Here is a 140416-nt window from a genome sequence, read left to right as displayed (position 1 = left end):
GGTATTGGTAAATGTATACGCCCCGAACTGGGACGATGCTGGATTCATGAAGCGTATGTTGGGGCGCATTCCGGACCTGGAGGTAGGAAGCTTGATAATGGGTGGGGATTTCACCACGGTGTTGGACGCTCCAGATCTAGGACAGGAAAGAGGCCGGCTGCAGCCAAGGTGCTTAGGGGGTTTATGGACCAGATGGGGGGAGTGGATCCGTGGAGGTTTGACAGGCCGCAGGCCAGGGAATTTTCTTTTTTCTCCCACGTGCACAAAGCCTAGTCCCGGATAGATTTTTTTGTTCTGGGCAGGGCGTTGATCCCGAAAGTGGAGGGAACGGAGTATTCGGCCATCGCCATTTCAGATCACACCCCGCACTGGGTGGAACTGGAGCTGGGAGAGGAGAGGGACCAACGCCCGTTGTGGCGGTTGGATGTGGGACTGCTGGCAGATGAGGCGGTGTGCGGGAGGGTGAGGGGGTGCATTGAAACGTAGTTGGAGGCCAATGACAATGGGGAGGTGCAGGTGGGGGTAGAGTATGGGAGGCGCTGAAGGCAGTGGTCAGGGGAGAGTTAATTTCCATCAGGGCTCATAGGGAGAAGAGAGAGGGCAGGGAAAGGGAGAGGTTAGTGGGGGAGATTTTAAGGGTGGACAGGAGATAAGCAGAGGCCCCTGAAGAGGGACTACTTAGGGAGAGACGAAGTCTCCAGACGGAATTCGACCTGTTGACCACAGGGAAGGCAGAGGCACAGTGGCGGAAAGCTCAGGGGGCGACGTATGAGTATGGGGAGAAGGCGACCCGGATGCTGGCACACCAGTTCCATAAGAGGATGGCAGCGAGGGAGATAGGTGGAGTCAAGGATGGAAGGGGAGCTACGGTGCGGAGAGCGACAAAAGTAAACGAGGCATTCAAGGCCTTCTATGAGGAGCTGTGCAGATCCCAGCCCCCAGCGGGGGAAAAAGGGGATGCGATGATTCTTGGACCAACTGAGGTTCCCGAGGGTGGAGAAGCAGGAGGTGGCTGGTTTGGGGGCACCAATTGGGTTGGAGGAGCTGATTAAAGGTCAGGGGAGTATGCAGGCAGGGAAGGCCCCGGGACCGGATGGGTTCCCGGTTGAGTTCTATAAGAAGTACGTGGACCTGTTAGCCCCGTTGCTGGTGAGGACTTTTAATGAGGCAAGGGAGGGAGGGACCCTGCCCCCGACAATGTCGGAGGTGACGATCTCTTTGATCCTGAAGCGGGACAAGGACCCACTGCAATGTGGATCGTACAGGCCAGTCTCGCTCCTCAACGTGGATGCTAAGTTGCTGGCAAAAGTGCTGGCTACGAGGATCGAGGACTGTGTCCCGGGGGTGATTCACGAGGACCAGACGGGATTTGTAAAGGGCAGGCAGCTAAACACCAATGTGCGGCGGCTCCTAAACATGATAATGATGCCATCGCTGGAGGGAGAGGCGGAGATAGTGGTGGCTATGGACGCGGAGAAGGCCTTTGACCGTGTAGAGTGGGAGTACCTTTGGGAAGTGCTGCGGAGGTTTGGGTTCGGGGGAGGGTTTATTAGCTGGGTTTCGCTCCTATATAGAGCCCCGGTTGCGAGTGTGGTTACAAATCGGCGGAGGTCGGAGTATTTTCGGCTGTATCGAGGGACGAGGCAGGGGTGCCCCCTGTCCCCCCTGTTATTTGCATTAGCAATTGAACCTTTGGCCATGGCACTAAGGGAGTCTAGGAAATGGAGGGGGGTGGTCCGAGGGGGAGAGGAGCATCGAGTGTCGCTTTATGCAGACGACCTGTTGTTGTATGTGGCGGATCCAGTGGAGGGGATGGTGGAGGTCATGCAGACTCTAAGGGAGTTTGTGGATTTTTCGGGCTATAAGCTCAATGTAGGGAAGAGTGAGCTCTTTGTAGTACAGTCAGGAGACCAGGAAAGGGGGATAGACGACCTACCGTTGAGGAGGGCGGAAAAGAGCTTTTGGTACTTGGGGATCCAAATAGCTCGGAGTTGGGGGGCCCTACATAAACTTAATTTGACGAGGCTGGTGGAGCAGATGGAGGAGGACTTCAAACGATGGGACATGTTGCCGCTCTCACTAGCGGGTAGAGTGCAGTTGGTCAAAATGGTGGTCCTCCCGAGGTTTCTTTTTGTGTTCCAGTGCCTTGCAATCGTGATCACCAAGGCCTTTTTTAAGAGGGTAGGCAGGAGCATTACAGGGTTTGTGTTGGCGAATAAGACCCCGCGGGTAAGGAGGGGGTTTCTGGAGCGCAGTAGGGCAGAATCTGGGTGGCTACTACTGGGCAGCCAATGTGGCGATGATCTGTAAGTGGGTGATGGAGGGAGAGGGGGCGGCATGGAAGAGGTTGGAGATGGCGTCCTGCAAAGGAACGAGCCTGGGGGCGCTGGTGACGGCACCGCTGCCGCTCTCGCCGACAAAGTATACCACGAGCCCGGTTGTGGCAGCAACGCTAAAGATCTGGGGCCAGTGGAGACGGCGCAGGGGTGCAATGGGAGCCTCGGTGTGGCCCCCGATCAGGGGTAACCATTGGTTTGTCCCAGGGAGGATGGACGGGGGGTTTCAGAGCTGGTATCGGGCAGGGATTAGAAGAATGGGGGACCTGTTTATTGATGGGACGTTTGCGAGCCTAGGGGCACTGGAGGAGATGTTTGGGCTACCCCCGGGAAATGCTTTCAGGTACATGCAAGTGAGGGCGTTTGTGAGGCGACAGGTGAGGGAATTCCCGTTGCTCCCGGCACAGGAGATTCAAGATAGGGTGATTTTGGGTGTATGGGTCGGAGAGGGCAAGGTGGAGGAGCTGAAGGGTAAATGGGAGGAGGAGCTGGGGGAGGAGATTGAGGAGGGGCTATGGGTTGATGCCCTAAGTAGGGTTAATTCCTCTTCTTCGTGTGCCAGGCTTAGCCTGATTCAATTTAAGGTTGTTCATAGAGCACATATGATGGGGGCGAGGCTTAGTAGGTTCTTTGGGGTAGAGGACAGATGTGGGAGGTGCTCAGGAAGTCCGGCGAACCATGTCCATATGTTTTGGTCATGCCCGGCACTGGAGGGGTTCTGGAGAGGAGTGGCGGGAGCAATATCTCAGGTGGTGAAAGTCCGGGTCAAGCTAAGCTGGGGGCTAGCAATATTTGGAGTAGTGGACGAACCGGGAGTGCAGGAGGCGAAAGAGGCCGGCATTCTGGCCTTTGCGTCCCTAGTAGCCCGGCGAAGGATCTTGCTAATGTGGAAGGAGGCGAAGCCCCCCAGCGTGGAGGCCTGGATAAATGATATGGCAGGGTTTATTAAGTTGGAGAGGATAAAGTTTGCCTTGAGAGGGTCTGCGCAGGGGTTCTACAGGCGGTGGCAACCATTCCTAGACTATCTCGTGGAGTGTCAGATGAAGGTCAGTCAGCAGCAGCAACTCAGGGGGGGAGGGGTGCGGGGGGGATATCTTTCATGGGGGGGGGGGGATGAGGGAGGGAGGGGGAAGGGGGTTTATTTGGGGGGCATTTGAGCAAGAAAATACATGAAAGAGCCGGAAAACTGACATGTACGGGAGGAATCCAATGTACAAAGCTCTGTATCAAATCAATTTACCATGTTCATGTCTTGCTATGTGAGCTTTCTTTCTTTTTGTTACGGGGGGTGGGGGGGTTTGTTTGTAAGGGTGGAAAATTTTGTGAAAAAATTCTTAATAAATATATTTTTTTTCAAAAAAGGTGTTTTCCTTCAAACATGTTTCCACGAGGGACAGGTGGTACGGTACAGTCCAACTACTTGGAGCGTTCCGCGGCAATGAGGCCAGGCCCATCCTTCGTAACACCGGGGACAGGTAGAACCTCAGTATGTAGTGACACTTGGTGTTTGCATACTGGGGGTCCACGCACAGCTTGATGCAGCTGGACACAAAGGTGGCCAACAGGATGAGGGAGGCGTTGGGTACGTTCCGCCCTCCTTTCTCCAGAGGTTTGTACATGGTGTCCCTTCGGACATGGTCCATCTTGGATCTCCAGATGAATTTGAAGATGGCCCTGGTGACTGCTGTGGCGTAGGGTCGGGTTATGGGCCAGACCTGCGCCACGTACAGTAGCACCGAGAGTACCTCACACCTGATGACCAAGGTTTTGCCCGCAATGGAGAGGGAGCGTTGCTCCCACCAGCCCAGTTTCTGTCTTACCTTTGCTATGCGCTCCTCCCAGTTATTGGTGCACGCCCCAGCAGCTCCGAACCATATCCCCAGCACCTTGAGGTAATCTGACCTGACAGTGAAGGGGACAAAGGACCGGTCGGCACAGTTCCCAAAGAACATGGCCTCGCTCTTGCCACGGTTTACCTTGGCTCCAGAGGCCAGTTCAAACTGGTCGCAGGTGGTCAAGAGCCTGCGTACAGACGCAGGATCCGAGCAGAAGACGGCAACGTCGTCCATGTACAGGGAGGCCTTGACTTGCATGCCTCCACTGCCTGGGATCGTCACTCCTCTTATACCCGGATCCTTCCTGATAGACTCGGCAAAATGTTCTATGCAGCACACAAAAAGGGCAGAGGAGAGAGGGCAGCCCTGCCTGACTCCGGATTTGATCTGGAACTTTTCTGATTCCCACCCATTGATTGAGACTGCGCTATAGATGTTTGTGTAGAGCAGTTTGATCCAATTGCGAATTCCCTCCCCAAAACCCATTTTGGAGAGCACATCCATCATGTAGGTGTGCGATATTCTGTCAAACGCCTTCTCCTGGTCAAGGCTGACGAGGCAAGTGTCCACCCCCCTGTCCTGCACGTAGTCGATCGTATCCCTGAGTAGTGCGAGGCTATCAGTGATCTTCCTGCCGGGTACAGCACAGGTCTGGTCAGGGTGGATCACCGACTCCAGAGCAGACCTGACCGATTGGCGATGACCTTGGCTAGAATTTTGTACTCCACATTCAACAGTGAAATGGGTCGCCAATTTCGAATTTCTTCCCTTTCCCCCTTCTGCTTGTAGATGAGGATGATGATGCCTTTCCTCATGGACTCTGACATGCTGCCTTCCAGAAGCATACTCTCGTAAACTTCCAGCAGGTCTGGGCCCATCCAGTCCCACAGAGCCGAATACAACTCAACCGGTAAGCCGTCGCTTCCGGGAGTTTTACTCGTCTCGAAGGACTTGGCGGCCTTTGTCAGCTCGTCCAGAGTTAGTGGTTTGTCCAGGTTTTCCAGCTCGCTGTCGCCTATGACCTCCGTGATAGTCGACAGGAAAGTCTGGGAAACAGTGCTGTCTGTTGGCTTCAGGTCATACAGTCCGGCATAAAAGGATTGGCTGATCCTCAGGATGTCAGACTGCGATGACTCTACAGAGCAATCTTCTTCCTTCAGGCTGCTGATCACAGAGGTCTCTCTGTGCACCTTTTGGAAGAAGAAGCGTGAGCACTTTTCGTCCTGCTCCACGGAGTGGACTCTGGAACGGAAGATAACCTTGGAGGCCTCCGAGGTGTAGAGCGAGACTTGCTGGCTCTTCATCTCTTGGAGATCCTCCTTGACATCCACCCCCATCGCCTGCAGCTGGAGCAAATTTTGCATACTTTTCTGGAGCCTGGACATGACCCCTCGTCTCTCTCTCACCTTTTGAACGCCCTTGAGGATGAAAAACCTCTTGATATTCCCCTTGATTGCTTCCCACCTGAGATGTGAGGCCTCAAAGAGGGGTTTCACGGTTCTCCAACCTTTGTAATCCCTCCTGAGTTCCTCGAGGTTCTCAGGGGTCAGCAGTTTTACATTTAGCTTCCACGTCCCCCTGCCTACCCCATGGTCTTCCTGCAGGTGGCAGTCGGCCAGTAGGAGGCAGTGGTCAGAGAAGAACACCGGCCTTACGTCGGTGAACCTGACCGTGAAAGCTCGGGACACAAAAGAGAAGTCTATCCTGGAGCGGACGGACCCGTCTGGCCGTGACAGCAGGGTTGCTGCAGACGTCGAGCAGCTTGGCGTCTTTTACCGTTTCCATCAGGAGTCTGGACGTAGCGTCTAGTTTGCTGTCGGCTTTGCTGGATCGTCCAGCCGCATCGATGATGCAGTTGAAGTCACCACCCAGGATGACCGGCTTGGAGGTGGCCAACAGCAGTGGGAGTTGCTGAAGGACTGCCAGCCGCTCACTTTTTACGGCCGGGGCGTACACATTAATAAGTCTGAGAGGGGTGTTTTTGTATTTCACGTCTGCTACGAGGAGGCGCCCGCCCACCACCTCCTTTACGTCGGAGGTGGTGAAGTTGCCTCCCCGCAGCAGAATACCTAGGCCAGAGGAGCGGCAGTCGTTTCCTCCTGACCAGATGGATGGCCCGTGGGACCACCAGCTCGACCAGCGCCTGTAGTTGCTGAGGTGCGGAATTCCGCACTCCTGCAGGAACAGTAGATCAGCTTTCACATTTGCTAAATAGTTGAGTGTGGCTACACACCGCAAAGTATCTTTGATGCTTCGCACATTTATGGATGCAATTTTTAAACCCATTATAAAAAGGTAGATTTACCCGTCTCAAGAGTCCAGAGTCTATACAGTTGGCTGTTCCAGCTGTTCGATGTTCCCCAGCATGCCGGTGGTGCTCGCAAACTTTAGCACAGTTGCAGGGCTGAGAAAGCTGTTCTGGTCCGTACTGGCCCCGTGATTTTGATGCAGATGCATTGGGGGGGTGGTGTAGCCCTGGGGTTCGTCGTGGCAGTCAGTAGGTGTTGGGGTTGCAGGCCAGTCTTCACCTGGGTTGTTGCTGCTCGTTACTATCGGGGGTTGGTCTGTGACCTTGTTTTCTTCCCGGTCGGTGGTCTGGCGGGGTCTGTGACTCCCGTTCCACGTTGGTGCTTTGCCTCTTTATTTGAGGCCGATTCTTGTCCTGTTTGCCCTCATCGGATGAGGTGTCGGCGCTAAGTGCGCCGGCTGAAAGGTGTCACTTTTTGCCACTACCCCTCGGGGGGTTCTTCAGTTTGTTTTTTTGTTTCCTCTTTCGTTTGTCCCTGTTCACTGTTTCCCAGGGCTCTTTATTCTTTGTCCCATCCTCTTCCTCCTCCAGTGAGTGTTCCTCCTCAGATGGGGCTGGCGCTGGGTTGTCAGGAGGTGCTGGGGCCTCCTCTTTTTGTTGGGGGCCCTTCTGTTGCTTTTCCGCATTCTGAGCCGTGGTGTCTTTTTCGGTGGAGGGTGTATGCACCTCCTCTCTGGTCGCCTTTTTAACTCCGCTGCTGATGATTTGAGCATATGTCGCCCCGCGTTTCGGGCAGGCCCTGTAAAGATGGCCGGCCTCCCCACACAAGTTGCAGCACTTGTCTACCTTGCAGTCCTTAGTCATGTGTCCCTCCTGCCTGCAGTTTTTACAGAAGGTCACACTGCAGTTTGCGGCAACATGCCCCGTTTTGCCACAGGCGTGGCATACTCGTGGCTGTCCCACGTAGTAGAGGTAGCCACGATTTACTCCAATAGCGAAACTGGAGGGGGGATGCAGGATGGTTGCGTTGCCGTCTGTTCTTTGAGTCACCTTGACCTGGTGCTCACTTGTCCAGGTGACGAAGGTGTCTTTCACATGCACGCTGTCACTTTTCAGCTCAGCGTACCTGGCGAGGAACGTGAGCACATCAGACACAGGGACGTGGGGGTTGTACGTGTGCAGTGTAACAACCCGATTTTGCTGCGACGGTCGCGTAAACAGAGGCTCCGCAGTCAGGATCGACAGGGGACTCTGGTTACCTTTTTCCTTGAAGACGTTCAAGAATTTGATGCACACTGCGACGCTCTTGAAGGTGACATCAAAAAAACCAATGTTGGGGAAGTTTTGCAAGCAGAAGATCTCTGTTGCTTTAAACCCACAACACTCGAGCAGCACCTCCTTCCGTTTTCTTCACTGTGACTCGGACAGTGTTTCGCACTCCAAAGACTGGTGGTCGGGATGCAGCTGCATCCATAGCTCGTACGTTAGGTCTGAACTGTATCGGCGTTAGGCCTAAAGCATGTAGATCCACCAATAGCAGCCAAGCTCCAAACGTTTCCTGTTTGACGACTTCAATCCCTCCGAGTTCTCCAATCCACGATCGGCATGGAAATCCTCAGCTTCCCTCGATCAAATGAGACTACACTTGATCTTAGGCAAAAGGCCGAGAAGCCGAGTAATCCACATTCAACAGTGAAATGGGTCGTCAATTTTAAATTTGTTCCCTTTCCCCCTTCTGCTTGTAAGATGAGGGTGATGATGCCTTTCGTCATCCCACCGGGGCCAGGTAGAAGCTGAGTAGCAGCACCCACTTGACGAAGCGTTTTGTTGTGTGATGAAAGAAATGTGAATAAAGTGTATATTTGTATGTGTTTGAGCTGTTTTTTGACTTTGAAATTCCCCATAAAGGGGTGGTGTGCACCGTTCCTGGAGATACTGCAATACCAGGTCGATGCGTGAAGTGGACAGAGCAAGCCCCTATTCCATCTCCCTGCTCCAAAAATCAATTTAATATATGGTCCCCAGATAAGGGACGTATCAGATATTAAACTGATAAGAACAGATTTTTATTTTTTTTTTCCAAAAAAAATACTTTATTCATAAAAATTATCAGAAGCATTACAGAAACATTTCAAATTGTCTTGACTGTACATTTCCGGCAGGGTTACATGTTGCCTTGACTTTCTTCCATTCAATTTTGATATTATTATTCACATATCACTCTTTACATTACAATTCCTTCTGAAATATTTACAGTGCCATGTTTGTTTTTGTACATTCGAGTGTTGGTTGCCCAGACCGAGGGGCTTTACACTGTTACCCGCCCCTTGGTGTACATTTGCTGGAAAGACCTTACACAGTGGTCTTTCCCTATTGCGTCTTGGCGGCAGCTGCCCCCAGCTTGAGTGCGTCCCTCAGTAGTCCTGGACCTTGGAATGTGCCCGTCTGCAACACTCGGTCGAGGACAATTCTTTGCACTGGAAGATCAGTAAGTTTCGGGCAGACCAAAGAGCGTCTTTTACCGAGTTGATGACCTTCCAGCAGCAGTTGATATTTGTCGCGGTGTGTGTCCCTGGAAACAGTCCGTAGAGCACAGAGACCTGTGTCACAGATCTGTTCGGGATAAACCTTGACAAATACCCCTGCATCTCTCTCCAGACCTTCTTTGCAAAGGCACATTCCACAAGGAGGTGTGTGACCGTCTCATTTCCCCCACAGCCACTCCGAGGCCAGCGTGCATTGGCGCAGAGCCTTCGGGTGTGCATGAAGAATCTGACAGGGAGGGCCCTTCTCACCACCAGCCATGCTCGGTCTTGGTGCTTGTTTGAAAGTTCTGGTGATGAGGCGTTCTGCCAGATGACTCTGGCAGTCTGCTCAGGGAACCATCCAACGTCCTCCACGGTCTCCTTTTCCCTGAGGGCCTCGAGGACATTACGTGCTGACCACTGCTTCATTGCCTTGTGGTCAAAGGTGTTTTTCTTGACTTCCGGGTGCGGCGATGACCAGCTAAGTCGCACGTTTCGGCAGCTCCCGGTGGAGCGGACTTTTGGGCTCTTAATAAGAGCCCCAACGGCAATTTTAACGGCTAAAAGCACTGTGCAGTAAACCAGAAGGGAATCCCCCCTGGATACGGATGGAAAAAGGAGAGGAAAGTGGCCGGATTGCGGTGGATCCTTTAGAGCAGCGGCAAGGAAGGCAAGCAAAAACCAAGATGGCGTCGGAAGGTGGTAGTTTAATATGGGGCCCTGAACAACACGAGTTTTTGAAACGCTGCGTGGAAGAGCTTATAAAGGAGATGAAGAAGGAGCTCTTGGCCCCGATATTACAGGCGATTGAAGGGCTAAAAGATGAGCAAAAGACCCGGGAGCGGGAGCTTCGGGTCGTGAAGGCAAAGGCTGCTGAGAACGAGGACGATATACAGGGCCTGGGGGTGAAGACGGAGATGCACGAGGCACACCATAAACGATGTGTGGAAAGGCTGGAGGTGCTGGAGAATAATGCGAGGAGGAAGAATTTAAGGATTCTTGGTCTTCCTGAAGGTGCAGAAGGGGCGGACGTCGGGGCATATGTGAGCACGATGCTGCACTCGTTAATGGGAGTGGAGGCCCCGACGGGTCCGTTGGAGGTGGAGGGAGCATACCGAGTGATGGCGCGAGGACCGAGAGCAGGAGAAATTCCCAGAGCCATAGTGGTGAGATTCCTCCGTTTTAAGGACAGAGAGATGGTCCTCAGATGGGCAAAGAAAACTCGGAGCAGTAGGTGGGAGAACGCGGTGATCCGCGTATATCAAGACTGGAGCGCGGAGGTGGCGAGAAGAAGGGCGAGCTTTAATCGGGCCAAGGCGGTGCTTCATAAAAAGAAGATTAAATTTGGAATGCTGCAGCCGGCAAGACTGTGGGTCACATATCAAGGGAAGCACCACTACTTTGAAACGGCGGATGAGGCGTGGACATTTATTGTTGAAGAGAAATTGGAATAAGCGGGTTATTAAAAAAGAACGTTTGAGACTTCCGGGTGCGGCGATGACCAGCTGAGTCGCACGTTTCGGCAGCTCCCTGTGAAACGGACTTTTGGGCTCTTGATAGGAGCCCCAACGGCAATTTTGACGGCTAAAAACACTGTGCGGTAAACCAGAAGGGAATCCCCCCTGGATACGGATGGAAAAAGGAGGAGAGAGTGGCCAGATTGCAGTGGATCCTTTAGAACAGCGGCAAGGAAGGCAAGCAAAAACCAAGATGGCGTCGGAAGGTGGCAGTTTAACATGGGGCCCTGAACAACAAGAGTTCTTGAAATGCTGTGTGGAAGAGATAAAAAAGGAAATGAAGAAAGAGCTGTTGGCCCCGATACTACAGGCGATCGAAGGGCTAAAGGAGGAACAAAAGACCCAGGAGCGGGAGCTTCGGGTCGTGAAGGCAAAGGCAGCCGAGAATTAGGACGATATACAGGGCCTGGTGGTGAAGACGGAGACGCAGGAGGCACATCAGAAACGATGTGTGGAAAGGTTGGAGGCACTGGAAAACAACGCAAGGAGGAACAACCTGAGGATTCTTGGTCTTCCTGAAGGTGTGGAGGGAGCGGACATCGGGGCATATGTGAGCACGATGCTGCACTCGTTAATGGGAGCGGAGGTTGGAGGTGGAGGGAGCATACCGAGTGATGGCGCGAGGACCGAGAGCAGGAGAAATTCCCAGAGCCATAGTGGTGAGATTCCTCCGTTTTAAGGATAGAGAAATGGTCCTTAGATGGGCGAAGAAAACTCGGAGCAGTAAATGGGTGATGCGCTAAGCGTCAAGAACCACAAAGACATGTGAGACTTTAACTCAGGCTTTAATATACTACATGGGAGGCTTACCCGACACAGACGACCCCAGACAGAATGGGGGCTGTCCCAGAAGAGGTTCTTATACTGACTCCCGGGGGAGTGGCTAAGGCGGAGCTCTCCGTGGCCAGGTCGGGTTACCTACCAGTGACCGAACCTCTGCAGAGTTACAGTACAATACACAGTATTACAGGGCCACGTTACGCACAACTATTATATACTATGTACAATGGTAGGGAGGTACAGTGGTGTATCACCACATTCACCCCTTGTTTAGAAGGAAGTCCGGGGTGAAAATTTGCAGCAGTGAACAGAGTCCATCAGGAGGTTGCGTGTCGTCAAAGGTCGAGACGAACGATGGGTTTGGTCGATCTCTTTGAACGTCGGAGCTGCGGCGCTGAGGTAGTGTCCGGCGGTATCCGTGCGGTCGGTGGTGCTGGTTCGCGAGGCGGCATGACTTCCCCCACCGCTTCGGCTGGCTCGAGGCGAAACTGCGGGATGACAGCGGCTGGCACGGAGTAGTAACAGGCCGAGGGATCGACGGGAGCAGAGAGGGAGTGGGGTGGAGGTTGCGGGGCGAGGGCGGCAGGGGCCCCAGAGGGGGCCAGGTCCTTGATGGAGACGGTCTCCTCACGCCCGTCGGGGTATGCTATGTACGCGTACTGTGGGTTGGCGTGGAGGAGATGGACTCTCTCCACCAGGGGCTCCGCCTTAGAGGTCCGCACGTGCTTGCGGAGCAGGACGTCTCCCGGGGACAGGAGCCAGGATGGAAGCGATGTCACGGATGCCGATCTCCTGGAGAAGAGAAACATCCGTTCATGAGGGGTAGCATTCGTTGCAGTACACAAAAGAGACCGGATGGAGTGGAGTGCGGACGGGAGGGCCTCCTGCCAACGGGAGACTGGTAGGCCTTTGGACTTGAGGGCTAGCAGCACGGCCTTCCAAACAGTCGCGTTCTCCCTCTCCACCTGTCCGTTCCCCCGGGGGTTGTAGCTGGTCGTCCTGCTCGAGGCAACGCCCCTGGCGAGCAGGTACCGACGCAGCTCCTCGCTCATGAAGGAGGAGCCCCAGTGTAAGGTTTCGGGCAATTCGGCCCTTTTGGAAAAACTCAGAGACTGTAAACTGACCTTTCAGCCAAGATAACAGAACCAGTTTTCCCAGCAGGCTTGGCCCGCTGAGCTGAGTAGGGACATAAGTACATAAATATTTACAAACACCCCCCCTAGGAGCTACAAGGAAGAAGGAGCCAGACAACAAGATAACATCAAGACACAGACAAAGGGGCACGGGAATACACAGGAGGCTTGCATGCAAGCAGGACAATGGGATGGTCATAGCCCCATGCAAATGTAAATGACCTGGCCTCCACCAGAGCAGAATCCAATTAACACCCCATCAACATAGCGAGGTGAGAATAGCAGCCATCTCCGGAGCAGCTGGAAGACACTGAAATTCTCCATAGAAGAGCCTAACCTCGTCAAACTAGAAATCAGACTGTCTGAGTCCAGCATATTGCGCTGGAAAAGCCCCTAGAAAATCAGCGGTAGAGAAAAACCAAGTTGGAGGCGGACCTGGGGGAGCTACTCCAATCTTGACAGGAGCTACCGGCAGAAACTCACTGGGAGGAGGGGGGCGGAGCCAGCGCCAAATTCAAATCGCGCAGGTCTGAAAAAAACCAAGTTGGAGGCGGACCTGGGGGAGGTACTCCAAGCTTGACAGAAGCTACCGGCAGAAAAACCAAGTTGGAGGCGGACCTGGGGGAGGTACTCCAAGCTTGACAGAAGCTGCCGGCAGAAACTCACTGAAAGAAGGGGGCGGAGCCAGCGCCAAATTCAAATCGCGCAGGTCTGCCTAGCTGGAAGAAGCGGACCTGCAAGGAATACCCGGAAACATACAGCTCTGACCGGCTCAAAGGGGGCGGGACCAGCGGGAACTTTAAAACTTACCTTTTCAATGCAAAAGGGGCTGGCCGATCACAGAACAAAGCCAGGTATAACTATATAAAAGGGGCTGTGTTTTCGAGTAGGGGTTCTCTTCGTTCGTGGCTCGACCTCTGCACCCCTGACTTGACCTCTGCAGCCTGTGACCGTAAGTACTCCGCAGCAGCTTACGAAACTCCCTTGACTTTAATAGTGGTTGAGGCTTTGGGGAAGGGAACTTGTTTTTGTGCCTTGTGATATTGCTAAAAGCTGTGTAAGCATAAGAATTTTCGTTGTGTCCGCTAGATTACTTTTGAATAGACATAGCGTATATTAGAGCATAAGATTGTATTGTGTTTCTTCTGTTGATGATTTTGACCTGGGTTTTACAATAAACCTTGATTTGATGACAATTGGAGTCGTTTAAATTCTTCAATCTTTCACCAGCGACCTCTGACCAAGTCATTGTTAAAATACTCCTCACCTTAATTCCGGGTTCAGGAATCGAGGGTCATCTTGAGCGATTCACTCAGGACAGACTGCTGGTTAGGGAATAAACAGCAGTGTCCTATTCTCTCTCTTGGGAAAGCTACTCTAGTGGAGTAGGAACCGGGTGGCTGTTGCACCACCGGCAAGAGAGAGAATCACCTGGGTATTGGTAGGGGTCTGGAGATCTGTGTAATATAAGTCTCAGGCTGTCGGTTAGGAATAAACGGCAGGCTTGAATCAGTGCTCTCTTCAGTGGAAGTGTCCCAGTGCGACATCCCCTGGCCTCTGAAGTTTCAGTGCCAGCTGGAGAGAGACACACACAGATATTCAAACCCCAGATATCGGCCCAGTAGTGGAGTAGCGGAGATGGCACCCTCTACACCGGTCACTGTGAACGTAATTGGGATAACCGAACAGCATGAAGAGGTCGTGCAACGCTTTGATGACGGTGGCGGAGGTCGTGTCGGGGCAGGGAATGGCGAAGGGGAACCGCGAGTACTCGTCGATGACGTTGAGGAAGTACGTGTTGCGGTTGTGGGTGGGGAGGGGCCCTTTGAAGTCAATGCTGAGACGTTCAAAGGGGCGGGTGGCCTTGATTAGGTGCGCCTTGTCTGGCTTGTAGAATTGCGGCTTGCACTCCGCACAGACTTGGCAGTCCCTAGCCATGGCCTTGACCTCCTCGACTGAGAAGGGTAGGTTGTGGCCCTTGATGTAGTGGTAGAGCCGCCTGACGCCCGGGTGACAGAGGTCATTATGTAGTGCCCGCAGCCGGTCATCCTGTGCGTTGGCACAAGTACTACGGGACAGGGCATCAGGAGGATCATTGAGCTTACCTGGCCGGTATAAGATAGTATAATTGTAGGTGGAGAGTTCGATCCTCCACCGTAATATCTTATCATTTTTGATTTTACCTCGTTGTTTGTTGTCGAACATGAACGCAACTGATCGTTGGTCAGTAACGAGGGTAAATGGTTTTCCGGCCAGGTAGTGCCTCCAGTGCCGGACGGCTTCCACTATGGCTTGTGCCTCCTTCTCAACAGAGGAGTGGCTGATCTCGGGGCCTTGGAGTGTGCGGGAAAAGAAGGCGATGGGCCTGCCCGCCTGGTTGAGGGTGGCACCCAGGGCAAAGTCGGAGGCATCGCTCTCGACTTGGAATGGTGCAGACTCGTCTACCGCATGCATGGCGGCTCTGGCGATAGTAGTTTTTAGGAGGTGGAAGGCCTGGCAGGCCTCGGGCGGGAGGGGGAATGAGGGGGAACGGAGGAGGGGTCGGGCCTTGTCAGCGTACTCGGGCACCCACTGGGCATAGTAGGCAAAGAGTCCGAGGCATCGCCTCAGTTCTTTGGGGCAGGTGGGAATAGGGAGTTCGAGAAGGGGGCGCAGACGGTCGGGATCGGGGCCGAGGACACCGTTCTCCACCACGTAGCCGAGTATGGCGAGGCGGGTGGTGCCGAAAACACATTTTGCCTCGTTGTACGTGAGGTTGAGGCGTTTGGCAGTTTGGAGGAATTTCGTGAGGTTGACGTCATGGTCCTGCTGGTTGTGGCCGCAGATGGTGACGTTGTCTAGATACGGGAAGGTAGCCCGCAGTCTGTTCTGGTCCACCATTCGGTCCATCTGCCGTTGGAAGACCGAGACTCCATTGGTGACGCCAAAGGGTACCCTAAGGAAGTGGTAGAGGCGGCCGTCCGCCTCGAAGGCCGTGAAGTTACGGTCCTCCGGGCGGATAGGGAGCTGGTGGTAGGCGGATTTCAAGTCTATGGTGGAGAACACCCGGTACTGTGCAATCTGGTTGACCATGTCAGATATGCGGGGCAGGGGATACGCATCAAGCAGCGTGTACCGGTTGATGGTCTGACTGTAGTCAATGACCATGCGGTGTTTCTCACCAGACTTGACTACCACCACTTGGGCTCGCCAGGGGCTGGTGCTGGGAGCAATGATATTTTCCGAGAGAAGGCGCTTAATCTCCGCTCGAATGAATTGGCGGTCTCCGAAACTGTAACGCCGACTTTTAGTAGCCACGGGCTTGCAGTCGGGGGTGAGATTAGCAAACAGTGAAGGGGGGTGGATCCTGAGCGTGGAGAGACTACAGGTGGGATCCGGGGAGGAATCAGGGAAGAACTGGGGGTTGGAGACCGAGAGGGGGGGGAGGGGGCCGTTAAAATGCAAGGTGAGGCTGCGCAGGTGGCATTGGAAGTCCAGGCCGAGGAGCGCGGGGGCGCAGAGGTGAGGGAGGACCATGAATTTGAAATCCTGGAACACCGCGCCGTTCACTGAGAGGGTGACGACGCAGTAGCCCGAAACCTCGGCCGACTGGGAGTTGGAGGCCATGAAAATATGCCTGCGCGTGGGTAGTACCTTGAGGGAGCAGTGGCGCACGGTGTCCGGGTGGAGGAAGCTCTCCGTGCTGCCGCTGTCGAAGAGGCAGGTAACAGTGAAACAGTTTACCTGAACCTCCATGGTGGATCTGGCGAGCTGATGCGGTCGGTCCTGGTCGAGGACGATGGATGCGATGGTGGAGCTGTTGGAGAAGGGTGCCGGATCCGAGGAGCGGCCTGTGGGAGAAGGTGGCAGCGCCCAGGCGTCGTAGGCTGCTGCTGGAGGCCAGGTTGCTGTTGGTGGCTGCATCTCCTTTGTTTGCAGCATTTCGGTCCAGTGCACAGGACCGGAAGTGACGATCGGCGGTGGACCGGAAGTGACGCAATTCGGTGGCGGGGCGGACCCGGAAGCGACGATCGGCGACGGACCGGAAGTGACGATCGGCAACGGACCGGAAGCGAAGATCGGCGAACCGGAAGTGACGATCGGTGAACCGGAAGTGACGATCGGCGAACCGGGAGTGAAGTGAGCCGGGCCGGGGATGATCAAAGATGGCGGCGCCCTTGCGTCGCACATGTTGAACAGCGAGCCGGGAACGGAGGACGGCGGCACCCCGGAGTAGCAGACCGCGGCGTTGGACCCCGAGGCAGCAGTGGAGCGGCAGACGTTTGCAAAGTGGCCTTTCTTGCCACAGGCTGAACAGGTAGCATCTCTAGCAGGGCAGCGTTTCCTGGGGTGTTTTGCCTGGCCACAAAAGTAACACTGGGGCCCAGGCATTTTTACTGCTGGAGTGGCTGGGTGGGCCCTGACTTGCAGTGGTTGTTGCTGGGAGGTAGCGGCCACGTAGGGAGCGTGGACAGGAGCATAGGAAGTTCGTGCAGGCGTGTAGGATGCATTATTGTCGTAGGCTGCCTGTTGGGCCTCTGCCATAGTGACTGCCGTGTCCAGAGTCAGGGTAGTTTGTGTCAGAAGGAGTTGGCGAATCGGGACGGAAGCAATGCCAGCTACAAAGGCATCAAGCGCCAGGGCCTCAGTGTTCTGCTCAGCGGAGACTGCTGGCGCGTTGCAGGTGAGCGCGAGGGCACGGAGGTCCCGAACAAACACGGATAGGGGTTCACCCGGCTGCTGGTGCCGGGAGGCGAGGCGGTGGCGGGCGTAAATAGAATTAACAGTTCGTGCATACCGGCTTTTGAGCTTCACGATGGCATCGGCATAGGTCGTTGTTCCCGTGATGAGGTCGAAAAGCCCGTAGTCGAGCCGTGAGCACAGGAGATTGAGTCGGTCGGCGTCCGTTTTGGCGAAGGCGGAGGATGCTTCCAGGTAGGCCTCGAAACACCGGAGCCAGCAGTTGAAAAGGTGATCCACGCGTGGAGCGTGGGGGTCGAGCGAGAGCTTGTCGGGTTTCAGAGCAGCCTCCATTATAACTGTAGTATATTAAATTGATGCGCTAAGCGTCAAGAACCACAAAGACATGTGAGACTTTAACTCAGGCTTTAATATACTACATGGGAGGCTTACCCGACACAGACGACCCCAGACAGAATGGGGGCTGTCCCAGAAGAGGTTCTTATACTGACTCCCGGGGGAGTGGCTAAGGCGGAGCTCTCCGTGGCCAGGTCGGGTTACCTACCAGTGACCGAACCTCTGCAGAGTTACAGTACAATACACAGTATTACAGGGCCACGTTACGCACAACTATTATATACTATGTACAATGGTAGGGAGGTACAGTGGTGTATCACCACAATGGGAGAACGCGGTGATCCGCGTTTATCAAGACTGGAGTGCGGAGGTGGCGAGAAGGAGGGCGAGCTTTAATTGGGCCAAGGCGGTGCTTCATAAAAAGAAGATAAAATTTGGAATGCTGCAACCGGCAAGACTGTGGGTCACATATCGAGGGAGGCACCACTACTTTGAGACGGCGGATGAAGCGTGGACTTTTATTGTGGAAGAAAAACTGGAATGAGCGGGTTATTAAAAAGAACGTTCGAACAAAGTGGTGGGGCGAATGTGGGGGGCAAAGAGGGGTTTTATGTACTAATCCTGCGATGTGGTAACTTTTCTCTCTCCCACAGGTGGTGATGGGGGGAGGAGGGGAGGTGGAGGAGATGGGGCGTTGGCCATTGGGGGCGGGGCCAAGGGAGAAGCGCGGGCTTGGTTCCCGCGCTATGATAATCATGGCGGGAATAGAGAAGCAGGAAGGAAGGGGGCGTCGCACGGTGCGAGCCGAGGTCACGGGGGGAAGCCGAGGTCAGCCAGAGTTTGCTGACTTCTGGGAGCAACATGGGGGGAGTAATTACGCTAGCGGGGGATCTAGCGGGGGGGGTGGGAGGGGGGAATTACTGGGTTGCTGCTGCTGGGGAGAGGGGGGAGCTGGTATGGGAGAGGATGGGCGGGGGGGCACCGCCTGGGGGAGATACAGCTGCGTGGGAACTGGGTGAGGAGCTGGAAAAAGGTGATGGCTAATCGACAAGGGGGGGGGGGGGGGTAGGAAGCCCCCCCAACTCGGCTGATCACGTGGAACGTGAGAGGGCTGAACGGGCCGATAAAGAGGGCAAGGGTACTCGCACACCTTAAGAAACTTAAGGCAGATGTGGTTATGTTACAGGAAACGCACCTGAAACTGATAGACCAGGTTAGGCTACGCAAAGGATGGGTGGGGCAGGTGTTCCATTCGGGGCTAGATGCGAAAAACAGGGGGGTGGCTATATTAGTGGGGAAGCGGGTAATGTTCGAGGCAAAGACTATAGTGGCGGATAACGGGGGCAGATACGTGATGGTGAGTGGCAAACTACAGGGGGAGACGGTGGTTTTGGTAAACGTATATGCCCCGAACTGGGATGATGCCAATTTTATGAGGCGGATGCTAGGACGCATTCCGGACCCAGAGATGGGAAAGCTGATAATGGGGGGAGATTTTAATACGGTGTTGGAACCAGGGCTGGATAGGTCGAAGTCCAGGACTGGAAGGAGGCCGGCAGCAGCCAAGGTGCTTAAAGATTTTATGGAGCAGATGGGAGGTGTAGACCCGTGGAGATTTAGCAGACCTAGGAGTAAGGAGTTCTCGTTTTTCTCCTATGTCCATAAAGTCTACTCGCGAATAGACTTTTTTGTGCTGGGTAGGGCATTGATCCCGAAGGTGAGGGGAACGGAGTATACGGCTATAGCCATTTCGGATCCCGCTCCACACTGGGTGGACTTGGAGATAGGGGAGGAAACAGGAGGGCGCCCACCCTGGAGAATGGACATGGGACTAATGGCAGATGAGGGGGTGTGTCTAAGGGTGAGGGGGTGCATTGAAAAGTACTTGGAACTCAATGATAATGGGGAGGTCCAGGTGGGAGTGGTCTGGGAGGCGTTGAAGGCGGTGGTTAGAGGGGAGCTGATATCAATAAGGGCACATAAAGGGAAGCAGGAGAGTAAGGAACGGGAGCGGTTGCTGCAAGAACTTTTGAGGGTGGACAGACAATATGCGGAAGCACCGGAGGAGGGACTGTACAGGGAAAGGCAAAGGCTACATGTAGAATTTGACTTGCTGACGACAGGCACTGCAGAGGCACAATGGAGGAAGGCACAGGGTGTACAGTACGAATATGGGGAGAAGGCGAGCAGGTTGCTGGCACACCAATTGAGGAAAAGGGGAGCAGCGAAGGAAATAGGGGGAGTGAGGGATGAGGAAGGAGAGATGGAGCGGGGAGCGGAGAGAGTGAATGGAGTGTTCAAGACATTTTATAAAAAATTATCTGAAGCTCAACCCCCGGATGGGAGGGAGAGAATGATGGGCTTCTTGGATCGGCTGGAATTTCCCAAGGTGGAAGAGCAGGAAAGGGTGGGACTGGGAGCACAGATCGAGGTAGAAGAAGTGGTGAAAGGAATTAGGAGCATGCAGGCGGGAAAGGCCCCGGGACCGGATGGATTCCCAGTCGAATTCTATAGAAAATATGTGGACTTGCTCGCCCTGGTACTGACGAGGACCTTTAATGAGGCAAAGGAAAGGGGACAACTGCCCCCGACTATGTCTGAAGCAACGATATCGCTTCTCTTAAAGAAGGAAAAGGACCCGCTACAATGCGGGTCCTATAGACCTATTTCCTAAATGTAGATGCCAAGGTCCTGGCCAAGGTAATGGCAATGAGAATAGAGGAATGTGTCCCGGGGGTGGTCCACGAGGACCAAACTGGGTTTGTGAAGGGGAGACAGCTGAACACGAATATACGGAGGTTGTTAGGGGTAATGATGATGGCCCCACCAGAGGGAGAAACGGAGATAGTAGTGGCGATGGATGCCGAGAAAGCATTTGATAGAGTGGAGTGGGATTATTTGTGGGAGGTGTTGAGGAGATTTGGTTTTGGAGAGGGGTATGTTAGATGGGTGCAGCTGTTGTATAGGGCCCCAGTGGCGAGCGTGGTCACGAATGGACGGGGATCTGCATATTTTCGGCTCAATTTTTCGAGGGACAAGGCAGGGATGCCCTCTGTCCCCATTATTGTTTGCACTGGCGATTGAGCCCCTGGCGATAGCGTTGAGGGATTCCAAGAAGTGGAGGGGAGTACTTAGGGGAGGAGAAGAACACCGGGTATCTTTGTATGCGGACGATTTGCTACTATACGTGGCGGACCCGGCGGAGGGGATGCCAGAAATAATGCGGATACTTGGGGAGTTTGGGGATTTTTCAGGGTATAAATTGAACATGGGGAAAAGTGAGTTGTTTGTGGTGCATCCAGGGGAGCAGAGTAGAGAAATAGAGGACCTACCGCTGAGGAAGGTAACAAGGGACTTTCGTTACCTGGGGATCCAGATAGCTAAGAATTGGGGCACATTGCACAGGTTAAATTTAACGCGGTTGGCGGAACAGATGGAGGAGGATTTCAAGAGATGGGATATGGTATCCCTGTCAATGGCAGGGAGGGTGCAGGCGGTTAAGATGGTGGTCCTCCCGAGATTCCTCTTTGTGTTTCAGTGCCTCCCGGTGGTGATCACGAAGGCTTTTTTTAAAAGGATTGAAAAGAGCATCATGGGTTTTGTGTGGGCCGGGAAGACCCCGAGAGTGAGGAAGGGATTCTTACAGCGTAGCAGGGATAGGGGGGGCTGGCACTACCGAGCCTAAGTGAGTATTATTGGGCCGCTAATATTTCAATGGTGAGTAAGTGGATGGGAGAGGAGGAGGGAGCGGCGTGGAAGAGATTAGAGAGGGCGTCCTGTAGGGGGACTAGCCTACAGGCTATGGTGACAGCCCCATTGCCGTTCTCACCGAGGAACTACACCACAAGCCCGGTGGTGGTGGCTACACTGAAGATTTGGGGACAGTGGAGATGGCATAGGGGAAAGACTGGAGCCTTGGGGGGGTCCCCGATAAGAAACAACCATAGGTTTGCCCCGGGGGGAATGGATGGGGGATATGGAATGTGGCAAAGAGCAGGAATAACGCAACTGAAAGATCTGTTTGTGGATGGGAAGTTCGCGAGTCTGGGAGCGCTGACCGAGAAATATGGGTTGCCCCAAGGGAATGCATTCAGGTATATGCAACTGAGGGCTTTTGCGAGGCAACAGGTGAGGGAATTCCCGCAGCTCCTGACACAAGAGGTGCAGGACAGAGTGATCTCAAAGACATGGGTGGGGGATGGTAAGGTGTCAGATATATATAGGGAAATGAGGGACGAAGGGGAGACTATGGTAGATGAACTAAAAGGGAAATGGGAAGAAGAGCTGGGGGAGGAGATCGAGGAGGGGCTGTGGGCAGATGCCCTAAGCAGGGTAAACTCGTCGTCCTCGTGTGCCAGGCTAAGCCTGATTCAGTTTAAGGTATTACACAAGGCACATATGACTGGAGCACGGCTCAGTAAATTTTTTGGGGTGGAGGATAGGTGTGCGAGGTGCGCGAGAAGCCCAGCGAATCATACCCATATGTTTTGGTCATGCCCGGCACTACAGAGGTTTTGGATGGGGGTGACAAAGGTGCTTTCAAAAGTAGTAGGAGTCCGGGTCGAACCAAGCTGGGGGTTGGCTATATTTGGGGTTGCACAAGAGCCGGGAGTGCAGGAGGCGAGAGAGGCCGATGTTTTGGCCTTTGCGTCCCTAGTAGCCCAGCGCAGGATATTGCTAATGTGGAAAGAAGCCAAGCCCCCGGGGGTGGAGACCTGGATAAATGACATGGCGGGGTTTATAAAGCTAGAGCGGATTAAGTTCGTCCTAAGGGGGTCGGCTCAAGGGTTCACCAGGCGGTGGCAACCGTTCGTCGAATACCTCACAGAAAGATAGACGGAATGGGAAAAAGAAGGCAGCAGCAGCAGCCCAGGATCGGGGGGGGTGGGGGGGGGGGGGGGGGGAGGGAGGGGTGGGGGGGGGGAGGAACCAGAAGGACTCTCAGGGTTGTTAATAAATACTGTATAGTATGTATAGGTCGTTGCTACAGATAATTATATATTGGACTGTCAAATTATATTTTTGGAGAGTGTTACTTGTGACAAGGCAGTTGCCAATTAGGGCTAGTTTTCATTTTTGTTATTTATTATTTATTCATTTTTTGTTTATAAAATAGGTCATTGTTATTTGTGTTGTTATAATATTGTGTAAAGGATGCACAATGTACTGTGTTGGTTGACCAAAAACTTTCAATAAAATATTTAATAAAAAAAAAAGAACGTTTGAGACAAAGTGGTGGGGCGAATATGGGGGGCGAAGAGGGGGGAAAAAGGGGGGAGAGATGATTTTTATGTTGTTAATCCTGCGACCCGGTAACTTTTCTCTCTTCCACAGGTTGCGGGGGAGGGAGGAAGGGAGGTGGAGGAGCTGGGGGCGTTGGCCATTGGGGGCGGGGCCAAAAGGGAAGCGCGGGCTTTGTTCCCGCGCTATGATAATTATGGCGGGAATAGGGAAGCAGGAAGGAGGGGGCGTCGCACAGTGCGTGCCGAGGTCACGGGGGGAAGCCGAGGTCGGCCAGAGTTTGCTGACTTCTGGGAGCAACATGGGGGGTGTAACTACGCTAGTGGGGGATCTAGCGGGGGGGGTGGGAGGGGGGATTTACTGGGTTGCTGCTGCTGGGGAGAAGGGGGAGCTGGTATGGGGTGGGGTGGGCGGGACGGGAGGGCACCGCCTGGGGGGGACACAGCTGCGTGGGAACCGGGTGAGGAGCTGGATAAAAGGGGATGGCTAATCGACAAGGGGGGGGGGGTAAAGAGCCCCCCAACCCGGCTGATCACGTGGAATGTGAGAGGGCTGAACGGGCCGATAAAGAGGGCACGGGTACTCGCACACCTTAAGAAACTTAAGGCAGATGTGGTTATGTTACAGGAGACGCATTTGAAACTGATAGACCAGGTTAGACTACGCAAAGGATGGGTGGGACAGGTGTTTCATTCGGGGCTAGATGCGAAAAATAGGGGTGTGGCTATACTAGTGGGGAAGCGGATAATGTTTGAGGCAAAGACCATAGTGGCGGATAGTGGGGGCAGATACGTGATGGTGAGTGGCAAATTACAGGGGGAGGCGCTGGTCTTAGTGAACGTATATGCCCCAAACTGGGATGATGCCAACTTTATGAGGCGCATGTTAGGACGTATCCCGGACCTAGAGGTGGGGAAGTTGGTAATGGGTGGAGATTTTAACACGGTGCTGGAACCAGGGCTGGACAGATCGAGGTCCAGGACTGGAAGGAGGCCGGCAGCAGCCAAGGTGCTTAAAGACTTTATGGAGCAGATGGGAGGAGTAGACCCATGGAGATTTAGCAGACCTAGGAGTAAGGAGTTTTCGTTTTTCTCCTATGTCCACAAAGTTTATTCGCGAATAGACTTTTTTGTTTTGGGAAGGGCGTTGATCCCGAAGGTGAGGGGGACGGAGTATACGGCTATAGCTATTTCGGATCACGCTCCACACTGGGTGGACTTGGAGATAGGGGAGGAAAAAGAACGGCGCCCACCCTGGAGAATGGACATGGGACTAATGGCGGATGCGGGGGGGTGTCTAAGGGTGAGGGGGTGTATTGAAAAGTACTTGGAACTCAATGATAATGGGGAGGTCCAGGTGGGAGTGGTCTGGGAGGCGCTGAAGGCAGTGGTTAGAGGGGAGCTGATATCAATCAGGGCACATAAAGGAAAGCAGGAGAGTAGGGAACGGGAGCGGTTGCTGCAAGAACTTCTGAGGGTGGACAGGCAATATGCGGAGGCACCGGAGGAGGGACTGTACAGGGAAAGGCAAAGGCTACACGTAGAATTTGAGTTGCTGGCACAGTGGAGGAAGGCACAGGGTGTACAGTACGAATATGGGGAGAAGGCGAGCAGGTTGCTGGCCCACCAATTGAGGAAAAGGGGAGCAGCGAGGGAAATAGGGGGAGTGAGGGATGAGGAGGGAGAGATGGAGCGGGGAGCGGAGAGAGTGAATGGAGTGTTCAAGGCATTCTATGAAAGATTATATGAAGCTCAGCCCCCGGATGGGAAGGAGAAAATGATGTGTTTTCTGGACCAGCTGGAATTTCCTAAGGTGGAGGAGCAGGAGAGGGTGGGACTGGGAGCACAGATCGAAATGGAGGAAGTAGTGAAAGGAATTAGGAGCATGCAGGCGGGGAAGGCTCCGGGACCGGATGGTTTCCCAGTTGAATTTTACAGCAAATATGTGGACTTGCTCGCCCCGCTACTGATGAGAACCTTTAATGAGGCGAGGGAAAGAGGACAGCTGCCCCCGACTATGTCAGAGGCAACGATATCGCTTCTCCTAAAGAAGGAAAAAGACCCGCTGAAATGCGGGTCCTATAGGCCTATTTCCCTCCTGAACGTAGACGCTAAGATTCTGGCCAAGGTAATGGCAATGAGGATAGAGGATTGTTTCCCGGGGGTGGTCCATGAGGACCAAACTGGGTTTGTGAAGGGGAGACAGCTGAATACGAATATACGGAGGCTGCTAGGGGTAATGATGATGCCCCCACCAGAGGGGGAAGCGGAGATACTGGTGGCGATGGATGCTGAGAAAGCATTTGATAGAGTGGAGTGGGATTATTTGTGGGAGGTGTTGAGGAGATTTGGCTTTGGAGATGAGTATATTAGATGGGTACAGCTGCTGTATAGGGCCCCGATGGCGAGCGTGGTCACGAATGGACGGGGGTCTGCGTATTTTCGGCTCCATAGAGGGACGAGGCAGGGATGTCCTCTGTCCCCATTATTGTTTGCACTGGTGATTGAGCCCCTGGCAATAGCATTGAGGGGTTCCAGGAAATGGAGGGGAGTACTCAGGGGAGGAGAGGAACACCGGGTATCTCTGTATGCGGACGATTTGTTGTTGTATGTGGCGGACCCGGCGGAGGGGATGCCAGAGATAATGCGGATACTTGGGGAGTTTGGAGAATTTTCAGGATATAAACTGAACATGGGGAAAAGTGAGTTGTTTGTGGTGCATCCAGGGGAGCAGAGCAGAGAAATAGAGGACTTACCGCTGAGGAAGGTAACAAGGGACTTTCGCTACTTGGGGATCCAGAAAGCCAAGAATTGGGGTACATTGCATAGGTTAAATTTAACGCGGTTAGTGGAACAGATGGAGGAGGACTTCAAGAGATGGGACATGGTATCCCTGTCACTGGCAGGGAGGGTGCAGGCGGTTAAAATGGTGGTCCTCCCGAGATTCCTCTTTGTGTTTCAGTGCCTCCCGGTGGTGATCACGAAGGCTTTTTTCAAAAGGATTGAGAAGAGTATCATGAGTTTTGTGTGGGCCGGGAAGACCCCGAGAGTGAGGAAGGGATTTTTGCAGCGTAGTAGGGATAGGGGGGGGGGCTGGCACTACCGAGCCTAAGTGAGTACTACTGGGCCGCCAATATCTCAATGGTATGTAAGTGGATGGGAGAAGAGGAGGGAGCGGCGTGGAAGAGATTGGAGAGGGCGTCCTGCAGGGGGACTAGCCTACAAGCTATGGTGACGGTGCCGTTGCCGTTCTCACCGAAGAAATACACCACAAGCCCGGTGGTGGTGGCTACTCTGAAAATTTTGGGGCAGTGGAGACGGCATAGGGGAAAGACGGGAGCCTCGGTGTGGTCCCCGATAAGAAATAACCATAGGTTTGCTCCGGGGAGAATGGATGGGGGATTTGGAACATGGCAAAGAGCAGGAGTAACACAATTGAGAGATCTGTTTGTAGATGGGACGTTTGCAAGTCTGGGATCGCTGACCGAAAAATATGGGTTGCCCCAAGGGAATGCATTCCGGTACATGCAACTGAGGGCTTTTGCGAGGCAACAGGTGAGGGAATTCCCGCAGCTCCCGACGCAGGAGGTGCAGGATAGAGTGATCTCGAAGACATGGGTGGGGACGGTAAGGTATCAGACATACATAGGGAAATGAGGGACGAGGGGGAGATTATGGTAGATGAGCTGAAAGGGAAATGGGAAGAAGAGCTGGGGGAGGAGATTGAGGAGGGGCTGTGGGCTGATGCCCTAAGTAGGGTAAAGCCATCGTCCTCGTGTGCCAGGCTAAGCCTGATACAATTTAAGGTGTTACACAGGGTGCATATGACTGGAGCACGGCTCAGTAAATTTTTTGGAGTAGAGGATAGGTGTGCGAGATGCTCGAGAAGCCCAGCGAATCACACCCACATGTTCTGGTCATGTCCGGCACTACAGGGGTTTTGGGTGGGGGTGACAAAGGTGCTTTCGAAGGTGGTGGGGGTCCAGGTCGAACCAAGCTGGGGGTTGGCTATATTCGGGGTTGCAGAAGAGCCGGGAGTGCAGGAGGCGAAAGAGGCTGATGTTTTGGCCTTTGCGTCCCTAGTAGCCCGGCGCAGGATACTGTTGATGTGGAAGGAAGCCAAGCCCCCGGGTGTGGAGACCTGGATAAATGACATGGCAGGGTTTATAAAGCTGGAACGGATTAAGTTCGCCCTAAGGGGATCGGCTCAAGGGTTCACCAGGCGGTGGCAACCGTTCGTCGAATGCCTCACAGAAAGATAGAGAGAATGGAAAAGAAGAAGACAGCAGCAGCAACCCGGGGGGGGGGGGGGGGGGGGACCAGAAGGACTCTCAGGGATGTTAGTGTATAAGTATGATATGTATAGGTTGTTGTTATAGGTAATTGTATACTGGACTGCTGAATTGTATTTTTGGAGAGTATTTATTTTGGACAAGGCAGTTGCCATTTAGTTTTGTATTGTTTTTTAATTTTGATGTTGTTTATATATTATTTATTTCTTGTTTAAAAAACTGGCCATTGTTATTTATATTGTTATATTACTGTGTAAAAGATACACAATGTACTGTTATGGTTGGCCAAAAATTTTGAATAATATATATGAAAAAAAAAGGTGTGTTTCTTCAAAGATTTTTCCACTAAGGACAGGTGGTACGGTACGGTCCAACTACTTGGAGCGTTCCGCGGCAATGAGGCCAGGCCCATCCTTCGTAACACCGGGGACAGGTAGAACCTCAGTATGTAGTGACACTTGGTGTTTGCATACTGGGGGTCCACGCACAGCTTGATGCAGCTGGACACAAAGGTGGCCAACAGGATGAGGGAGGCGTTGGGTATGTTCCGCCCTCCCTTCTCCAGAGGTTTGTACATGGTGTCCCTTCGGACGCGGTCCATCTTGGATCGCCAGATAAACTTGAAGATGGCCCGGGTGACTGCTGCGGCGTAGGGTCGGGTTATGGGCCAGACCTGCGCCACGTACAGTAGCACCGAGAGTACCTCACACCTGATGACCAGGGTTTTGCCCGCAATGGAGAGGGAGCGTTGCTCCCACCAGCCCAGTTTCTGTCTTACCTTTCCTATGCGCTCCTCCCAGTTTTTGGTGCACGCCCCAGCAGCTCCGAACCATATCCCCAGCACCTTCAGGTAATCTGGCCTGACAGTGAAGGGGACAAAGGACCGGTCGGCCCAGTTCCCAAAGAACATGGCCTCGCTCTTGCCACGGTTTACCTTGGCTCCCGAGGCCCGTTCAAACTGGTCGCAGGTGGTCAAGAGCCTGCGTTCAGACGCAGGATCCGAGCAGAAGACGGCAACGTCGTCCATGTACAGGGAGGCCTTGACTTGCATGCCTCCACTGCCTGGGATCGTCACTCCTCTTATACCCGGATCCCTCCTGATGGACTCGGCAAAAGGTTCTATGCAGCACACAAAAAGGGCAGAGGAGAGAGAGCAGCCCTGCCTGACTCCGGATTTGATCTGGAACTTTTCTGATTCCCACCCATTGATTGAGACTGCGCTATAGATGTTTGTGTAGAGCAGTTTGATCCAATTGCGGATTCCCTCCCCAAACCCTATTTTGGACAGCACATCCATCATGTAGGTGTGCGATATTCTGTCAAAAGCCTTCTCCTGGTCAAGGCTGATGAGGCAAGTGTCCACCCTACTGTCCTGCACGTAGGCGATCGTATCCCTGAGTAGCGCGAGGCTATCAGAGATCTTCCTGCCGGGTACAGCACAGGTCTGGTCAGGGTGGATCACCGACTCCAGAGCAGACCTGACCCGATTGGCGATGACCTTTGCTAGAATTTTGTAGTCCACATTCAACAGTGAAATGGGTCGCCAATTTCGAATTTCTTCCCTTTCCCCCTTCTGCTTGTAGATGAGGGTGATGATGCCTTTGCTCATGGACTCTGACATGCTGCCTTCCAGAAGCATACTCTCGTACACTTCCAGCAGGTCTGGGCCCATCCAGTCCCACAGAGCCGAATACAACTCAACCGGTAAGCCGTCGCTTCCGGGTGTTTCACTCGTCTCGAAGGACTTGACGACCTTTGTCAGCTCGTCCAGAGTTAGTGGTTTGTCCAGGTTTTCCAGCTCGCTGTCGCCTATGACCTCCGTGATAGTCGACAGGAAAGTATGGGAAACAGTGCTATCTGTTGGCTTCAGGTCATACAGTCCGGCATAAAAGGATTGGCTGATCCTCAGGATGTCAGACTGCGATGACTTTTCAGAGCCATCTCCTTCCTTCAGGCTGCTGATCACAGAGGTCTCTCTGTGCACCTTTTGGAAGAAGAAGCGTGAGCACTTTTCGTCCTGCTCCACGGAGCGGACTCTGGAACGGAAGATAACCTTGGAGGCCTCCGAGGTGTAGAGCGAGGCTTGCTGGCTCTTCACCTCTTGGAGATCCTCCTTGACATCCACCCCCATCGACTGAAGCTGGAGCAAATTTTGCATACTTTTCTGGAGCCTGGACATGACCCCTTGTCTCTCTCTCACCTTTTGAACGCCCTTGAGGATGAAAAACCTCTTGATATTCCCCTTGATTGCTTCCCACCAGAGATGTGGGGCCTCAAAGAGGGGTTTCACGGTTCTCCAACCTTTGTAATCCCTCCTGAGTTCCTCGATGTTCTCAGGGGTCAGCAGTTTTACATTTAGCTTCCATGTCCCCCTGCCTACCCCCTGGTCTTCCTGCAGGTGGCAGTCGGCCAGTAGGAGGCAGTGGTCAGAGAAGAACACCGGCGTTACGTCGGTGGACCTGACCGTGAAAGCTCGGGACACAAAAAAGAAGTCTATCCTGGAGCGGACGGACCCGTCTGGCCGTGACCATGTGTATCTACGCTGCGCGCCGTCTGCAGGGTTGCTGCAGACGTCGAGCAGCTTGGCGTCTTTTACCGTTACCATCAGGAGTCTGGACGTAGCGTCTAGTTTGCTGTCGGCTTTGTTGGATCGTCCAGCCGCATCGATGATGCAGTTGAAGTCACCACCCAGGATGACCGGCTTGGAGGTGGCCAACAGCAGTGGGAGTTGCTGAAGGACTGCCAGCCGCTCACTTTTTACGGCCGGGGCGTACACATTTATAAGTCTGAGAGGGGTGTTTTTGTATTTCACGTCTGCTACGAGGAGGCGCCCGCCCACCACCTCCTTAACGTCGGAGATGGTGAAATTGCCTCCCCGCAGCTGAATACCCAGGCCGGAGGAGCGGCAGTCGTTTCCTCCTGACCAGATGTATGGCCCGTGGGACCACCAGCTCGACCAGCGCCTGTAGTTGCTGAGGTGCGGAATTCCGCACTCCTGCAGGAACAGTAGGTCAGCTTTCACATTTGCTAAATAGTTCAGTGTGGCTACACACCGCGAAGTATCTGTGATGCTTCGCACATTTATGGATGCAATTTTTAAACCCATTATAAAAAGGTAGATTTACCAGTCTCAAGAGTCCAGAGTCTATACGGTTGGCTGTTCCAGCTGTTGGATGTTCCCCAGCATGCCGTTGGTGCTCGCAAACTTTAGCACAGTTGCAGAGCTGAGAAAACTGTTCTGATCCGTACTGGCCCCGTGATTTTGATGCACCTGCATTAGGGGGGTGGTGTCGCCCTGGCGTTCGTCGTGGCAGTCAGTAGGTGTTGGGGTTGCAGGCCGGTCTTCACCTGGGTTATTGCTGCTCGTTACTATCGGGGGTTGGTCTGTGACCTTGTTTTCTTCCCGGTCGGTAGTCTGGGGGGTCTGTGCCTCCCGTTCCACGTTGGTGCTTTGCCTCTTTATTTGAGGCCGATTCTTGTCCTGTTTTCCCTCATCGGATGAGGTGTCGGCGCTAAGTGCGCCGGCTGAGAGGTGTCGCTTTTTGCCACTACCCCTCGGGGGGTTCTTCAGTTTGTTTTTTTGTTTCCGCTTTCGTTTGTCCCTCTTCACTGTTTCCCAGGGCTCTTTATTCTTTGTCCCATCCTCTTCCTCTTCCATTGAGTGTTCCTCATCAGATGGGGCTGGGGCTGGGTTGTCAGGAGGTGCTGGGGCCTCCTCTTTTTGTTGGGGGCCCTTCTGTTGCTTTTCCGCATTCTGTGCCGTGGTGTCTTTTTCGGTGGAGGGTGTATGCACCTCCTCTCTGGTCGCCTTTTTAACTCCGCTGCTGATGATTTGAGCGTATGTCGCCCCGCGTTTCGGGCAGGCCCTGTAAAGATGGCCGGCCTCCCCACACAGGTTGCAGCACTTGTCTTCTTTGCAGTCCTTAGTCATGTGTCCCTCCTGCCTGCAGTTTTTACAGAAGGTCACACTGCAGTTTGCGGCAACATGCCCCGTTTTGCCACAGGTGTGGCATACTCGTGGCTGTCCCACGTAGTAGAGGTAGCCACGATTTACTCCAATAGCGAAACTGGAGGGGGGATGCAGGATGGTTCCGTTGCTGTCCGTTCTTAGGGTCACCTTGACCTGGTGCTCACTTGTCCAGATGCCGAAGGTGTCTTTCACTTGCACGCTGTCACTTTTCAGCTCAGCGTACCTGGCGAGGAACGTGAGCACATCAGACACAGGGACGTGGGGGTTGTACGTGTGCAGTGTAACAACCCGATTTCGCTGCGCCGGTAGCGTAAACAGAGGCTCTGCAGTCAGGATCGACAGGGGACTCTGGTTACCTTTTTCCTTGAAGACGTTCAAGAATTTGATGCACGCTGCAACGCTCTTGAAAGTGACATCAAAGAAACCATTGTTGGGGAAGTTTTGCAAGCAGAAGATCTCTGTTGCTTTGAACCCACAACACTCGAGCAGCACCCTCTTCACGAAGTGTTTCCGGTCCAAAGGTGACTCTCCCTCCGTTTTCTTCACTGTGACTCGGACAGTGTTTCACACTCCCCAGCCTGGTGGTCGGGATGCAGCTGCATCCATAGCTCGTACGTTGGGTGTGAAACTGTATCGGCGTTAGGCTTAAACCAGAGGTTTAGGCCAGCATGTAGATCCACCAATAGCAGCCAAGCTCCAAACGTTTCCTCTTTGACGACTTCAATCCCTCCGAGTTTTCCAATCCACGATCGACATCGAAATCCTCAGCTTCTCTTGATCAAATGATACCACACTTGATCTTAGCCAAAAGGCCGAGAAGCCGAGTAATCCACATTCAACAGTGAAATGATGTGGAGATGCCGGCGTTGGACTGGGGTGAGCACAGTACGAAGTCTTACAACACCAGGTTAAAGTCCAACAGGTTTGTTTCGATGTCACTAGCTTTCGGAGCGCTGCTCCTTCCTCAGGTGAATGAAGAGGTATGCTCCAGAAACATATATATAGACAGATTCAAAGATGCCAGACAATGCTTGGAATGCGACCATTAGCAGGTGATTAAATCTTTACAGATCCAGAGATGGGGTAACCCCAGGTTTCAGAGGTGTGAATTGTGTCAAGCCAGGACAGTTGGTAGGATTTTGCAGTGAAATGGGTGGTCAATTTTGAATTTGTTTGCTTTCCCCCTTGTGCTTGTAAGATGAGGGTGATGATGCCTTTCGTCATCCTTCATCACACCGGGGCCAGGTAGAAGCTGAGTAGCAGCAGCCACTTGACGAAGCGTTTTGTTGTGTGATGAAAGAAATGTGAATAAAGTGTATATTTGTATGTGTTTGAGCTGTTTTTTGACTTTGAAATTCCCCATAAAGGGGTGGTGTGCACCGTTCCTGGAGATACTGCAATACCAGGTCGATGCGTGGAGTGGACGGAGCAAGCCCCTATTCCATCTCCCTGCTCCAAAAATCAATTTAATATATGGTCCCCAGATAAGGGACGTATCAGATATTAAACTAATAAGAACAGATTTTTTTTTTTTTATTTTTTTTTTTCAAAAAAATATACTTTATTCATAAAAATTTATCATGAGCATTACAGAAACATTTGAAATTGTCTTGACTGTACATCTCCGGCAGGGTTACATGTTGCCTTGACTTTCTTTCATTCAATTTTGATATTGTCATACACATATCACTCTTTACATTACAATTCCTTCTTAAATATTTACAGTGCCATGTTTGTTTTTGTACATTGGAGTGTTGGTTGCCCAGACCGAGGGGCTTTACACTGTTACCCGCCCCTTGGTGTACATTTGCTGGAAAGACCTTACACAGTGGTCTTTCCCCATTGCGCCTTGGCGGCAGCTGCCCCAAGCTTGAGTGCGTCCCTCAGCACGTAGTCCTGGACCTTGGAATGTGCCAGTCTGCAACACTCGGTCGAGGACAATTCTTTGCACTGGAAGATCAGCAAGTTTCGGGCAGACCAAAGAGCGTCTTTTACCGAGTTGATGACCTTCCAGCAGCAGTTGATATTTGTCTCGGTGTGTGTCCCTGGAAACAGTCCGTAGAGCACAGAGTCCTGTGTCACAGATCTGTTTGGGATAAACCTTGACAAATACCACTGCATCTCTCTCCAGACCTTCTTTGCAAAGGCACATTCCACAAAGAGGTGTGTGACCGTCTCATTTCCCCCACAGCCACTCCGAGGGCAGCGTGCATTGGCACAGAGCCTTCGGGTGTGCATGAAGAATCTGACAGGGAGGGCCCTTCTCACCACCAGCCAAGCTAGGTCTTGGTGCTTGTTTGAAAGTTCTGGTGATGAGGCGTTCTGCCAGATGACTCTGGCAGTCTGCTCAGGGAACCATCCAACGTCCTCCACGGTCTCCTTTTCCCTGAGGGCCTCAAGGACATTACGTGCTGACCACTTCATTGCCTTGTGGTCAAAGGTGTTTTCCTTCAAAAACTTTTCCACGAAGGACAGGTGGTACGGTACGGTCCAACTACTTGGAGCGTTCCGCGGCAATGAGGCCAGGCCCATCCTTCGTAACACCGGGGACAGGTAGAACCTCAGTATGTAGTGACACTTGGTGTTTGCATACTGGGGGTCCACGCACAGCTTGATGCAGCTGGACACAAAGGTGGCCAACAGGATGAGGGAGGCGTTGGGTACGTTCCGCCCTCCCTTCTCCAGAGGTTTGTACATGGTGTCCCTTCAGACACGGTCCATCTTGGATCGCCAGATAAATTTGAAGATGGCCCGGGTGACTGCTGTGGCGTAGGGTCGGGCTATGGGCCAGACCTGCGCCACGTACAGTAGCACCGAGAGTACCTCACACCTGATGACCAGGGTTTTGCCTGCAATGGAGAGGGAGCGTTGCTCCCACCAGCTCAGTTTCTGTCTTACCTTTCCTATGCGCTCCTCCCAGTTTTTGGTGCACGCCCCAGCAGCTCCGAACCATATCCCCAGCACCTTCAGGTAATCTGACCTGACAGTGAAGGGGACAAAGGACCGGTCGGCCCAGTTCCCAAAGAACATGGCCTCGCTCTTGCCCCGGATAACCTTGGCTCCCGAGGCCAGTTCAAACTGGTCGCAGGTTGTCAAGAGCCTGCGTACAGACGCAGGATCCGAGCAGAAGACGGCAACGTCGTCCATGTACAGGGAGGCCTTGACTTGCATGCCTCCACTGCCTGGGATCGTCACTCCTCTTATACCCGGATCCCTCCTGATGGACTCGGCAAAAGGTTCTATGCAGCACACAAAAAGGGCAGAGGAGAGAGGGCAGCCCTGCCTGACTCCAGATCTGATCTGGAACTTTTCTGATTCCCACCCATTGATTGAGACTGCGCTATAGATGTTTGTGTAGAGCAGTTTGATCCAATTGCGAATTCCCTCCCCAAACCCCATTTTGGAGAGCACATCCATCATGTAGGTGTGCGATATTCTGTCAAAAGCCTTCTCCTGGTCAAGGCTGATGAGGCAAGTGTCCACCCCCCTGTCCTGCACGTAGGCGATCGTATCCCTGAGTAGCGCGAGGCTATCAGAGATCTTCCTGCCGGGTACAGCACAGGTCTGGTCAGGGTGGATCACCGACTCCAGAGCAGACCTGACCCGATTGGCAATGACCTTGGCTAGAATTTTGTAGTCCACATTCAACAGTGAAATGGGTCGCCAATTTCGAATTTCTTCCCTTTCCCCCTTCTGCTTGTAGATGAGGGTGATGATGCCTTTCCTCATGGACTCTGACATGCTGCCTTCCAGAAGCATACTCTCGTACACTTCCAGCAGGTCTGGGCCGATCCAGTCCCACAGAGCCGAATACAACTCAACCGGTAAGCCGTCGCTTCCGGGAGTTTTACTCGTCTCGAAGGACTTGGCGGCCTTCGTCAGCCCGTCCAGAGTTAGTGGTTTGTCCAGGTTTTCCAGCTCGCTGTCGCCTATGACCTCCGTGATAGTCGACAGGAAAGTCTGGGAAACAGTGCTATCTGTTGGCTTCAGGTCATACAGTCCGGCATAAAAGGATTGGCTGATCCTCAGGATGTCAGACTGCGATGACTTTTCAGAGCCATCTTCTTCCTTCAGGCTGCTGATCACAGAGGTCTCTCTGTGCACCTTTTGGAAGACGAAGCGTGAGCACTTTTAGTCCTGCTCCACGGAGCGGACTCTGGAACGGAAGATAACCTTGGAGGCCTCCGAGGTGTAGAGCGAGGCTTGCTGGCTCTTCACCTCTTGGAGATCCTCCTTGACATCCACCCCCATCGATTGCAGCTGGAGCAAATTTTGCATACTTTTCTGGAGCCTGGACATGACCCTCGTCTCTCTCTCACCTTTTGAACGCCCTTGAGGATGAAAAACCTCTTGATATTCCCCTTGATTGCTTCCCACCAGAGATGTGGGGCCTCAAAGAGGGGTTTCACGGTTCTCCAACCTTTGTAATCCCTCCTGAGTTCCTCAATGTTCTCAGGGGTCAGCAGTTTTACATTTAGCTTCCATGTCCCCCTGCCTACCCCCTGGTCTTCCTGCAGGTGGCAGTCGGCCAGTAGGAGGCAGTGGTCAGAGAAGAACACCGGCGTTACGTCGGTGGACCTGACCGTGAAAGCTCGGGACACAAAAAAGAAGTCTATCCTGGAGCGGACGGACCCGTCTGGCCGTGACCATGTGTATCTACGCTGCGCGCCGTCTGCAGGGTTGCTGCAGACGTCGAGCAGCTTGGCGTCTTTTACCGTTTCCATCAGGAGTCTGGACGTAGCGTCTAGTTTGCTGTCGGCTTTGCTGGATCGTCCAGCTGCATCGATGATGCAGTTGAAGTCACCACCCAGGATGACCGGCTTGGAGGTGGCCAACAGCAGTGGGAGTTGCTGAAGGACTGCCAGCAGCTCACTTTTTACGGCCGGGGCGTACACATTAATAAGTCTGAGAGGGGTGTTTTTGTATTTCACGTCTGCTACGAGGAGGCGCCCGCCCACCACCTCCTTCACGTCGGAGATGGTGAAGTTGCCTCCCCGCAGCAGAATACCCAGGCCGGAGGAGCGGCAGTCGTTTCCTCCTGACCAGATGGATGGCCCGTGGGACCACCAGCTCGACCAGCGCCTGTAGTTGCTGAGGTGCGGAATTCCGCACTCCTGCAGGAACAGTAGGTCAGCTTTTACATTTGCCAAATAGTTGAGTGTGGCTACACACCGCGAAGTATCTTTGATGCTTCGCACATTTATGGATGCAATTTTTAAACCCATTATAAAAAGATAGATTTACCAGTCTCAAGAGTCCAGAGTCTATACAGTTGGCTGTTCCAGCTGTTCGATGTTCCCCAGCATGCCGGTGGTGCTCGCAAACTTTAGCACAGTTGCAGGGCTGAGAAAACTGTTCTGGTCCGTACTGGCCCCGTGATTTGGATGCACATGTATTGGGGGTGTGGTGTAGCCCTGGCGTTCGGCGTGGCAGTCAGTAGGTGTTGGGGTTGCAGGCCGGTCTTCACCTGGGTTGTTGCTGCTCGTTGCTATCGGGGGTTGGTCTGTGACCTTGTTTTCTTCCCGGTCGGTAGTCTGGGGGGTCTGTGCCCTCCGTTCCACGTTGGTGCTTTGCCTCTTTATTTGAGGCCGATTCTTGTCCTGTTTTCCCTCATCGGATGAGGTTTCGGCGCTAAGTGCGCTGGCTGAAAGGTGTCGCTTTTTGCCACTACCCCTCCGGGGGTTCTTCAGTTTGTTTTTTTGTTTCCGCTTTTGTTTGTCCCTGTTCACTGTTTCCCAGGGCTCTTTATTCTTTGTCCCATCCTCTTCCTCTTCCATGGAGTGTTCCTCATCAGATGGGGCTGGGGTTGGGTTGTCAGGAGGTGCTGGGGCCTCCTCTTTTTGTTGGGGGCCCTTCTGTTGCTTTTCCGCATTCTGTGCCGTGGTGTCTTTTTCGGTGGAGGGTGTATGCTCCTCCTCTCTGGTCGCCTTTTTAACTCCACTGCTGATGATTTGAGCGTACGTCGCCCCGCGTTTCGGGCAGGCCCTGTAAAGATGGCCGGCCTCCCCACACAGGTTGCAGCATTTGTCTTCTTTGCAGTCCTTAGTCATGTGTCCCTCCTGCCTGCAGTTTTTACAGAAGGTCACACTGCAGTTTGCGGCAACATGCCCCGTTTTGCCACAGGTGTGGCATACTTTGGCTGTCCCACGTAGTAGAGGTAGCCACGATTTACTCCAATAGCGAAATTGGAGGGGGGATGTAGGATGGCTCCGTTGCTGTCCGTTCTTAGGATCACCTTGACCTGGTGCTCACTTGTCCAGATACCGAAGGTGTCTTTCACTTGCACGCTGTCACTTTTCAGCTCAGCGTACCTGGCGAGGAACGTGAGCACATCAGACACAGGGACGTGGGGGTTGTACGTGTGCAGTGTAATAACCCGATTTCGCTGCGCCGGTAGCGTAAACAGAGGCTCCGCAGTCAGGATCGACAGGGGACTCTGGTTACCTTTTTCCTTGAAGACGTTCAAGAATTTGATGCACGCTGCGACGCTCTTGAAGGTGACATCAAAGAAACCATTCTTGGGGAAGTTTTGCAAGCAGAAGATCTCTGTTGCTTTAAACCCACAACACTCGAGCAGCACCCTCTTCACGAAGTGTTTCCGGTCCAAAGGTGACTCTCCCTCCGTTTTCTTCACTGTGACTCGGACAGTGTTTCGCACTCCCCAGCCTGGTGGTCGGGATGCAGCTGCATCCATAGCTCGTACGTTGGGTGTGAAACTGTATCGGCGTTAGGCCTAAACCAGAGGTTTAGGCCAGCATGTAGATCCACCAATAGCAGCCAAGCTCCAAACGTTTCCTCTTTGACGACTTCAATCCCTCTGAGTTCTCCAATCCACGATCGACATCGAAATCCTCAGCTTCCCTCGATCAAATGAGACTACACTTGATCTTAGCCAAAAGGCCGAGAAGCCGAGTAATCCACATTCAACAGTGAAATGATGTGGAGATGCCGGCGTTGGACTGGGGTGAGCACAGTACGAAGTCTTACAACACCAGGTTAAAGTCCAACAGGTTTGTTTCGATGTCACTAGCTTTCGGAGCGCTGCTCCTTCCTCAGGTGAATGAAGAGGTATGCTCCAGAAACATATATATAGACAGATTCAAAGATGCCAGACAATGCTTGGAATGCGACCATTAGCAGGTGATTAAATCTTTACAGATCCAGAGATGGGGTAACCCCAGGTTTCAGAGTTGTGAATTGTGTCAAGCCAGGACAGTTGGTAGGATTTTGCAGTGAAATGGGTGGTCAATTTTGAATTTGTTTGCTTTCCCCCTTGTGCTTGTAAGATGAAGGTGATGATGCCTTTCGTCATCCTTCATCACACCGGGGCCAGGTAGAAGCTGAGTAGCAGCAGCCACTTGACGAAGCGTTTTGTTGTGTGATGAAAGAAATGTGAATAAAGTGTATATTTGTATGTGTTTGAGCTGTTTTTTGACTTTGAAATTCCCCATAAAGGGGTGGTGTGCACCGTTCCTGGAGATACTGCAATACCAGGTCGATGCGTGGAGTGGACGGAGCAAGCCCCTATTCCATCTCCCTGCTCCAAAAATCAATTTAATATATGGTCCCCAGATAAGGAACGTATCAGATATTCAACTGATAAGAACAGATTTTTTTTTTTTTTTTTTTTCAAAAAAATATACTTTATTCATAAAAATTTATCATGAGCATTACAGAAACATTTCAAATTGTCTTGACTATACATTTCCGGCAGGGTTACATGTTGCCTTGACTTTGTTTCATTCAATTTTGATATTGTCATACACATATCACTCTTTACATTACAATTCCTTCTTAAATATTTACAGTGCCAGTTTTTTTTGTACATTGGAGTGTTGGTTGCCCAGACCGAGGGGCTTTACACTGTTACCCACCCCTCGGTGTACATTTGCTGGAAAGACTTTACACAGTGGTCTTTCCCCATTGCGCCTTGGCGGCATCTGCCCCAAGCTTGAGTGCGTCCCTCAGCACGTAGTCCTGGACCTTGGAATGTGCCAGTCTGCAACACTCGGTCAAGGACAATTCTTTGCACTGGAAGATCAGCAAGTTTCGGGCAGACCAAAGAGCGTCTTTTACCGAGTTGATGACCTTCCAGCAGCAGTTGATATTTGTCTCGGTGTGTGTCCCTGGAAACAGTCCGTAGAGCACAGAGTCCTGTGTCACAGATCTGTTTGGGATAAACCTTGACAAATACCACTGCATCTCTCTCCAGACCTTCTTTGCAAAGGCACATTCCACAAGGAGGTGTGTGACCGTCTCATTTCCCCCACAGTCACTCCGAGGGCAGCGTGCATTGGTGCAGAGCCTTCGGGTGTGCATGAAGAATCTGACGGGGAGGGCCCTTCTCACCACCAGCCAAGCTAGGTCTTGGTGCTTATTATGAAAGTTCTGGTGATGAGGCGTTCTGCCAGATGACTCTGACAGTCTGCTCAGGGAACCATCCAACGTCCTCCACGGTCTCCTTTTCCCTGAGGGCCTCGAGGACATTACGTGCTCACCACTGCTTCATTGCCTTGTGGTCAAAGGTGTTTTCCTTCAAAAACTTTTCCACGAAGGATAGGTGGTACGGCACGGTCCAACTACTTGGAGCGTTCCGCGGCAATGAAGCCAGGCCCATCCTTCGTAACACCGGGGACAGGTAGAACCTCAGTATGTAGTGACACTTGGTGTTTGCATACTGGGGGTCCACGCACAGCTTGATGCAGCTGGACACAAAGGTGGCCAACAGGATGAGGGAGGCGTTGGGTACGTTCCGCCCTCCCTTCTCCAGAGGTTTGTACATGGTGTCCCTTCGGACACGGTCCATCTTGGATCGCCAGATAAATTTGAAGATGGCCCGGGTGACTGCTGTGGCGTAGGGTCTGGTTATGGGCCAGACCTGCGCCACGTACGGTAGCACCGAGAGTACCTCACACCTGATGACCAGGATTTTGCCCGCAATGGAGAGGGAGCGTTGCTCTCACCAGCCCAGTTTCTGTCTTACCTTTCCTATGCGCTCCTCCCAGTTTTTGGTGCACGCCCCAGCAGCTCCGAACCATATCCCCAGCACCTTCAGGTAATCTGACCTGACAGTGAAGGGGACAAAGGACCGGTCGGCCCAGTTCCCAAAGAACATGGCCTCGCTCTTGCCCCGGTTTACCTTGGCTCCAGAGGCCAGTTCAAACTGGTCGCTGGTGGTCAAGAGCCTGCGTACAGACGCAGGATCCGAGCAGAAGACGGCAACGTCGTCCATGTACAGGGAGGCCTTGACTTGCATGCCTCCACTGCCTGGGATCGTCACTCCTCTTATACCCGGATCCCTCCTGATGGACTCGGCAAAAGGTTCTATGCAGCACACAAAAAGGGCAGAGGAGAGAGGGCAGCCCTGCCTGACTCCAGATCTGATCTGGAACTTTTCTGATTCCCACCCATTGATTGAGACTGCGCTATAGATGTTTGTGTCGAGCAGTTTGATCCAATTGCGAATTCCCTCCCCAAACCCCATTTTGGAGAGCACATCCATCATGTAGGTGTGCGATATTCTGTCAAAAGCCTTCTCCTGGTCAAGGCTGATGAGGCAAGTGTCCACCCCCCTGTCCTGCACGTAGGCGATCGTATCCCTGAGTAGCGCGAGGCTATCAGAGATCTTCCTGCCGGGTACAGCACAGGTCTTGTCAGGGTGGATCACCGACTCCAGAGCAGACCTGACCCGATTGGCGATGACCTTTGCTAGAATTTTGTAGTCCACATTCAACAGTGAAATGGGTCGCCAATTTCGAATTTCTTCCCTTTCCCCCTTCTGCTTGTAGATGAGGGTGATGATGCCTTTCCTCATGGACTCTGACATGCTGCCTTCCAGAAGCATACTCTCGTACACTTCCAGCAGGTCTGGGCCCATCCAGTCCCACAGAGCCGAATACAACTCAACCGGTAAGCCGTCGCTTCCGGGAGTTTTGCTCGTCTCGAAGGACTTGACGGCCTTTGTCAGCTCGTCCAGAGTTAGTGGTTTGTCCAGGCATGTAATGAGACAGTGGGGAAGGGAACACTGACAAAGGAGAGTATTTGTAGGCACGGAGATGGGTTGAAGTGTGTATACTTCAACGCAAGAAGCATCAGGAATAAGGTGGGTGAACTTAAGGCATGGATCGGTACTTGGGACTACGATGTGGTGGCCATCACGGAAACTTGGATAGAAGAGGGGCAGAAATGGTTGTTGGAGGTCCCTGGTTATAGATGTTTCAATAAGATTAGGGAGGGTGGTAAAAAAGGTGGGGGGGTGGCATTATTAATTAGAGATAGTATAACAGCTGCAGAAAGGCAGTTCGAGGAGTATCACCCTATTGAGGTAGTATGGGTTGAAGTCAGAAATAGGAAAGGAGCAGTCACCTTGTTAGGAGTTTTCTATAGGCCCCCCAATAGTAACAGAGATGTGGAGGAACAGATTGGGAAACAGATTTTGGAAAGGTGCAGAAGTCATAGGGTAGTAGTCATGGGCGACTTGAACTTCCCAAATATTGAGTGGAAACTCTTTAGATCAAATAGTTTGGATGGGGTGGTGTTTGTGCAGTGTGTCCAGGAAGCTTTTCTAACACAGTATGTAGATTGTCCGACCAGAGGAGGGGCAATATTGGATTTAGTACTGGGTAATGAACCAGGGCAAGTGATAGATTTGTTAGTGGGGGAGCATTTTGGAGATAGTGACCACAATTCTGTGACTTTCACTTTAGTAATGGAGAGGGATAGGTACGTGCAACAGGGCAAGGTTTACAATTGGGGGAAGGGTAAATACGATGTTGTCAGACAAGAATTGAAGTGCATAAGTTGGGAACATAGGCTGGCAGGGAAGGACACAAGTGAAATGTGGAACTTGTTCAAGGAACAGGTGCTACGTGTCCTTGGTATGTATGTCCCTGTCAGGCAGGGAAGAGATGGTCGAGTGAGGGAACCATGGTTGACAAGAGAGGTTGAATGTCTTGTTAAAAGGAAAAAGGTGACTTATGTAAGGCTGAGGAAACAAGGTTCAGACAGGGCATTGGAGGGATACAAGATAGCCAGGAGGGAACTGAAGAAAGGGATTAGGAGAGCTAAGAGAGGGCATGAACAATCTTTGGCGTGTAGGATCAAGGAAAACCCCAAGGCCTTTTACACATATGTGAGAAATATGAGAATGACTAGAGCGAGGGTATGTCCGATCAAGGACAGTAGCGGGAGATTGTGTATTGAGTCTGAAGAGATAGGAGAGGTCTTGAATGAGTATTTTTCTTCTGTATTTACAAATGAGAGGGGCGATATTGTTGGAGAGGACAGTGTGAAACAGATTGGTAAGCTCGAGGAAATACTTGTCAGGAAGGAAGATGTGTTGGGCATTTTGAAAAACTTGAGGATAGACAAGTCCCCCGGGCCTGACGGGATATATCCAAGGATTCTATGGGAAGCAAGAGATGAAATTGCAGAGCCGTTGGCAATGATCTTTTCGTCCTCACTGTCAACAGGGGTGGTACCAGGGGATTGGAGAGTGGCGAATGTCGTGCCCCTGTTCAAAAAAGGAACTAGGGATAACCCTGGGAATTACAGGCCAGTTAGTCTTACTTCGGTGGTAGGCAAAGTAATGGAAAGGGTACTGAAGGATAGGATTTCTGAGCATCTGGAAAGACACTGCTTGATTAGGGATAGTCAGCACGGATTTGTGAGGGGTAGGTCTTGCCTTACAAATCTTATTGAATTCTTTGAGGAGGTGACCAAGCATGTGGATGAAGGTAAAGCAGTGGATGTAGTGTACATGGATTTTAGTAAGGCATTTGATAAAGTTCCCCATGGTAGGCTTGTGCAGAAAGTAAGGAGGCATGGGATAGTGGGAAATTTGGCCAGTTGGATAACGAACTGGCTAACCGATAGAAGTCAGAGAGTGGTGGTGGATGGCAAATATTCAGCCTGGATCCCAGTTACCAGTGGCGTACCGCAGGGATCAGTTCTGGGTCCTCTGCTGTTTGTGATTTTCATTAATGACTTGGATGAGGGAGTTGAAGGGTGGGTCAGTAAATTTGCAGACGATACGAAGATTGGTGGAGTTGTGGATAGTAAGGAGGGCTGTTGTCGGCTGCAAAGAGACATAGATAGGATGCAGAGCTGGGCTGAGAAGTGGCAGATGGAGTTTAACCCTGAAAAGTGTGAGGTTGTCCATTTTAGAAGGTCAAATATGAATGCGGAATATAGGGTTAACGGTAGAGTTCTTGGCAATGTGGAGGAGCAGAGAGATCTTGGGGTCTATGTTCATACATCCTTGAAAGTTGCCACTCAAGTGGATAGAGCTGTGAAGAAGGCCTATGGTGTGCTCGCGTTCATTAACAGAGGGATTGAATTTAAGAGCCGTGAGGTGATGATGCAGCTGTACAAAACTTTGGTAAGGCCACATTTGGAGTACTGTGTACAGTTCTGGTCGCCTCATTTTAGGAAGGATGTGGAAGCTCTGGAAAAGGTGCAAAGAAGATTTACCAGGATGTTGCCTGGAATGGAGAGTAGGTCTTACAAGGAAAGGTTGAGGGTGCTAGGCCTTTTCTCATTAGAGCGGAGAAGGATGAGGGGCGACTTGATAGAGGTTTATAAGATGATCAGGGGAATAGATAGAGTAGACAGTCAGAGACTTTTTCCCCGGGTGGAACACACCATTACAAGGGGACATAAATTTAAGGTGAAAGGTGGAAGATATAGGAGGGATATCAGAGGTAGGTTCTTTACCCAGAGAGTAGTGGGGGCATGGAATGCACTGCCTGTGGAAGTAGTTGAGTCGGAAACATTAGGGACCTTCAAGCAGCTATTGGATAGGTACATGGATGACGGTAAAATGATATAGTGTAGATTTATTTGTTCTTAAGGGCAGCACGGTAGCATTGTGGATAGCGCAATTGCTTCACAGCTCCATGGTCCCAGGTTCGATTCCGGCTTGGGTCATTGTCTGTGCGGAGTCTGCACGTCCTCCCCGTGTCTGCGTGGGTTTCCTCCGGGTGCTCCGGTTTCCTCCCACAGTCCAAAGATGTGCGGGTTAGGTGAATTGGCCAATGATAAATTGCCCTTAATGTCCAAATTGCCCTTGGTGTTGGGTGGAGGTGTTGAGTTTGGGTATGGTGCTCTTTCCAAGAGCCGGTGCAGACACAAAGGGCCGAATGGCCTCCTTCTGCACTGTAAATTCAATGATAATCTATGATTAATCAAGGACAAAGGTTCGGCACAACATCGTGGGCCGAAGGGCCCGTTCTGTGCTGTATTTTCTATGTTCTATGTTCTATGTTCTATGTTTTCCAGCTCGCTGTCGCCTATGATCTCCGTGATAGTCGACAGGAAAGTCTGGGAAACAGTGCTATCTGTTGGCTTCAGGTCATACAGTCCGGCATAAAAGGATTGGCTGATCCTCAGGATGTCAGACTGCGATGACTTTTCAGAGCCATCTTCTTCCTTCAGGCTGCTGATCACAGAGGTCTCTCTGTGCACCTTTTGGAAGACGAAGCGTGAGCACTTTTCGTCCTGCTCCACGGAGCGGACTCTGGAACGGAAGATAACCTTGGAGGCCTCCGAGGTGTAGAGCGAGGCTTGCTGGCTCTTCACCTCTTGGAGATCCTCCTTGACATCCACCCCCATCGATTGCAGCTGGAGCAAATTTTGCATACTTTTCTGGAGCCTGGACATGACCCTCGTCTCTCTCTCACCTTTTGAACGCCCTTGAGGATGAAAAACCTCTTGATATTCCCCTTGATTGCTTCCCACCAGAGATGTGGGGCCTCAAAGAGGGGTTTCACGGTTCTCCAACCTTTGTAATCCCTCCTGAGTTCCTCAATGTTCTCAGGGGTCAGCAGTTTTACATTTAGCTTCCATGTCCCCCTGCCTACCCCCTGGTCTTCCTGCAGGTGGCAGTCGGCCAGTAGGAGGCAGTGGTCAGAGAAGAACACCGGCGTTACGTCGGTGGACCTGACCGTGAAAGCTCGGGACACAAAAAAGTAGTCTATCCTGGAGCGGATGGACCCGTCTGGCCGTGACCATGTGTATCTACGCTGCGCGCCATCTGCAGGGTTGCTGCAGACGTTGAGCAGCTTGGCGTCTTTTACCGTTTCCATCAGGAGTCTGGACGTAGCGTCTAGTTTGCTGTCGGCTTTGCTGGATCGTCCAGCCGCATCGATGATGCAGTTGAAGTCACCACCCAGGATGACCGGCTTGGAGGTGGCCAACAGCAGTGGGAGTTGCTGAAGGACTGCCAGCCGCTCACTTTTTACGGCCGGGGCGTACACATTAATAAGTCTGAGAGGGGTGTTTTTGTATTTCATGTCTGCTACGAGGAGGCGCCCGCCCACCACCTCCTTAACGTCGGAGATGGTGAAGTTGCCTCCCCGCAGCAGAATACCCAGGCCGGAGGAGCGGCAGTCGTTTCCTCCTGACCAGATGGATGGCCCGTGGGACCACCAGCTCGACCAGCGCCTGTAGTTGCTGAGGTGCGGAATTCCGCACTCCTGCAGGAACAGTAGGTCAGCTTTTACATTTGCCAAATAGTTGAGTGTGGCTACACACCGCGAAGTATCTTTGATGCTTCGCACATTTATGGATGCAATTTTTAAACCCATTATAAAAAGGTAGATTTACCAGTCTCAAGAGTCCAGAGTCTATATAGTTGGCTGTTCCAGCTGTTCGATGTTCCCCAGCATGCCGGTGGTGCTCGCAAACTTTAGCACAGTTGCAGGGCTGAGAAAACTGTTCTGGTCCGTACTGGCCCCGTGATTTTGATGCAGATGCATTGGGGGGGTGGTGTAGCCCTGGGGTTCGTCGTGGCAGTCAGTAGGTGTTGGGGTTGCAGGCAGGTCGTCACCTGGGTTGTTGCTGCTCGTTGCTATCGGGGGTTGGTCTGTGACCTTGTTTTCTTCCCGGTCGGTGGTCTGGGGGGTCTGTGCCTCCCGTTCCACGTTGGTGCTTTGCCTCTTTATTTGAGGCCGATTCTTGTCCTGTTTTCCCTCATCGGATGAGGTGTCGGCGCTAAGTGCGCTGGCTGAAAGGTGGCGCTTTTTGCCACTACCCCTCGGGGGGTTCTTCAGTTTGTTTTTTTGTTTCCGCTTTCGTTTGTCCCTGTTCACTGTTTCCCAGGGCTCTTTATTCTTTGTCCCATCCTCTTCCTCTTCCATTGAGTGTTCCTCATCAGGTGGGGCTGGGGTTGGGTTGTCAGGAGGTGCTGGGGCCTCCTCTTTTTGTTGGGGGCCCTTCTGTTGCTTTTCCTCATTCTGAGCCGTGGTGTCTTTTTCGGTGGAGGGTGTATGCTCCTCCTCTCTGGTCGCCTTTTTAACTCCGCTGCTGATGATTTGAGCGTATGTCGCCCCTCGTTTCGGGCAGGCCCTGTAAAGATGGCCGGCCTCCCCACACAGGTTGCAGCACTTGTCTTCCTTGCAGTCCTTAATCACGTGTCCCTCCTGCCTGCAGTTTTTGCAGAAGGTCACACTGCAGTTTGCGGCAACATGCCCCGTTTTGCCACAGGTGTGGCATACACGTGGCTGTCCCACGTAGTAGAGGTAGCCACGATTTACTCCAATAGCGAAATTGGAGGGGGGATGCAGGATGGCTCCGTTGCTGTCCGTTCTTAGGGTCACCTTGACCTGGTGCTCACTTGTCCAGATGCCGAAGGTGTCTTTCACTTGCACGCTGTCACTTTTCAGCTCAGCGTACCTGGCGAGGAACGTGAGCACATCAGATACAGGGACGTGGGGGTTGTACGTGTGCAGTGTAACAACCCGATTTCGCTGTGCCGGTAGCGTAAACAGAGGCTCCGCAGTCAGGATCGACAAGGGACTCTGGTTACCTTTTTCCTTGAAGACGTTCAAGAATTTGATGCACGCTGCGACGCTCTTGAAGGTGACATCAAAGAAACCATTCTTGGGGAAGTTTTGCAAGCAGACGATCTCTGTTGCTTTAAACCCACAACACTCGAGCAGCACCCTCTTCACGAAGTGTTTCCGGTCCAAAGGTGACTCTCCTTCCGTTTTCTTCACTGTGACTCGGACAGTGTTTCGCACTCCCCAGCCTGGTGGTCGGGATGCAGCTGCATCCATAGCTCGTTCGTTGGGTGTGAAACTGTATCGGCGTTAGGCCTAAACCCGAGGTTTAGGCCAGCATGTAGATCCACCAATAGCAGCCAAGCTCCAAACGTTTCCTCTTTGACGACTTCAATCCCTCCGAGTTCTCCAATCCACGATCGACATGGAAATCCTCAGCTTCCCTCGATCAAATGAGACTACACTTGATCTGAGCCAAAAGGCCGAGAAGCCGAGTAATCCACATTCAACAGTGAAATGATGTGGAGATGCCGGCGTTGGACTGGGGTGAGCACAGTACGAAGTCTTACAACACCAGGTTAAAGTCCAACAGGTTTGTTTCGATGTCACTAGCTTTCGGAGCGCTGCTCCTTCCTCAAGTGAATGAAGAGGTATGCTCCAGAAACATATATATGGACAGATTCAAAGATGCCAGACAATGCTTGGAATGCGACCATTAGCAGGTGATTAAATCTTTACAGATCCAGAGATGGGGTAACCCCAGGTTTCAGAGGTGTGAATTGTGTCAAGCCAGGACAGTTGGTAGGATTTTGCAGTGAAATGGGTGGTCAATTTTGAATTTGTTTGCTTTCCCCCTTGTGCTTGTAAGATGAGGGTGATGATGCCTTTCGTCATCCTTCATCACACCGGGGCCAGGTAGAAGCTGAGTAGCAGCAGCCACTTGACGAAGCGTTTTGTTGTGTGATGAAAGAAATGTGAATAAAGTGTATATTTGTATGTGTTTGAGCTGTTTTTTGACTTTGAAATTCCCCATAAAGGGGTGGTGTGCACCGTTCCTGGAGATACTGCAATACCAGGTCGATGCGTGGAGTGGATGGAGCAAGCCCCTATTCCATCTCCCTGCTCCAAAAATCAATTTAATATATGGTCCCCAGATAAGGGACGTATCAGATATTAAACTGATAAGAACAGATTTTTTTTTTTTTTTTTCAAAAAAATATACTTTATTCATAAAAATTTATCATGAGCATTACAGAAACATTTCAAATTGTCTTGACTGTACATTTCCGGCAGGGTTACATGTTGCCTTGACTTTCTTCCATTCAACTTTGATATTGTCATACACATATCACTCTTTACATTACAATTCCTTCTTAAATATTTACAGTGCCAGTTTTTTTTTGTACATTGGAGTGTTGGTTGCCCCGACCGAGGGGCTTTACACTGTTACCCGCCCCTCGGTGTACATTTGCTGGAAAGACTTTACACAGTGGTCTTTCCCCATTGCGCCTTGGCGGCAGCTGCCCCAAGCTTGAGTGCGTCCCTCAGCACGTAGTCCTGGACCTTGGAATGTGCCAGTCTGCAACACTCGGTCGAGGACAATTCTTTGCACTGGAAGATCAGCAAGTTTCGGGCAGACCAAAGAGCGTCTTTTACCGAGTTGATGACCTTCCAGCAGCAGTTGATATTTGTCTCGGTGTGTGTCCCTGGAAACAGTCCGTAGAGCACAGAGTCCTGTGTCACAGATCTGTTTGGGATAAACCTTGACAAATACCACTGCATCTCTCTCCAGACCTTCTTTGCAAAGGCACATTCCACAAGGAGGTGTGTGACCGTCTCATTTCCCCCACAGCCACTCCGAGGGCAGCGTGCATTGGTGCAGAGCCTTCGGGTGTGCATGAAGAACCTGACAGGGAGGGCCCTTCTCACCACCAGCCAAGCTAGGTCTTGGTGCTTGTTTGAAAGTTCTGGTGATGAGGCGTTCTGCCAGATGACTCTGGCAGTCTGCTCAGGGAACCATCCAACGTCCTCCACGGTCTCTTTTTCCCTGAGGGCCTCGAGGACATTACGTGCTGACCACTGCTTCATTGCCTTGTGGTCAAAGGAGTTTTCCTTCAAAAACTTTTCCACAAAGGACAGGTGGTACGGTACGGTCCAACTACTTGGAGCGTTCCGCGGCAATGAGGCCAGGCCCATCCTTCGCAACACCGGGGACAGGTAGAACCTCAGTATGTAGTGACACTTGGTGTTTGCATACTGGGGGTCCACGCACAGCTTGATGCAGCTGGACACAAAGGTGGCCAACAGGATGAGGGAGGCGTTGGGTACGTTCCACCCTCCCTTCTCCAGAGGTTTGTACATGGTGTCCCTTCGGACACGGTCCATCTTGGATCGCCAGATAAATTTGAAGATGGCCCGGGTGACTGCTGTGGCGTAGGGTCGGGTTATGGGCCAGACCTGCGCCACGTACAGTAGCACCGAGAGTACCTCACACCTGATGACCAGGGTTTTGCCCGCAATGGAGAGGGAGCGTTGCTCCCACCAGCCCAGTTTCTGTCTTACCTTTCCTATGCGCTCCTCCCAGTTTTTGGTGCACGCCCCAGCAGCTCCGAACCATATCCCCAGCACCTTCAGGTAATCTGACCTGACAGTGAAGGGGACAAAGGACCGGTCGGCCCAGTTCCCAAAGAACATGGCCTCGCTCTTGCCACGGTTTACCTTGGCTCCCGAGGCCAGTTCAAATTGGTCGCAGGTGGTCAAGAGCCTGCGTACAGACGCAGGATCCGAGCAGAAGACGGCAACGTCGTCCATGTACAGGGAGGCCTTGACTTGCATGCCTCCACTGCCTGGGATCGTCACTCCTCTTATGCCCGGATCCCTCCTGATGGACTCGGCAAAAGGTTCTATGCAGCACACAAAAAGGGCAGAGGAGAGAGGGCAGCCCTGCCTGACTCCAGATTTGATCTGGAACTTTTCTGATTCCCACCCATTGATTGAGACTGCGCTATAGATGTTTGTGTAGAGCAGTTTGATCCAATTGCGAATTCCCTCCCCAAACCCCATTTTGGAGAGCACATCCATCATGTAGGTGTGTGATATTCTGTCAAAAGCCTTCTCCTGGTCAAGGCTGATGAGGCAAGTGTCCACCCCCCTGTCCTGCACGTAGGCGATCGTATCCCTGAGTAGCGCGAGGCTATCAGAGATCTTCCTGCCGGGTACAGCACAGGTCTGGTCAGGGTGGATCACCGACTCCAGAGCAGACCTGACCCGATTGGCGATGACCTTTGCTAGAATTTTGTAGTCCACATTCAACAGTGAAATGGGTCGCCAATTTCGAATTTCTTCTCTTTCCCCCTTCTGCTTGTAGATGAGGGTGATGATGCCTTTCCTCATGGACTCTGACATGCTGCCTTCCAGAAGCATACTCTCGTACCGTACACTTCCAGCAGATCTGGGCCCATCCAGTCCCACAGAGCCGAATACAACTCAACCGGTAAGCCGTCGCTTCCGGGAGTTTTACTCGTCTCGAAGGACTTGGCGGCCTTTGTCAGCTCGTCCAGAGTTAGTGATTTGTCCAGGTTTTCCAGCTCGCTGTCGCCTATGACCTCCGTGATAGTCGACAGGAAGGTCTGGGAAACAGTGCTATCTGTTGGCTTCAGGTCATACAGTCCGGCATAAAAGGATTGGCTGATCCTCAGGATGTCAGACTGCGATGACTTTTCAGAGCCATCTTCTTCCTTCAGGCTGCTGATCACAGAGGTCTCTCTGTGCACCTTTTGGAAGAAGAAGCGTGAGCACTTTTCGTCCTGCTCCACGGAGCGGACTCTGGAACGGAAGATAACCTTGGAGGCCTCCGAGGTGTAGAGCGAGGCTTGCTGGCTCTTCACCTCTTGGAGATCCTCCTTGACATCCACCCCCATCGACTGCAGCTGGAGCAAATTTTGCATACTTTTCTGGAGCCTGGACATGACCCCTCGTCTCTCTCTCACCTTTTGAACGCCCTTGAGGATGAAAAACCTCTTGATATTCCCCTTGATTGCTTCCCACCAGAGATGTGGGGCCTCAAAGAGGGGTTTCACGGTTCTCCAACCTTTGTAATCCCTCCTGAGTTCCTCGATGTTCTCAGGGGTCAGCAGTTTTACATTTAGCTTCCACGTCCCCCTGCCTACCCCCTGGTCTTCCTGCAGGTGGCAGTCGGCCAGTAGGAGGCAGTGGTCAGAGAAGAACACCGGCGTTACGTCGGTGGACCTGACCGTGAAAGCTCGGGACACAAAAAAGAAGTCTATCCTGGAGCGGACGGACCCGTCTGGCCGTGACCATGTGTATCTACGCTGCGCGCCGTCTGCAGGGTTGCTGCAGACGTCGAGCAGCTTGGCGTCTTTTACCGTTTCCATCAGGAGTCTGGACGTAGCGTCTAGTTTGCTGTCGGCTTTGCTGGATCGTCCAGCCGCATCGATGATGCAGTTGAAGTCACCACCCAGGATGACCGGCTTGGAGGTGGCCAACAGCAGTGGGAGTTGCTGAAGAACTGCCAGCCGCTCACTTTTTACGGCCGGGGCGTACACATTAATAAGTCTGAGAGGGGTGTTCTTGTATTTCACGTCTGCTACGAGGAGGCGCCCGCCCACCACCTCCTTAACGTCGGAGATGGTGAAGTTGCCTCCCCGCAGCAGAATACCCAGGCCGGAGGAGCGGCAGTCGTTTCCTCCTGACCAGATGGATGGCCCGTGGGACCACCAGCTCGACCAGCGTCTGTAGTTGCTGAGGTGCGGAATTCCGCACTCCTGCAGGAACATTAGGTCAGCTTTTACATTTGCCAAATAGTTGAGTGTGGCTACACACCGCGAAGTATCTTTGATGCTTCGCACATTTATGGATGCAATTTTTAAACCCATTATAAAAAGATAGATTTACCCGTCTCAAGAGTCCAGAGTCTATACAGTTGGCTGTTCCAGCTGTTGAATGTTCCCCAGCATGCCGGTGGTGCTCGCAAACTTTAGCACAGTTGCAGGGCTGAGAAAACTGTTCTGGTCCGTACTGGCCCCGTGATTTTGATGCAGCTGCATTGGGGGGGTGGTGTAGCCCTGGGGTTCGTCGTGGCAGTCAGTAGGTATTGGGGTTGCAGGCCGGTCTTCACCTGGGTTGTTGCTGCTCGTTGCTATCGGGGGTTGGTCTGTGACCTTGTTTTCTTCCCGGTCGGTGGTCTGGGGGGTCTGTGCCTTCCGTTCCACGTTGGTGCTTTGCCTCTTTATCTGAGGCCGATTCTTGTCCTGTTTTCCCTCATCGGATGAGGTGTCGGCACTAAGTGCGCCGGCTGAGAGGTGTCGCTTTTTGCCACTACCCCTCAGGGGGTTCTTCAGTTTGTTTTTTTGTTTTCTCTTTCGTTTGTCCCTGTTCACGGTTTCCCAGGGCTCTTTATTCTTTGTCCCATCCTCTTCCTCTTCCATTGAGTGTTCCTCATCAGATGGGGCTGGGGTTGGGTTGTCAGGAGGTGCTGGGGCCTCCTCTTTTTGTTGGGGGCCCTTCTGTTGCTTTTCCTCATTCTGAACCGTGGTGTCTTTTTCGGTGGAGGGTGTATGCACCTCCTCTCTGGTCGCCTTTTTGACTCCGCTGCTGATGATCTGTGCATATGTCGCCCCGCGTTTCGGGCAGGCCCTGTAAAGATGGCCGGCCTCCCCACACAGGTTGCAGCACTTGTCTTCCTTGCAGTCCTTAGTCATGTGTCCCTCCTGCCTGCAGTTCTTGCAGAAGGTCACACTGCAGTTTGCGGCAACATGCCCCGTTTTGCCACAGGTGTGGCATACTCGTGGCTGTCCCACGTAGTAGAGGTAGCCACGATTTACTCCAATAGCGAAATTGGAGGGGGGATGCAGGATGGCTCCGTTGCTGTCCGTTCTTAGGGTCACCTTGACCTGGTGCTCACTTGTCCAGATGCCGAAGGTGTCTTTCACTTGCACGCTGTCACTTTTCAGCTCAGCGTACCTGGCGAGGAACGTGAGCACATCAGACACAGGGACGTGGGGGTTGTACGTGTGCAGTGTAACAACCCGATTTCGCTGTGCCGGTAGCGTAAACAGAGGCTCCGCAGTCAGGATCGACAGGGGACTCTGGTTACCTTTTTACTTGAAGACGTTCAAGAATTTGATGCACGCTGCGACGCTCTTGAAGGTGACATCAAAGAAACCATTCTTGGGGAAGTTTTGCAAGAAGAAGATCTCTGTTGCTTTAAACCCACAACACTCGAGCAGCACCCTCTTCACGAAGTGTTTCCGGTCCAAAGGTGACTCTCCCTCCGTTTTCTTTACTGTGACTCGGACAGTGTTTCGCACTCCCCAGCCTGGTGGTCGGGATGCAGCTGCATCCATAGCTCGTACGTTGGGTGTGAAACTGTATCGGCGTTAGGCCTAAACCCGAGGTTTAGGCCAGCATGTAGATCCACCAATAGCAGCCAAGCTCCAAACGTTTCCTCTTTGACGACTTCAATCCCTCCGAGTTCTCCAATCCACGATCGACATGGAAATCCTCAGCTTCTCTCGATCAAATGAGACGACACTTGATCTTAGCCAAAAGGCCGAGAAGCGGAGTAATCCACATTCAACAGTGAAATGATGTGGAGATGCCGGCGTTGGACTGGGGTGAGCACAGTACGAAGTCTTACAACACCAGGTTAAAGTCCAACAGGTTTGTTTCGATGTCACTAGCTTTCGGAGCGCTGCTCCTTCCTCAGGTGAATGAAGAGGTATGCTCCAGAAACATATATATGGACAGATTCAAAGATGCCAGACAATGCTTGGAATGCGACCATTAGCAGGTGATTAAATCTTTACAGATCCAGAGATGGGGTAACCCCAGGTTTCAGAGGTGTGAATTGTGTCAAGCCAGGACAGTTGGTAGGATTTTGCAGTGAAATGGGTGGTCAATTTTGAATTTGTTTGCTTTCCCCCTTGTGCTTGTAAGATGAGGGTGATGATGCCTTTCGTCATCCTTCATCACACCGGGGCCAGGTAGAAGCTGAGTAGCAGCAGCCACTTGACAAAGCGTTTTGTTGTGTGATGAAAGAAATGTGAATAAAGTGTATATTTGTATGTGTTTGAGCTGTTTTTTGACTTTGAAATTCCCCATAAAGGGGTGGTGTGCACCGTTCCTGGAGATACTGCAATACCAGGTCGATGCGTGGAGTGGACGGAGAAAGCCCCTATTCCATCTCCCTGCTCCAAAAATCAATTTAATATATGGTCCCCAGATAAGGGACGTATCAGATATTAAACTGATAAGAACAGATTTTTTTTTTTTTTTTTTTTTTTAAATATACTTTATTCATAAAAATTTATCATGAGCATTACAGAAACATTTCAAATTGTCTTGACTGTACATTTCCGGCAGGGTTACAATTTGCCTTGACTTTCTTTCATTCAATTTTGATATTGTCGTACACATATCACTCTTTACATTACAATTCCTTCTTAAATATTTACAGTGGCATGTTTGTTTTATACATTGGAGTGTTGGTTGCCCAGACCGAGGGGCTTTACACTGTTACCCGCCCCTCGGTGTACATTTGCTGGAAAGACCTTACACAGTGGTCTTTCCCCATTGCGCCTTGGCGGCTGCTGCCCCAAGCTTGAGTGCGTCCCTCAGCACGTAGTCCTGGACCTTGGAATGTGCCAGTCTGCAACACTCGGTCGAGGACAATTCTTTGCACTGGAAGATCAGCAAGTTTCGGGCAGACCAAAGAGCGTCTTTTACCGAGTTGATGACCTTCCAGCAGCAGTTGATATTTGTCTCGGTGTGTGTCCCTGGAAACAGTCCGTAGAGCACAGAGTCCTGTGTCACAGATCTGTTTGGGATAAACCTTGACAAATACCACTGCATCTCTCTCCAGACCTTCTTTGCAAAGGCACATTCCACAAGGAGGTGTGTGACCGTCTCATTTCCCCCACAGCCACTCCGAGGGCAGCGTGCATTGGTGCAGAGCCTTCGGGTGTGCATGAAGAATCTGACAGGGAGGACCCTTCAAACCACCAGCCAAGCTAGGTCTTGGTGCTTGTTTGAAAGTTCTGGTGATGAGGCGTTCTGCCAGATGACTCTGGCAGTCTGCTCAGGGAACCATCCAACGTCCTCCACGGTCTCTTTTTCCCTGAGGGCCTCGAGGACATTACGTGCTGACCACTGCTTCATTGCCTTGTGGTCAAAGGTGTTTTCCTTCAAGAACTTTTCCACAAAGGACAGGTGGTGCGGTACGGTCCAACTATTTGGAGCGTTCCGCGGCAATGAGGCCAGGCCCATCCTTCGCAACACCGGGGACAGGTAGAACCTCAGTATGTAGTGACACTTGGTGTTTGCATACTGGGGGTCCACGCACAGCTTGATGCAGCTGGACACAAAGGTGGCCAACAGGATGAGGGAGGCGTTGGGTACGTTCCGCCCTCCCTTCTCCAGAGGTTTGTACATGGTGTCCCTTCGGACACGGTCCATCTTGGATCGCCAGATAAATTTGAAGATGGCCCGGGTGACTGCTGTGGCGTAGGGTCGGGTTATGGGTCAGACCTGCGCCACGTACAGTAGCACCGAGAGTACCTCACACCTGATGACCAGGGTTTTGCCCGCAATGGAGAGGGAGCGTTGCTCCCACCAGCCCAGTTTCTGTCTTACCTTTCCTATGCGCTCCTCCCAGTTTTTGGTGCACGCCCCAGCAGCTCCGAACCATATCCCCAGCACCTTCAGGTAATCTGACCTGACAGTGAAGGGTGTCATGATATTCAAACACACACATCATGATGGACACACTAACAGGCAAATCAGAGTACACAACACCACAACCAATCACAGACAAGAACACCAACCACATAAAAAGCACGAGCACGACACCTGGAGGTCAGTAGGTCTGGGGAGAAGGGAACAGAAAGGGCTGTTGAAACACCACAAGCAGGGAGCCCCCCACGTGCAGAGTGCAAAGACCAAGTTGTAAATAGTGAGTTTAAATAAAGAAGCGTTGTACCATATGCAACTGTGTTGGCTCATCTGTGTGTCAGAACACCCAACACCACATGGTACAGGAGTGGATCGATACCTGCCTACTAACCTGCCATTCTGGACATGGACCACACCGGCAAACCGCAGCCGATGCAAGTCACGGGGAACCTAGGCACCAACTGGAAGCTCTACAGGCAGCGATTTGACCTGTACATCCGTGCCACCGAAAAACAGAATGCCTCGGATGATTCGAAGATTGCAATGCTCCTCTTCTACGCAGGCCCCCACCCAAACGATGTCTTTAATTCACTGGTGTTCGAAGAAGGCGAAAACCAGGCCAAATATGACACGGTCATCCTCAAACTGGACCAGCACTTTCAAACTGAAGTAAACAAAACTTTTGAAAGATACATCTTTCAGCAACGCCTGCAAGGTAAGGAGGAGCTTTTTCAACCCTTTTTGACGCACCTCCGGATTCTAGCGCAGTCCTGCGGTTATGGCACCACTACAGAGTCCATGATCAGGGACCAGATTGTTTTTGGCGTTGCCTCTAGTGGCCTACGCCAGCAGCTTCTTAAAATAAAGAGCCTCACCTTAGCGTCTGCTGTGGAAGCCTGTGTCCTCCATGAAAATGCTACCTGCCGTTTTGCCCGATTTCAGGCGTCCGAGTTGGCACGGAGGGCGTCCCCAGCCGTCGAATCGGCAAGCCAGGCCGCCCACGACGTTGAACGCATCCAGGCCGTCGATTTCTTCCCGCCCCACGGCCCGGACGACAGCGGCCGCTTCCCGCGCTTTTCGCGGTCTCCCGCGCAGGTGCGCGCCAAAAATAACGGCCACAACGAGGGACGCACTGCGCAGGCGCGCCCACCGCAAGATCGCACTGCGCATGCGCAGTGGCGCAACGAACGCCGTGACGTCATGACGTGCAGAAATTGTGGAGGTCTACACTTAAAAGGGCAATGTCCTGCAAAATACCGACAGTGCAACAGATGTGCCATGATAGGCCACTACGCAGCCCGCTGTCGTGCGGCTCAACCCATGGATCCGGCGCATCCTCGACAACCTCGCACACGAGTCAGGACCGTCCAGCCCACGCATCAAGACTTCCAATTAAGTGATGCAGATGACCAGGATGACTTCCGAGTTGCCGTCATTGATGTCAACAAGGTCAATGCCATCAATCCAGACGATGAGTGGTGTGCCACCCTGACGGTCAACCGATCGCGCGTCGCCTTCCGTCTGGACACCGGCGCATCCGCCAACCTGATTGCTTACTCTGCAGTCCAGGCCATGAAGGTCAAACCACCCATCACACCATCCCGGCTTAAGATGGTTGACTATAACGGGAACGTTATCCCGTCCATAGGATCTTGCCAGCTATAGGTGACTCACAAGAGGTACACGGCCACACTCCCCTTCGAAGTTGTGGGCTCATCAAAGGACTCGTTACTGGGCGCACAAGCGTGTAAGGTCCTTCACCTGGTACAGCGCATCATGTCTCTCTCTCCAGATGAGATATCCGACTTCCCGGATGCTGAGTTCCACGCGAATCTCCATTCCCTCCTCGCTCACAACCAGGAGGTTTTTGAAGGCATGGGGACATTGCCACACACGTACAAGATTCGACTCAGACCGGACGCCATCCCTGTCGTTCACGCACCTCGCAGGGTTCCTGCGCCTCTCAAAGACCGCCTCAAGGCACAACTGCAGATTCTTCAGGACCAAGGTGTCCTATCCAAGGTCACGGAGCCCACGCCATGGGTCAGCTCCATGGTCTGTGTAAAGAAGCCCTCTGGCGAGCTCCGTATATGTATAGATCCAAAAGATCTGAACAACAACATCATGCGGGAACACTATCCCATCCCGAAACGAGAAGACCTCACCAGCGAGATGGCGCGAGCCAACATATTCACTAAATTGGATGCGTCCAAAGGATTCTGGCAGATCAAACTGGACCCGGCCAGCCGAAGACTATGCACATTCAACACCCCTTTTGGCAGATTCTGCTACAACCGGATGCCATTCGGCATCATTTCGGCATCTGAAGTATTCCACCGCATTACGGAACAGATGATGGAAGGCATCGAAGGGGTACGTGTATATGTGGACGATATCATCATTTGGTCCACCACTCCGCAGGAACACATGCATCGTCTTCGACGTGTCTTCACCCGCATACGGCAAAATGGCCTGCGTCTCAACCGTGCGAAGTGTGCTTTCGGCCAGACGGAGCTGAAATTCCTCGGGGACCACATCTCAAGGTCCGGGGTCCGTCCCGATGCAGACAAGGTTAGCGCCATCACAGCCATGCCACGACCAGCTGACAAGAAGGCTGTCTTAAGATTCCTCGGCATGGTCAACTTCCTTGGGAAGTTCATTCCCAACCTGGCTTCTCATACAACAAACATGCGCCATCTCGTAAAAAAATCGACGGAATTCAACTGGCACCAGTCGCATCAGCGGGAATGGGAGGAGCTCAAGCACAAACTGGTCACGGCACCAGTGCTGGCCTTCTTTGACACGACTCGCCCTACAAAGATCTCAACAGACGCCAGCCAATCTGGTATTGGAGCGGTACTCCTCCAAAAAGACAGCACGTCATCATGGGCCCCGGTTGCGTATGCCTCACGAGCCATGACCCCTACCGAACAGCGCTACGCGCAAATCGAAAAAGAATGCCTGGGCTTGTTAACTGGACTGGACAAGTTCCACGACTATGTGTATGGCCTGCCACGATTCACGGTCGAAACTGACCACCGCCCCCTGGTCAACATCATTAACAAAGACCTGAACGACATGACTCCTCGCCTCCAGCGCATCTTACTCAAACTCAGGAGGTACGATTTTGAACTGATCTACACTCCGGGGAAGGAACTCATCGTGGCGGACACTCTTTCCCGAGCAGTGAGCACACCACCAGATGCAGAGGGGTTCGTGCGTCAAATTGAGGCACACGTGACTCTGACAGCAGCAAATATGCCAGCTGATGATCCTAGTCTGGCCCACATACGCGCAGAGACGGCGACTGACCCTCTGCTGCAGCGAGTGATGCGCCACATGACGGAAGGGTGGCTAAAAGGGCAGTGCCCCCAGTTTTATAATGTGCGAGATGATCTCACCAATATAGACGGGGTCCTTATGAAATTGCATAGGATCGTCATTCCACACAGTGTGCGCCAGATGATTCTTCGTGAACTACACGAAGGCCACTTGGGCGTCGAAAAATGCAGACGAAGGGCCCGGGAGGCGGTATATTGGCCGGGTATTAATGAAGACATAGCCAACATGGTGCTCAACTGCACAACCTGTCAGAGGTTTCAGCCAGCGCAACCTCCGGAAACACTTCTACCACACGAGATGGTGACGTCCCCCTGGGCGAAGGTGGGTGTTGACCTATTTCACGCGCTCGGCAGAGATTACATTGTTATTATAGACTACTTCTCAAACTACCCGGAAGTCATGCCTCTCCATGATCTGACGTCGTCCGCAGTCATTGGGGCCTGCAAGGAAACGTTTGCTCGCCATGGCATTCCAAGGACTGTCATGTCAGACAATGGACCTTGTTTTGCCAGCCGTGAATGGTCGTCCTTTGCCGCAGCATATGGTTTCACTCATGTGACATCCAGCCCTCTGCATCCACAATCGAACGGGAAGGCTGAAAAGGGTGTCCACATCGCAAAGCGGCTCCTGTGCAAGGCGGCTGATGCCGGATCGGACTTTAACCTTGCCTTGCTGGCCTATCGATCGGCCCCGTTATCCACGGGCCTCTCGCCAGCGCAGCTACTAATGGGTCGCTCCCTCAGGACGACGGTACCTTCCGTCCTGGCACCGACAACAGACCATGAGGCGGTTCTTCGGAACATGCAACTGCAGCGTGATCGCCAGAAAGGTCGGCACGACACACGAGCGACGGACCTGCCCCCCCTGTCCTCCGGAGACAAAGTACGCGTCCATCAACCGTATGGTGGCTGGTCAGCACCGGCCGAAGTCCTCCGACAAGTGGCTCCCCGCTCGTTCCTGGTTCGCATGCCGGATGGTTCCGTGCGTCGCCGCAATCGGCGCGCCCTTCGCCGACTTCCACGCTCACAGCCACACAACACGCCAGATCCTCAACAGGCTTCCGAGGATGACTTTGTGGAGCTGCCGCACATCACGCCCTTTCCATCGCCACCCATGGCCATGCCTGCACAGCAGCCGGTGGTTCTTGATCCACCCTTAAGGCGGTCAACCCGAATTCGTCGCAAACCCATTAGAATGGACTTATAATACAGTTCATATGTTTAATAAGTTGGACAATTTTACATGATAACCTGTTGTTGTTTATCGTTCCAGATGTCGTCTGACTGGACAACTGTTCAAATTTTTTTCTTCTTCTCTCGTTCGCATTTCTGATTTGTTATGGTACAACTGGATTCATGTGACGCACTCGACATCGCCCCATGTACATAGTTCCGTCACAGACACATGCTGCACACGACACACACACACTCTTAGATGCACTCACGTCACGATCATATTTATTACCACGTAGGCACATATCTTTGTAAAAAGGGGGGATGTCATGATATTCAAACACACACATCATGATGGACACACTAACAGGCAAATCAGAGTACAAAACACCACAACCAATCACAGACAAGAACACCAACCACATAAAAAGCACGAGCACGACACCTGGAGGTCAGTAGGTCTGGGGAGAAGGGAACAGAAAGGGCTGTTGAAACACCACAAGCAGGGAGCCCCCCACGTGCAGAGTGCAAAGACCAAGTTGTAAATAGTGAGTTTAAATAAAGAAGCGTTGTACCATATGCAACTGTGTTGGCTCATCTGTGTGTCAGAACACCCAACACCACAAAGGGGACAAAGGACCGGTCGGCCCAGTTCCCAAAGAACATGGCCTCGCTCTTGCCACGGTTTACCTTGGCTCCCGAGGCCAGTTCAAACTGGTCGCATGTGGTCAAGAGCCTGCGCACAGACGCAGGATCCGAGCAGAAGACGGCAACATCGTCCATGTACAGGGAGGCCTTGACTTGCATGCCTCCACTGCCTGGGATCGTCACTCCTCTTATGCCCGGATCCCTCCTGATGGACTCGGCAAAAGGTTCTATGCAGCACACAAAAAGGGCAGAAGAGAGAGGGCAGCCCTGCCTGACTTCAGATTTGATCTGGAACTTTTCTGATTCCCACCCATTGATTGAGACTGCGCTATAGATGTTTGTGTAGAGCAGTTTGATCCAATTGCGAATTCCCTCCCCAAACCCCATTTTGGAGAGCACATCCATCATGTAGGTGTGCGATATTCTGTCAAAAGCCTTCTCCTGGTCAAGGCTGATGAGGCAAGTGTCCACCCCCCTGTCCTGCACGTAGGCGATCGTATCCCTGAGTAGCGCGAGGCTATCAGAGATCTTCCTGCCGGGTACAGCACAGGTCTGGTCAGGGTGGATCACCGACTCCAGAGCAGACCTGACCCGATTGGCGATGACCTTTGCTAGAATTTTGGGGTGGTGTGCACCGTTCCTGGAGATACTGCAATACCAGGTCGATGCGTGGAGTGGACGGAGCAAGCCCCTATTCCATCTCCCTGCTCCAAAAATCAATTTAATATATGGTCCCCAGATAAGGGACGTATCAGATATTAAACTGATAAGAACAGATTTTTTTTTTTTTTTTTTTTTATTCAAAAAAATATACTTTATTCATAAAAATTTATCATGAGCGTTACAGAAACATTTCAAATTGTCTTGACTGTACATTTCCGGCAGGGTTACATGTTGCCTTGACTTTCTTCCATTCAATTTTGATATTGTCGTACACATATCACTCTTTACATTACCATTCCTTCTTAAATATTTACAGTGGCATGTTTGTTTTATACATTGTAGTGTTGGTTGCCCCGACCGAGGGGCTTTACACTGTTACCCGCCCCTCGGTGTACATTTGCTGGAAAGACTTTACACAGTGGTCTTTCCCCATTGCGCCTTGGCGGCAGCTGCCCCAAGCTTGAGTGCGTCCCTCAGCACGTAGTCCTGGACCTTGGAATGTGCCAGTCTGCAACACTCGGTCGAGGACAATTCTTTGCACTGGAAGATCAGCAAGTTTCGGGCAGACCAAAGAGCGTCTTTTACCGAGTTGATGACCTTCCAGCAGCAGTTGATATTTGTCTCGGTGTGTGTCCCTGGAAACAGTCCGTAGAGCACAGAGTCCTGTGTCACAGATCTGTTTGGGATAAACCTTGACAAATACCACTGCATCTCTCTCCAGACCTTCTTTGCAAAGGCACATTCCACAAGGAGGTGTGTGACCGTCTCATTTCCCCCACAGCCACTCCGAGGGCAGCGTGCATTGGTGCAGAGCCTTCGGGTGTGCATGAAGAATCTGACAGGGAGGGCCCTTCTCACCACCAGCCAAGCTAGGTCTTGGTGCTTGTTTGAAAGTTCTGGTGATGAGGCGTTCTGCCAGATGACTCTGGCAGTCTGCTCAGGGAACCATCCAACGTCCTCCACGGTCTCCTTTTCCCTGAGGGCCTCGAGGACATTACGTGCTGACCACTGCTTCATTGCCTTGTGGTCAAAGGTGTTTTCCTTCAAAAACTTTTCCACAAAGGACAGGTGGTACGGTACGGTCCAACTACTTGGAGCGTTCCGCGGCAATGAGGCCAGGCCCATCCTTCGCAACACCGGGGACAGGTAGAACCTCAGTATGTAGTGACACTTGGTGTTTGCATACTGGGGGTCCACGCACAGCTTGATGCAGCTGGACACAAAGGTGGCCAACAGGATGAGGGAGGCGTTGGGTACGTTCCGCCCTCCCTTCTCCAGAGGTTTGTACATGGTGTCCCTTCGGACACGGTCCATCTTGGATCGCCAGATAAATTTGAAGATGGCCCGGGTGACTGCTGTGGCGTAGGGTCGGGTTATGGGCCAGACCTGCGCCACGTACAGTAGCACCGAGAGTACCTCACACCTGATGACCAGGGTTTTGCCCGCAATGGAGAGGGAGCGTTGCTCCCACCAGCCCAGTTTCTGTCTTACCTTTCCTATGCGCTCCTCCCAGTTTTTGGTGCACGCCCCAGCAGCTCCGAACCATATCCCCAGCACCTTCAGGTAATCTGACCTGACAGTGAAGGGGACAAAGGACCGGTCGGCCCAGTTCCCAAAGAACATGGCCTCGCTCTTGCCCCGGTTTACCTTGGCTCCCGAGGCCAGTTCAAACTGGTCGCAGGTGGTCAAGAGCCTGCGCACAGACGCAGGATCCGAGCAGAAGACGGCAACGTCGTCCATGTACAGGGAGGCCTTGACTTGCATGCCTCCACTGCCTGGGATCGTCACTCCTCTTATGCCTGGATCCCTCCTGATGGACTCGGCAAAAGGTTCTATGCAGCACACAAAAAGGGCAGAGGAGAGAGGGCAGCCCTGCCTGACTCCAGATCTGATCTGGAACTTTTCTGATTCCCACCCATTGATTGAGACTGCGCTATAGATGTTTGTGTAGAGCAGTTTGATCCAATTGCGAATTCCCTCCCCAAACCCCATTTTGGAGAGCACATCCATCATGTAGGTGTGCGATATTCTGTCAAAAGCCTTCTCCTGGTCAAGGCTGATGAGGCAAGTGTCCACCCCCCTGTCCTGCACGTAGGCGATCGTATCCCTGAGTAGCGCGAGGCTATCAGAGATCTTCCTGCCGGGTACAGCACAGGTCTGGTCAGGGTGGATCACCGACTCCAGAGCAGACCTGACCCGATTGGCGATGACCTTTGCTAGAATTTTGTAGTCCACATTCAACAGTGAAATGGGTCGCCAATTTCGAATTTCTTCCCTTTCCCCCTTCTGTTTGTAGATGAGGGTGATGATGCCTTTCCTCATGGACTCTGACATGCTGCCTTCCAGAAGCATACTCTCGTACACTTCCAGCAGGTCTGGGCCCATCCAGTCCCACAGAGCCGAATACAACTCAACCGGTAAGCCGTCGCTTCCGGGAGTTTTACTCGTCTCGAAGGACTTGGCGGCCTTTGTCAGCTCGTCCAGAGTTAGTGGTTTGTCCAGGTTTTCCAGCTCGCTGTCGCCTATGACCTCCGTGATAGTCGACAGGAAGGTCTGGGAAACAGTGCTATCTGTTGGCTTCAGGTCATACAGTCCGGCATAAAAGGATTGGCTGATCCTCAGGATGTCAGACTGCGATGACTTTTCAGAGCCATCTTCTTCCTTCAGGCTGCTGATCACAGAGGTGTCTCTGTGCACCTTTTGGAAGAAGAAGCGTGAGCATTTTTCGTCCTGCTCCACGGAGCGGACTCTGGAACGGAAGATAACCTTGGAGGCCTCCGAGGTGTAGAGCGAGGCTTGCTGGCTCTTCACCTCTTGGAGATCCTCCTTGACATCCACCCCCATCGACTGCAGCTGGAGAAAATTTTGCATACTTTTCTGGAGCCTGGACATGACCCCTCGTCTCTCTCTCACCTTTTGAACGCCCTTGAGGATGAAAAACCTCTTGATATTCCCCTTGATTGCTTCCCACCAGAGATGTGGGGCCTCAAAGAGGGGTTTCACGGTTCTCCAACCTTTGTAATCCCTCCTGAGTTCCTCGATGTTCTCAGGGGTCAGCAGTTTTACATTTAGCTTCCACGTCCCCCTGCCTACCCCCTGGTCTTCCTGCAGGTGGCAGTCGGCCAGTAGGAGGCAGTGGTCAGAGAAGAACACCGGCGTTACGTCGGTGGACCTGACCGTGAAAGCTCGGGACACAAAAAAGAAGTCTATCCTGGAGCGGACGGACCCGTCTGGCCGTGACCATGTGTATCTACGCTGCGCGCCGTCTGCAGGGTTGCTGCAGACGTCGAGCAGCTTGGCGTCTTTTACCGTTTCCATCAGGAGTCTGGACGTAGCGTCTAGTTTGCTGTCGGCTTTGCTGGATCGTCCAGCCGCATCGATGATGCAGTTGAAGTCACCACCCAGGATGACCGGCTTGGAGGTGGCCAACAGCAGTGGGAGTTGCTGAAGGACTGCCAGCCGCTCACTTTTTACGGCCGGGGCGTACACATTAATAAGTCTGAGAGGGGTGTTTTTGTATTTCACGTCTGCTACGAGGAGGCGCCCGCCCACCACCTCCTTAACGTCGGAGATGGTGAAGTTGCCTCCCCGCAGCAGAATACCCAGGCCGGAGGAGCGGCAGTCGTTTCCTCCTGACCAGATGGATGGCCCGTGGGACCACCAGCTCGACCAGCGCCTGTAGTTGCTGAGGTGCGGGATTCCGCACTCCTGCAGGAACAGTAGGTCAGCTTTTACATTTGCCAAATAGTTGAGTGTGGCTACACACCGCGAAGTATCTTTGATGCTTCGCACATTTATGGATGCAATTTTTAAACCCATTATTAAAAGGTAGATTTACCAGTCTCAAGAGTCCAGAGTCTATACAGTTGGCTGTTCCAGCTGTTCGATGTTCCCCAGCATGCCGGTGGTGCTCGCAAACTTTAGCACAGTTGCAGGGCTGAGAAAACTGTTCTGGTCCGTACTGGCCCCGTGATTTTGATGCAGATGCATTGGGGGGGTGATGTAGCCCTGGCGTTCGTCATGGCAGTCAGTAGGTGTTGGGGTTGCAGGCCGGTCTTCACCTGGGTTGTTGCTGCTCGTTACTATCGGGGGTTGGTCTGTGACCTTGTTTCCTTCCCGGTCGGTGGTCTGGGGGGTCTGTGCCTTCCGTTCCACGTTGGTGCTTTGCCTCTTTATTTGAGGCCGATTCTTGTCCTGTTTTCCCTCATCGGATGAGGTGTCGGCGCTAAGTGCGCCGGCTGAGAGGTGTCGCTTTTTGCCACTACCCCTCGGGGGGTTCTTCAGTTTGTTTTTTTGTTTCCGCTTTCGTTTGTCCCTGTTCACTGTTTCCCAGGGCTCTTTATTCTTTGTCCCATCCTCTTCCTCTTCCATTGAGTGTTCCTCATCAGATGGGGCTGGGGTTGGGTTGTCAGGAGGTGCTGGGGCCTCTTCTTTTTGTTGGGGGCCCTTTTGTTGCTTTTCCTCATTCTGAGCCGTGGTGTCTTTTTCGGTGGAGGGTGTATGCACCTCCTCTCTGGTCGCCTTTTTAACTCCGCTGCTGATGATTTCAGCGTATGTTGCCCCGCGTTTCGGGCAGGCCCTGTAAAGATGGCCGGCCTCCCCACACAGGTTGCAGCACTTGTCTTCTTTGCAGTCCTTAGTCATGTGTCCCTCCTGCCTGCAGTTCTTGCAGAAGGTCACACTGCAGTTTGCGGCAACATGCCCCGTTTTGCCACAGGTGTGGCATACTCGTGGCTGTCCCACGTAGTAGAGGTAGCCACGATTTACTCCAATAGCGAAATTGGAGGGGGGATGCAGGATGGCTCCGTTGCTGTCCGTTCTTAGGGTCACCTTGACCTGGTGCTCACTTGTCCAGATGCCGAAGGTGTCTTTCACTTGCACGCTGTCACTTTTCAGCTCAGCGTACCTGGCGAGGACCGTGAGCACATCAGATACAGGGACGTGGGGGTTGTACGTGTGCAGTGTAACAACCCGATTTCGCTGTGCCGGTAGCGTAAACAGAGGTTCCGCAGTCAGGATCGACAAGGGACTCTGGTTACCTTTTTCCTTGAAGACGTTCAAGAATTTGATGCACGCTGCGACGCTCTTGAAGGTGACATCAAAGAAACCATTCTTGGGGAAGTTTTGCAAGCAGAAGATCTCTGTTGCTTTAAACCCACAGCACTCGAGCAGCACCTTCTTCACGAAGTGTTTCCGGTCCAAAGGTGACTCTCCATCCGTTTTCTTCACTGTGACTCGGACAGTGTTTCGCACGCCCCAGCCTGGTGGTCGGGATGCAGCTGCATCCATAGCTCGTTCGTTGGGTGTGAAACTGTATCGGCGTTAGGCCTAAACCCGAGGTTTAGGCCAGCATGTAGATCCACCAATAGCAGCCAAGCTCCAAACGTTTCTTCTTTGACGACTTCAATCCCTCCGAGTTCTCCAATCCACGATCGTCATCGAAATCCTCAGCTTCCCTCGATCAAATGAGACTACACTTGATCTTAGCCAAAAGGCCGAGAAGCGGAGTAATCCACATTCAACAGTGAAATGATGTGGAGATGCCGGCGTTGGACTGGGGTGAGCACAGTACGAAGTCTTACAACACCAGGTTAAAGTCCAACACAACACCAGGTTAAAGTCCAACAGGTTTGTTTCGATGTCACTAGCTTTCGGAGCGCTGCTCCTTCCTCAGGTGAATGAAGAGGTATGCTCCAGAAACATATATATAGACAGATTCAAAGATGCCAGACAATGCTTGGAATGCGACCATTAGCAGGTGATTAAATCTTTACAGATCCAGAGATGGGGTAACCCCAGGTTTGAGAGGTGTGAATTGTGTCAAGCCAGGACAGTTGGTAGGATTTTGCAGTGAAATGGGTGGTCAATTTTGAATTTGTTTGCTTTCCCCCTTGTGCTTGTAAGATGAGGCCTTTCGTCATCCTTCATCACACCCCGTAGAAGCTGAGTAGCAGCAGCCACTTGACGAAGCGTTTTGTTGTGTGATGAAAGAAATGTGAATAAAGTGTATATTTGTATGTGTTTGAGCTGTTTTTTGACTTTGAAATTCCCCATAAAGGGGTGGTGTGCACCGTTCCTGGAGATACTGCAATACCGGGTCGATGCGTGGAGTGGACGGAGCAAGCCCCTATTCCATCTCCCTGCTCCAAAAATCAATTTAATATATGGTCCCCAGATAAGGGACGTATCAGATATTAAACTGATAAGTACAGATTTTTTTTTTTTTTTTTTTTTTTTTTTTATTCAAAAAAATATACTTTATTCATAAAAATTTATCATGAGCGTTACAGAAACATTTCAAATTGTCTTGACTGTACATTTCCGGCAGGGTTACATGTTGCCTTGACTTTCTTCCATTCAATTTTGATATTGTCGTACACATATCACTCTTTACATTACCATTCCTTCTTAAATATTTAAAGTGGCATGTTAGTTTTATACATTGTAGTGTTGGTTGCCCCGACCGAGGGGCTTTACACTGTTACCCGCGCCTCGGTGTACATTTGCTGGAAAGACTTTACACAGTGGTCTTTCCCCATTGCGCCTTGGCGGCAGCTGCCCCAAGCTTGAGTGCGTCCCTCAGCACGTAGTCCTGGACCTTGGAATGTGCCAGTCTGCAACACTCGGTCGAGGACAATTCTTTGCACTGGAAGATCAGCAAGTTTCGGGCAGACCAAAGAGCGTCTTTTACCGAGTTGATGACCTTCCAGCAGCAGTTGATATTTGTCTCGGTGTGTGTCCCTGGAAACAGTCCGTAGAGCACAGAGTCCTGTGTCACAGATCTGTTTGGGATAAACCTTGACAAATACCACTGCATCTCTCTCCAGACCTTCTTTGCAAAGGCACATTCCACAAGGAGGTGTGTGACCGTCTCATTTCCCCCACAGCCACTCCGAGGGCAGCGTGCATTGGTGCAGAGCCTTCGGGTGTGCATGAAGAATCTGACAGGGAGGGCCCTTCTCACCACCAGCCAAGCTAGGTCTTGGTGCTTGTTTGAAAGTTCTGGTGATGAGGCGTTCTGCCAGATGACTCTGGCAGTCTGCTCAGGGAACCATCCAACGTCCTCCACGGTCTCTTTTTCCCTGAGGGCCTCGAGGACATTACGTGCTGACCACTGCTTCATTGCCTTGTGGTCAAAGGTGTTTTCCTTCAAAAACTTTTCCACAAAGGACAGGTGGTACGGTACGGTCCAACTACTTGGAGCGTTCCGCGGCAATGAGGCCAGGCCCATCCTTCGCAACACCGGGGACAGGTAGAACCTCAGTATGTAGTGACACTTGGTGTTTGCATACTGGGGGTCCACGCTCAGCTTGATGCAGCTGGACACAAAGGTGGCCAACAGGATGAGGGAGGCGTTGGGTACGTTCCGCCCTCCCTTCTCCAGAGGTTTGTACATGGTGTCCCTTCGGACACGGTCCATCTTGGATCGCCAGATAAATTTGAAGATGGCCCGGGTGACTGCTGTGGCGTAGGGTCGGGTTATGGGCCAGACCTGCGCCACGTACAGTAGCACCGAGAGTACCTCACACCTGATGACCAGGGTTTTGCCCGCAATGGAGAGGGAGCGTTGCTCCCACCAGCCCAGTTTCTGTCTTACCTTTCCTATGCGCTCCTCCCAGTTTTTGGTGCACGCCCCAGCAGCTCCGAACCATATACCCAGCACCTTCAGGTAATCTGACCTGACAGTGAAGGGGACAAAGGACCGGTCGGCCCAGTTCCCAAAGAACATGGCCTCGCTCTTGCCCCGATTTACCTTGGCTCCAGGGGCCAGTTCAAACTGGTCGCAGGTGGTCAAGAGCCTGCGTACAGACGCAGGATCCGAGCAGAAGACGGCAACGTCGTCCATGTACAGGGAGGCCTTGACTTGCATGCCTCCACTGCCTGGGATCGTCACTCCTCTTATACCCGGATCCCTCCTGATGGACTCGGCAAAAGGTTCTATGCAGCACACAAAAAGGGCAGAGGAGAGAGGGCAGCCCTGCCTGACTCCAGATCTGATCTGGAACTTTTCTGATTCCCACCCATTGATTGAGACTGCGCTATAGATGTTTGTGTAGAGCAGTTTGATCCAATTGCGAATTCCCTCCCCAAACCCCATTTTGGAGAGCCCATCCATCATGTAGGTGTGCGATATTCTGTCAAAAGCCTTCTCCTGATCAAGGCTGATGAGGCAAGTGTCCACCCCCCTGTCCTGCACGTAGGCGATCGTATCCCTGAGTAGCGCGAGGCTATCAGAGATCTTCCTGCCGGGTACAGCACAGGTCTGGTCAGGGTGGATCACCGACTCCAGAGCAGACCTGACCCGATTGGCGATGACCTTTGCTAGAATTTTGTAGTCCACATTCAACAGTGAAATGGGTCGCCAATTTCGAATTTCTTCCCTTTCCCCCTTCTGCTTGTAGATGAGGGTGATGATGCCTTTCCTCATGGACTCTGACATGCTGCCTTCCAGAAGCATACTCTCGTACACCTCCAGCAGGTCTGGGCCGATCCAGTCCCACAGAGCCGAATACAACTCAACCGGTAAGCCGTCGCTTCCGGGAGTTTTACTCGTCTCGAAGGACTTGGCGGCCTTTGTCAGCTCGTCCAGAGTTAGTGGTTTGTCCAGGTTTTCCAGCTCGCTGTCGCCTATGACCTCCGTGATAGTCGACAGGAAGGTCTGGGAAACAGTGCTATCTGTTGGCTTCAGGTCATACAGTCCGGCATAAAAGGATTGGCTGATCCTCAGGATGTCAGACTGCGATGACTTTTCAGAGCCATCTTCTTCCTTCAGGCTGCTGATCACAGAGGTGTCTCTGTGCACCTTTTGGAAGAAGAAGCGTGAGCACTTTTCGTCCTGCTCCACGGAGCGGACTCTGGAACGGAAGATAACCTTGGAGGCCTCCGAGGTGTAGAGCGAGGCTTGCTGGCTCTTCACCTCTTGGAGATCCTCCTTGACATCCACCCCCATCGACTGCAGCTGGAGCAAATTTTGCATACTTTTCTGGAGCCTGGACATGACCCCTCGTCTCTCTCTCACCTTTTGAACGCCCTTGAGGATGAAAAACCTCTTGATATTCCCCTTGATTGCTTCCCACCAGAGATGTGGGGCCTCAAAGAGGGGTTTCACGGTTCTCCAACCTTTGTAATCCCTCCTGAGTTCCTCGATGTTCTCAGGGGTCAGCAGTTTTACATTTAGCTTCCACGTCCCCCTGCCTACCCCCTGGTCTTCCTGCAGGTGGCAGTCGGCCAGTAGGAGGCAGTGGTCAGAGAAGAACACCGGCGTTACGTCGGTGGACCTGACCGTGAAAGCTCGGGACACAAAAAAGAAGTCTATCCTGGAGCGGACGGACCCGTCTGGCCGTGACCATGTGTATCTACGCTGCGCGCCGTCTGCAGGGTTGCTGCAGACGTCGAGCAGCTTGGCGTCTTTTACCGTTTCCATCAGGAGTCTGGACGTAGCGTCTAGTTTGCTGTCGGCTTTGCTGGATCGTCCAGCCGCATCGATGATGCAGTTGAAGTCACCACCCAGGATGACCGGCTTGGAGGTGGCCAACAGCAGTGGGAGTTGCTGAAGGACTGCCAGCCGCTCACTTTTTACGGCCGGGGCGTACACATTAATAAGTCTGAGAGGGGTGTTTTTGTATTTCACGTCTGCTACGAGGAGGCGCCCGCCCACCACCTCCTTAACGTCGGAGATGGTGAAGTTGCCTCCCCGCAGCAGAATACCCAGGCCGGAGGAGCGGCAGTCGTTTCCTCCTGACCAGATGGATGGCCCGTGGGACCACCAGCTCGACCAGCGCCTGTAGTTGCTGAGGTGCGGGATTCCGCACTCCTGCAGGAACAGTAGGTCAGCTTTTACATTTGCCAAATAGTTGAGTGTGGCTACACACCGCGAAGTATCTTTGATGCTTCGCACATTTATGGATGCAATTTTTAAACCCATTATTAAAAGGTAGATTTACCAGTCTCAAGAGTCCAGAGTCTATACAGTTGGCTGTTCCAGCTGTTCGATGTTCCCCAGCATGCCGGTGGTGCTCGCAAACTTTAGCACAGTTGCAGGGCTGAGAAAACTGTTCTGGTCCGTACTGGCCCCGTGATTTTGATGCAGATGCATTGGGGGGGTGATGTAGCCCTGGCGTTCGTCATGGCAGTCAGTAGGTGTTGGGGTTGCAGGCCGGTCTTCACCTGGGTTGTTGCTGCTCGTTACTATCGGGGGTTGGTCTGTGACCTTGTTTCCTTCCCGGTCGGTGGTCTGGGGGGTCTGTGCCTTCCGTTCCACGTTGGTGCTTTGCCTCTTTATTTGAGGCCGATTCTTGTCCTGTTTTCCCTCATCGGATGAGGTGTCGGCGCTAAGTGCGCCGGCTGAGAGGTGTCGCTTTTTGCCACTACCCCTCGGGGGGTTCTTCAGTTTGTTTTTTTGTTTCCGCTTTCGTTTGTCCCTGTTCACTGTTTCCCAGGGCTCTTTATTCTTTGTCCCATCCTCTTCCTCTTCCATTGAGTGTTCCTCATCAGATGGGGCTGGGGTTGGGTTGTCAGGAGGTGCTGGGGCCTCTTCTTTTTGTTGGGGGCCCTTTTGTTGCTTTTCCTCATTCTGAGCCGTGGTGTCTTTTTCGGTGGAGGGTGTATGCACCTCCTCTCTGGTCGCCTTTTTAACTCCGCTGCTGATGATTTCAGCGTATGTTGCCCCGCGTTTCGGGCAGGCCCTGTAAAGATGGCCGGCCTCCCCACACAGGTTGCAGCACTTGTCTTCTTTGCAGTCCTTAGTCATGTGTCCCTCCTGCCTGCAGTTCTTGCAGAAGGTCACACTGCAGTTTGCGGCAACATGCCCCGTTTTGCCACAGGTGTGGCATACTCGTGGCTGTCCCACGTAGTAGAGGTAGCCACGATTTACTCCAATAGCGAAATTGGAGGGGGGATGCAGGATGGCTCCGTTGCTGTCCGTTCTTAGGGTCACCTTGACCTGGTGCTCACTTGTCCAGATGCCGAAGGTGTCTTTCACTTGCACGCTGTCACTTTTCAGCTCAGCGTACCTGGCGAGGACCGTGAGCACATCAGATACAGGGACGTGGGGGTTGTACGTGTGCAGTGTAACAACCCGATTTCGCTGTGCCGGTAGCGTAAACAGAGGTTCCGCAGTCAGGATCGACAAGGGACTCTGGTTACCTTTTTCCTTGAAGACGTTCAAGAATTTGATGCACGCTGCGACGCTCTTGAAGGTGACATCAAAGAAACCATTCTTGGGGAAGTTTTGCAAGCAGAAGATCTCTGTTGCTTTAAACCCACAGCACTCGAGCAGCACCTTCTTCACGAAGTGTTTCCGGTCCAAAGGTGACTCTCCATCCGTTTTCTTCACTGTGACTCGGACAGTGTTTCGCACGCCCCAGCCTGGTGGTCGGGATGCAGCTGCATCCATAGCTCGTTCGTTGGGTGTGAAACTGTATCGGCGTTAGGCCTAAACCCGAGGTTTAGGCCAGCATGTAGATCCACCAATAGCAGCCAAGCTCCAAACGTTTCTTCTTTGACGACTTCAATCCCTCCGAGTTCTCCAATCCACGATCGTCATCGAAATCCTCAGCTTCCCTCGATCAAATGAGACTACACTTGATCTTAGCCAAAAGGCCGAGAAGCGGAGTAATCCACATTCAACAGTGAAATGATGTGGAGATGCCGGCGTTGGACTGGGGTGAGCACAGTACGAAGTCTTACAACACCAGGTTAAAGTCCAACACAACACCAGGTTAAAGTCCAACAGGTTTGTTTCGATGTCACTAGCTTTCGGAGCGCTGCTCCTTCCTCAGGTGAATGAAGAGGTATGCTCCAGAAACATATATATAGACAGATTCAAAGATGCCAGACAATGCTTGGAATGCGACCATTAGCAGGTGATTAAATCTTTACAGATCCAGAGATGGGGTAACCCCAGGTTTGAGAGGTGTGAATTGTGTCAAGCCAGGACAGTTGGTAGGATTTTGCAGTGAAATGGGTGGTCAATTTTGAATTTGTTTGCTTTCCCCCTTGTGCTTGTAAGATGAGGCCTTTCGTCATCCTTCATCACACCCCGTAGAAGCTGAGTAGCAGCAGCCACTTGACGAAGCGTTTTGTTGTGTGATGAAAGAAATGTGAATAAAGTGTATATTTGTATGTGTTTGAGCTGTTTTTTGACTTTGAAATTCCCCATAAAGGGGTGGTGTGCACCGTTCCTGGAGATACTGCAATACCGGGTCGATGCGTGGAGTGGACGGAGCAAGCCCCTATTCCATCTCCCTGCTCCAAAAATCAATTTAATATATGGTCCCCAGATAAGGGACGTATCAGATATTAAACTGATAAGTACAGATTTTTTTTTTTTTTTTTTTTTTTTTTTTATTCAAAAAAATATACTTTATTCATAAAAATTTATCATGAGCGTTACAGAAACATTTCAAATTGTCTTGACTGTACATTTCCGGCAGGGTTACATGTTGCCTTGACTTTCTTCCATTCAATTTTGATATTGTCGTACACATATCACTCTTTACATTACCATTCCTTCTTAAATATTTACAGTGGCATGTTAGTTTTATACATTGTAGTGTTGGTTGCCCCGACCGAGGGGCTTTACACTGTTACCCGCCCCTCGGTGTACATTTGCTGGAAAGACTTTACACAGTGGTCTTTCCCCATTGCGCCTTGGCGGCAGCTGCCCCAAGCTTGAGTGCGTCCCTCAGCACGTAGTCCTGGACCTTGGAATGTGCCAGTCTGCAACACTCGGTCGAGGACAATTCTTTGCACTGGAAGATCAGCAAGTTTCGGGCAGACCAAAGAGCGTCTTTTACCGAGTTGATGACCTTCCAGCAGCAGTTGATATTTGTCTCGGTGTGTGTCCCTGGAAACAGTCCGTAGAGCACAGAGTCCTGTGTCACAGATCTGTTTGGGATAAACCTTGACAAATACCACTGCATCTCTCTCCAGACCTTCTTTGCAAAGGCACATTCCACAAGGAGGTGTGTGACCGTCTCATTTCCCCCACAGCCACTCCGAGGGCAGCGTGCATTGGTGCAGAGCCTTCGGGTGTGCATGAAGAATCTGACAGGGAGGGCCCTTCTCACCACCAGCCAAGCTAGGTCTTGGTGCTTGTTTGAAAGTTCTGGTGATGAGGCGTTCTGCCAGATGACTCTGGCAGTCTGCTCAGGGAACCATCCAACGTCCTCCACGGTCTCTTTTTCCCTGAGGGCCTCGAGGACATTACGTGCTGACCACTGCTTCATTGCCTTGTGGTCAAAGGTGTTTTCCTTCAAAAACTTTTCCACAAAGGACAGGTGGTACGGTACGGTCCAACTACTTGGAGCGTTCCGCGGCAATGAGGCCAGGCCCATCCTTCGCAACACCGGGGACAGGTAGAACCTCAGTATGTAGTGACACTTGGTGTTTGCATACTGGGGGTCCACGCTCAGCTTGATGCAGCTGGACACAAAGGTGGCCAACAGGATGAGGGAGGCGTTGGGTACGTTCCGCCCTCCCTTCTCCAGAGGTTTGTACATGGTGTCCCTTCGGACACGGTCCATCTTGGATCGCCAGATAAATTTGAAGATGGCCCGGGTGACTGCTGTGGCGTAGGGTCGGGTTATGGGCCAGACCTGCGCCACGTACAGTAGCACCGAGAGTACCTCACACCTGATGACCAGGGTTTTGCCCGCAATGGAGAGGGAGCGTTGCTCCCACCAGCCCAGTTTCTGTCTTACCTTTCCTATGCGCTCCTCCCAGTTTTTGGTGCACGCCCCAGCAGCTCCGAACCATATACCCAGCACCTTCAGGTAATCTGACCTGACAGTGAAGGGGACAAAGGACCGGTCGGCCCAGTTCCCAAAGAACATGGCCTCGCTCTTGCCCCGATTTACCTTGGCTCCAGGGGCCAGTTCAAACTGGTCGCAGGTGGTCAAGAGCCTGCGTACAGACGCAGGATCCGAGCAGAAGACGGCAACGTCGTCCATGTACAGGGAGGCCTTGACTTGCATGCCTCCACTGCCTGGGATCGTCACTCCTCTTATACCCGGATCCCTCCTGATGGACTCGGCAAAAGGTTCTATGCAGCACACAAAAAGGGCAGAGGAGAGAGGGCAGCCCTGCCTGACTCCAGATCTGATCTGGAACTTTTCTGATTCCCACCCATTGATTGAGACTGCGCTATAGATGTTTGTGTAGAGCAGTTTGATCCAATTGCGAATTCCCTCCCCAAACCCCATTTTGGAGAGCACATCCATCATGTAGGTGTGCGATATTCTGTCAAAAGCCTTCTCCTGATCAAGGCTGATGAGGCAAGTGTCCACCCCCCTGTCCTGCACGTAGGCGATCGTATCCCTGAGTAGCGCGAGGCTATCAGAGATCTTCCTGCCGGGTACAGCACAGGTCTGGTCAGGGTGGATCACCGACTCCAGAGCAGACCTGACCCGATTGGCGATGACCTTTGCTAGAATTTTGTAGTCCACATTCAACAGTGAAATGGGTCGCCAATTTCGAATTTCTTCCCTTTCCCCCTTCTGCTTGTAGATGAGGGTGATGATGCCTTTCCTCATGGACTCTGACATGCTGCCTTCCAGAAGCATACTCTCGTACACCTCCAGCAGGTCTGGGCCGATCCAGTCCCACAGAGCCGAATACAACTCAACCGGTAAGCCGTCGCTTCCGGGAGTTTTACTCGTCTCGAAGGACTTGGCGGCCTTTGTCAGCTCGTCCAGAGTTAGTGGTTTGTCCAGGTTTTCCAGCTCGCTGTCGCCTATGACCTCCGTGATAGTCGACAGGAAGGTCTGGGAAACAGTGCTATCTGTTGGCTTCAGGTCATACAGTCCGGCATAAAAGGATTGGCTGATCCTCAGGATGTCAGACTGCGATGACTTTTCAGAGCCATCTTCTTCCTTCAGGCTGCTGATCACAGAGGTGTCTCTGTGCACCTTTTGGAAGAAGAAGCGTGAGCACTTTTCGTCCTGCTCCACGGAGCGGACTCTGGAACGGAAGATAACCTTGGAGGCCTCCGAGGTGTAGAGCGAGGCTTGCTGGCTCTTCACCTCTTGGAGATCCTCCTTGACATCCACCCCCATCGACTGCAGCTGGAGCAAATTTTGCATACTTTTCTGGAGCCTGGACATGACCCCTCGTCTCTCTCTCACCTTTTGAACGCCCTTGAGGATGAAAAACCTCTTGATATTCCCCTTGATTGCTTCCCACCAGAGATGTGGGGCCTCAAAGAGGGGTTTCACGGTTCTCCAACCTTTGTAATCCCTCCTGAGTTCCTCGATGTTCTCAGGGGTCAGCAGTTTTACATTTAGCTTCCACGTCCCCCTGCCTACCCCCTGGTCTTCCTGCAGGTGGCAGTCGGCCAGTAGGAGGCAGTGGTCAGAGAAGAACACCGGCGTTACGTCGGTGGACCTGACCGTGAAAGCTCGGGACACAAAAAAGAAGTCTATCCTGGAGCGGACGGACCCGTCTGGCCGTGACCATGTGTATCTACGCTGCGCGCCGTCTGCAGGGTTGCTGCAGACGTCGAGCAGCTTGGCGTCTTTTACCGTTTCCATCAGGAGTCTGGACGTAGCGTCTAGTTTGCTGTCGGCTTTGCTGGATCGTCCAGCCGCATCGATGATGCAGTTGAAGTCACCACCCAGGATGACCGGCTTGGAGGTGGCCAACAGCAGTGGGAGTTGCTGAAGAACTGCCAGCCGCTCACTTTTTACGGCCGGGGCGTACACATTAATAAGTCTGAGAGGGGTGTTTTTGTATTTCACGTCTGCTACAAGGAGGCGCCCGCCCACCACCTCCTTAACGTCGGAGATGGTGAAGTTGCCTCCCCGCAGCAGAATACCCAGGCCGGAGGAGCGGCAGTCGTTTCCTCCTGACCAGATGGATGGCCCGTGGGACCACCAGCTCGACCAGCGCCTGTAGTTGCTGAGGTGCGGGATTCCGCACTCCTGCAGGAACAGTAGGTCAGCTTTTACATTTGCCAAATAGTTGAGTGTGGCTACACACCGCGAAGTATCTTTGATGCTTCGCACATTTATGGATGCAATTTTTAAACCCATTATTAAAAGGTAGATTTACCCGTCTCAAGAGTCCAGAGTCTATACAGTTGGCTGTTCCAGCTGTTCGATGTTCCCCAGCATGCCGGTGGTGCTCGCAAACTTTAGCACAGTTGCAGGGCTGAGAAAGCTGTTCTGGTCCGTACTGGCCCCGTGATTTTGATGCAGATGCATTGGGGGGGTGATGTAGCCCTGGCGTTCGTCATGGCAGTCAGTAGGTGTTGGGGTTGCAGGCCGGTCTTCACCTGGGTTGTTGCTGCTCGTTACTATCGGGGGTTGGTCTGTGACCTTGTTTCCTTCCCGGTCGGTGGTCTGGGGGGTCTGTGCCTTCCGTTCCACGTTGGTGCTTTGCCTCTTTATTTGAGGCCGATTCTTGTCCTGTTTTCCCTCATCGGATGAGGTGTCGGCGCTAAGTGCGCCGGCTGAGAGGTGTCGCTTTTTGCCACTACCCCTCGGGGGGTTCTTCAGTTTGTTTTTTTGTTTCCGCTTTCGTTTGTCCCTGTTCACTGTTTCCCAGGGCTCTTTATTCTTTGTCCCATCCTCTTCCTCTTCCATTGAGTGTTCCTCATCAGATGGGGCTGGGGTTGGGTTGTCAGGAGGTGCTGGGGCCTCTTCTTTTTGTTGGGGGCCCTTTTGTTGCTTTTCCTCATTCTGAGCCGTGGTGTCTTTTTCGGTGGAGGGTGTATGCACCTCCTCTCTGGTCGCCTTTTTAACTCCGCTGCTGATGATTTCAGCGTATGTCGCCCCGCGTTTCGGGCAGGCCCTGTAAAGATGGCCGGCCTCCCCACACAGGTTGCAGCACTTGTCTTCTTTGCAGTCCTTAGTCATGTGTCCCTCCTGCCTGCAGTTCTTGCAGAAGGTCACACTGCAGTTTGCGGCAACATGCCCCGTTTTGCCACAGGTGTGGCATACTCGTGGCTGTCCCACGTAGTAGAGGTAGCCACGATTTACTCCAATAGCGAAATTGGAGGGGGGATGCAGGATGGCTCCGTTGCTGTCCGTTCTTAGGGTCACCTTGACCTGGTGCTCACTTGTCCAGATGCCGAAGGTGTCTTTCACTTGCACGCTGTCACTTTTCAGCTCAGCGTACCTGGCGAGGACCGTGAGCACATCAGATACAGGGACGTGGGGGTTGTACGTGTGCAGTGTAACAACCCGATTTCGCTGTGCCGGTAGCGTAAACAGAGGTTCCGCAGTCAGGATCGACAAGGGACTCTGGTTACCTTTTTCCTTGAAGACGTTCAAGAATTTGATGCACGCTGCGACGCTCTTGAAGGTGACATCAAAGAAACCATTCTTGGGGAAGTTTTGCAAGCAGAAGATCTCTGTTGCTTTAAACCCACAGCACTCGAGCAGCACCTTCTTCACGAAGTGTTTCCGGTCCAAAGGTGACTCTCCATCCGTTTTCTTCACTGTGACTCGGACAGTGTTTCGCACGCCCCAGCCTGGTGGTCGGGATGCAGCTGCATCCATAGCTCGTTCGTTGGGTGTGAAACTGTATCGGCGTTAGGCCTAAACCCGAGGTTTAGGCCAGCATGTAGATCCACCAATAGCAGCCAAGCTCCAAACGTTTCTTCTTTGACGACTTCAATCCCTCCGAGTTCTCCAATCCACGATCGTCATCGAAATCCTCAGCTTCCCTCGATCAAATGAGACTACACTTGATCTTAGCCAAAAGGCCGAGAAGCGGAGTAATCCACATTCAACAGTGAAATGATGTGGAGATGCCGGCGTTGGACTGGGGTGAGCACAGTACAAAGTCTTACAACACCAGGTTAAAGTCCAACAGGTTTGATTCGATGTCACTAGCTTTCGGAGCGCTGCTCCTTCCTCAGGTGAATGAAGAGGTATGCTCCAGAAACATATATATAGACAGATTCAAAGATGCCAGACAATGCTTGGAATGCGACCATTAGCAGGTGATTAAATCTTTACAGATCCAGAGATGGGGTAACCCCAGGTTTGAGAGGTGTGAATTGTGTCAAGCCAGGACAGTTGGTAGGATTTTGCAGTGAAATGGGTGGTCAATTTTGAATTTGTTTGCTTTCCCCCTTGTGCTTGTAAGATGAGGCCTTTCGTCATCCTTCATCACACCCCGTAGAAGCTGAGTAGCAGCAGCCACTTGACGAAGCGTTTTGTTGTGTGATGAAAGAAATGTGAATAAAGTGTATATTTGTATGTGTTTGAGCTGTTTTTTGACTTTGAAATTCCCCATAAAGGGGTGGTGTGCACCGTTCCTGGAGATACTGCAATACCAGGTCGATGCGTGGAGTGGACGGAGCAAGCCCCTATTCCATCTCCCTGCTCCAAAAATCAATTTAATATATGGTCCCCAGATAAGGGACGTATCAGATATTAAACTGATAAGAACAGATTTTTTTTTTTTTTTTTTATCAAAAAAATATACTTTATTCATAAAAATTTATCATGAGCATTACAGAAACATTTCAAATTGTCTTGACTGTACATTTCCGGCAGGGTTACATGTTGCCTTGACTTTCTTTCATTCAATTTTGATATTGTCATACACATATCACTCTTTACATTACAATTCCTTCTTAAATATTTACATTGTCATGTTTGTTTTATACATTGGAGTGTTGGTTGCCCAGACCGAGGGGCTTTACACTGTTACCCGCCCCTCGGTGTACATTTGCTGGAAAGACTTTACACAGTGGTCTTTCCCCATTGCGCCTTGGCGGCCGCTGCCCCAAGCTTGAGTGCGTCCCTCAGCACGTAGTCCTGGACCTTGGAATGTGCCAGTCTGCAACACTCGGTCGAGGACAATTCTTTGCACTGGAAGATCAGCAAGTTTCGGGCAGACCAAAGAGCGTCTTTTACCGAGTTGATGACCTTCCAGCAGCAGTTGATATTTGTCTCGGTGTGTGTCCCTGGAAACAGTCCGTAGAGCACAGAGTCCTGTGTCACAGATCTGTTTGGGATAAACCTTGACAAATACCACTGCATCTCTCTCCAGACCTTCTTTGCAAAGGCACATTCCACAAGGAGGTGTGTGACCGTCTCATTTCCGCCACAGCCACTCCGAGGGCAGCGTGCATTGGTGCAGAGCCTTCGGGTGTGCATGAAGAATCTGACAGGGAGGGCCTTTCTCACCACCAGCCAAGCTAGGTCTTGGTGCTTGTTTGAAAGTTCTGGTGATGAGGCGTTCTGCCAGATGACTCTGGCAGTCTGCTCAGGGAACCATCCAACGTCCTCCACGGTCTCCTTTTCCCTGAGGGCCTCGAGGACATTACGTGCTGACCACTGCTTCATTGCCTTGTGGTCAAAGGTGTTTTCCTTCAAAAACTTTTCCACAAAGGACAGGTGGTACGGTACGGTCCAACTACTTGGAGCGTTCCGCGGCAATGAGGCCAGGCCCATCCTTCGCAACACCGGGGACAGGTAGAACCTCAGTATGTAGTGACACTTGGTGTTTGCATACTGGGGGTCCACGCACAGCTTGATGCAGCTGGACACAAAGGTGGCCAGCAGGATGAGGGAGGCGTTGGGTACGTTCCGCCCTCCCTTCTCCAGAGGTTTGTACATGGTGTCCCTTCGGACACGGTCCATCTTGGATCGCCAGATAAATTTGAAGATGGCCCGGGTGACTGCTGTGGCGTAGGGTCGGGTTATGGGCCAGACCTGCGCCACGTACAGTAGCACCGAGAGTACCTCACACCTGATGACCAGGGTTTTGCCCGCAATGGAGAGGGAGCGTTGCTCCCACCAGCCCAGTTTCTGTCTTACCTTTCCTATGCGCTCCTCCCAGTTTTTGGTGCACGCCCCAGCAGCTCCGAACCATATCCCCAGCACCTTCAGGTAATCGGACCTGACAGTGAAGGGGACAAAGGACCGGTCGGCCCAGTTCCCAAAGAACATGGCCTCGCTCTTGCCCCGGTTTACCTTGGCTCCAGAGGCCAGTTCAAACTGGTCGCAGGTGGTCAAGAGCCTGCGTACAGACGCAGGATCCGAGCAGAAGACGGCAACGTCGTCCATGTACAGGGAGGCCTTGACTTGCATGCCTCCACTGCCTGGGATCGTCACTCCTCTTATCCCCGGATCCCTCCTGATGGACTCGGCAAAAGGTTCTATGCAGCACACAAAAAGGGCAGAGGAGAGAGGGCAGCCCTGCCTGACTCCAGATCTGATCTGGAACTTTTCTGATTCCCACCCGTTGATTGAGACTGCGCTATAGATGTTTGTGTAGAGCAGTTTGATCCAATTGCGAATTCCCTCCCCAAACCCCATTTTGGAGAGCACATCCATCATGTAGGTGTGCGATATTCTGTCAAAAGCCTTCTCCTGGTCAAGGCTGATGAGGCAAGTGTCCACCCCCCTGTCCTGCACGTAGGCGATCGTATCCCTGAGTAGCGCGAGGCTATCAGAGATCTTCCTGCCGGGTACAGCACAGGTCTGGTCAGGGTGGATCACCGACTCCAGAGCAGACCTGACCCGATTGGCGATGACCTTTGCTAGAATTTTGTAGTCCACATTCAACAGTGAAATGGGTCGCCAATTTCGAATTTCTTCCCTTTCCCCCTTCTGCTTGTAGATGAGGGTGATGATGCCTTTCCTCATGGACTCTGACATGCTGCCTTCCAGAAGCATACTCTCGTACACTTCCAGCAGGTCTGGGCCCATCCAGTCCCACAGAGCCGAATACAACTCAACCGGTAAGCCGTCGCTTCCGGGAGTTTTACTCGTCTCGAAGGACTTGGCGGCCTTTGTCAGCTCGTCCAGAGTTAGTGGTTTGTCCAGGTTTTCCAGCTCGCTGTCGCCTATGACCTCCGTGATAGTCGACAGGAAGGTCTGGGAAACAGTGCTATCTGTTGGCTTCAGGTCATACAGTCCGGCATAAAAGGATTGGCTGATCCTCAGGATGTCAGACTGCGATGACTTTACAGAGCCATCTTCTTCCTTCAGTCTGCTGATCACAGAGGTCTCTCTGTGCACCTTTTGGAAGAAGAAGCGTGAGCACTTTTCGTCCTGCTCCACGGAGCGGACTCTGGAACGGAAGATAACCTTGGAGGCCTCCGAGGTGTAGAGTGAGGCTTGCTGGCTCTTCACCTCTTGGAGATCCTCCTTGACATCCACCCCCATCGACTGCAGCTGGAGCAATTTTTGCATACTTTTCTGGAGCCTGGACATGACCCCTCGTCTCTCTCTCACCTTCTGAACGCCCTTGAGGATGAAAAACCTCTTGATATTCCCCTTGATTGCTTCCCACCAGAGATGTGGGGCCTCAAAGAGGGGTTTCACGGTTCTCCAACCTTTGTAATCCCTTCTGAGTTGCTCGATGTTCTCAGGGGACAGCAGTTTTACATTTAGCTTCCACGTCCCCCTGCCTACCCCCTGGTCTTCCTGCAGGTGGCAGTCGGCCAGTAGGAGGCAGTGGTCAGAGAAGAACACCGGCGTTACGTCGGTGGACCTGACCGTGAAAGCTCGGGACACAAAAAAGAAGTCTATCCTGGAGCGGACGGACCCGTCTGGCCGTGACCATGTGTATCTACGCTGCGCGCCGTCTGCAGGGTTGCTGCAGACGTCGAGCAGCTTGGCGTCTTTTACCGTTTCCATCAGGAGTCTGGACGTAGCGTCTAGTTTGCTGTCGGCTTTGCTGGATCGTCCAGCCGCATCGATGATGCAGTTGAAGTCACCACCCAGGATGACCGGCTTGGAGGTGGCCAACAGCAGTGGGAGTTGCTGAAGAACTGCCAGCCGCTCACTTTTTACGGCCGGGGCGTACACATTAATAAGTCTGAGAGGGGTGTTTTTGTATTTCACGTCTGCTACGAGGAGGCGCCCGCCCACCACCTCCTTAACGTCGGAGATGGTGAAGTTGCCTCCCCGCAGCAGAATACCCAGGCCGGAGGAGCGGCAGTCGTTTCCTCCTGACCAGATGGATGGCCCGTGGGACCACCAGCTCGACCAGCGTCTGTAGTTGCTGAGGTGCGGAATTCCGCACTCCTGCAGGAACAGTAGGTCAGCTTTTACATTTGCCAAATAGTTGAGTGTGGCTACACACCGCGAAGTATCTTTGATGCTTCGCACATTTATGGATGCAATTTTTAAACCCATTATAAAAAGATAGATTTACCAGTCTCAAGAGTCCAGAGTCTATACAGTTGGCTGTTCCAGCTGTTGAATGTTCCCCAGCATGCCGGTGGTGCTCGCAAACTTTAGCACAGTTGCAGGGCTGAGAAAACTGTTCTGGTCCGTACTGGCCCCGTGATTTTGATGCAGATGCATTGGGGGGGTGGTGTAGCCCTGGGGTTCGTCGTGGCAGTCAGTAGGTGTTGGGGTTGCAGGCCGGTCTTCACCTGGGTTGTTGCTGCTCGTTGCTATCGGGGGTTGGTCTGTGACCTTGTTTTCTTCCCGGTCGGTGGTCTGGGGGGTCTGTGCCTTCCGTTCCGCGTTGGTGCTTTGCCTCTTTATCTGAGGTCGATTCTTGTCCTGTTTTCCCTCATCGGATGAGGTGTCGGCACTAAGTGCGCCGGCTGAGAGGTGTCGCTTTTTGCCACTACCCCTCCGGGGGTTCTTCAGTTTGTTTTTTTGTTTCCTCTTACGTTTGTCCCTGTTCACGGTTTCCCAGGGCTCTTTATTCTTTGTCCCATCCTCTTCCTCTTCCATTGAGTGTTCCTCATCAGATGGGGCTGGGGCTGGGTTGTCAGGAGGTGCTGGGGCCTCCTCTTTTTGTTGGGGGCCCTTCTGTTGCTTTTCCGCATTCTTGCCGTGGTGTCTTTTTCGGTGGAGGGTGTATGCACCTCCTCTCTGGTCGCCTTTTTGACTCCGCTGCTGATGATCTGTGCGTATGTCGCCCCGCGTTTCGGGCAGGCCCTGTAAAGATGGCCGGCCTCCCCACACAGGTTGCAGCACTTGTCTTCCTTGCAGTCCTTAGTCATGTGTCCCTCCTGCCTGCAGTTCTTGCAGAAGGTCACACTGCAGTTTGCGGCAACATGACCCGTTTTGCCACAGGTGTGGCATACTCGTGGCTGTCCCACGTAGTAGAGGTAGCCACGATTTACTCCAATAGCGAAATTGGAGGGGGGATGCAGGATGGCTCCGTTGCTGTCCGTTCTTAGGGTCATCTTGACCTGGTGCTCACTCGTCCAGATGCCGAAGGTGTCTTTCACTTGCACGCTGTCACTTTTCAGCTCAGCGTACCTGGCGAGGAACGTGAGCACATCAGACACAGGGACGTGGGGGTTGTACGTGTGCAGTGCAACAACCCGATTTCGCTGTGCCGGTAGCGTAAACAGAGGCTCCGCCGTCAGGATCGACAGGGGACTCTGGTTACCTTTTTCCCTGAAGACATTCAAGAATTTGATGCACGCTGCGACGCTCTTGAAGGTGACATCAAAGAAACCATTTTTGGGGAAGTTTAGCAAGCAGAAGATTTCTGTTGCTTTAAACCCACAACACTCGAGCAGCACCCGCTTCACGAAGAGTATCCGATCCAAAGATGACTCTCCTTCCGTTTTCTTCACTGTGACTCGGACAGTGTTTCGCACTCCCCAGCCTGGTGGTCGGGATGCAGCTGCATCCATAGCTCGTTCGTTGGGTGTGAAACTGTATCGGCTTTAGGCCTAAACCCGAGGTTTAGGCCAGCATGTAGATCCACCAATAGCAGCCAAGCTCCAAACGTTTCCTCTTTGACGACTTCAATCCCTTAGAGTTCTCCAATCCACGATCGACATGGAAATCCTCAGCTTCTCTCGATCAAATGAGACTACACTTGATCTTAGCCAAAAGGCCGAGAAGCCGAGTAATCCACATTCAACAGTGAAATGATGTGGAGATGCCTGCGTTGGACTGGGGTGAGCACAGTACGAAGTCTTACAACACCAGGTTAAAGTCCAACACAACACCAGGTTAAAGTCCAACAGGTTTGTTTCGATGTCACTAGCTTTCGGAGCGCTGCTCCTTCCTCAGGTGAATGAAGAGGTATGCTCCAGAAACATATATATAGACAGATTCAAAGATGCCAGACAATGCTTGGAATGCGAGCATTAGCAGGTGATTAAATCTTTACAGATCCAGAGATGGGGTAACGCCAGGTTTCATAGGTGTGAATTGTGTCAAGCCAGGACAGTTGGTAGGATTTTGCAGTGAAATGGGTGGTCAATTTTGAATTTGTTTGCTTTCCCCCTTGTGCTTGTAAGATGAGGGTGATGATGCCTTTTGTCATCCTTCATCATACCGGGGCCAGGTAGAAGCTGAGTAGCAGCAGCCACTCGACGAAGCGTTTTGTTGTGTGATGAAAGAAATGTGAATAAAGTGTATATTTGTATGTGTTTGAGCTGCTTTTTGACTTTGAAATTCCCCATAAAGGGGTGGTGTGCACCGTTCCTGGAGATACTGCAATACCAGGTCGATGCGTGGAGTGGACGGAGCAAGCCCCTATTCCATCTCCCTGCTCCAAAAATCAATTTAATATATGGTCCCCAGATAAGGGACGTATCAGATATTAAACTGATAAGAACAGATTTTTTTTTTTTTTTTTTTTTCCAAAAAAATATACTTTATTCATAAAAATTTATCATGAGCATTACAGAAACATTTCAAATTGTCTTGACTGTACATTTCCGGCAGGGTTACATGTTGCCTTGACTTTCTTTCATTCAATTTTGATACTGTCATACACATATCACTCTTTACATTACAATTCCTTCTTAAATATTTACATTGTCATGTTTGTTTTATACATTGGAGTGTTGGTTGCCCAGACCGAGGGGCTTTACACTGTTACGCTCCCCTCGGTGTACATTTGCTGGAAAGACTTTACACAGTGGTCTTTCCCCATTGCGCCTTGGCGGCAGCTGCCCCAAGCTTGAGTGCGTCCCTCAGCACGTAGTCCTGGACCTTGGAATGTGCCAGTCTGCAACACTCGGTCGAGGACAATTCTTTGCACTGGAAGATCAGCAAGTTTCGGGCAGACCAAAGAGCGTCTTTTACCGAGTTGATGACCTTCCAGCAGCAGTTGATATTTGTCTCGGTGTGTGTCCCTGGAAACAGTCCGTAGAGCACAGAGTCCTGTGTCACAGATCTGTTTGGGATAAACCTTGACAAATACCACTGCATCTCTCTCCAGACCTTCTTTGCAAAGGCACATTCCACAAGGAGGTGTGTGACCGTCTCATTTCCCCCACAGCCACTCCGAGGGCAGCGTGCATTGGTGCAGAGCCTTCGGGTGTGCATGAAGAATCTGACAGGGAGGGCCCTTCTCACCACCAGCCAAGCTAGGTCTTGGTGCTTGTTTGAAAGTTCTGGTGATGAGGCGTTCTGCCAGATGACTCTGGCAGTCTGCTCAGGGAACCATCCAACGTCCTCCACGGTCTCTTTTTCCCTGAGGGCCTCGAGGACATTACGTGCTGACCACTGCTTCATTGCCTTGTGGTCAAAGGTGTTTTCCTTCAAAAACTTTTCCACAAAGGACAGGTGGTACGGTACGGTCCAACTACTTGGAGCGTTCCGCGGCAATGAGGCCAGGCCCATCCTTCGCAACACCGGGGACAGGTAGAACCTCAGTATGTAGTGACACTTGGTGTTTGCATACTGGGGGTCCACGCACAGCTTGATGCAGCTGGACACAAAGGTGGCCAACAGGATGAGGGAGGCGTTGGGTACGTTCCGCCCTCCCTTCTCCAGAGGTTTGTACATGGTGTCCCTTCGGACACGGTCCATCTTGGATCGCCAGATAAATTTGAAGGTGGCCCGGGTGACTGCTGTGGCGTAGGGTCGGGTTATGGGCCAGACCTGCGCCACGTACAGTAGCACCGAGAGTACCTCACACCTGATGACCAGGGTTTTGCCCGCAATGGAGAGGGAGCGTTGCTCCCACCAGCCCAGTTTCTGTCTTACCTTTCCTATGCGCTCCTCCCAGTTTTTGGTGCACGCCCCAGCAGCTCCGAACCATATCCCCAGCACCTTCAGGTAATCTGACCTGACAGTGAAGGGGACAAAGGACCGGTCGGCCCAGTTCCCAAAGAACATGGCCTCGCTCTTGCCCCGGTTTACCTTGGCTCCAGAGGCCAGTTCAAACTGGTCGCAGGTGGTCAAGAGCCTGCGTACAGACGCAGGGTCCGAGCAGAAGACGGCAACGTCGTCCATGTACAGGGAGGCCTTGACTTGCATGCCTCCACTGCCTGGGATCGTCACTCCTCTTATCCCCGGATCCCTCCTGATGGACTCGGCAAAAGGTTCTATGCAGCACACAAAAAGGGCAGAGGAGAGAGGGCAGCCCTGCCTGACTCCAGATCTGATCTGGAACTTTTCTGATTCCCACCCATTGATTGAGACTGCGCTATAGATGTTTGTGTAGAGCAGTTTGATCCAATTGCGAATTCCCTCCCCAAACCCCATTTTGGAGAGCACATCCATCATGTAGGTGTGCGATATTCTGTCAAAAGCCTTCTCCTGGTCAAGGCTGATGAGGCAAGTGTCCACCCCCCTGTCCTGCACGTAGGCGATCGTATCCCTGAGTAGCGCGAGGCTATCAGAAATCTTCCTGCCGGGGACAGCACAGGTCTGGTCAGGGTGGATCACCGACTCCAGAGCAGACCTGACCCGATTGGCGATGACCTTTGCTAGAATTTTGTAGTCCACATTCAACAGTGAAATGGGTCGCCAATTTCGAATTTCTTCCCTTTCCCCCTTCTGCTTGTAGATGAGGGTGATGATGCCTTTCCTCATGGACTCTGACATGCTGCCTTCCAGAAGCATACTCTCGTACACTTCCAACAGGTCTGGGCCGATCCAGTCCCACAGAGCCGAATACAACTCAACCGGTAAGCCGTCGCTTCCGGGAGTTTTACTCGTCTCGAAGGACTTGGCGGCCTTTGTCAGCTCGTCCAGAGTTAGTGGTTTGTCCAGGTTTTCCAGCTCGCTGTCGCCTATGACCTCCGTGATGGTCGACAGGAAGGTCTGGGAAACAGTGCTATCTGTTGGCTTCAGGTCATACAGTCCGGCATAAAAGGATTGGCTGATCCTCAGGATGTCAGACTGCGATGACTTTTCAGAGCCATCTTCTTCCTTCAGGCTGCTGATCACAGAGGTCTCTCTGTGCACCTTTTGGAAGAAGAAGCGTGAGCACTTTTCGTCCTGCTCCACGGAGCGGACTCTGGAACGGAAGATAACCTTGGAGGCCTCCGAGGTGTAGAGCGAGGCTTGCTGGCTCTTCACCTCTTGGAGATCCTCCTTGACATCCACCCCCATCGACTGCAGCTGGAGCAAATTTTGCATACTTTTCTGGAGCCTGGACATGACCCCTCGTCTCTCTCTCACCTTCTGAACGCCCTTGAGGATGAAAAACCTCTTGATATTCCCCTTGATTGCTTCCCACCAGAGATGTGGGGCCTCAAAGAGGGGTTTCACGGTTCTCCAACCTTTGTAATCCCTCCTGAGTTCCTCGATGTTCTCAGGGGTCAGCAGTTTTACATTTAGCTTCCACGTCCCCCTGCCTACCCCCTGGTCTTCCTGCAGGTGGCAGTCGGCCAGTAGGAGGCAGTGGTCAGAGAAGAACACCGGCGTTACGTCGGTGGACCTGACCGTGAAAGCTCGGGACACAAAAAAGAAGTCTATCCTGGAGCGGACGGACCCGTCTGGCCGTGACCATGTGTATCTACGCTGCGCGCCGTCTGCAGGGTTGCTGCAGACGTCGAGCAGCTTGGCGTCTTTTACCGTTTCCATCAGGAGTCTGGACGTAGCGTCTAGTTTGCTGTCGGCTTTGCTGGATCGTCCAGCCGCATCGATGATGCAGTTGAAGTCACCACCCAGGATGACCGGCTTGGAGGTGGCCAACAGCAGTGGGAGTTGCTGAAGAACTGCCAGCCGCTCACTTTTTACGGCCGGGGCGTACACATTAATAAGTCTGAGAGGGGTGTTTTTGTATTTCACGTCTGCTACGAGGAGGCGCCCGCCCACCACCTCCTTAACGTCGGAGATGGTGAAGTTGCCTCCCCGCAGCAGAATACCCAGGCCGGAGGAGCGGCCGTCGTTTCCTCCTGACCAGATGGATGGCCCGTGGGACCACCAGCTCGACCAGCGCCTGTAGTTGCTGAGGTGCGGAATTCCGCACTCCTGCAGGAACAGTAGGTCAGCTTTTACATTTGCCAAATAGTTGAGTGTGGCTACACACCGCGAAGTATCTTTGATGCTTCGCACATTTATGGATGCAATTTTTAAACCCATTATAAAAAGATAGATTTACCAGTCTCAAGAGTCCAGAGTCTATACAGTTGGCTGTTCCAGCTGTTGAATGTTCCCCAGCATGCCGGTGGTGCTCGCAAACTTTAGCACAGTTGCAGGGCTGAGAAAACTGTTCTGGTCCGTACTGGCCCCGTGATTTGGATGCAGATGCATTGGGGGGGTGGTGTAGCCCTGGGGTTCGTCGTGGCAGTCAGTAGGTGTTGGGGTTGCAGGCCGGTCTTCACCTGGGTTGTTGCTGCTCGTTGCTATCGGGGGTTGGTCTGTGACCTTGTTTTCTTCCCGGTCGGTGGTCTGGGGGGTCTGTGCCTTCCGTTCCATGTTGGTGCTTTGCCTCTTTATCTGAGGCCGATTCTTGTCCTGTTTTCCCTCATCGGATGAGGTGTCGGCACTAAGTGCGCCGGCTGAGAGGTGTCGCTTTTTGCCACTCCCCCTCAGGGGGTTCTTCAGTTTGTTTTTTTGTTTCCTCTTACGTTTGTCCCTGTTCACGGTTTCCCAGGGCTCTTTATTCTTTGTCCCATCCTCTTCCTCTTCCATTGAGTGTTCCTCATCAGATGGGGCTGGGGCTGGGTTGTCAGGAGGTGCTGGGGCCTCCTCTTTTTGTTGGGGGCCCTTTTGTTGCTTTTCCTCATTCTGAGCCGTGGTGTCTTTTTCGGTGGAGGGTGTATGCACCTCCTCTCTGGTCGCCTTTTTAACTCCGCTGCTGATGATTTCAGCGTATGTTGCCCCGCGTTTCGGGCAGGCCCTGTAAAGATGGCCGGCCTCCCCACACAGGTTGCAGCACTTGTCTTTTTTGCAGTCCTTATTCATGTGTCCCTCCTGCCTGCAGTTCTTGCAGAAGGTCACACTGCAGTTTGCGGCAACATGCCCCGTTTTGCCACAGGTGTGGCATACTCGTGGCTGTCCCACGTAGTAGAGGTAGCCACGATTTACTCCAATAGCGAAATTGGAGGGGGGATGCAGGATGGCTCCGTTGCTGTCCGTTCTTAGGGTCACCTTGACCTGGTGCTCACTTGTCCAGATGCCGAAGGTGTCTTTCACTTGCACGCTGTCACTTTTCAGCTCAGCGTACCTGGCGAGGAACGTGAGCACATCAGATACAGGGACGTGGGGGTTGTACGTGTGCAGTGTAACAACCCGATTTCGCTGTGCCGGTAGCGTAAACAGAGGTTCCGCAGTCAGGATCGACAAGGGACTCTGGTTACCTTTTTCCTTGAAGACGTTCAAGAATTTGATGCACGCTGCGACGCTCTTGAAGGTGACATCAAAGAAACCATTCTTGGGGAAGTTTTGCAAGCAGAAGATCTCTGTTGCTTTAAACCCACAGCACTCGAGCAGCACCTTCTTCACGAAGTGTTTCCGGTCCAAAGGTGACTCTCCATCCGTTTTCTTCACTGTGACTCGGACAGTGTTTCGCACGCCCCAGCCTGGTGGTCGGGATGCAGCTGCATCCATAGCTCGTACGTTGGGTGTGAAACTGTATCGGCGTTAGGCCTAAACCCGAGGTTTAGGCCAGCATGTAGATCCACCAATAGCAGCCAAGCTCCAAACGTTTCTTCTTTGACGACTTCAATCCCTCCGAGTTCTCCAATCCACGATCGTCATCGAAATCCTCAGCTTCCCTCGATCAAATGAGACTACACTTGATCTTAGCCAAAAGGCCGAGAAGCGGAGTAATCCACATTCAACAGTGAAATGATGTGGAGATGCCGGCGTTGGACTGGGGTGAGCACAGTACGAAGTCTTACAACACCAGGTTAAAGTCCAACAGGTTTGTTTCAATGTCACTAGCTTTCGGAGCGCTGCTCCTTCCTCAGGTGAATGAAGAGGTATGCTCCAGAAACATATATATAGACAGATTCAAAGATGCCAGACAATGCTTGGAATGCGACCATTAGCAGGTGATTAAATCTTTACAGATCCAGAGATGGGGTAACCCCAGGTTTGAGAGGTGTGAATTGTGTCAAGCCAGGACAGTTGGTAGGATTTTGCAGTGAAATGGGTGGTCAATTTTGAATTTGTTTGCTTTCCCCCTTGTGCTTGTAAGATGAGGCCTTTCGTCATCCTTCATCACACCCCGTAGAAGCTGAGTAGCAGCAGCCACTTGACGAAGCGTTTTGTTGTGTGATGAAAGGTGAATAAAGTGTATATTTGTATGTGTTTGAGCTGTTTTTTGACTTTGAAATTCCCCATAAAGGGGTGGTGTGCACCGTTCCTGGAGATACTGCAATACCAGGTCGATGCGTGGAGTGGACGGAGCAAGCCCCTATTCCATCTCCCTGCTCCAAAAATCAATTTAATATATGGTCCCCAGATAAGGGACGTATCAGATATTAAACTGATAAGAACAGATTTTTTTTTTTTTTTTTTTTTTCAAAAAAATATACTTTATTCATAAAAATTTATCATGAGCATTACAGAAACATTTCAAATTGTCTTGACTGTACATTTCCGGCAGGGTTACATGTTGCCTTGACTTTCTTTCATTCAATTTTGATATTGTCATACACATATCACTCTTTACATTACAATTCCTTCTTAAATATTTACATTGTCATGTTTGTTTTATACATTGGAGTGTTGGTTGCCCAGACCGAGGGGCTTTACACTGTTACGCTCCCCTCGGTGTACATTTGCTGGAAAGACTTTACACAGTGGTCTTTCCCCATTGCGCCTTGGCGGCAGCTGCCCCAAGCTTGAGTGCGTCCCTCAGCACGTAGTCCTGGACCTTGGAATGTGCCAGTCTGCAACACTCGGTCGAGGACAATTCTTTGCACTGGAAGATCAGCAAGTTTCGGGCAGACCAAAGAGCGTCTTTTACCGAGTTGATGACCTTCCAGCAGCAGTTGATATTTGTCTCGGTGTGTGTCCCTGGAAACAGTCCGTAGAGCACAGAGTCCTGTGTCACAGATCTGTTTGGGATAAACCTTGACAAATACCACTGCATCTCTCTCCAGACCTTCTTTGCAAAGGCACATTCCACAAGGAGGTGTGTGACCGTCTCATTTCCGCCACAGCCACTCCGAGGGCAGCGTGCATTGGTGCAGAGCCTTCGGGTGTGCATGAAGAATCTGACAGGGAGGGCCCTTCTCACCACCAGCCAAGCTAGGTCTTGGTGCTTGTTTGAAAGTTCTGGTGATGAGGCGTTCTGCCAGATGACTCTGGCAGTCTGCTCAGGGAACCATCCAACGTCCTCCACGGTCTCTTTTTCCCTGAGGGCCTCGAGGACATTACGTGCTGACCACTGCTTCATTGCCTTGTGGTCAAAGGTGTTTTCCTTCAAAAACTTTTCCACAAAGGACAGGTGGTACGGTACGGTCCAACTACTTGGAGCGTTCCGTGGCAATGAGGCCAGGCCCATCCTTTGCAACACCGGGGACAGGTAGAACCTCAGTATGTAGTGACACTTGGTGTTTGCATACTGGGGGTCCACGCACAGCTTGATGCAGCTGGACACAAAGGTGGCCAACAGGATGAGGGAGGCGTTGGGTACGTTCCGCCCTCCCTTCTCCAGAGGTTTGTACATGGTGTCCCTTCGGACACGGTCCATCTTGGATCGCCAGATAAATTTGAAGATGGCCCGGGTGACTGCTGTGGCGTAGGGTCGGGTTATGGGCCAGACCTGCGCCACGTACAGTAGCACCGAGAGTACCTCACACCTGATGACCAGGGTTTTGCCCGCAATGGAGAGGGAGCGTTGCTCCCACCAGCCCAGTTTCTGTCTTACCTTGCCTAGGCGCTCCTCCCAGTTTTTGGTGCACGCCTCAGCAGCTCCGAACCATATCCCCAGCACCTTCAGGTAATCTGACCTGACAGTGAAGGGGACAAAGGACCGGTCGGCCCAGTTCCCAAAGAACATGGCCTCGCTCTTGCCACGGTTTACCTTGGCTCCCGAGGCCAGTTCAAACTGGTCGCAGGTGGTCAAGAGCCTGCGTACAGACGCAGGATCCGAGCAGAAGACGGCAACGTCGTCCATGTACAGGGAGGCCTTGACTTGCATGCCTCCACTGCCTGGGATCGTCACTCCTCTTATGCCCGGATCCCTCCTGATGGACTCGGCAAAAGGTTCTATGCAGCACACAAAAAGGGCAGAGGAGAGAGGGCAGCCCTGCCTGACTCCAGATTTGATCTGGAACTTTTCTGATTCCCACCCATTGATTGAGACTGCGCTATAGATGTTTGTGTAGAGCAGTTTGATCCAATTGCGAATTCCCTCCCCAAACCCCATTTTGGAGAGCACATCCATCATGTAGGTGTGCGATATTCTGTCAAAAGCCTTCTCCTGGTCAAGGCTGATGAGGCAAGTGTCCACCCCCCTGTCCTGCACGTAGGCGATCGTATCCCTGAGTAGCGCGAGGCTATCAGAGATCTTCCTGCCGGGTACAGCACAGGTCTGGTCAGGGTGGATCACCGACTCCAGAGCAGACCTGACCCGATTGGCGATGACCTTTGCTAGAATTTTGTAGTCCACATTCAACAGTGAAATGGGTCGCCAATTTCGAATTTCTTCCCTTTCCCCCTTCTGCTTGTAGATGAGGGTGATGATGCCTTTCCTCATGGACTCTGACATGCTGCCTTCCAGAAGCATACTCTCGTACACTTCCAGCAGGTCTGGGCCCATCCAGTCCCACAGAGCCGAATACAACTCAACCGGTAAGCCGTCGCTTCCGGGAGTTTTACTCGTCTCGAAGGACTTGGCGGCCTTTGTCAGCTCGTCCAGAGTTAGTGGTTTGTCCAGGTTTTCCAGCTCGCTGTCGCCTATGACCTCCGTGATAGTCGACAGGAAGGTCTGGGAAACAGTGCTATCTGTTGGCTTCAGGTCATACAGTCCGGCATAAAAGGATTGGCTGATCCTCAGGATGTCAGACTGCGATGACTTTTCAGAGCCATCTTCTTCCTTCAGGCTGCTGATCACAGAGGTGTCTCTGTGCACCTTTTGGAAGAAGAAGCGTGAGCACTTTTCGTCCTGCTCCACGGAGCGGACTCTGGAACGGAAGATAACCTTGGAGGCCTCCGAGGGGTAGAGCGAGGCTTGCTGGCTCTTCACCTCTTGGAGATCCTCCTTGACATCCACCCCCATCGACTGCAGCTGGAGCAAATTTTGCATACTTTTCTGGAGCCTGGACATGACCCCTCGTCTCTCTCTCACCTTTTGAACGCCCTTGAGGATGAAAAACCTCTTGATATTCCCCTTGATTGCTTCCCACCAGAGATGTGGGGCCTCAAAGAGGGGTTTCACGGTTCTCCAACCTTTGTAATCCCTCCTGAGTTCCTCGATGTTCTCAGGGGTCAGCAGTTTTACATTTAGCTTCCACGTCCCCCTGCCTACCCCCTGGTCTTCCTGCAGGTGGCAGTCGGCCAGTAGGAGGCAGTGGTCAGAGAAGAACACCGGCGTTACGTCGGTGGACCTGACCGTGAAAGCTCGGGACACAAAAAAGAAGTCTATCCTGGAGCGGACGGACCCGTCTGGCCGTGACCACGTGTATCTACGCTGCGCGCCGTCTGCAGGGTTGCTGCAGACGTCGAGCAGCTTGGCGTCTTTTACCGTTTCCATCAGGAGTCTGGACGTAGCGTCTAGTTTGCTGTCGGCTTTGCTGGATCGTCCAGCCGCATCGATGATGCAGTTGAAGTCACCACCCAGGATGACCGGCTTGGAGGTGGCCAACAGCAGTGGGAGTTGCTGAAGGACTGCCAGCCGCTCACTTTTTACGGCCGGGGCGTACACATTAATAAGTCTGAGAGGGGTGTTTTTGTATTTCACGTCTGCTACGAGGAGGCGCCCGCCCACCACCTCCTTAACGTCGGAGATGGTGAAGTTGCCTCCCCGCAGCAGAATACCCAGGCCGGAGGAGCGGCAGTCGTTTCCTCCTGACCAGATGGATGGCCCGTGGGACCACCAGCTCGACCAGCGCCTGTAGTTGCTGAGGTGCGGAATTCCGCACTCCTGCAGGAACAGTAGGTCAGCTTTTACATTTGCCAAATAGTTGAGTGTGGCTACACACCGCGAAGTGTCTTTGATGCTTCGCACATTTATGGATGCAATTTTTAAACCCATTATAAAAAAGATAGATTTACCAGTCTCAAGAGTCCAGAGTCTATACAGTTGGCTGTTCCAGCTGTTCGATGTTCCCCAGCATGCCGGTGGTGCTCGCAAACTTTAGCACAGTTGCAGGGCTGAGAAAGCTGTTCTGGTCCGTACTGGCCCCGTGATTTTGATGCAGATGCATTGGGGGGGTGATGTAGCCCTGGCGTTCGTCATGGCAGTCAGTAGGTGTTGGGGTTGCAGTCCGGTCTTCACCTGGGTTGTTGCTGCTCGTTACTATCGGGGGTTGGTCTGTGACCTTGTTTCCTTCCCGGTCGGTGGTCTGGGGGGTCTGTGCCTTCCGTTCCACGTTGGTGCTTTGCCTCTTTATTTGAGGCCGATTCTTGTCCTGTTTTCCCTCATCGGATGAGGTGTCGGCGCTAAGTGCGCCGGCTGAGAGGTGTCGCTTTTTGCCACTACCCCTCGGGGGGTTCTTCAGTTTGTTTTTTTGTTTCCGCTTTCGTTTGTCCCTGTTCACTGTTTCCCAGGGCTCTTTATTCTTTGTCCCATCCTCTTCCTCTTCCATTGAGTGTTCCTCATCAGATGGGGCTGGGGTTGGGTTGTCAGGAGGTGCTGGGGCCTCTTCTTTTTGTTGGGGGCCCTTTTGTTGCTTTTCCTCATTCTGAGCCGTGGTGTCTTTTTCGGTGGAGGGTGTATGCACCTCCTCTCTGGTCGCCTTTTTAACTCCGCTGCTGATGATTTCAGCGTATGTCGCCCCGCGTTTCGGGCAGGCCCTGTAAAGATGGCCGGCCTCCCCACACAGGTTGCAGCACTTGTCTTCTTTGCAGTCCTTAGTCATGTGTCCCTCCTGCCTGCAGTTCTTGCAGAAGGTCACACTGCAGTTTGCGGCAACATGCCCCGTTTTGCCACAGGTGTGGCATACACGTGGCTGTCCCACGTAGTAGAGGTAGCCACGATTTACTCCAATAGCGAAATTGGAGGGGGGATGCAGGATGGCTCCGTTGCTGTCCGTTCTTAGGGTCACCTTGACCTGGTGCTCACTTGTCCAGATGCCGAAGGTGTCTTTCACTTGCACGCTGTCACTTTTCAGCTCAGCGTACCTGGCGAGGAACGTGAGCACATCAGATACAGGGACGTGGGGGTTGTACGTGTGCAGTGTAACAACCCGATTTCGCTGTGCCGGTAGCGTAAACAGAGGTTCCGCAGTCAGGATCGACAAGGGACTCTGGTTACCTTTTTCCTTGAAGACGTTCAAGAATTTGATGCACGCTGCGACGCTCTTGAAGGTGACATCAAAGAAACCATTCTTGGGGAAGTTTTGCAAGCAGAAGATCTCTGTTGCTTTAAACCCACAGCACTCGAGCAGCACCTTCTTCACGAAGTGTTTCCGGTCCAAAGGTGACTCTCCATCCGTTTTCTTCACTGTGACTCGGACAGTGTTTCGCACGCCCCAGCCTGGTGGTCGGGATGCAGCTGCATCCATAGCTCGTACGTTGGGTGTGAAACTGTATCGGCGTTAGGCCTAAACCCGAGGTTTAGGCCAGCATGTAGATCCACCAATAGCAGCCAAGCTCCAAACGTTTCTTCTTTGACGACTTCAATCCCTCCGAGTTCTCCAATCCACGATCGTCATCGAAATCCTCAGCTTCCCTCGATCAAATGAGACTACACTTGATCTTAGCCAAAAGGCCGAAAAGCGGAGTAATCCACATTCAACAGTGAAATGATGTGGAGATGCCGGCGTTGGACTGGGGTGAGCACAGTACGAAGTCTTACAACACCAGGTTAAAGTCCAACAGGTTTGTTTCAATGTCACTAGCTTTCGGAGCGCTGCTCCTTCCTCAGGTGAATGAAGAGGTATGCTCCAGAAACATATATATGGACAGATTCAAAGATGCCAGACAATGCTTGGAATGTGACCATTAGCAGGTGATTAAATCTTTACAGATCCAGAGATGGGGTAACCCCAGGTTTCATAGGTGTGAATTGTGTCAAGCCAGGACAGTTGGTAGGATTTTGCAGTGAAATGGGTGGTCAATTTTGAATTTGTTTGCTTTCCCCCTTGTGCTTGTAAGATGAGGGTGATGATGCCTTTTGTCATCCTTCATCACACCGGGGCCAGGTAGAAGCTGAGTAGCAGCAGCCACTCGACGAAGCGTTTTGTTGTGTGATGAAAGAAATGTGAATAAAGTGTATATTTGTATGTGTTTGAGCTGTTTTTTGACTTTGAAATTCCCCATAAAGGGGTGGTGTGCACCGTTCCTGGAGATACTGCAATACCAGGTCGATGCGTGGAGTGGACGGAGCAAGCCCCTATTCCATCTCCCTGCTCCAAAAATCAATTTAATATATGGTCCCCAGATAAGGGACGTATCAGATATTAAACTGATAAGAACAGATTTTTTTTTTTTTTTTTTTTTTTTTTTTTTTTTTTCAAAAAAATATACTTTATTCATAAAAATTTATCATGAGCATTACAGAAACATTTCATATTGTCTTGACTGTACATTTCCGGCAGGGTTACATGTTGCCTTGACTTTCTTTCATTCAATTTTGATATTGTCATACACATATCACTCTTTACATTACAATTTCTTCTTAAATATTTACATTGTCATGTTTGTTTTATACATTGGAGTGTTGGTTGCCCAGACCGAGGGGCTTTACACTGTTACGCTCCCCTCGGTGTACATTTGCTGGAAAGACTTTACACAGTGGTCTTTCCCCATTGCGCCTTGGCGGCAGCTGCCCCAAGCTTGAGTGCGTCCCTCAGCACGTAGTCCTGGACCTTGGAATGTGCCAGTCTGCAACACTCGGTCGAGGACAATTCTTTGCACTGGAAGATCAGCAAGTTTCGGGCAGACCAAAGAGCGTCTTTTACCGAGTTGATGACCTTCCAGCAGCAGTTGATATTTGTCTCGGTGTGTGTCCCTGGAAACAGTCCGTAGAGCACAGAGTCCTGTGTCACAGATCTGTTTGGGATAAACCTTGACAAATACCACTGCATCTCTCTCCAGACCTTCTTTGCAAAGCCACATTCCACAAGGAGGTGTGTGACCGTCTCATTTCCCCCACAGCCACTCCGAGGGCAGCGTGCATTGGTGCAGAGCCTTCGGGTGTGCATGAAGAATCTGACAGGGAGGGCCTTTCTCACCACCAGCCAAGCTAGGTCTTGGTGCTTGTTTGAAAGTTCTGGTGATGAGGCGTTCTGCCAGATGACTCTGGCAGTCTGCTCAGGGAACCATCCAACGTCCTCCACGGTCTCCTTTTCCCTGAGGGCCTCGAGGACATTACGTGCTGACCACTGCTTCATTGCCTTGTGGTCAAAGGTGTTTTCCTTCAAAAACTTTTCCACAAAGGACAGGTGGTACGGTACGGTCCAACTACTTGGAGCGTTCCGCGGCAATGAGGCCAGGCCCATCCTTCGCAACACCGGGGACAGGTAGAACCTCAGTATGTAGTGACACTTGGTGTTTGCATACTGGGGATCCACGCACAGCTTGATGCAGCTGGACACAAAGGTGGCCAACAGGATGAGGGAGGCGTTGGGTACGTTCCGCCCTCCCTTCTCCAGAGGTTTGTACATGGTGTCCCTTCGGACACGGTCCATCTTGGATCGCCAGATAAATTTGAAGATGGCCCGGGTGACTGCTGTGGCGTAGGGTCGGGTTATGGGCCAGACCTGCGCCACGTACAGTAGCACCGAGAGTACCTCACACCTGATGACCAGGGTTTTGCCCGCAATGGAGAGGGAGCGTTGCTCCCACCAGCCCAGTTTCTGTCTTACCTTTCCTATGCGCTCCTCCCAGTTTTTGGTGCACGCCCCAGCAGCTCCGAACCATATCCCCAGCACCTTCAGGTAATCTGACCTGACAGTGAAGGGGACAAAGGACCGGTCGGCCCAGTTCCCAAAGAACATGGCCTCGCTCTTGCCCCGGTTTACCTTGGCTCCAGAGGCCAGTTCAAACTGGTCGCAGGTGGTCAAGAGCCTGCGTACAGACGCAGGATCCGAGCAGAAGACGGCAACGTCGTCCATGTACAGGGAGGCCTTGACTTGCATGCCTCCACTGCCTGGGATCGTCACTCCTCTTATACCCGGATCCCTCCTGATGGACTCGGCAAAAGGTTCTATGCAGCACACAAAAAGGGCAGAGGAGAGAGGGCAGCCCTGCCTGACTCCAGATCTGATCTGGAACTTTTCTGATTCCCACCCATTGATTGAGACTGCGCTATAGATGTTTGTGTAGAGCAGTTTGATCCAATTGCGAATTCCCTCCCCAAACCCCATTTTGGAGAGCACATCCATCATGTAGGTGTGCGATATTCTGTCAAAAGCCTTCTCCTGGTCAAGGCTGATGAGGCAAGTGTCCACCCCCCTGTCCTGCACGTAGGCGATCGTATCCCTGAGTAGCGCGAGGCTATCAGAGATCTTCCTGCCGGGTACAGCACAGGTCTGGTCAGGGTGGATCACCGACTCCAGAGCAGACCTGACCCGATTGGCGATGACCTTTGCTAGAATTTTGTAGTCCACATTCAACAGTGAAATGGGTCGCCAATTTCGAATTTCTTCCCTTTCCCCCTTCTGCTTGTAGATGAGGGTGATGATGCCTTTCCTCATGGACTCTGACATGCTGCCTTCCAGAAGCATACTCTCGTACACTTCCAGCAGGTCTGGGCCCATCCAGTCCCACAGAGCCGAATACAACTCAACCGGTAAGCCGTCGCTTCCGGGAGTTTTACTCGTCTCGAAGGACTTGGCGGCCTTTGTCAGCTCGTCCAGAGTTAGTGGTTTGTCCAGGTTTTCCAGCTCGCTGTCGCCTATGACCTCCGTGATAGTCGACAGGAAGGTCTGGGAAACAGTGCTATCTGTTGGCTTCAGGTCATACAGTCCGGCATAAAAGGATTGGCTGATCCTCAGGATGTCAGACTGCGATGACTTTTCAGAGCCATCTTCTTCCTTCAGGCTGCTGATCACAGAGGTGTCTCTGTGCACCTTTTGGAAGAAGAAGCGTGAGCACTTTTCGTCCTGCTCCACGGAGCGGACTCTGGAACGGAAGATAACCTTGCAGGCCTCCGAGGTGTAGAGCGAGGCTTGCTGGCTCTTCACCTCTTGGAGATCCTCCTTGACATCCACCCCCATCGACTGCAGCTGGAGCAAATTTTGCATACTTTTCTGGAGCCTGGACATGACCCCTCGTCTCTCTCTCACCTTTTGAACGCCCTTGAGGATGAAAAACCTCTTGATATTCCCCTTGATTGCTTCCCACCAGAGATGTGGGGCCTCAAAGAGGGATTTCACGGTTCTCCAACCTTTGTAATCCCTCCTGAGTTCCTCGATGTTCTCAGGGGTCAGCAGTTTTACATTTAGCTTCCACGTCCCCCTGCCTACCCCCTGGTCTTCCTGCAGGTGGCAGTCGGCCAGTAGGAGGCAGTGGTCAGAGAAGAACACCGGCGTTACGTCGGTGGACCTGACCGTGAAAGCTCGGGACACAAAAAAGAAGTCTATCCTGGAGCGGACGGACCCGTCTGGCCGTGACCATGTGTATCTACGCTGCGCGCCATCTGCAGGGTTGCTGCAGACGTCGAGCAGCTTGGCGTCTTTTACCGTTTCCATCAGGAGTCTGGACGTAGCGTCTAGTTTGCTGTCGGCTTTGCTGGATCGTCCAGCCGCATCGATGATGCAGTTGAAGTCACCACCCAGGATGACCGGCTTGGAGGTGGCCAACAGCAGTGGGAGTTGCTGAAGAACTGCCAGCCGCTCACTTTTTACGGCCGGGGCGTACACATTAATAAGTCTGAGAGGGGTGTTTTTGTATTTCACGTCTGCTACGAGGAGGCGCCCGCCCACCACCTCCTTAACGTCGGAGATGGTGAAGTTGCCTCCCCGCAGCAGAATACCCAGGCCGGAGGAGCGGCAGTCGTTTCCTCCTGACCAGATGGATGGCCCGTGGGACCACCAGCTCGACCAGCGCCTGTAGTTGCTGAGGTGCGGAATTCCGCACTCCTGCAGGAACAGTAGGTCAGCTTTTACATTTGCCAAATAGTTGAGTGTGGCTACACACCGCGAAGTATCTTTGATGCTTCGCACATTTATGGATGCAATTTTTAAACCCATTATAAAAAGATAGATTTACCAGTCTCAAGAGTCCAGAGTCTATACAGTTGGCTGTTCCAGCTGTTCGATGTTCCCCAGCATGCTGGTGGTGCTCGCAAACTTTAGCACAGTTGCAGGGCTGAGAAAGCTGTTCTGGTCCGTACTGGCCCCGTGATTTTGATGCAGATGCATTGGGGGGGTGATGTAGCCCTGGCGTTCGTCATGGCAGTCAGTAGGTGTTGGGGTTGCAGGCCGGTCTTCACCTGGGTTGTTGCTGCTCGTTACTATCGGTGGTTGGTCTGTGACCTTGTTTCCTTCCCGGTCGGTGGTCTGGGGGGTCTGTGCCTTCCGTTCCACGTTGGCGCTTTGCCTCTTTATTTGAGGCCGATTCTTGTCCTGTTTTCCCTCATCGGATGAGGTGTCGGCGCTAAGTGCGCCGGCTGAGAGGTGTCGCTTTTTGCCGCTACCCCTCGGGGGGTTCTTCAGTTTGTTTTTTTGTTTCCGCTTTCGTTTGTCCCTGTTCACTGTTTCCCAGGGCTCTTTATTCTTTGTCCCATCCTCTTCCTCTTCCATTGAGTGTTCCTCATCAGATGGGGCTGGGGTTGGGTTGTCAGGAGGTGCTGGGGCCTCTTCTTTTTGTTGGGGGCCCTTTTGTTGCTTTTCCTCATTCTGAGCCGTGGTGTCTTTTTCGGTGGAGGGTGTATGCACCTCCTCTCTGGTCGCCTTTTTAACTCCGCTGCTGATGATTTCAGCGTATGTCGCCCCGCGTTTCGGGCAGGCCCTGTAAAGATGGCCGGCCTCCCCACACAGGTTGCAGCACTTGTCTTCCTTGCAGTCCTTAGTCATGTGTCCCTCCTGCCTGCAGTTCTTGCAGAAGGTCACACTGCAGTTTGCGGCAACATGCCCCGTTTTGCCACAGGTGTGGCATACTCGTGGCTGTCCCACGTAGTAGAGGTAGCCACGATTTACTCCAATAGCGAAATTGGAGGGGGGATGCAGGATGGCTCCGTTGCTGTCCGTTCTTAGGGTCACCTTGACCTGGTGCTCACTTGTCCAGATGCCGAAGGTGTCTTTCACTTGCACGCTGTCACTTTTCAGCTCAGCGTACCTGGCGAGGAACGTGAGCACATCAGATACAGGGACGTGGGGGTTGTACGTGTGCAGTGTAACAACCCGATTTCGCTGTGCCGGTAGCGTAAACAGAGGTTCCGCAGTCAGGATCGACAAGGGACTCTGGTTACCTTTTTCCTTGAAGACGTTCAAGAATTTGATGCACGCTGCGACGCTCTTGAAGGTGACATCAAAGAAACCATTCTTGGGGAAGTTTTGCAAGCAGAAGATCTCTGTTGCTTTAAACCCACAGCACTCGAGCAGCACCTTCTTCACGAAGTGTTTCCGGTCCAAAGGTGACTCTCCATCCGTTTTCTTCACTGTGACTCGGACAGTGTTTCGCACGCCCCAGCCTGGTGGTCGGGATGCAGCTGCATCCATAGCTCGTACGTTGGGTGTGAAACTGTATCGGCGTTAGGCCTAAACCCGAGGTTTAGGCCAGCATGTAGATCCACCAATAGCAGCCAAGCTCCAAACGTTTCTTCTTTGACGACTTCAATCCCTCCGAGTTCTCCAATCCACGATCGTCATCGAAATCCTCAGCTTCCCTCGATCAAATGAGACTACACTTGATCTTAGCCAAAAGGCCGAGAAGCGGAGTAATCCACATTCAACAGTGAAATGATGTGGAGATGCCGGCGTTGGACTGGGGTGAGCACAGTACGAAGTCTTACAACACCAGGTTAAAGTCCAACAGGTTTGTTTCAATGTCACTAGCTTTCGGAGCGCTGCTCCTTCCTCAGGTGAATGAAGAGGTATGCTCCAGAAACATATATATAGACAGATTCAAAGATGCCAGACAATGCTTGGAATGCGACCATTAGCAGGTGATTAAATCTTTACAGATCCAGAGATGGGGTAACCCCAGGTTTGAGAGGTGTGAATTGTGTCAAGCCAGGACAGTTGGTAGGATTTTGCAGTGAAATGGGTGGTCAATTTTGAATTTGTTTGCTTTCCCCCTTGTGCTTGTAAGATGAGGCCTTTCGTCATCCTTCATCACACCCCGTAGAAGCTGAGTAGCAGCAGCCACTTGACGAAGCGTTTTGTTGTGTGATGAAAGGTGAATAAAGTGTATATTTGTATGTGTTTGAGCTGTTTTTTGACTTTGAAATTCCCCATAAAGGGGTGGTGTGCACCGTTCCTGGAGATACTGCAATACCAGGTCGATGCGTGGAGTGGACGGAGCAAGCCCCTATTCCATCTCCCTGCTCCAAAAATCAATTTAATATATGGTCCCCAGATAAGGGACGTATCAGATATTAAACTGATAAGAACAGATTTTTTTTTTTTTTTTTTTTCAAAAAAATATACTTTATTCATAAAAATTTATCATGAGCATTACAGAAACATTTCAAATTGTCTTGACTGTACATTTCCGGCAGGGTTACATGTTGCCTTGACTTTCTTTCATTCAATTTTGATATTGTCGTACACATATCACTCTTTACATTACAATTCCTTCTTAAATATTTACATTGTCATGTTTGTTTAATACATTGGAGTGTTGGTTGCCCAGACCGAGGGGCTTTACACTGTTACGCGCCCCTCGGTGTACATTTGCTGGAAAGACTTTACACAGTGGTCTTTCCCCATTGCGCCTTGGCGGCAGCTGCCCCAAGCTTGAGTGCGTCCCTCAGCACGTAGTCCTGGACCTTGGAATGTGCCAGTCTGCAACACTCGGTCGAGGACAATTCTTTGCACTGGAAGATCAGCAAGTTTCGGGCAGACCAAAGAGCGTCTTTTACCGAGTTGATGACCTTCCAGCAGCAGTTGATATTTGTCTCGGTGTGTGTCCCTGGAAACAGTCCGTAGAGCACAGAGTCCTGTGTCACAGATCTGTTTGGGATAAACCTTGACAAATACCACTGCATCTCTCTCCAGACCTTCTTTGCAAAGCCACATTCCACAAGGAGGTGTGTGACCGTCTCATTTCCCCCACAGCCACTCCGAGGGCAGCGTGCATTGGTGCAGAGCCTTCGGGTGTGCATGAAGAATCTGACAGGGAGGGCCTTTCTCACCACCAGCCAAGCTAGGTCTTGGTGCTTGTTTGAAAGTTCTGGTGATGAGGCGTTCTGCCAGATGACTCTGGCAGTCTGCTCAGGGAACCATCCAACGTCCTCCACGGTCTCCTTTTCCCTGAGGGCCTCGAGGACATTACGTGCTGACCACTGCTTCATTGCCTTGTGGTCAAAGGTGTTTTCCTTCAAAAACTTTTCCACAAAGGACAGGTGGTACGGTACGGTCCAACTACTTGGAGCGTTCCGCGGCAATGAGGCCAGGCCCATCCTTCGCAACACCGGGGACAGGTAGAACCTCAGTATGTAGTGACACTTGGTGTTTGCATACTGGGGATCCACGCACAGCTTGATGCAGCTGGACACAAAGGTGGCCAACAGGATGAGGGAGGCGTTGGGTACGTTCCGCCCTCCCTTCTCCAGAGGTTTGTACATGGTGTCCCTTCGGACACGGTCCATCTTGGATCGCCAGATAAATTTGAAGATGGCCCGGGTGACTGCTGTGGCGTAGGGTCGGGTTATGGGCCAGACCTGCGCCACGTACAGTAGCACCGAGAGTACCTCACACCTGATGACCAGGGTTTTGCCCGCAATGGAGAGGGAGCGTTGCTCCCACCAGCCCAGTTTCTGTCTTACCTTTCCTATGCGCTCCTCCCAGTTTTTGGTGCACGCCCCAGCAGCTCCGAACCATATCCCCAGCACCTTCAGGTAATCTGACCTGACAGTGAAGGGGACAAAGGACCGGTCGGCCCAGTTCCCAAAGAACATGGCCTCGCTCTTGCCCCGGTTTACCTTGGCTCCAGAGGCCAGTTCAAACTGGTCGCAGGTGGTCAAGAGCCTGCGTACAGACGCAGGATCCGAGCAGAAGACGGCAACGTCGTCCATGTACAGGGAGGCCTTGACTTGCATGCCTCCACTGCCTGGGATCGTCACTCCTCTTATACCCGGATCCCTCCTGATGGACTCGGCAAAAGGTTCTATGCAGCACACAAAAAGGGCAGAGGAGAGAGGGCAGCCCTGCCTGACTCCAGATCTGATCTGGAACTTTTCTGATTCCCACCCATTGATTGAGACTGCGCTATAGATGTTTGTGTAGAGCAGTTTGATCCAATTGCGAATTCCCTCCCCAAACCCCATTTTGGAGAGCACATCCATCATGTAGGTGTGCGATATTCTGTCAAAAGCCTTCTCCTGGTCAAGGCTGATGAGGCAAGTGTCCACCCCCCTGTCCTGCACGTAGGCGATCGTATCCCTGAGTAGCGCGAGGCTATCAGAGATCTTCCTGCCGGGTACAGCACAGGTCTGGTCAGGGTGGATCACCGACTCCAGAGCAGACCTGACCCGATTGGCGATGACCTTTGCTAGAATTTTGTAGTCCACATTCAACAGTGAAATGGGTCGCCAATTTCGAATTTCTTCCCTTTCCCCCTTCTGCTTGTAGATGAGGGTGATGATGCCTTTCCTCATGGACTCTGACATGCTGCCTTCCAGAAGCATACTCTCGTACACTTCCAGCAGGTCTGGGCCCATCCAGTCCCACAGAGCCGAATACAACTCAACCGGTAAGCCGTCGCTTCCGGGAGTTTTACTCGTCTCGAAGGACTTGGCGGCCTTTGTCAGCTCGTCCAGAGTTAGTGGTTTGTCCAGGTTTTCCAGCTCGCTGTCGCCTATGACCTCCGTGATAGTCGACAGGAAGGTCTGGGAAACAGTGCTATCTGTTGGCTTCAGGTCATACAGTCCGGCATAAAAGGATTGGCTGATCCTCAGGATGTCAGACTGCGATGACTTTTCAGAGCCATCTTCTTCCTTCAGGCTGCTGATCACAGAGGTGTCTCTGTGCACCTTTTGGAAGAAGAAGCGTGAGCACTTTTCGTCCTGCTCCACGGAGCGGACTCTGGAACGGAAGATAACCTTGCAGGCCTCCGAGGTGTAGAGCGAGGCTTGCTGGCTCTTCACCTCTTGGAGATCCTCCTTGACATCCACCCCCATCGACTGCAGCTGGAGCAAATTTTGCATACTTTTCTGGAGCCTGGACATGACCCCTCGTCTCTCTCTCACCTTTTGAACGCCCTTGAGGATGAAAAACCTCTTGATATTCCCCTTGATTGCTTCCCACCAGAGATGTGGGGCCTCAAAGAGGGATTTCACGGTTCTCCAACCTTTGTAATCCCTCCTGAGTTCCTCGATGTTCTCAGGGGTCAGCAGTTTTACATTTAGCTTCCACGTCCCCCTGCCTACCCCCTGGTCTTCCTGCAGGTGGCAGTCGGCCAGTAGGAGGCAGTGGTCAGAGAAGAACACCGGCGTTACGTCGGTGGACCTGACCGTGAAAGCTCGGGACACAAAAAAGAAGTCTATCCTGGAGCGGACGGACCCGTCTGGCCGTGACCATGTGTATCTACGCTGCGCGCCATCTGCAGGGTTGCTGCAGACGTCGAGCAGCTTGGCGTCTTTTACCGTTTCCATCAGGAGTCTGGACGTAGCGTCTAGTTTGCTGTCGGCTTTGCTGGATCGTCCAGCCGCATCGATGATGCAGTTGAAGTCACCACCCAGGATGACCGGCTTGGAGGTGGCCAACAGCAGTGGGAGTTGCTGAAGAACTGCCAGCCGCTCACTTTTTACGGCCGGGGCGTACACATTAATAAGTCTGAGAGGGGTGTTTTTGTATTTCACGTCTGCTACGAGGAGGCGCCCGCCCACCACCTCCTTAACGTCGGAGATGGTGAAGTTGCCTCCCCGCAGCAGAATACCCAGGCCGGAGGAGCGGCAGTCGTTTCCTCCTGACCAGATGGATGGCCCGTGGGACCACCAGCTCGACCAGCGCCTGTAGTTGCTGAGGTGCGGAATTCCGCACTCCTGCAGGAACAGTAGGTCAGCTTTTACATTTGCCAAATAGTTGAGTGTGGCTACACACCGCGAAGTATCTTTGATGCTTCGCACATTTATGGATGCAATTTTTAAACCCATTATAAAAAGATAGATTTACCAGTCTCAAGAGTCCAGAGTCTATACAGTTGGCTGTTCCAGCTGTTCGATGTTCCCCAGCATGCTGGTGGTGCTCGCAAACTTTAGCACAGTTGCAGGGCTGAGAAAGCTGTTCTGGTCCGTACTGGCCCCGTGATTTTGATGCAGATGCATTGGGGGGGTGATGTAGCCCTGGCGTTCGTCATGGCAGTCAGTAGGTGTTGGGGTTGCAGGCCGGTCTTCACCTGGGTTGTTGCTGCTCGTTACTATCGGTGGTTGGTCTGTGACCTTGTTTCCTTCCCGGTCGGTGGTCTGGGGGGTCTGTGCCTTCCGTTCCACGTTGGCGCTTTGCCTCTTTATTTGAGGCCGATTCTTGTCCTGTTTTCCCTCATCGGATGAGGTGTCGGTGCTAAGTGCGCCGGCTGAGAGGTGTCGCTTTTTGCCGCTACCCCTCGGGGGGTTCTTCAGTTTGTTTTTTTGTTTCCGCTTTCGTTTGTCCCTGTTCACTGTTTCCCAGGGCTCTTTATTCTTTGTCCCATCCTCTTCCTCTTCCATTGAGTGTTCCTCATCAGATGGGGCTGGGGTTGGGTTGTCAGGAGGTGCTGGGGCCTCTTCTTTTTGTTGGGGGCCCTTTTGTTGCTTTTCCTCATTCTGAGCCGTGGTGTCTTTTTCGGTGGAGGGTGTATGCACCTCCTCTCTGGTCGCCTTTTTAACTCCGCTGCTGATGATTTCAGCGTATGTCGCCCCGCGTTTCGGGCAGGCCCTGTAAAGATGGCCGGCCTCCCCACACAGGTTGCAGCACTTGTCTTCCTTGCAGTCCTTAGTCATGTGTCCCTCCTGCCTGCAGTTCTTGCAGAAGGTCACACTGCAGTTTGCGGCAACATGCCCCGTTTTGCCACAGGTGTGGCATACTCGTGGCTGTCCCACGTAGTAGAGGTAGCCACGATTTACTCCAATAGCGAAATTGGAGGGGGGATGCAGGATGGCTCCGTTGCTGTCCGTTCTTAGGGTCACCTTGACCTGGTGCTCACTTGTCCAGATGCCGAAGGTGTCTTTCACTTGCACGCTGTCACTTTTCAGCTCAGCGTACCTGGCGAGGAACGTGAGCACATCAGATACAGGGACGTGGGGGTTGTACGTGTGCAGTGTAACAACCCGATTTCGCTGTGCCGGTAGCGTAAACAGAGGTTCCGCAGTCAGGATCGACAAGGGACTCTGGTTACCTTTTTCCTTGAAGACGTTCAAGAATTTGATGCACGCTGCGACGCTCTTGAAGGTGACATCAAAGAAACCATTCTTGGGGAAGTTTTGCAAGCAGAAGATCTCTGTTGCTTTAAACCCACAGCACTCGAGCAGCACCTTCTTCACGAAGTGTTTCCGGTCCAAAGGTGACTCTCCATCCGTTTTCTTCACTGTGACTCGGACAGTGTTTCGCACGCCCCAGCCTGGTGGTCGGGATGCAGCTGCATCCATAGCTCGTACGTTGGGTGTGAAACTGTATCGGCGTTAGGCCTAAACCCGAGGTTTAGGCCAGCATGTAGATCCACCAATAGCAGCCAAGCTCCAAACGTTTCTTCTTTGACGACTTCAATCCCTCCGAGTTCTCCAATCCACGATCGTCATCGAAATCCTCAGCTTCCCTCGATCAAATGAGACTACACTTGATCTTAGCCAAAAGGCCGAGAAGCGGAGTAATCCACATTCAACAGTGAAATGATGTGGAGATGCCGGCGTTGGACTGGGGTGAGCACAGTACGAAGTCTTACAACACCAGGTTAAAGTCCAACAGGTTTGTTTCAATGTCACTAGCTTTCGGAGCGCTGCTCCTTCCTCAGGTGAATGAAGAGGTATGCTCCAGAAACATATATATAGACAGATTCAAAGATGCCAGACAATGCTTGGAATGCGACCATTAGCAGGTGATTAAATCTTTACAGATCCAGAGATGGGGTAACCCCAGGTTTGAGAGGTGTGAATTGTGTCAAGCCAGGACAGTTGGTAGGATTTTGCAGTGAAATGGGTGGTCAATTTTGAATTTGTTTGCTTTCCCCCTTGTGCTTGTAAGATGAGGCCTTTCGTCATCCTTCATCACACCCCGTAGAAGCTGAGTAGCAGCAGCCACTTGACGAAGCGTTTTGTTGTGTGATGAAAGGTGAATAAAGTGTATATTTGTATGTGTTTGAGCTGTTTTTTGACTTTGAAATTCCCCATAAAGGGGTGGTGTGCACCGTTCCTGGAGATACTGCAATACCAGGTCGATGCGTGGAGTGGACGGAGCAAGCCCCTATTCCATCTCCCTGCTCCAAAAATCAATTTAATATATGGTCCCCAGATAAGGGACGTATCAGATATTAAACTGATAAGAACAGATTTTTTTTTTTTTTTTTTTTCAAAAAAATATACTTTATTCATAAAAATTTATCATGAGCATTACAGAAACATTTCAAATTGTCTTGACTGTACATTTCCGGCAGGGTTACATGTTGCCTTGACTTTCTTTCATTCAATTTTGATATTGTCGTACACATATCACTCTTTACATTACAATTCCTTCTTAAATATTTACATTGTCATGTTTGTTTAATACATTGGAGTGTTGGTTGCCCAGACCGAGGGGCTTTACACTGTTACGCGCCCCTCGGTGTACATTTGCTGGAAAGACTTTACACAGTGGTCTTTCCCCATTGCGCCTTGGCGGCAGCTGCCCCAAGCTTGAGTGCGTCCCTCAGCACGTAGTCCTGGACCTTGGAATGTGCCAGTCTGCAACACTCGGTCGAGGACAATTCTTTGCACTGGAAGATCAGCAAGTTTCGGGCAGACCAAAGAGCGTCTTTTACCGAGTTGATGACCTTCCAGCAGCGGTTGATATTTGTCTCGGTGTGTGTCCCTGGAAACAGTCCGTAGAGCACAGAGTCCTGTGTCACAGATCTGTTTGGGATAAACCTTGACAAATACCACTGCATCTCTCTCCAGACCTTCTTTGCAAAGGCACATTCCACAAGGAGGTGTGTGACCGTCTCATTTCCCCCACAGCCACTCCGAGGGCAGCGTGCATTGGTGCAGAGCCTTCGGGTGTGCATGAAGAATCTGACAGGGAGGGCCTTTCTCACCACCAGCCAAGCTAGGTCTTGGTGCTTGTTTGAAAGTTCTGGTGATGAGGCGTTCTGCCAGATGCCTCTGGCAGTCTGCTCAGGGAACCATCCAACGTCCTCCACGGTCTCCTTTTCCCTGAGGGCCTCGAGGACATTACGTGCTGACCACTGCTTCATTGCCTTGTGGTCAAAGGTGTTTTCCTTCAAAAACTTTTCCACAAAGGACAGGTGGTACGGTACGGTCCAACTACTTGGAGCGTTCCGCGGCAATGAGGCCAGGCCCATCCTTCGCAACACCGGGGACAGGTAGAACCTCAGTATGTAGTGACACTTGGTGTTTGCATACTGGGGGTCCACGCACAGCTTGATGCAGCTGGACACAAAGGTGGCCAACAGGATGAGGGAGGCGTTGGGTACGTTCCGCCCTCCCTTCTCCAGAGGTTTGTACATGGTGTCCCTTCGGACACGGTCCATCTTGGATCGCCAGATAAATTTGAAGATGGCCCGGGTGACTGCTGTGGCGTAGGGTCGGGTTATGGGCCAGACCTGCGCCACGTACAGTAGCACCGAGAGTACCTCACACCTGATGACTAGGGTTTTGCCCGCAATGGAGAGGGAGCGTTGCTCCCACCAGCCCAGTTTCTGTCTTACCTTTCCTATGCGCTCCTCCCAGTTTTTGGTGCACGCCCCAGCAGCTCCGAACCATATCCCCAGCACCTTCAGGTAATCTGACCTGACAGTGAAGGGGACAAAGGACCGGTCGGCCCAGTTCCCAAAGAACATGGCCTCGCTCTTGCCCCGGTTTACCTTGGCTCCAGAGGCCAGTTCAAACTGGTCGCAGGTGGTCAAGAGCCTGCGTACAGACGCAGGATCCGAGCAGAAGACGGCAACGTCGTCCATGTACAGGGAGGCCTTGACTTGCATGCCTCCACTGCCTGGGATCGTCACTCCTCTTATACCCGGATCCCTCCTGATGGACTCGGCAAAAGGTTCTATGCAGCACACAAAAAGGGCAGAGGAGAGAGGGCAGCCCTGCCTGACTCCAGATCTGATCTGGAACTTTTCTGATTCCCACCCATTGATTGAGACTGCGCTATAGATGTTTGTGTAGAGCAGTTTGATCCAATTGCGAATTCCCTCCCCAAACCCCATTTTGGAGAGCACATCCATCATGTAGGTGTGCGATATTCTGTCAAAAGCCTTCTCCTGGTCAAGGCTGATGAGGCAAGTGTCCACCCCCCTGTCCTGCACGTAGGCGATCGTATCCCTGAGTAGCGCGAGGCTATCAGAGATCTTCCTGCCGGGTACAGCACAGGTCTGGTCAGGGTGGATCACCGACTCCAGAGCAGACCTGACCCGATTGGCGATGACCTTTGCTAGAATTTTGTAGTCCACATTCAACAGTGAAATGGGTCGCCAATTTCGAATTTCTTCCCTTTCCCCCTTCTGTTTGTAGATGAGGGTGATGATGCCTTTCCTCATGGACTCTGACATGCTGCCTTCCAGAAGCATACTCTCGTACACTTCCAGCAGGTCTGGGCCCATCCAGTCCCACAGAGCCGAATACAACTCAACCGGTAAGCCGTCGCTTCCGGGAGTTTTACTCGTCTCGAAGGACTTGGCGGCCTTTGTCAGCTCGTCCAGAGTTAGTGGTTTGTCCAGGTTTTCCAGCTCGCTGTCGCCTATGACCTCCGTGATAGTCGACAGGAAGGTCTGGGAAACAGTGCTATCTGTTGGCTTCAGGTCATACAGTCCGGCATAAAAGGATTGGCTGATCCTCAGGATGTCAGACTGCGATGACTTTTCAGAGCCATCTTCTTCCTTCAGGCTGCTGATCACAGAGGTGTCTCTGTGCACCTTTTGGAAGAAGAAGCGTGAGCACTTTTCGTCCTGCTCCACGGAGCGGACTCTGGAACGGAAGATAACCTTGGAGGCCTCCGAGGTGTAGAGCGAGGCTTGCTGGCTCTTCACCTCTTGGAGATCCTCCTTGACATCCACCCCCATCGACTGCAGCTGGAGCAAATTTTGCATACTTTTCTGGAGCCTGGACATGACCCCTCGTCTCTCTCTCACCTTTTGAACGCCCTTGAGGATGAAAAACCTCTTGATATTCCCCTTGATTGCTTCCCACCAGAGATGTGGGGCCTCAAAGAGGGGTTTCACGGTTCTCCAACCTTTGTAATCCCTCCTGAGTTCCTCGATGTTCTCAGGGGTCAGCAGTTTTACATTTAGCTTCCACGTCCCCCTGTCTACCCCCTGGTCCTCCTGCAGGTGGCAGTCGGCCAGTAGGAGGCAGTGGTCAGAGAAGAACACCGGCGTTACGTCGGTGGACCTGACCGTGAAAGCTCGGGACACAAAAAAGAAGTCTATCCTGGAGCGGACGGACCCGTCTGGCCGTGACCATGTGTATCTACGCTGCGCGCCGTCTGCAGGGTTGCTGCAGACGTCGAGCAGCTTGGCGTCTTTTACCGTTTCCATCAGGAGTCTGGACGTAGCGTCTAGTTTGCTGTCGGCTTTGCTGGATCGTCCAGCCGCATCGATGATGCAGTTGAAGTCACCACCCAGGATGACCGGCTTGGAGGTGGCCAACAGCAGTGGGAGTTGCTGAAGAACTGCCAGCCGCTCACTTTTTACGGCCGGGGCGTACACATTAATAAGTCTGAGAGGGGTGTTTTTGTATTTCACGTCTGCTACGAGGAGGCGCCCGCCCACCACCTCCTTAACGTCGGAGATGGTGAAGTTGCCTCCCCGCAGCAGAATACCCAGGCCGGAGGAGCGGCAGTCGTTTCCTCCTGACCAGATGGATGGCCCGTGGGACCACCAGCTCGACCAGCGCCTGTAGTTGCTGAGGTGCGGAATTCCGCACTCCTGCAGGAACAGTAGGTCAGCTTTTACATTTGCCAAATAGTTGAGTGTGGCTACACACCGCGAAGTATCTTTGATGCTTCGCACATTTATGGATGCAATTTTTAAACCCATTATAAAAAAGATGGATTTACCAGTCTCAAGAGTCCAGAGTCTATACAGTTGGCTGTTCCAGCTGTTCGATGTTCCCCAGCATGCCGGTGGTGCTCGCAAACTTTAGCACAGTTGCAGGGCTGAGAAAGCTGTTCTGGTCCGTACTGGCCCCGTGATTTTGATGCAGATGCATTGGGGGGGTGATGTAGCCCTGGCGTTCGTCATGGCAGTCAGTAGGTGTTGGGGTTGCAGGCCGGTCTTCACCTGGGTTGTTGCTGCTCGTTACTATCGGGGGTTGGTCTGTGACCTTGTTTCCTTCCCGGTCGGTGGTCTGGGGGGTCTGTGCCTTCCGTTCCACGTTGGTGCTTTGCCTCTTTATTTGAGGCCGATTCTTGTCCTGTTTTCCCTCATCGGATGAGGTGTCGGCGCTAAGTGCGCCGGCTGAGAGGTGTCGCTTTTTGCCACTACCCCTCGGGGGGTTCTTCGGTTTGTTTTTTTTGTTTTCTCTTTCGTTTGTCCCTGTTCACGGTTTCCCAGGGCTCTTTATTCTTTGTCCCATCCTCTTCCTCTTCCATTGAGTGTTCCTCATCAGATGGGGCTGGGGTTGGGTTGTCAGGAGGTGCTGGGGCCTCCTCTTTTTGTTGGGGGCCCTTCTGTTGCTTTTCCTCATTCTGAACCGTGGTGTCTTTTTCGGTGGAGGGTGTATGTACCTCCTCTCTGGTCGCCTTTTTAACTCCGCTGCTGATGATTTGAGCGTATGTCGCCCCGCGTTTCGGGCAGGCCCTGTAAAGATGGCCGGCCTCCCCACACAGGTTGCAGCACTTGTCTTCCTTGCAGTCCTTAGTCATGTGTCCCTCCTGCCTGCAGTTCTTGCAGAAGGTCACACTGCAGTTTGCGGCAACATGCCCCGTTTTGCCACAGGTGTGGCATACTCGTGGCTGTCCCACGTAGTAGAGGTAGCCACGATTTACTCCAATAGCGAAATTGGAGGGGGGATGCAGGATGGCTCCATTGCTGTCCGTTCTTAGGGTCACCTTGACCTGGTGCTCACTTGTCCAGATGCCGAAGGTGTCTTTCACTTGCACGCTGTCACTTTTCAGCTCAGCGTACCTGGCGAGGAACGTGAGCACATCAGATACAGGGACGTGGGGGTTGTACGTGTGCAGTGTAACAACCCGATTTCGCTGTGCCGGTAGCGTAAACAGAGGTTCCGCAGTCAGGATCGACAAGGGACTCTGGTTACCTTTTTCCTTGAAGACGTTCAAGAATTTGATGCACGCTGCGACGCTCTTGAAGGTGACATCAAAGAAACCATTCTTGGGGAAGTTTTGCAAGCAGAAGATCTCTGTTGCTTTAAACCCACAGCACTCGAGCAGCACCTTCTTCACGAAGTGTTTCCGGTCCAAAGGTGACTCTCCATCCGTTTTCTTCACTGTGACTCGGACAGTGTTTCGCACGCCCCAGCCTGGTGGTCGGGATGCAGCTGCATCCATAGCTCGTACGTTGGGTGTGAAACTGTATCGGCGTTAGGCCTAAACCCGAGGTTTAGGCCAGCATGTAGATCCACCAATAGCAGCCAAGCTCCAAACGTTTCTTCTTTGACGACTTCAATCCCTCCGAGTTCTCCAATCCACGATCGTCATCGAAATCCTCAGCTTCCCTCGATCAAATGAGACTACACTTGATCTTAGCCAAAAGGCCGAGAAGCGGAGTAATCCACATTCAACAGTGAAATGATGTGGAGATGCCGGCGTTGGACTGGGGTGAGCACAGTACGAAGTCTTACAACACCAGGTTAAAGTCCAACAGGTTTGTTTCGATGTCACTAGCTTTCGGAGCGCTGCTCCTTCCTCAGGTGAATGAAGAGGTATGCTCCAGAAACATATATATGGACAGATTCAAAGATGCCAGACAATGCTTGGAATGCGAGCATTAGCAGGTGATTAAATCTTTACAGATCCAGAGATGGGGTAACCCCAGGTTTGAGAGGTGTGAATTGTGTCAAGCCAGGACAGTTGGTAGGATTTTGCAGTGAAATGGGTGGTCAATTTTGAATTTGTTTGCTTTCCCCCTTGTGCTTGTAAGATGAGGCCTTTCGTCATCCTTCATCACACCCCGTAGAAGCTGAGTAGCAGCAGCCACTTGACGAAGCGTTTTGTTGTGTGATGAAAGAAATGTGAATAAAGTGTATATTTGTATGTGTTTGAGCTGTTTTTTGACTTTGAAATTCCCCATAAAGGGGTGGTGTGCACCGTTCCTGGAGATACTGCAATACCAGGTCGATGCGTGGAGTGGACGGAGCAAGCCCCTATTCCATCTCCCTGCTCCAAAAATCAATTTAATATATGGTCCCCAGATAAGGGACGTATCAGATATTAAACTGATAAGAACAGATTTTTTTTTTTTTTTTTTTTTTCAAAAAAATATACTTTATTCATAAAAATTTATCATGAGCATTACAGAAACATTTCAAATTGTCTTGACTGTACATTTCCGGCAGGGTTACATGTTGCCTTGACTTTCTTTCATTCAATTTTGATATTGTCATACACATATCACTCTTTACATTACAATTCCTTCTTAAATATTTACATTGTCATGTTTGTTTTATACATTGGAGTGTTGGTTGCCCAGACCGAGGGGCTTTACACTGTTACGCGCCCCTCGGTGTACATTTGCTGGAAAGACTTTACACAGTGGTCTTTCCCCATTGCGCCTTGGCGGCAGCTGCCCCAAGCTTGAGTGCGTCCCTCAGCACGTAGTCCTGGACCTTGGAATGTGCCAGTCTGCAACACTCGGTCGAGGACAATTCTTTGCACTGGAAGATCAGCAAGTTTCGGGCAGACCAAAGAGCGTCTTTTACCGAGTTGATGACCTTCCAGCAGCGGTTGATATTTGTCTCGGTGTGTGTCCCTGGAAACAGTCCGTAGAGCACAGAGTCCTGTGTCACAGATCTGTTTGGGATAAACCTTGACAAATACCACTGCATCTCTCTCCAGACCTTCTTTGCAAAGGCACATTCCACAAGGAGGTGTGTGACCGTCTCATTTCCCCCACAGCCACTCCGAGGGCAGCGTGCATTGGTGCAGAGCCTTCGGGTGTGCATGAAGAATCTGACAGGGAGGGCCTTTCTCACCACCAGCCAAGCTAGGTCTTGGTGCTTGTTTGAAAGTTCTGGTGATGAGGCGTTCTGCCAGATGACTCTGGCAGTCTGCTCAGGGAACCATCCAACGTCCTCCACGGTCTCCTTTTCCCTGAGGGCCTCGAGGACATTACGTGCTGACCACTGCTTCATTGCCTTGTGGTCAAAGGTGTTTTCCTTCAAAAACTTTTCCACAAAGGACAGGTGGTACGGTACGGTCCAACTACTTGGAGCGTTCCGCGGCAATGAGGCCAGGCCCATCCTTCGCAACACCGGGGACAGGTAGAACCTCAGTATGTAGTGACACTTGGTGTTTGCATACTGGGGGTCCACGCACAGCTTGATGCAGCTGGACACAAAGGTGGCCAACAGGATGAGGGAGGCGTTGGGTACGTTCCGCCCTCCCTTCTCCAGAGGTTTGTACATGGTGTCCCTTCGGACACGGTCCATCTTGGATCGCCAGATAAATTTGAAGATGGCCCGGGTGACTGCTGTGGCGTAGGGTCGGGTTATGGGCCAGACCTGCGCCACGTACAGTAGCACCGAGAGTACCTCACACCTGATGACTAGGGTTTTGCCCGCAATGGAGAGGGAGCGTTGCTCCCACCAGCCCAGTTTCTGTCTTACCTTTCCTATGCGCTCCTCCCAGTTTTTGGTGCACGCCCCAGCAGCTCCGAACCATATCCCCAGCACCTTCAGGTAATCGGACCTGACAGTGAAGGGGACAAAGGACCGGTCGGCCCAGTTCCCAAAGAACATGGCCTCGCTCTTGCCCCGGTTTACCTTGGCTCCAGAGGCCAGTTCAAACTGGTCGCAGGTGGTCAAGAGCCTGCGTACAGACGCAGGATCCGAGCAGAAGACGGCAACGTCGTCCATGTACAGGGAGGCCTTGACTTGCATGCCTCCACTGCCTGGGATCGTCACTCCTCTTATACCCGGATCCCTCCTGATGGACTCGGCAAAAGGTTCTATGCAGCACACAAAAAGGGCAGAGGAGAGAGGGCAGCCCTGCCTGACTCCAGATCTGATCTGGAACTTTTCTGATTCCCACCCATTGATTGAGACTGCGCTATAGATGTTTGTGTAGAGCAGTTTGATCCAATTGCGAATTCCCTCCCCAAACCCCATTTTGGAGAGCACATCCATCATGTAGGTGTGCGATATTCTGTCAAAAGCCTTCTCCTGGTCAAGGCTGATGAGGCAAGTGTCCACCCCCCTGTCCTGCACGTAGGCGATCGTATCCCTGAGTAGCGCGAGGCTATCAGAGATCTTCCTGCCGGGTACAGCACAGGTCTGGTCAGGGTGGATCACCGACTCCAGAGCAGACCTGACCCGATTGGCGATGACCTTTGCTAGAATTTTGTAGTCCACATTCAACAGTGAAATGGGTCGCCAATTTCGAATTTCTTCCCTTTCCCCCTTCTGTTTGTAGATGAGGGTGATGATGCCTTTCCTCATGGACTCTGACATGCTGCCTTCCAGAAGCATACTCTCGTACACTTCCAGCAGGTCTGGGCCCATCCAGTCCCACAGAGCCGAATACAACTCAACCGGTAAGCCGTCGCTTCCGGGAGTTTTACTCGTCTCGAAGGACTTGGCGGCCTTTGTCAGCTCGTCCAGAGTTAGTGGTTTGTCCAGGTTTTCCAGCTCGCTGTCGCCTATGACCTCCGTGATAGTCGACAGGAAGGTCTGGGAAACAGTGCTATCTGTTGGCTTCAGGTCATACAGTCCGGCATAAAAGGATTGGCTGATCCTCAGGATGTCAGACTGCGATGACTTTTCAGAGCCATCTTCTTCCTTCAGGCTGCTGATCACAGAGGTGTCTCTGTGCACCTTTTGGAAGAAGAAGCGTGAGCACTTTTCGTCCTGCTCCACGGAGCGGACTCTGGAACGGAAGATAACCTTGGAGGCCTCCGAGGTGTAGAGCGAGGCTTGCTGGCTCTTCACCTCTTGGAGATCCTCCTTGACATCCACCCCCATCGACTGCAGCTGGAGCAAATTTTGCATACTTTTCTGGAGCCTGGACATGACCCCTCGTCTCTCTCTCACCTTTTGAACGCCCTTGAGGATGAAAAACCTCTTGATATTCCCCTTGATTGCTTCCCACCAGAGATGTGGGGCCTCAAAGAGGGGTTTCACGGTTCTCCAACCTTTGTAATCCCTCCTGAGTTCCTCGATGTTCTCAGGGGTCAGCAGTTTTACATTTAGCTTCCACGTCCCCCTGTCTACCCCCTGGTCCTCCTGCAGGTGGCAGTCGGCCAGTAGGAGGCAGTGGTCAGAGACCCAGGTCAGAGAAGAACACCGGCTAATGCAGGTAGGGAATATACAGTGAATGGTAGAACCCTCAAGAGTATTGAAAGTCAAAGAGATCTAGGAGTACAGGTCCACAGATCACTGAAAGGGGCTACACAGGTGGAGAAGGTAGTCAAGAAGGCATACGGCATGCTTGCCTTCATTGGCCGGGGCATTGAGTATAAGAATTGGCAAGTCATGTTGCAGCTGTATAGAACCTTAGTTAGGCCACACTTGGAGTATAGTGTTCAATTCTGGTCGCCACACTACCAGAAGGATGTGGAGGCTTTAGAGAGGGTGCAGAAGAGATTTACCAGAATGTTGCCTGGTATGGAGGGCATAAGCTATGAGGAGCGATTGAATAAACTCGGTTTGTTCTCACTGGAACGAAGGAGGTTGAGAGGCGACCTGATAGAGGTATACAAAATTATGAGGGGCATAGACAGAGTGGATAGTCAGAGGCTTTTCCCCAGGGTAGAGGGGTCAATTACTAGGGGGCATAGGTTTAAGGTGAGAGGGGCAAAGTTTAGAGTAGATGTACGAGGCAAGTTTTTTACGCAGAGGGTAGTGGGTGCCTGGAACTCACTACCGGAGGAGGTAGTGGAGGCAGGGACGATAGGGACATTTAAGGGGCATCTTGACAAATATATGAATAGGATGGGAATAGAAGGATACGGACCCAGGAAGTGTAGAAGATTGTAGTTTAGTCGGTCAGTATGGTCGGCACGGGCTTGGAGGGCCGAAGGGCCTGTTCCTGTGCTGTACATTTCTTTGTTCTTTGTTCTTTGTTCTTTGTTACGTCGGTGGACCTGACCGTGAAAGCTCGGGACACAAAAAAGAAGTCTATCCTGGAGCGGACGGACCCGTCTGGCCGTGACCATGTGTATCTACGCTGCGCGCCGTCTGCAGGGTTGCTGCAGACGTCGAGCAGCTTGGCGTCTTTTACCGTTTCCATCAGGAGTCTGGACGTAGCGTCTAGTTTGCTGTCGGCTTTGCTGGATCGTCCAGCCGCATCGATGATGCAGTTGAAGTCACCACCCAGGATGACCGGCTTGGAGGTGGCCAACAGCAGTGGGAGTTGCTGAAGAACTGCCAGCCGCTCACTTTTTACGGCCGGGGCGTACACATTAATAAGTCTGAGAGGGGTGTTTTTGTATTTCACGTCTGCTACGAGGAGGCGCCCGCCCACCACCTCCTTAACGTCGGAGATGGTGAAGTTGCCTCCCCGCAGCAGAATACCCAGGCCGGAGGAGCGGCAGTCGTTTCCTCCTGACCAGATGGATGGCCCGTGGGACCACCAGCTCGACCAGCGCCTGTAGTTGCTGAGGTGCGGAATTCCGCACTCCTGCAGGAACAGTAGGTCAGCTTTTACATTTGCCAAATAGTTGAGTGTGGCTACACACCGCGAAGTATCTTTGATGCTTCGCACATTTATGGATGCAATTTTTAAACCCATTATAAAAAAGATGGATTTACCAGTCTCAAGAGTCCAGAGTCTATACAGTTGGCTTTTCCAGCTGTTCGATGTTCCCCAGCATGCCGGTGGTGCTCGCAAACTTTAGCACAGTTGCAGGGCTGAGAAAGCTGTTCTGGTCCGTACTGGCCCCGTGATTTTGATGCAGATGCATTGGGGGGGTGATGTAGCCCTGGCGTTCGTCATGGCAGTCAGTAGGTGTTGGGGTTGCAGGCCGGTCTTCACCTGGGTTGTTGCTGCTCGTTACTATCGGGGGTTGGTCTGTGACCTTGTTTCCTTCCCGGTCGGTGGTCTGGGGGGTCTGTGCCTTCCGTTCCACGTTGGTGCTTTGCCTCTTTATTTGAGGCCGATTCTTGTCCTGTTTTCCCTCATCGGATGAGGTGTCGGCGCTAAGTGCGCCGGCTGAGAGGTGTCGCTTTTTGCCACTACCCCTCGGGGGGTTCTTCGGTTTGTTTTTTTTGTTTTCTCTTTCGTTTGTCCCTGTTCACGGTTTCCCAGGGCTCTTTATTCTTTGTCCCATCCTCTTCCTCTTCCATTGAGTGTTCCTCATCAGATGGGGCTGGGGTTGGGTTGTCAGGAGGTGCTGGGGCCTCCTCTTTTTGTTGGGGGCCCTTCTGTTGCTTTTCCTCATTCTGAACCGTGGTGTCTTTTTCGGTGGAGGGTGTATGTACCTCCTCTCTGGTCGCCTTTTTAACTCCGCTGCTGATGATTTGAGCGTATGTCGCCCCGCGTTTCGGGCAGGCCCTGTAAAGATGGCCGGCCTCCCCACACAGGTTGCAGCACTTGTCTTCCTTGCAGTCCTTAGTCATGTGTCCCTCCTGCCTGCAGTTCTTGCAGAAGGTCACACTGCAGTTTGCGGCAACATGCCCCGTTTTGCCACAGGTGTGGCATACTCGTGGCTGTCCCACGTAGTAGAGGTAGCCACGATTTACTCCAATAGCGAAATTGGAGGGGGGATGCAGGATGGCTCCATTGCTGTCCGTTCTTAGGGTCACCTTGACCTGGTGCTCACTTGTCCAGATGCCGAAGGTGTCTTTCACTTGCACGCTGTCACTTTTCAGCTCAGCGTACCTGGCGAGGAACGTGAGCACATCAGATACAGGGACGTGGGGGTTGTACGTGTGCAGTGTAACAACCCGATTTCGCTGTGCCGGTAGCGTAAACAGAGGTTCCGCAGTCAGGATCGACAAGGGACTCTGGTTACCTTTTTCCTTGAAGACGTTCAAGAATTTGATGCACGCTGCGACGCTCTTGAAGGTGACATCAAAGAAACCATTCTTGGGGAAGTTTTGCAAGCAGAAGATCTCTGTTGCTTTAAACCCACAGCACTCGAGCAGCACCTTCTTCACGAAGTGTTTCCGGTCCAAAGGTGACTCTCCATCCGTTTTCTTCACTGTGACTCGGACAGTGTTTCGCACGCCCCAGCCTGGTGGTCGGGATGCAGCTGCATCCATAGCTCGTACGTTGGGTGTGAAACTGTATCGGCGTTAGGCCTAAACCCGAGGTTTAGGCCAGCATGTAGATCCACCAATAGCAGCCAAGCTCCAAACGTTTCTTCTTTGACGACTTCAATCCCTCCGAGTTCTCCAATCCACGATCGTCATCGAAATCCTCAGCTTCCCTCGATCAAATGAGACTACACTTGATCTTAGCCAAAAGGCCGAGAAGCGGAGTAATCCACATTCAACAGTGAAATGATGTGGAGATGCCGGCGTTGGACTGGGGTGAGCACAGTACGAAGTCTTACAACACCAGGTTAAAGTCCAACAGGTTTGTTTCGATGTCACTAGCTTTCGGAGCGCTGCTCCTTCCTCAGGTGAATGAAGAGGTATGCTCCAGAAACATATATATGGACAGATTCAAAGATGCCAGACAATGCTTGGAATGCGAGCATTAGCAGGTGATTAAATCTTTACAGATCCAGAGATGGGGTAACCCCAGGTTTGAGAGGTGTGAATTGTGTCAAGCCAGGACAGTTGGTAGGATTTTGCAGTGAAATGGGTGGTCAATTTTGAATTTGTTTGCTTTCCCCCTTGTGCTTGTAAGATGAGGCCTTTCGTCATCCTTCATCACACCCCGTAGAAGCTGAGTAGCAGCAGCCACTTGACGAAGCGTTTTGTTGTGTGATGAAAGAAATGTGAATAAAGTGTATATTTGTATGTGTTTGAGCTGTTTTTTGACTTTGAAATTCCCCATAAAGGGGTGGTGTGCACCGTTCCTGGAGATACTGCAATACCAGGTCGATGCGTGGAGTGGACGGAGCAAGCCCCTATTCCATCTCCCTGCTCCAAAAATCAATTTAATATATGGTCCCCAGATAAGGGACGTATCAGATATTAAACTGATAAGAACAGATTTTTTTTTTTTTTTTTTTTTTTTTTTCAAAAAAATATACTTTATTCATAAAAATTTATCATGAGCATTACAGAAACATTTCAAATTGTCTTGACTGTACATTTCCGGCAGGGTTACATGTTGCCTTGACTTTCTTTCATTCACTTTTGATATTGTCGTACACATATCACTCTTTACATTACAATTCCTTCTTAAATATTTACAGTGGCATGTTTGTTTTATACATTGGAGTGTTGGTTGCCCCGACCGAGGGGCTTTACACTGTTACGCGCCCCTCGGTGTACATTTGCTGGAAAGACTTTACACAGTGGTCTTTCCCCATTGCGCCTTGGCGGCAGCTGCCCCAAGCTTGAGTGCGTCCCTCAGCACGTAGTCCTGGACCTTGGAATGTGCCAGTCTGCAACACTCGGTCGAGGACAATTCTTTGCACTGGAAGATCAGCAAGTTTCGGGCAGACCAAAGAGCGTCTTTTACCGAGTTGATGACCTTCCAGCAGCAGTTGATATTTGTCTCGGTGTGTGTCCCTGGAAACAGTCCGTAGAGCACAGAGTCCTGTGTCACAGATCTGTTTGGGATAAACCTTGACAAATACCACTGCATCTCTCTCCAGACCTTCTTTGCAAAGGCACATTCCACAAGGAGGTGTGTGACCGTCTCATTTCCCCCACAGCCACTCCGAGGGCAGCGTGCATTGGTGCAGAGCCTTCGGGTGTGCATGAAGAATCTGACAGGGAGGGCCCTTCTCACCACCAGCCAAGCTAGGTCTTGGTGCTTGTTTGAAAGTTCTGGTGATGAGGCGTTCTGCCAGATGACTCTGGCAGTCTGCTCAGGGAACCATCCAACGTCCTCCACGGTCTCCTTTTCCCTGAGGGCCTCGAGGACATTACGTGCTGACCACTGCTTCATTGCCTTGTGGTCAAAGGTGTTTTCCTTCAAAAACTTTTCCACAAAGGACAGGTGGTACGGTACGGTCCAACTACTTGGAGCGTTCCGCGGCAATGAGGCCAGGCCCATCCTTCGCAACACCGGGGACAGGTAGAACCTCAGTATGTAGTGACACTTGGTGTTTGCATACTGGGGGTCCACGCACAGCTTGATGCAGCTGGACACAAAGGTGGCCAACAGGATGAGGGAGGCGTTGGGTACGTTCCGCCCTCCCTTCTCCAGAGGTTTGTACATGGTGTCCCTTCGGACACGGTCCATCTTGGATCGCCAGATAAATTTGAAGATGGCCCGGGTGACTGCTGTGGCGTAGGGTCGGGTTATGGGCCAGACCTGCGCCACGTACAGTAGCACCGAGAGTACCTCACACCTGATGACCAGGGTTTTGCCCGCAATGGAGAGGGAGCGTTGCTCCCACCAGCCCAGTTTCTGTCTTACCTTTCCTATGCGCTCCTCCCAGTTTTTGGTGCACGCCCCAGCAGCTCCGAACCATATCCCCAGCACCTTCAGGTAATCTGACCTGACAGTGAAGGGGACAAAGGACCGGTCGGCCCAGTTCCCAAAGAACATGGCCTCGCTCTTGCCCCGGTTTACCTTGGCTCCAGAGGCCAGTTCAAACTGGTCGCAGGTGGTCAAGAGCCTGCGTACAGACGCAGGATCCGAGCAGAAGACGGCAACGTCGTCCATGTACAGGGAGGCCTTGGCTTGCATGCCTCCACTGCCTGGGATCGTCACTCCTCTTATACCCGGATCCCTCCTGATGGACTCGGCAAAAGGTTCTATGCAGCACACAAAAAGGGCAGAGGAGAGAGGGCAGCCCTGCCTGACTCCAGATCTGATCTGGAACTTTTCTGATTCCCACCCATTGATTGAGACTGCGCTATAGATGTTTGTGTAGAGCAGTTTGATCCAATTGCGAATTCCCTCCCCAAACCCCATTTTGGAGAGCACATCCATCATGTAGGTGTGCGATATTCTGTCAAAAGCCTTCTCCTGGTCAAGGCTGATGAGGCAAGTGTCCACCCCCCTGTCCTGCACGTAGGCGATCGTATCCCTGAGTAGCGCGAGGCTATCAGAGATCTTCCTGCCGGGTACAGCACAGGTCTGGTCAGGGTGGATCACCGACTCCAGAGCAGACCTGACCCGATTGGCGATGACCTTTGCTAGAATTTTGTAGTCCACATTCAACAGTGAAATGGGTCGCCAATTTCGAATTTCTTCCCTTTCCCCCTTCTGTTTGTAGACGAGGGTGATGATGCCTTTCCTCATGGACTCTGACATGCTGCCTTCCAGAAGCATACTCTCGTACACTTCCAGCAGGTCTGGGCCCATCCAGTCCCACAGAGCCGAATACAACTCAACCGGTAAGCCGTCGCTTCCGGGGGTTTTACTCGTCTCGAAGGACTTGGCGGCCTTTGTCAGCTCGTCCAGAGTTTGTGGTTTGTCCAGGTTTTCCAGCTCGCTGTCGCCTATGACCTCCGTGATAGTCGACAGGAAGGTCTGGGAAACAGTGCTATCTGTTGGCTTCAGGTCATACAGTCCGGCATAAAAGGATTGGCTGATCCTCAGGATGTCAGACTGCGATGACTTTTCAGAGCCATCTTCTTCCTTCAGGCTGCTGATCACAGAGGTCTCTCTGTGCACCTTTTGGAAGAAGAAGCGTGAGCACTTTTCGTCCTGCTCCACGGAGCGGACTCTGGAACGGAAGATAACCTTGGAGGCCTCCGAGGTGTAGAGCGAGGCTTGCTGGCTCTTCACCTCTTGGAGATCCTCCTTGACATCCACCCCCATCGACTGCAGCTGGAGCAAATTTTGCATACTTTTCTGGAGCCTGGACATGACCCCTCGTCTCTCTCTCACCTTTTGAACGCCCTTGAGGATGAAAACCCTCTTGATATTCCCCTTGATTGCTTCCCACCAGAGATGTGGGGCCTCAAAGAGGGGTTTCACGGTTCTCCAACCTTTGTAATCCCTCCTGAGTTCCTCGATGTTCTCAGGGGTCAGCAGTTTTACATTTAGCTTCCACGTCCCCCTGTCTACCCCCTGGTCCTCCTGCAGGTGGCAGTCGGCCAGTAGGAGGCAGTGGTCAGAGAAGAACACCGGCGTTACGTCGGTGGACCTGACCGTGAAAGCTCGGGACACAAAAAAGAAGTCTATCCTGGAGCGGACGGACCCGTCTGGCCGTGACCATGTGTATCTACGCTGCGCGCCGTCTGCAGGGTTGCTGCAGACGTCGAGCAGCTTGGCGTCTTTTACCGTTTCCATCAGGAGTCTGGACGTAGCGTCTAGTTTGCTGTCGGCTTTGCTGGATCGTCCAGCCGCATCGATGATGCAGTTGAAGTCACCACCCAGGATGACCGGCTTGGAGGTGGCCAACAGCAGTGGGAGTTGCTGAAGAACTGCCAGCCGCTCACTTTTTACGGCCGGGGCGTACACATTAATAAGTCTGAGAGGGGTGTTTTTGTATTTCACGTCTGCTACGAGGAGGCGCCCGCCCACCACCTCCTTAACGTCGGAGATGGTGAAGTTGCCTCCCCGCAGCAGAATACCCAGGCCGGAGGAGCGGCAGTCGTTTCCTCCTGACCAGATGGATGGCCCGTGGGACCACCAGCTCGACCAGCGCCTGTAGTTGCTGAGGTGCGGAATTCCGCACTCCTGCAGGAACAGTAGGTCAGCTTTTACATTTGCCAAATAGTTGAGTGTGGCTACACACCGCGAAGTATCTTTGATGCTTCGCACATTTATGGATGCAATTTTTAAACCCATTATAAAAAAGATGGATTTACCAGTCTCAAGGGTCCAGAGTCTATACAGTTGGCTGTTCCAGCTGTTCGATGTTCCCCAGCATGCCGGTGGTGCTCGCAAACTTTAGCACAGTTGCAGGGCTGAGAAAGCTGTTCTGGTCCGTACTGGCCCCGTGATTTTGATGCAGATGCATTGGGGGGGTGATGTAGCCCTGGCGTTCGTCATGGCAGTCAGTAGGTGTTGGGGTTGCAGGCCGGTCTTCACCTGGGTTGTTGCTGCTCGTTACTATCGGGGGTTGGTCTGTGACCTTGTTTCCTTCCCGGTCGGTGGTCTGGGGGGTCTGTGCCTTCCGTTCCACGTTGGTGCTTTGCCTCTTTATTTGAGGCCGATTCTTGTCCTGTTTTCCCTCATCGGATGAGGTGTCGGCGCTAAGTGCGCCGGCTGAGAGGTGTCGCTTTTTGCCACTACCCCTCGGGGGGTTCTTCGGTTTGTTTTTTTTGTTTTCTCTTTCGTTTGTCCCTGTTCACGGTTTCCCAGGGCTCTTTATTCTTTGTCCCATCCTCTTCCTCTTCCATTGAGTGTTCCTCATCAGATGGGGCTGGGGTTGGGTTGTCAGGAGGTGCTGGGGCCTCCTCTTTTTGTTGGGGGCCCTTCTGTTGCTTTTCCTCATTCTGAACCGTGGTGTCTTTTTCGGTGGAGGGTGTATGTACCTCCTCTCTGGTCGCCTTTTTAACTCCGCTGCTGATGATTTGAGCGTATGTCGCCCCGCGTTTCGGGCAGGCCCTGTAAAGATGGCCGGCCTCCCCACACAGGTTGCAGCACTTGTCTTCCTTGCAGTCCTTAGTCATGTGTCCCTCCTGCCTGCAGTTCTTGCAGAAGGTCACACTGCAGTTTGCGGCAACATGCCCCGTTTTGCCACAGGTGTGGCATACTCGTGGCTGTCCCACGTAGTAGAGGTAGCCACGATTTACTCCAATAGCGAAATTGGAGGGGGGATGCAGGATGGCTCCATTGCTGTCCGTTCTTAGGGTCACCTTGACCTGGTGCTCACTTGTCCAGATGCCGAAGGTGTCTTTCACTTGCACGCTGTCACTTTTCAGCTCAGCGTACCTGGCGAGGAACGTGAGCACATCAGATACAGGGACGTGGGGGTTGTACGTGTGCAGTGTAACAACCCGATTTCGCTGTGCCGGTAGCGTAAACAGAGGTTCCGCAGTCAGGATCGACAAGGGACTCTGGTTACCTTTTTCCTTGAAGACGTTCAAGAATTTGATGCACGCTGCGACGCTCTTGAAGGTGACATCAAAGAAACCATTCTTGGGGAAGTTTTGCAAGCAGAAGATCTCTGTTGCTTTAAACCCACAGCACTCGAGCAGCACCTTCTTCACGAAGTGTTTCCGGTCCAAAGGTGACTCTCCATCCGTTTTCTTCACTGTGACTCGGACAGTGTTTCGCACGCCCCAGCCTGGTGGTCGGGATGCAGCTGCATCCATAGCTCGTACGTTGGGTGTGAAACTGTATCGGCGTTAGGCCTAAACCCGAGGTTTAGGCCAGCATGTAGATCCACCAATAGCAGCCAAGCTCCAAACGTTTCTTCTTTGACGACTTCAATCCCTCCGAGTTCTCCAATCCACGATCGTCATCGAAATCCTCAGCTTCCCTCGATCAAATGAGACTACACTTGATCTTAGCCAAAAGGCCGAGAAGCGGAGTAATCCACATTCAACAGTGAAATGATGTGGAGATGCCGGCGTTGGACTGGGGTGAGCACAGTACGAAGTCTTACAACACCAGGTTAAAGTCCAACAGGTTTGTTTCGATGTCACTAGCTTTCGGAGCGCTGCTCCTTCCTCAGGTGAATGAAGAGGTATGCTCCAGAAACATATATATGGACAGATTCAAAGATGCCAGACAATGCTTGGAATGCGAGCATTAGCAGGTGATTAAATCTTTACAGATCCAGAGATGGGGTAACCCCAGGTTTGAGAGGTGTGAATTGTGTCAAGCCAGGACAGTTGGTAGGATTTTGCAGTGAAATGGGTGGTCAATTTTGAATTTGTTTGCTTTCCCCCTTGTGCTTGTAAGATGAGGCCTTTCGTCATCCTTCATCACACCCCGTAGAAGCTGAGTAGCAGCAGCCACTTGACGAAGCGTTTTGTTGTGTGATGAAAGAAATGTGAATAAAGTGTATATTTGTATGTGTTTGAGCTGTTTTTTGACTTTGAAATTCCCCATAAAGGGGTGGTGTGCACCGTTCCTGGAGATACTGCAATACCAGGTCGATGCGTGGAGTGGACGGAGCAAGCCCCTATTCCATCTCCCTGCTCCAAAAATCAATTTAATTTATGGTCCCCAGATAAGGGACGTATCAGATATTAAACTGATAAGAACAGATTTTTTTTTTTTTTTTTTTTTTTTTTTTTTCAAAAAAATATACTTTATTCATAAAAATTTATCATGAGCATTACAGAAACATTTCAAATTGTCTTGACTGTACATTTCCGGCAGGGTTACATGTTGCCTTGACTTTCTTTCATTCACTTTTGATATTGTCGTACACATATCACTCTTTACATTACAATTCCTTCTTAAATATTTACAGTGGCATGTTTGTTTTATACATTGGAGTGTTGGTTGCCCCGACCGAGGGGCTTTACACTGTTACGCGCCCCTCGGTGTACATTTGCTGGAAAGACTTTACACAGTGGTCTTTCCCCATTGCGCCTTGGCGGCAGCTGCCCCAAGCTTGAGTGCGTCCCTCAGCACGTAGTCCTGGACCTTGGAATGTGCCAGTCTGCAACACTCGGTCGAGGACAATTCTTTGCACTGGAAGATCAGCAAATTTCGGGCAGACCAAAGAGCGTCTTTTACCGAGTTGATGACCTTCCAGCAGCAGTTGATATTTGTCTCGGTGTGTGTCCCTGGAAACAGTCCGTAGAGCACAGAGTCCTGTGTCACAGATCTGTTTGGGATAAACCTTGACAAATACCACTGCATCTCTCTCCAGACCTTCTTTGCAAAGGCACATTCCACAAGGAGGTGTGTGACCGTCTCATTTCCCCCACAGCCACTCCGAGGGCAGCGTGCATTGGTGCAGAGCCTTCGGGTGTGCATGAAGAATCTGACAGGGAGGGCCCTTCTCACCACCAGCCAAGCTAGGTCTTGGTGCTTGTTTGAAAGTTCTGGTGATGAGGCGTTCTGCCAGATGACTCTGGCAGTCTGCTCAGGGAACCATCCAACGTCCTCCACGGTCTCCTTTTCCCTGAGGGCCTCGAGGACATTACGTGCTGACCACTGCTTCATTGCCTTGTGGTCAAAGGTGTTTTCCTTCAAAAACTTTTCCACAAAGGACAGGTGGTACGGTACGGTCCAACTACTTGGAGCGTTCCGCGGCAATGAGGCCAGGCCCATCCTTCGCAACACCGGGGACAGGTAGAACCTCAGTATGTAGTGACACTTGGTGTTTGCATACTGGGGGTCCACGCACAGCTTGATGCAGCTGGACACAAAGGTGGCCAACAGGATGAGGGAGGCGTTGGGTACGTTCCGCCCTCCCTTCTCCAGAGGTTTGTACATGGTGTCCCTTCGGACACGGTCCATCTTGGATCGCCAGATAAATTTGAAGATGGCCCGGGTGACTGCTGTGGCGTAGGGTCGGGTTATGGGCCAGACCTGCGCCACGTACAGTAGCACCGAGAGTACCTCACACCTGATGACCAGGGTTTTGCCCGCAATGGAGAGGGAGCGTTGCTCCCACCAGCCCAGTTTCTGTCTTACCTTTCCTATGCGCTCCTCCCAGTTTTTGGTGCACGCCCCAGCAGCTCCGAACCATATCCCCAGCACCTTCAGGTAATCTGACCTGACAGTGAAGGGGACAAAGGACCGGTCGGCCCAGTTCCCAAAGAACATGGCCTCGCTCTTGCCCCGGTTTACCTTGGCTCCAGAGGCCAGTTCAAACTGGTCGCAGGTGGTCAAGAGCCTGCGTACAGACGCAGGATCCGAGCAGAAGACGGCAACGTCGTCCATGTACAGGGAGGCCTTGGCTTGCATGCCTCCACTGCCTGGGATCGTCACTCCTCTTATACCCGGATCCCTCCTGATGGACTCGGCAAAAGGTTCTATGCAGCACACAAAAAGGGCAGAGGAGAGAGGGCAGCCCTGCCTGACTCCAGATCTGATCTGGAACTTTTCTGATTCCCACCCATTGATTGAGACTGCGCTATAGATGTTTGTGTAGAGCAGTTTGATCCAATTGCGAATTCCCTCCCCAAACCCCATTTTGGAGAGCACATCCATCATGTAGGTGTGCGATATTCTGTCAAAAGCCTTCTCCTGGTCAAGGCTGATGAGGCAAGTGTCCACCCCCCTGTCCTGCACGTAGGCGATCGTATCCCTGAGTAGCGCGAGGCTATCAGAGATCTTCCTGCCGGGTACAGCACAGGTCTGGTCAGGGTGGATCACCGACTCCAGAGCAGACCTGACCCGATTGGCGATGACCTTTGCTAGAATTTTGTAGTCCACATTCAACAGTGAAATGGGTCGCCAATTTCGAATTTCTTCCCTTTCCCCCTTCTGTTTGTAGACGAGGGTGATGATGCCTTTCCTCATGGACTCTGACATGCTGCCTTCCAGAAGCATACTCTCGTACACTTCCAGCAGGTCTGGGCCCATCCAGTCCCACAGAGCCGAATACAACTCAACCGGTAAGCCGTCGCTTCCGGGGGTTTTACTCGTCTCGAAGGACTTGGCGGCCTTTGTCAGCTCGTCCAGAGTTTGTGGTTTGTCCAGGTTTTCCAGCTCGCTGTCGCCTATGACCTCCGTGATAGTCGACAGGAAGGTCTGGGAAACAGTGCTATCTGTTGGCTTCAGGTCATACAGTCCGGCATAAAAGGATTGGCTGATCCTCAGGATGTCAGACTGCGATGACTTTTCAGAGCCATCTTCTTCCTTCAGGCTGCTGATCACAGAGGTCTCTCTGTGCACCTTTTGGAAGAAGAAGCGTGAGCACTTTTCGTCCTGCTCCACGGAGCGGACTCTGGAACGGAAGATAACCTTGGAGGCCTCCGAGGTGTAGAGCGAGGCTTGCTGGCTCTTCACCTCTTGGAGATCCTCCTTGACATCCACCCCCATCGACTGCAGCTGGAGCAAATTTTGCATACTTTTCTGGAGCCTGGACATGACCCCTCGTCTCTCTCTTACCTTTTGAACGCCCTTGAGGATGAAAAACCTCTTGATATTCCCCTTGATTGCTTCCCACCAGAGATGTGGGGCCTCAAAGAGGGGTTTCACGGTTCTCCAACCTTTGTAATCCCTCCTGAGTTCCTCGATGTTCTCAGGGGTCAGCAGTTTTACATTTAGCTTCCATGTCCCCCTGCCTACCCCCTGGTCTTCCTGCAGGTGGCAGTCGGCCAGTAGGAGGCAGTGGTCAGAGAAGAACACCGGCGTTACGTCGGTGGACCTGACCGTGAAAGCTCGGGACACAAAAAAGAAGTCTATCCTGGAGCGGACGGACCCGTCTGGCCGTGACCATGTGTATCTACGCTGCGCGCCGTCTGCAGGGTTGCTGCAGACGTCGAGCAGCTTGGCGTCTTTTACCGTTTCCATCAGGAGTCTGGACGTAGCGTCCAGTTTGCTGTCGGCTTTGCTGGATCGTCCAGCCGCATCGATGATGCAGTTGAAGTCACCACCCAGGATGACCGGCTTGGAGGTGGCCAACAGCAGTGGGAGTTGCTGAAGGACTGCCAGCCGCTCACTTTTTACGGCCGGGGCGTACACATTTATAAGTCTGAGAGGGGTGTTTTTGTATTTCACGTCTGCTACGAGGAGGCGCCCGCCCACCACCTCCTTAACGTCGGAGATGGTGAAGTTGCCTCCCCGCAGCAGAATACCCAGGCCGGAGGAGCGGCAGTCGTTTCCTCCTGACCAGATGGATGGCCCGTGGGACCACCAGCTCGACCAGCGCCTGTAGTTGCTGAGGTGCGGGATTCCGCACTCCTGCAGGAACAGTAGGTCAGCTTTTACATTTGCCAAATAGTTGAGTGTGGCTACACACCGCGAAGTATCTTTGATGCTTCGCACATTTATGGATGCAATTTTTAAACCCATTATTAAAAGGTAGATTTACCAGTCTCAAGAGTCCAGAGTCTATACAGTTGGCTGTTCCAGCTGTTGGATGTTCCCCAGCATGCCGGTGGTGCTCGCAAACTTTAGCACAGTTGCAGGGCTGAGAAAGCTGTTCTGGTCCGTACTGGCCCCGTGATTTTGATGCAGATGCATTGGGGGGGTGATGTAGCCCTGGCGTTCGTCATGGCAGTCAGTAGGTGTTGGGGTTGCAGGCCGGTCTTCACCTGGGTTGTTGCTGCTCGTTACTATCGGGGGTTGGTCTGTGACCTTGTTTCCTTCCCGGTCGGTGGTCTGGGGGGTCTGTGCCTTCCGTTCCACGTTGGTGCTTTGCCTCTTTATTTGAGGCCGATTCTTGTCCTGTTTTCCCTCATCGGCTGAGGTGTCGGCGCTAAGTGCGCCGGCTGAGAGGTGTCGCTTTTTGCCACTACCCCTCGGGGGGTTCTTCAGTTTGTTTTTTTGTTTCCGCTTTCGTTTGTCCCTGTTCACTGTTTCCCAGGGCTCTTTATTCTTTGTCCCATCCTCTTCCTCTTCCATTGAGTGTTCCTCATCAGATGGGGCTGGGGTTGGGTTGTCAGGAGGTGCTGGGGCCTCTTCTTTTTGTTGGGGGCCCTTTTGTTGCTTTTCCTCATTCTGAGCCGTGGTATCTTTTTCGGTGGAGGGTGTATGCACCTCCTCTCTGGTCGCCTTTTTAACTCCGCTGCTGATGATTTCAGCGTATGTCGCCCCGCGTTTCGGGCAGGCCCTGTAAAGATGGCCGGCCTCCCCACACAGGTTGCAGCACTTGTCTTCTTTGCAGTCCTTAGTCATGTGTCCCTCCTGCCTGCAGTTCTTGCAGAAGGTCACACTGCAGTTTGCGGCAACATGCCCCGTTTTGCCACAGGTGTGGCATACTCGTGGCTGTCCCACGTAGTAGAGGTAGCCACGATTTACTCCAATAGCGAAATTGGAGGGGGGATGCAGGATGGCTCCGTTGCTGTCCGTTCTTAGGGTCACCTTGACCTGGTGCTCACTTGTCCAGATGCCGAAGGTGTCTTTCACTTGCACGCTGTCACTTTTCAGCTCAGCGTACCTGGCGAGGAACGTGAGCACATCAGACACAGGGACGTGGGGGTTGTACGTGTGCAGTGTAACAACCCGATTTCGCTGTGCCGGTAGCGTAAACAGAGGCTCCGCAGTTAGGATCGACAAGGGACTCTGGTTACCTTTTTCCTTGAAGACGTTCAAGAATTTGATGCACGCTGCGACGCTCTTGAAGGTGACATCAAAGAAACCATTCTTGGGGAAGTTTTGCAAGCAGAAGATCTCTGTTGCTTTAAACCCACAACACTCGAGCAGCACCCTCTTCACGAAGTGTTTCCGGTCCAAAGGTGACTCTCCCTCCGTTTTCTTCACTGTTTCGCACTCCCCAGCCTGGTGGTCGGGATGCAGCTGCATCCATAGCTCGTACGTTGGGTGTGAAACTGTATCGGCGTTAGGCCTAAACCCGAGGCCAAGCTCCAAACGTTTCCTCTTTTGACGACTTCAATCCCTCCGAGTTCTCCAATCCACGATCGACATGGAAATCCTCAGCTTCTCTCGATCAAATGAGACTACACTTGATCTTAGCCAAAAGGCCGAGAAGCGGAGTAATCCACATTCAACAGTGAAATGATGTGGAGATGCCGGCGTTGGACTGGGGTGAGCACAGTACGAAGTCTTACAACACCAGGTTAAAGTCCAACAGGTTTGTTTCGATGTCACTAGCTTTCGGAGCGCTGCTCCTTCCTCAGGTGAATGAAGAGGTATGCTCCAGAAACATATATATGGACAGATTCAAAGATGCCAGACAATGCTTGGAATGCGACCATTAGCAGGTGATTAAATCTTTACAGATCCAGAGATGGGGTAACCCCAGGTTTGAGAGGTGTGAATTGTGTCAAGCCAGGACAGTTGGTAGGATTTTGCAGTGAAATGGGTGGTCAATTTTGAATTTGTTTGCTTTCCCCCTTGTGCTTGTAAGATGAGGCCTTTCGTCATCCTTCATCACACCCCGTAGAAGCTGAGTAGCAGCAGCCACTTGACGAAGCGTTTTGTTGTGTGATGAAAGAAATGTGAATAAAGTGTATATTTGTATGTGTTTGAGCTGTTTTTTGACTTTGAAATTCCCCATAAAGGGGTGGTGTGCACCGTTCCTGGAGATACTGCAATACCAGGTCGATGCGTGGAGTGGACGGAGCAAGCTCCTATTCCATCTCCCTGCTCCAAAAATCAATTTAATATATGGTCCCCAGATAAGGGACGTATCAGATATTAAACTGATAAGAACAAATTTTTTTTTTTTTTTTTTTTAATCAAAAAAATATACTTTATTCATAAAAATTTATCATGAGCATTACAGAAACATTTTAAATTGTCTTGACTGTACATTTCCGGCAGGGTTACATGTTGCCTTGACTTTCTTCCATTCAATTTTGATATTGTCATACACATATCACTCTTAACATTACAATTCCTTCTTAAATATTTACAGTGGCATGTTTGTTTTATACATTGGAGTGTTGGTTGCCCAGACCGACGGGCTTTACACTGTTACCGGCCCCTCGGTGTACATTTGCTGGAAAGACTTTACACAGTGGTCTTTCCCCATTGCGCCTTGGCGGCAGCTGCCCCAAGCTTGAGTGCGTCCCTCAGCACGTAGTCCTGGACCTTGGAATGTGCCAGTCTGCAACACTCGGTCGAGGACAATTCTTTGCACTGGAAGATCAGCAAGTTTCGGGCAGACCAAAGAGCGTCTTTTACCGAGTTGATGACCTTCCAGCAGCAGTTGATATTTGTCTCGGTGTGTGTCCCTGGAAACAGTCCGTAGAGCACAGAATCCTGTGTCACAGATCTGTTTGGGATAAACCTTGACAAATACCACTGCATCTCTCTCCAGACCTTCTTTGCAAAGGCACATTCCACAAGGAGGTGTGTGACCGTCTCATTTCCCCCACAGCCACTCCGAGGGCAGCGTGCATTGGTGCAGAGCCTTCGGGTGTGCATGAAGAATCTGACAGGGAGGGCCCTTCTCACCACCAGCCAAGCTAGGTCTTGGTGCTTGTTTGAAAGTTCTGGTGATGAGGCGTTCTGCCAGATGACTCTGGCAGTCTGCTCAGGGAACCATCCAACGTCCTCCACGGTCTCTTTTTCCCTGAGGGCCTCGAGGACATTACGTGCTGACCACTGCTTCATTGCCTTGTGGTCAAAGGTGTTTTCCTTCAAAAACTTTTCCACAAAGGACAGGTGGTACGGTACGGTCCAACTACTTGGAGCGTTCCGCGGCAATGAGGCCAGGCCCATCCTTCGCAACACCGGGGACAGGTAGAACCTCAGTATGTAGTGACACTTGGTGTTTGCATACTGGGGGTCCACGCACAGCTTGATGCAGCTGGACACAAAGGTGGCCAGCAGGATGAGGGAGGCGTTGGGTACGTTCCGCCCTCCCTTCTCCAGAGGTTTGTACATGGTGTCCCTTCGGACACGGTCCATCTTGGATCGCCAGATAAATTTGAAGATGGCCCGGGTGACTGCTGTGGCGTAGGGTCGGGTTATGGGCCAGACCTGCGCCACGTACAGTAGCACCGAGAGTACCTCACACCTGATGACCAGGGTTTTGCCCGCAATGGAGAGGGAGCGTTGCTCCCACCAGCCCAGTTTCTGTCTTACCTTTCCTATGCGCTCCTCCCAGTTTTTGGTGCACGCCCCAGCAGCTCCGAACCATATCCCCAGCACCTTCAGGTAATCTGACCTGACAGTGAAGGGGACAAAGGACCGGTCGGCCCAGTTCCCAAAGAACATGGCCTCGCTCTTGCCCCGGTTTACCTTGGCTCCAGAGGCCAGTTCAAACTGGTCGCAGGTGGTCAAGAGCCTGCGTACAGACGCAGGATCCGAGCAGAAGACGGCAACGTCGTCCATGTACAGGGAGGCCTTGACTTGCATGCCTCCACTGCCTGGGATCGTCACTCCTCTTATACCCGGATCCCTCCTGATGGACTCGGCAAAAGGTTCTATGCAGCACACAAAAAGGGCAGAGGAGAGAGGGCAGCCCTGCCTGACTCCAGATCTGATCTGGAACTTTTCTGATTCCCACCCATTGATTGAGACTGCGCTATAGATGTTTGTGTAGAGCAGTTTGATCCAATTGCGAATTCCCTCCCCAAACCCCATTTTGGAGAGCACATCCATCATGTAGGTGTGCGATATTCTGTCAAAAGCCTTCTCCTGGTCAAGGCTGATGAGGCAAGTGTCCACCCCCCTGTCCTGCACGTAGGCGATCGTATCCCTGAGTAGCGCGAGGCTATCAGAGGTCTTCCTGCCGGGTACAGCACAGGTCTGGTCAGGGTGGATCACCGACTCCAGAGCAGACCTGACCCGATTGGCGATGACCTTTGCTAGAATTTTGTAGTCCACATTCAACAGTGAAATGGGTCGCCAATTTCGAATTTCTCCCCTTTCCCCCTTCTGCTTGTAGATGAGGGTGATGATGCCTTTCCTCATGGACTCTGACATGCTGCCTTCCAGAAGCATACACTCGTACACTTCCAGCAGGTCTGGGCCGATCCAGTCCCACAGAGCCGAATACAACTCAACCGGTAAGCCGTCGCTTCCGGGAGTTTTACTCGTCTCGAAGGACTTGGCGGCCTTTGTCAGCTCGTCCAGAGTTAGTGGTTTGTCCAGGTTTTCCAGCTCGCTGTCGCCTATGACCTCCGTGATAGTCGACAGGAAGGTCTGGGAAACAGTGCTATCTGTTGGCTTCAGGTCATACAGTCCGGCATAAAAGGATTGGCTGATCCTCAGGATGTCAGACTGCGATGACTTTTCAGAGCCATCTTCTTCCTTCAGGCTGCTGATCACAGAGGTCTCTCTGTGCACCTTTTGGAAGAAGAAGCGTGAGCACTTTTCGTCCTGCTCCACGGAGCGGACTCTGGAACGGAAGATAACCTTGGAGGCCTCCGAGGTGTAGAGCGAGGCTTGCTGGCTCTTCACCTCTTGGAGATCCTCCTTGACATCCACCCCCATCGACTGCAGCTGGAGCAAATTTTGCATACTTTTCTGGAGCCTGGACATGACCCCTCGTCTCTCTCTCACCTTTTGAACGCCCTTGAGGATGAAAAACCTCTTGATATTCCCCTTGATTGCTTCCCACCAGAGATGTGGGGCCTCAAAGAGGGGTTTCACGGTTCTCCAACCTTTGTAATCCCTCCTGAGTTCCTCGATGTTCTCAGGGGTCAGCAGTTTTACATTTAGCTTCCATGTCCCCCTGCCTACCCCCTGGTCTTCCTGCAGGTGGCAGTCGGCCAGTAGGAGGCAGTGGTCAGAGAAGAACACCGGCGTTACGTCGGTGGACCTGACCGTGAAAGCTCGGGACACAAAAAAGAAATCTATCCTGGAGCGGACGGACCCGTCTGGCCGTGACCATGTGTATCTACGCTGCGCGCCGTCTGCAGGGTTGCTGCAGACGTCGAGCAGCTTGGCGTCTTTTACCGTTTCCATCAGGAGTCTGGACGTAGCGTCTAGTTTGCTGTCGGCTTTGCTGGATCGTCCAGCCGCATCGATGATGCAGTTGAAGTCACCACCCAGGATGACCGGCTTGGAGGTGGCCAACAGCAGTGGGAGTTGCTGAAGGACTGCCAGCCGCTCACTTTTTCCGGCCGGGGCGTACACATTTATAAGTCTGAGAGGGGTGTTTTTGTATTTCACGTCTGCTACGAGGAGGCGCCCGCCCACCACCTCCTTAACGTCGGAGATGGTGAAGTTGCCTCCCCGCAGCAGAATACCCAGGCCGGAGGAGCGGCAGTCGTTTCCTCCTGACCAGATGGATGGCCCGTGGGACCACCAGCTCGACCAGCGCCTGTAGTTGCTGAGGTGCGGGATTCCGCACTCCTGCAGGAACAGTAGGTCAGCTTTTACATTTGCCAAATAGTTGAGTGTGGCTACACACCGCGAAGTATCTTTGATGCTTCGCACATTTATGGATGCAATTTTTAAACCCATTATTAAAAGGTAGATTTACCAGTCTCAAGAGTCCAGAGTCTATACAGTTGGCTGTTCCAGCTGTTGGATGTTCCCCAGCATGCCGGTGGTGCTCGCAAACTTTAGCACAGTTGCAGGGCTGAGAAAGCTGTTCTGGTCCGTACTGGCCCCGTGATTTTGATGCAGATGCATTGGGGGGGTGATGTAGCCCTGGCGTTCGTCATGGCAGTCAGTAGGTGTTGGGGTTGCAGGCCGGTCTTCACCTGGGTTGTTGCTGCTCGTTACTATCGGGGGTTGGTCTGTGACCTTGTTTCCTTCCCGGTCGGTGGTCTGGGGGGTCTGTGCCTTCCGTTCCACGTTGGTGCTTTGCCTCTTTATTTGAGGCCGATTCTTGTCCTGTTTTCCCTCATCGGATGAGGTGTCGGCGCTAAGTGCGCCGGCTGAGAGGTGTCGCTTTTTGCCACTACCCCTCGGGGGGTTCTTCAGTTTGTTTTTTTGTTTCCGCTTTCGTTTGTCCCTGTTCACTGTTTCCCAGGGCTCTTTATTCTTTGTCCCATCCTCTTCCTCTTCCATTGAGTGTTCCTCATCAGATGGGGCTGGGGTTGGGTTGTCAGGAGGTGCTGGGGCCTCTTCTTTTTGTTGGGGGCCCTTTTGTTGCTTTTCCTCATTCTGAGCCGTGGTATCTTTTTCGGTGGAGGGTGTATGCACCTCCTCTCTGGTCGCCTTTTTAACTCCGCTGCTGATGATTTCAGCGTATGTCGCCCCGCGTTTCGGGCAGGCCCTGTAAAGATGGCCGGCCTCCCCACACAGGTTGCAGCACTTGTCTTCTTTGCAGTCCTTAGTCATGTGTCCCTCCTGCCTGCAGTTCTTGCAGAAGGTCACACTGCAGTTTGCGGCAACATGCCCCGTTTTGCCACAGGTGTGGCATACTCGTGGCTGTCCCACGTAGTAGAGGTAGCCACGATTTACTCCAATAGCGAAATTGGAGGGGGGATGCAGGATGGCTCCGTTGCTGTCCGTTCTTAGGGTCACCTTGACCTGGTGCTCACTTGTCCAGATGCCGAAGGTGTCTTTCACTTGCACGCTGTCACTTTTCAGCTCAGCGTACCTGGCGAGGAACGTGAGCACATCAGACACAGGGACGTGGGGGTTGTACGTGTGCAGTGTAACAACCCGATTTCGCTGTGCCGGTAGCGTAAACAGAGGCTCCGCAGTTAGGATCGACAAGGGACTCTGGTTACCTTTTTCCTTGAAGACGTTCAAGAATTTGATGCACGCTGCGACGCTCTTGAAGGTGACATCAAAGAAACCATTCTTGGGGAAGTTTTGCAAGCAGAAGATCTCTGTTGCTTTAAACCCACAACACTCGAGCAGCACCCTCTTCACGAAGTGTTTCCGGTCCAAAGGTGACTCTCCCTCCGTTTTCTTCACTGTTTCGCACTCCCCAGCCTGGTGGTCGGGATGCAGCTGCATCCATAGCTCGTACGTTGGGTGTGAAACTGTATCGGCGTTAGGCCTAAACCCGAGGTCAAGCTCCAAACGTTTCCTCTTTTGACGACTTCAATCCCTCCGAGTTCTCCAATCCACGATCGACATGGAAATCCTCAGCTTCTCTCGATCAAATGAGACTACACTTGATCTTAGCCAAAAGGCCGAGAAGCGG

General features: G+C 52.1%; 16 non-coding genes and 2 pseudogenes across 16 annotated transcripts; all 18 read right to left on the bottom strand.

Moving 5' to 3' along the window:
• Positions 1-8329: 8329 nt before the first annotated feature.
• Positions 8330-8514, bottom strand: LOC140394607 (U2 spliceosomal RNA). The gene has a single exon (XR_011935924.1). It is a non-coding gene; the product is annotated as a U2 spliceosomal RNA (small nuclear RNA).
• A 23747-nt stretch (positions 8515-32261) lies between these two features.
• On the bottom strand, positions 32262-32450 carry LOC140394605 (U2 spliceosomal RNA). Its single transcript, XR_011935922.1, has one exon. It is a non-coding gene; the product is annotated as a U2 spliceosomal RNA (small nuclear RNA).
• A 5899-nt stretch (positions 32451-38349) lies between these two features.
• Positions 38350-38533, bottom strand: LOC140394612 (U2 spliceosomal RNA). Its single transcript, XR_011935929.1, has one exon. It is a non-coding gene; the product is annotated as a U2 spliceosomal RNA (small nuclear RNA).
• Positions 38534-47710: 9177 nt separating this feature from the next.
• LOC140394669 (U2 spliceosomal RNA) lies at positions 47711-47891 on the bottom strand (annotated as a pseudogene).
• Positions 47892-53799: 5908 nt separating this feature from the next.
• LOC140394616 (U2 spliceosomal RNA) lies at positions 53800-54002 on the bottom strand (annotated as a pseudogene).
• A 7146-nt stretch (positions 54003-61148) lies between these two features.
• Positions 61149-61336, bottom strand: LOC140394692 (U2 spliceosomal RNA). Its single transcript, XR_011935975.1, has one exon. It is a non-coding gene; the product is annotated as a U2 spliceosomal RNA (small nuclear RNA).
• A 5911-nt stretch (positions 61337-67247) lies between these two features.
• LOC140394615 (U2 spliceosomal RNA) lies at positions 67248-67442 on the bottom strand. Its single transcript, XR_011935932.1, has one exon. It is a non-coding gene; the product is annotated as a U2 spliceosomal RNA (small nuclear RNA).
• A 5911-nt stretch (positions 67443-73353) lies between these two features.
• On the bottom strand, positions 73354-73548 carry LOC140394613 (U2 spliceosomal RNA). Its single transcript, XR_011935930.1, has one exon. It is a non-coding gene; the product is annotated as a U2 spliceosomal RNA (small nuclear RNA).
• A 5888-nt stretch (positions 73549-79436) lies between these two features.
• On the bottom strand, positions 79437-79620 carry LOC140394683 (U2 spliceosomal RNA). The gene has a single exon (XR_011935967.1). It is a non-coding gene; the product is annotated as a U2 spliceosomal RNA (small nuclear RNA).
• A 5925-nt stretch (positions 79621-85545) lies between these two features.
• Positions 85546-85731, bottom strand: LOC140394699 (U2 spliceosomal RNA). The gene has a single exon (XR_011935982.1). It is a non-coding gene; the product is annotated as a U2 spliceosomal RNA (small nuclear RNA).
• A 5884-nt stretch (positions 85732-91615) lies between these two features.
• On the bottom strand, positions 91616-91801 carry LOC140394698 (U2 spliceosomal RNA). Its single transcript, XR_011935981.1, has one exon. It is a non-coding gene; the product is annotated as a U2 spliceosomal RNA (small nuclear RNA).
• Positions 91802-97705: 5904 nt separating this feature from the next.
• LOC140394587 (U2 spliceosomal RNA) lies at positions 97706-97904 on the bottom strand. The gene has a single exon (XR_011935908.1). It is a non-coding gene; the product is annotated as a U2 spliceosomal RNA (small nuclear RNA).
• Positions 97905-103788: 5884 nt separating this feature from the next.
• Positions 103789-103972, bottom strand: LOC140394690 (U2 spliceosomal RNA). The gene has a single exon (XR_011935973.1). It is a non-coding gene; the product is annotated as a U2 spliceosomal RNA (small nuclear RNA).
• Positions 103973-109856: 5884 nt separating this feature from the next.
• LOC140394689 (U2 spliceosomal RNA) lies at positions 109857-110040 on the bottom strand. The gene has a single exon (XR_011935972.1). It is a non-coding gene; the product is annotated as a U2 spliceosomal RNA (small nuclear RNA).
• Positions 110041-115930: 5890 nt separating this feature from the next.
• LOC140394697 (U2 spliceosomal RNA) lies at positions 115931-116116 on the bottom strand. Its single transcript, XR_011935980.1, has one exon. It is a non-coding gene; the product is annotated as a U2 spliceosomal RNA (small nuclear RNA).
• A 6683-nt stretch (positions 116117-122799) lies between these two features.
• LOC140394580 (U2 spliceosomal RNA) lies at positions 122800-122990 on the bottom strand. The gene has a single exon (XR_011935903.1). It is a non-coding gene; the product is annotated as a U2 spliceosomal RNA (small nuclear RNA).
• Positions 122991-128880: 5890 nt separating this feature from the next.
• Positions 128881-129074, bottom strand: LOC140394590 (U2 spliceosomal RNA). The gene has a single exon (XR_011935911.1). It is a non-coding gene; the product is annotated as a U2 spliceosomal RNA (small nuclear RNA).
• A 5843-nt stretch (positions 129075-134917) lies between these two features.
• LOC140394583 (U2 spliceosomal RNA) lies at positions 134918-135104 on the bottom strand. The gene has a single exon (XR_011935905.1). It is a non-coding gene; the product is annotated as a U2 spliceosomal RNA (small nuclear RNA).
• Between the last annotated feature and the right edge of the window lie 5312 nt (positions 135105-140416).

Source organism: Scyliorhinus torazame, chromosome 17, assembly GCF_047496885.1.
Source record: "Scyliorhinus torazame isolate Kashiwa2021f chromosome 17, sScyTor2.1, whole genome shotgun sequence".
NCBI classification, from domain to species: domain Eukaryota; kingdom Metazoa; phylum Chordata; class Chondrichthyes; order Carcharhiniformes; family Scyliorhinidae; genus Scyliorhinus; species Scyliorhinus torazame.
The sequence above is the reverse complement of the archived record's forward strand: the minus strand, read 5'-3'. Positions and strand labels throughout refer to the sequence as shown.